The sequence below is a fragment of the Notamacropus eugenii genome, chromosome 1 (assembly GCF_028372415.1).
Source record: "Notamacropus eugenii isolate mMacEug1 chromosome 1, mMacEug1.pri_v2, whole genome shotgun sequence".
Taxonomy (NCBI): Eukaryota; Metazoa; Chordata; class Mammalia; order Diprotodontia; family Macropodidae; genus Notamacropus; species Notamacropus eugenii.
The window spans coordinates 474,932,817-475,076,995 of NC_092872.1; the positions used below are offsets into that span (position 1 = coordinate 474,932,817).

A 144,179-nucleotide genomic window follows, 5' to 3' on the forward strand; every position below is an offset into this window, starting at 1 on the left:
ATGGATCAAGTCATGGAGCCACTGAAGTAGACAGCAGACACCTAGACATCTTATCTGCTGAGCTGGCATTGTTATCTGGTCCTTGCTCAGCTCCTCAGAACATCTATCTGGTGTGTTTAGTACCGTCTGAGCCCATAAATCCAAGGGAGCTCAGTGGCTTACCTGGTGGGATGTCCCCTAAACTGCATACTGGCCTCAGATCTTTCCCCACACCCACTTCCTGCTATTTTCTGTTCCAGATACTTAGATATTTCCACTAACAAAACAGTAACCTACAAGGATTTATTAAGTATCTACTATGTGCCACACACTGTTCTAAGTGCTAGGGATGTAAAGAAAGGCAAAAAAAAGAGTTCCCAGTCTAAGAAGGGAGAGAATATGCAAATTACTATGTACAACCATGTTCTACACAGGATGAATTGGAGAGAATCACAGAGGGAAGGTCCTAAGATTAAGGAGAGCCGAGGAAGGCTTCTTGTAGAAGGTGGGACTTTATTTGAGCCTTGAAGGGAGTCAGGGAAGCCAGGAGGTAAAGACTGGGAACAACAGAGTTCCAGGTATGGGAGACAGCTGATGAAAACACCTGGAGTTGCAATTTGACATATCATATGTCAAATATGTCATATTAGAGGAAGAGCCAGGAGGACATCACTGGAGTACATGGAAGGGAGGAAGGTGAAAAAGGACTGAACAGATAGGAAGGGGCCAGGTTAAGAAGGGCTTTGAATGCCAAAAAGGATCTTATATTTGATGCTAGAATTGATAAGGAGACACTGGAATTTATTGAATGGGGTGGGGAGAGGAGGTGTGATATGGTCAGACTCCACTTTAGGAAAATAAGTTTGTTGGCTGAGTAGAGAATGGGTTGAAATTGTGAGAGACCCAAAGTAAGGAGGCTGTTGAAATAGCCCAGGTGATGAAGACCTGCACCAGGGTGGTGGTAGTGTCAGAGGACAAAAGGGGGAGTATACAACAGATATTAGGAAGGTAAAATAGACAGAATTTGGCAACAGATTGAAGGGAGAGAGAGGAGTTGAGGATGATATTTATATTGTGAGCCTGGGTGGCTGGGAGGATGGGGGGGTGCCCTGAACGGATATGGGCAATATAGGAAGAGGAGAGGGGTGCTTTTTATAGTCTTATCTCATTTGATCTTCTTATCACCCCTGAGAGGTACATACTCTTATTAACTCCATTTTACAGCTGAGAAAACTGAGATATACAGTCTTGCCCCAAGTCACACAGCTAGAAAGTATCTGAGGTCAGATGTTTAACTCAGGCCCTCCTGACGCCAGGCTCAGCATTCTACTTAGTTCCACCAGCTGCCTCTTACGAAGCAGCAAAAGCTTGGGGGGGGGGAAGGGGGGAAGTAATGAGATTTTATTTTTAATGTGTTGGTTAGTTTGGCTGATTTTTTTCTCTTTTTAAAAAAATGTTATTAGAAAAAGGTCTATTGTTAAGGGATGGCTCTCTAGGAGGAAGCGTGGGCTTTAGTACACAGGTTAAAATGCCCAAGATGTAAGATCAGAATATATCAATGAAGTTTATTTTAAAAAGTCACAATAATATCTTATTTTCTGTGTGTCTCTCATCCCATCTCATTTCTGTTTCAAGCAATGTATAAGTCACTAGAGGCAAGACACAAAGGGAACAATAAAAAAATAAGACAGTACAGAATGAAGTGCTAAATTGTACAGTATGGGCAACTGGAGAGCAGGGCAATCTTGTAAGAAAGAGTTCATTGTGTGTGATGAGTTATAAGCACAAAAGGACTCAGAGCAGAAAAGATAAGGGGATGGTATATTTTATATACTGGGCAGAGGAGGGGTAGTAGAAAGAGTGCTGAGCTTGCAGGTTCAAAGCACATATCTGATACTTAGAGGTTTAACCTCTCTGAATCTGTTTCCTCTTCAAAAACCAGATGAAAAGGACTTTACAAACCTCAAAGTGCTATAAAAATGTCAGTTATTATTATATTCTTGTGATCTGGCTTGGGTTTTGTTTGTTTGTTTGTTTTTAAGCTAAATTGGGCACTTGTCATAGGAAGCCAAAGCAGAGAGGGTTAATTAATTGTGATGCTATTTCAAAAATGCTGGGGATGGTTGGGCAGGAAAGGGAGTAGCCAGGGATATTGAGTGGCCTTTGTTTACTGGGCCTCTTTCCCTGAAGTCTTCCCAGCTGAAATTACTTATGAAGAAAACTTACCCCAACCCAGAGACTGGTGATTGCTTCTAGATGCTTTCTCCCAACATTTCCTAGGGCCCAGAAGAATTCTGGAGACAGTTCAAGGTGGGTATGGGCATATAGGGGTGCCAGGGCTTCTGACTCCAAATCTAGTTCCCTTACACCTCAGCTTATGAGAAATACCAGCTGATTAATTTGTGAGGAGAACATGGGTGATATTTACCACTGCCCCACCCTGAGACCCAGCTTTTCTTTCAGGTGTGGAGATGGAATAGAAGAAATTAAACTATAGGAAAAAAAAAATTTCTTCCCTTTGGTGTTTAATACTTAAATCACCGATCACAGACTCTGCACTTAAAAGGGAATTAGAAGATTGTCTAGTCCTATTCCTTCATTTTTACAGATGGGAAAACTGAGAGAAGTAATTTGTCCAAGCTCACAAAGCTACTTAATGGTAAAGGTGGGACTGAAGTTCAGGTCTCCTGACTCCTATAATTACTGTTTATAGCATTGAAGTCAGCCTAGACAGTAATAAGAAAAGCTCATATTGATGTAATATCTTCAAACTTACAAAGCACCTTGCCTAATATAACCTCATAAGGTAGGTGAGTCAGAGGATCAAATGAGATTCAATATGTAAAAAAGGACTTTGGAAAAGTTTAAAACAGCCATGCTGATTTAAGAGATAATTACTAGAGCCAGGGAATCCACCTCAGGGTCTAAAGGGTTTTAAGTCCTGGAATCTTAGGCAAAAGCTGGCAAAGGAATCCTCCCCAAGCTCCATATTCCCTGTAATTCTCTTGCCAACTATCTAACTTTAATGGACCTCCTAACCCACGGAATTTAAGGGTGACAACTAAAAGATCTGCCTAAGGAGAGAGACCAGGATTTGGACAGGAAACTGCTCCCTCCATGATGGTGGTTTGCTTTTTCGGTCAGGGCTGGAGAGTAAAGGCATTGTGGGATCTATTTCTCAGGGTGTGTAGTTATTTCTGCCCCAGTGCCTCTGGTTACTAATTTCCCCTGGGGCTGGACAAAGGTCAAGCTCCCAGTTTAATCATTGTCCCTTCCCCAGTGGAGGATCCCAAGTAGCTAGTGGAGTCCAAGTCCTCTTCAGTGACCTGGCTGGATTTTTTTCCAGGTCACCACAGCCCTTACCTTTAATGGAATTTCCCCTAGTTTCACTGATCCCTAGCTGACTGAATCCACAAAGACACAGAGGTCCTACTCTGGTTTATATCAATCTCTGACCATCCCCTCAGCCAATAGGGCCAGTCTCCAGAAGGTCAGCCCCTGGGCAAAGTGTCCCTAGTGTATCAGAGGTTCAGAGCATCCAAGGGACTTACAGGGCAAGTTTCATGAAACATAAGGTCCATTTTTCCACAGAGAGCGCCAAATATAATTTCTACCTTTGATATCTTTCAGCCAGAGTTGCAAACACTCCCAAGATACTTGAGGGCACTACTGAGGGCCCATCTGAAATCCAGGTGATCACTCTCGTGACTCCCACACACAATTTTATGTAGTCCATAACTATATCTGGGGTCCCATTAGTACAGAATTCCTGTACACAATCGTCCTCTCAGAGAAAATGCACAAGCTTCCACATTTCAATAATTGCTGGAAATAACATTGAAAATTAGTAGCTCACTTTTTGTGGTGGCAAAGAATTGGAAGTTAAGGGGATACCCATCAATTGGGGAATGGATGAATAAGTTGTGGTATATGATTGTGATGGAATACTACTGTGCCATAAGAAATGATGAGCAGGAGGGTTTCAGAAAAAATCTGAAAGGACTTATATGAACTGATACAAAGCGAAGTGAACAAAACTAGGAGAACATTACGCACAGAAAAAGCAATACTGAACGACGATCAGCTGTGAATGACAGCTCTTCTGAGCAATATAATGATCCAAGACAACTCTGAAGGACTTATGATGAAAAATGCTACCCACCTTCAGAGAAAGAACTGATGGAGTCTGAATGTAGATTGAAGCATATTTTTACATTTTCTTTATTTTTCTTGTTTTTGGTTTTGGTTTTTTTGTCTGCGTTTTCTTTCACAACATGGAAATATGCTTTGCATGACTGCACATGTCATGTTAAAATGATTAATTATCCAGAAATGATGTCTCGTGAACTTTTATTTTCAACAATTGGCTTAACCAGACTGACAAAAGAGACACACAAAAAACTTAAAAACTTCTCCAGTAGACCCTAATAGTGTGGTTCATCAGACCTCCAACAGCTTAGCAAAATTCCTCCAGGAGCTGCTTCTGTATGCGAGAAGGAAAGTGGAACAATCTTTTTCCTCTCTTCCTGGTGCTTCTGCTTATCTCTAATTAGTTTTATTACACTTTACTCCAGAGTGCTAATAACATGCCTCCATAATCAGTCATTCTTGTTTTCTGTTTACCTAGGCCTCTCTCAGTTGTGGAGAACTGGAAGCTACCCTAGATTCAAGCAGCATACCACAAGATCTTAGCTCAGGAGGCTCCATCAATGTTTCTCTTATGAGACCAAATCATAGGAGTCCCGTTTCTGTTCTAATCCACAGCTCAAAGTTGTTCTTTATCTTCTCACGTTCTTTCCTCCTTTGCCCCTCTGATGGAGAAGTAATCCTTCTTCTTCTTGCCAAGACCAACTTTGCTACCTGTCTTCTGGATATCATCTCTTCTCATTTCCCCTAGCAGTGTGGTTCCTCAATAATTCCCTCTTGATGTATTGGATGTATTGGTTCCTTCCTTGTCACCTATAAACCTGGTCAGGTCTCTTTCACTTGACTCACTTGACCTTTTGGGGATGCCCAAAAGCTATTATTATATCTCTTCTCCCTTTCACAGACAAATGCCTAGATGCATTTCCATTCATTGGCTCCATTTCCTCACCTCCTATGAACTTCTCAACTCTTTGCAACCTGACTCGTTCCCAGATACTTGATTCTTTCTCTCTTAGCCCCTTTTGACCCTATTCATCATGCAGTCCCTTCTCTTGCATTCTGTGCCACTGCTCGCTCCCAGTTGCCCCTCAAATTACTCCTTTTCAGTCTCCTCTGAGGATTTTCTTCCTCCTTCTGTCCTCATCCTGATGTCATGGTCCTCTTCAAGAATGAAGGACAAACATAACAACCACTAAGTACGGGCATCTCCCAAGGTTCTGCCCTTGGCCCTCTTCTCTTTTTTTCTCTCTCCCCTCTTCGTGATCTCATTACCTCACAATGATCACCTCTAAGTAGATAACCCCCAAATCTCTCCCCTGAACTCCAATCTCTCATTACCTTTTGCTTGCTAGACCTGTCTACCTCAATGTTCCATCAATATCTCAAACTCAGCATGTCCAAAATAAAACACTGTATTTCCCCTCAAACTTCCTCATCCTCCAAAATTCCTTGTTTTTGTCAAAGGGACCACAATCCTTCAAGGCACTGTGGTTCACAACCTTGGATCCATCCTTGACTGTTCCCTCTCCATTACCCTCCTTCCCCTATTTCCAATCAATTGCAAGTCTTCTTGTTTTCTGTAATATATATATATATACATACACACACACTATATATATAGATATATATATATATACACTATATATACTAGATATACACCATATATAGTATGTATATACTAGATATATATATATTAGCTATAGATAGTATATAGTTTCTATAGCATATCTTACATTCTTCCTCTTCTTTTTACTCACACTACTGTTGTCCTACTTCAGACCCTCCTCACCTCTTTCATAGTTTATTTCAAAAAGCTCTTATTTCTACTTCCATTCTCTTCCCTTTTTAATTCATGCTTCATAGAGCCACCAAATTAATATCCCTAAAACACAAATATAAACATATTGCCCTCCTACTAAGAAGCCTGCAATGGTTCCCACTCCTAGAATAAAATATAAAATCCCTAACCTGACATTTAAGGCCTTCCGTGATCTGGTTCTCACTTACCTTTCCCATCTTGTTGCATCTTCTTCTACTTTATGCACTTTCTCTTCTAATAAAACTGTTCTGTTTACAAGACATTCCACCTTCCACTTCCATTCCACGGCAGATCTGGTCTCCTATTCATTCACATCTACCTTATATAATCCCTAGCTATTTTCAAAACATACCACCTCCTCCAAGAGCTGTTCACTGCTTCACTCCATTGTTTGAGCTTTCTCTCTTGAAGTGATTTTGTATCATCTTGTACGTACTTCGTATGTACACTATGCTTTACTGTGAATATAGTAAATATTCATTTCTATAGATGATGGTTCTCTTGGGAGATAGCCCATGGCCTCTTCCTTATGAGTGGGCATGTACAAAATATTTACAGTAGCTCTTTTTGTAGTGGCACACAATTGGAAACTAAAGGGGGTACCTATCTTTTGGGGGATAGCTACACAAGTTATAACATATGAATGTAATGAAATGTTATTGTGTTATATGAACTGATAGAAGAGATAGTTTCAGAGAAGCTTGGGAAGATTTGTATGAACTGATGCAGACTGAATTGAGAAGAACCAAGAGAATATTTTATAGTTATCACTTCCACATTGTAACTTTTCCCACTGTGGTTTCGCTGTATCAAGGATTGGTATAAGAAATTAAATGGGAATTTTCAGGAGTTTTACAGAAGTTTCAGCCAACAAGCAAAGGCCAGTAGATGATACAGAAAAAGTTTAGAAACTTAGAAAAGCATAAAATAAATGTATAGCATATATGTAAATATATTATCTTTTAATACCATAATAATTCAGGCTTCTTCTCTAGTACAAAGTGAGGGCCAAAAAATTTTACATGAATTTCTAGATTGCGGGGGCACCATGCCCCTAACCCCTGTGAAGTGGAAGGGATAACTATATACTACAGCAATATTATAAAAAAATGAAAAAAAATTTAATTCTGATCTTAAGAATTTAAGAACTTTGATAACACAATGACCCACCAGGATTCCCAAGCCTGATGATGAATGCTCCCATCTCCTAAATGAGAGTAGATGAACTAATACGTAGAATGAGACTCACATTTTTGGACATGGTCACTATGAGAAGTTGATTTGATTGACTGCATAGTTTTGTAACATGGTTAACTCCAGTCCTCTGTCTGAGGGCTGGGTCCATTTCTCCCTTCACTTCCCCACCCCTAGGGTTCTCAGGTACCTTGGGAGAACTGAGATGCCTTTCTTTTCTGCCACTGACTGGAACCCCCTCCTCTCCCTATCTCTATTCCCCTTAAGTTTAGGGGATTAGTTTCATTTAATTCACTTAACATCAATTGGATTTTTAAAAAAGGAATATTTGTTTCACATATATAGCAAGAACAAATATATAAGTATATTCCTTCATCACTTTGGGGCCATAATCCTCCCTACAGCATGTCAATCTGGAAGTGGGAAATAGCATGGAGAGGCATTAGGTTCACAGTTTAGCTCAGTTCCTGCACAGGATCAGTCCCACCAAATTCATGTTCAAAGGTGGCATCCCTTAAAACTTTTGCTGAACTGGAATCTTGTACATCAGGACACCAGTGCTGGGCTAACTACAATACCCATCCTAGATTCCTAGACTCTAGGGTTCCCATGGCTCAACTGGAGACTCTACTCCTTGTACCTAAAATGGAAAAGGCGATCATGAATTCAGGACCATTTCTCGGGGCCCTGTGGTCTCCGGGGTAAAGACTTGGTGGCCTTTCCCCTTATTGAATGTTTCTCTTACCAGAAACTATAACTGAAGGCATCGTCTTGCTACCTCGAATGCAAATACAGCAAAAACCACAGCCAGTGCTGACTTAGGCCTTTTTGAAGGTCACAAAAAATGCATCTACAGAGCCAATGGAAAAAAACCTTCAACCAACCATGCAGTAGACCAACCAGAACCAGTTATGAAATGTCTGTGCCTGTTCCAGTCCTCATAATTCTCCCAGAAGCAGCTCCCTATCTTCCTACACATGGAGATTCCAGCTTAGAAACCTGATGGGGTCTGTACATGTTCCAGACTCCCCCCATAACATTTGTTACACATTTGGTTTTATTTTGGGGAGGAGAGAAAAAATGAATGCCTGATAAAATGTAAAATTTAATTTAAAACAAATTGGTGTATACATGTTATATCCCCCCAGTAGGATATATGTTCTCTGAGGACAGGGTCTATTTCATTTTTGTCCTTGAATCCCCAAGCATCCAGCATGTGTGATTTTTTTTCTTCTTTCCCTCATGCTGCCCTCTGATTTTCCAAACCTCAGTTCAACCCAGCACAGGACTGCTGTCTTCCTTTCCTTTGTGTTTGACGCGTAGAAGGCATTCAATAAATACTTGTTGAATTGAGTTGAATAATTGTTTGTTGAGCTGACGTATGTCTAAAGCAAAACACATGTAATTAAACAGAAGATCAAGGTAAATAACAAGGAAAATCACCTCATGCATACAGGTAAATATTATCTCATAGGGCCTTCCCCGTTACTGCTGGAAAAAGGGAATATGTAATAATAGGGAATATATAATAACAGAGCATCCATGGGAGGAAGGAAACATGTGGAGATCATTTATAGCATGAGAAACTCATTCTTCTACAGCTGTTCTTTTGAGCCACCATCTGTCTTAAAGGCTATCACTACTGATATCAATTATCAGCTTAGTGATGTCATCTACTGGACTGCTTTCCTTGCCAACTTGTGAGCTGCTTTACCCACTGTGCTGTGAGCCACAGGTGCCATCTGCTGGGTTATTTTGTCTACCACACTTCCATTTGCTGGTTCTCCATGATTGATTATCTATTAAGCTGCTGCCATCTTCTGGTTCTCTGCTAATTTGCAGTTACAGTGCAGCCTCTTCCTTGCCAGAGAGTGGTTACCACTCTTTTTTGTCAAATAGCCCAAAGGCTAGCTCTTTTGTGAGTCAGATTCACAACTTCACTCATCCAGCTAGGAAAAAAACAAAACAAAACACTACCTGTTAGGTCAAATCTAGTTTCTTAATCTGCTTTGCCTCTGCTTCAGCAACTACTCCCCCAGGCTTATCTACTATTTGGAGCCTGATGAGAAAATTTCTTTCATCTCTCAAAATGTGCTTAACTGCAGGTGTTAGGGCCAAACAAAATGACTCTTCACTCAGAAAAACTGGAATTGGTAGGCTCTGAACTGAATTTATACCAGTACCAATATTACTCCTCAGCTTATATTCACAATCCCAATGGGTCATTGAACCGCATGGTCATTGAAATTAAGGCCCAGAGGATTCTTCGCTGTGGTGGAAATTTCAAAGACGAGTAAATAACCCAGGGCCTGGGGTCATGGAATCTTGAGATCTGATGGGGAGGGTGCTGGTCCTGATGAGGAGAAACAAGGGTGTGGCAGCTGAGAAGATGACAACATGGCCTGAGAGGATGTCTGGATGGGATGCAAAGCATGATCTGGTCTGGGGTTGGCTACAAACAGTGGGCTAGGTAAGTGTGCACTTTTGCCTTACACTTATCCTCTTACTAGATTGTAACTTCTTTTAAGGCAGGGACAGTGTCTCATCTAGATGCAAGATGATATCTGTTCAACCTTCTGTTTGGGAACTACATCTCCCAGAAGCATGTGTAGAGCTTACTGGCTTTCACTGTGACCAGTTTGAAAGGAAGACAAGAGTCTTGCATTGGGATGAATCAAGATTTGGAAAAGTCCTGGGCAATATGAGAAAGAGAGGGGAAGAATCACAACCACAGCCTGACGTTTTGTTTCTAGTTGGTGTGCCAAGGTTCTCAGAATGGCCTGCAGTTTCAGTGTTCTCCTGGTTGCTATCCAGAATGCTCAAGCTCTCAGAACAGCCCAAGGTTGCAGTGGTAGCGCAGTTCCTATGCTCAGGGGAAGCAACAATGGTCTCTACAGCATTCTCTGGTTCCTATACCAGCACCTTGTCATGAAAGCCCTTCACCTTCTGTACTGTACTGACAGACCCAGGGCACCCAACACAGCTGTTGTGAACGCCAACCTAACAGCCTGCAGTGTTCTGCTCTTGTTCTGTGCTTCTTCTGCTGAGTTGTGGAGGCAGCAGGATCAGCCTAGACTCTGGGCCCCAGAGGGCCTAAACAGCAGATGAGACGAGAGGTCTTATGTGTGGGGAGGTGGTAGCTTTGGCAAAGGGGTGTTGGGAATGTTGCTTGAATTAATTGCTCATTATTTACCTTTCATTCTGCTATAAGTAAATCTCCTTGGCTTTACTCTAATGCCATGATATTTATTCTGGCTTGGTCCAGTGGAGATTAAGTGGAAATGGGGGCTTACGAACTATGGATTGAATTAGATGGTTCATCCTTGAGTGACATAGACATAGAAATAGCCAATAGTGCCTTCATGGAGGAGCCAGAATGCTTCTTTTTTTTTTGTATTTAAATTTATTTATTTAAGTTTTCAACATTCATTTTCACAAAATTTTGGGTTCCAAATTTTCTCCCCATTTCTCCCTCCCCCCACCCCAAAACGCCAAGCATTCTAATTACCCCTATCACCAATCTGTCCTCCCTTCTAGCATCCCTCCCTTCCCTTATCCCCATCTTCTCTTTTGTCCTGAAGGGCAAGATAAATTTCTATACCCCATTACCTGTGTTTCTTATTTTCTAGTTGCAAGAACAATACTCAATAGTTGTTCCTAAAACTTTGAGTTCCAGCTTCTCTTCATCCCTCCCTCCCTACCCATTCCCTTTGGGAAGGCAAGCAATTCAATATAGGCCATATCTCTATAGTTTGCAAATGACTTCCATAATAGTCGTGTTGTGTAAGACTAACTATATTTCCCTCCATCCTATCCTGCCCCCCCCGTTTCTTCTATTCTCTCTTTTGATCCTATCCCTCCCCAAGAGTGCTCCCTCCTCCCACTGCCCTCCCTTCCATTATTCCCCCCATCCTGCTTATCCCCTTCTCCCCCACTATCCTGTATTGTAAGATAGGTTTTCATACCAAAATGAGTGTGCATTTTATTCCTTACTTTAGCTGAATGTGATGAGAGTAAGCTTCATGTTTTTTCTCTCACCTCCTCGCTTTTTGCTTCCACTGAAAAGTCTTTTACTTGCCTCTTTTATGAGAGATAATTTGCCCCATTCCATCTCTCCCTTTCTGTTCTCAATATATTTCTCTCTCACTGCTTAATTTCATTATTTTAAGATATGATCCCATCCTATTCAATTCACCCTGTGCTCTGTGTGTGTGTGTGTGTGTGTGTGTGTAATCCCACCCACTACCCAGATACTGAAAAGTTTCAAGAGTTACAAATATTGTCTTTCCCTGTAGGAATGTAAATAGTTCAACTTTAGTAAGTCCTTTATGACTTCTCTTTGCTGTTTACCTTTTCATGCTTCTCTTCATTCTTGTGTTTGAAAGTCAAATTTTCTTTTCAGCTCTGGTCTTTTCATCAAGAATGCTTGAAAGTTCTCTATTTCATTGAAAGACCATTTTTCCCCCTGAAGTATTATACTCAGTTTTGCTGGGTAGGTGATTCTTGGTTTTAGTCCTAGTTCCTTTGACTTCTGGAATATCATATTCCATACTCTTCAATCCCTTAATGTAGAAGCTGCTAGATCTTGTATTTTCCTGATTGTATTTCCACAATACTTGAATTGTTTCTTTCTAGCTGCTTGCAATATTTTCTCCTTGACCAGGGAACTCTGGAATTTGGCCACAATGTTCCTAAGAGTTTTTCTTTTTGGATCTCTTTCAGAAGGTGATCAGTGGATTCTTTCAATACTTATTTTGTCCCCTGGTTCTAGAATATCAAGGCAGTTTTCCTTGATAATTTCTTGAAAGATGCTGTCTAGGCTCTTTTTTTGATCAAGGTTTTCAGGTAGTCCCATAATTTTTAAATTGTCTCTCCTGGATCTATTTTCCAGGTCAGTTGTTTTTCCAATGAGATCGTTCACATTATCTTCCATTTTTTCATTCTTTTGGTTTTGTTTTGTGATTTCTTGGTTTCTCATAAAGTCATTAGCCTCCATCTGTTTCATTCTAATTTTGAAAGAACGATTTTCTTCAGTGAGCTTTTGAACCTTCTTTTCCATTTGGCTAATTCTGCTTTTTAAAGCATTCTTCTCCTCATTGGCTTTTTGAACCTCTTTTGCCAATTGAGTTAGCCTATTTTTAAAGGTGTTATTTTCTTCAGCATTTTTTTGGGTCTCCTTTAGCAAGATGTTGACCCATTTTTCATGCTTTTCTTGCATCTCTCTCATTTCTCTTCCCAATTTTTCCTCCACCTCTCTTACTTGATTTTCAAAATCCTTTTTGAGCTCTTCCATGGCCTGAGCCCACTGAATATTTATTTTGGATGTTTGGGATACAGAAGCCTTGACTTTTATGTCTTTCCCTGATGGTAAGCATTGTTCTTCTTCATCAGAAAGGATGGGAGAAGATATCTGTTCACCAAGAAAATAAGCTTCTATAGTCTTATTTTTTTTTTCCCTTTTTTGGGCATTTTTCCCAACCAGTTACTTGACTTTTGGATCCTTTGTCAAGAGTAGAATATACTCTGGGAATCTGTAAGATCTCAGTTCCTCCAAGGTGGCATGATCAAGTGTGTACTGGTCTGGATGTAGAGAGGGATTTTTGTGCCCAGAATCTTAGCAGTTACCTCTCCACAGCCACCAGGCCTCCAATTTGCGAAGTCAGCACTGGGGGCTGATTTTCAGATAAGCTGAATGGGCAGTGCTGCCATTCATTGTGAGACAAAGACTTGCTCCCCCAGGCCCTCCACACAGGGCAGAGGCAAGAATCAGCTCCTCAGTGTCCCCAGGGGTTTTTACACTCCAACAATGGAGACTGCTGCTGCACCTGCCTATGTGGCCTCTGCAGCAGCTACCTAAGCCCAGAGCTGTTGAAGGCCTTTCTCCCTTCCTGGCCAGCTGAGAAAACCCTGTCACTGACCTTTGGTGCCTGTGGGTTGAGGGATCTGTGAACCCACTGCTGCTGGGACTGGGGATTCCACGACTGGAGATTCCACCCCCAGGGCTGTTTGTGAGCCACAGTGGCCAAGGCTGGGCTAGGCTCCTTTCCACGGTCTGGTACAACAGATGTTTCCCGTGGTCCTTTCAGGTCACCCTGGGCTGGAAATCTCCTCCACTCTGTTGTTCTCCACTTCTGCTGCTCCAGAATTTGTTGAGATTCCCTCTCTACAGGTATTTTATGGGCTGTGTGGGGAGACCCTGCAGTATGTGTGTCTTTCTACTCCGCCATCTTGGCTCTGCCCCCCCAGAATGCTTCTTAAAAAGCAGAGATGTCAAACATGCTGTTGGCCCACAACATTCCCTACTGCACCAAAACCAGATCATAACTGAGAAATGTTTAACAATATAAGTCAAACTATAATAAAGCATAGATAATATTAGCAGGGTATTTTCTAAGTCCATATGCAGCCAGGATGGATCTTTGTGTATGCTATAGTGGCCTCCGTTTCTATTTCAGTTTGACACCTCTGTTCTGTAGTACCAGCATCAACGTTTGTAGATTTGAATATCATTGTGAAAACCACCAAGAAGATACAGACTGAAAGAGAGGGGTCTGAGGGGTTTTGTATCATCTCCAGACTCCTCCTTCCCATTTACATCCTTCCCTGCCCAGTTACATATTCTCACAGTTCCCCTGTACTATCTGTCAAGTACACTCCCCCAGCTCTTGCATGCTCCCTTCCCAGACTTCCTTGCCTTTGGTGACCAGTCACACCCTGCACAAAGGGCTGGGCCAGTTTCCTGGCTATACAGTTTCAAGCTCCCTGAAGTTTCACCAATGGTTGAATATGTATAATCCCATGGGTGTGCTTCCCATTACTACTCTGGGATGTTCCTTCCATGTGAAAACTGAACTCCTATTAAAAAAAATCTTATTCTAAATAGTTTGGTCTAATTAGGAGCATGACGTAATTTTCTTCCACTTCTGCAACTTTCTTTCCCTATCATTCTCTCCCCTAGAATGAATACCTGTACTATATTCATTATTATTTACTTATTTGATTTCAGTTCAATTCAATAGCTTCCATCTTTTCTTTTTTGAAGCTAGAAACAAGAAGTTCTTGAAGCAACTGTAGAACCCCAAGAGACTTGAAGTGGGTTCAAAGACTGAAATGCTCCCTCTCTTGCCAACTCTACCCCATCCCTCATTTAGGTGCAGGTGCAGGGCACTGATCTCCACCAATGAAGAGAGTCTCATAAAGAGACTGGGGTTACTGATGTAAGTAGATGGTTTTAGAGAAACCTGGAAAGTCTTATATGAACTGATGCAGAGTGAAGTGAGCAGAACCAGAACATTTTATACTATAATAACAATATTGTAAAGACAAACAATATTGAAAGGCTTAGGAAAGCTGATCAATACAAGGACCAACCATAATTTTAGAGGAGTCATGATGAAACAGGCTACCCACAGAGTGAAAACTGAGACACAAATTTTGGGGCATGGCCAATGAGGGAAATTATTTTGCTTTATTATACATTTTTGTAACAGGGATTTTGTTTTTGTTGCTTTCTCAATGTTGTAGATGGGGGGAGATGTAGGAAAGAAGGAAAATTTTCATCTGAAAAAAAATAATCAAAGAGCCTCAATTAGGCAGCACTGATTGTCCAGTTTATGTATATTCTTTTTAATGGTGAGAAAGTCTGAACCTATGATTTCATTGAAGTACAAAGATCTCCGCAAAGGAAAATTCTCTTTATCAATGCAGATCATCAACTGTTCTGCAATTCATAGTCTTACAAAGTTGTTTGGGGACAATTAGAGGTAATGATTTCCCCAGTAGCTACTAAGCAAGATGGGTCCGTAGCAGGACTTGAATTTAGGTCTTGCTAATTCCTGACCATTTACAATATCATGCTGCCTCTGCACTTACAGAACCTGAAGGGTTTCTTCTAATTTTGCCCTCTTTTTTAAAAAAAATCTTATTTTATCATTTGTTCTTCCAATTCTGCTTTTTACATGGTACCTGAGCCATCCTAATCCATCTTATCTTACTTTAACTATCCACTATTTTTTCTATGGTGGAAATTCTTAGGTTTGATAGTTTGGTTTTTTGTGTGTGTGTGTGTGATCATATTTCCAATCTTATAAATGTCAGATTTCCCTTCATATCTCTCATCAAGGGCTTCCATCTGAATTATCTTAGGAAGATTCTGAAGATCACCTGGCAGGATACAGTACCTGACACCGAGGTCCTTACTTGAACTAAACTGACAAGCATTCAAACTATGAGTCAAAAAGTGCAACTCAGACAGGGCTGGCCATGTTGTTCAAAGGCAAAATGTTTTCTTGCCAAAAAGATTGTTTTATGGAGAACTCACACTAGGCAAGGGTTCACATGATTGTCAGAAGAAGCGATACAAGGACACTCTCATGGTCTCTCTCAAGAACTTTGGATTTGATTGTGTGACATGGGAGACACTGGCACAGGACTGTTCAGCATGGCATGTCCACATCAGAAAAGGTACTGTGCTCTATGAGCAAAGCCGAATTGAGACAGCTCAAAAGAAACATAGGATGTGCAAATTTAGAGTATCCACCCCAAATGTTCGCATGGACTATTTGTGCCCAATCTGTGGTAGAGCATTCCGAGCTCGTATTGGTCTGATTAATCATAGCCTGATACACTGAAATTTGACTCTAGCGTAGTGATGTCATTTTGGTCCTCTTCCAGACTGTAGGACAACAACCAACCAAACCACTCTGAAAGTTCTAGTGGTCTTCTAGGGGTTTATCAGCACTGCTGCAATCTTGTATTTGCTTGTGATTTCTCCCTGCTTTCTTTTACATCCTAGTACTTGTGCATTATGTGGGACCTCTCTTTTGATTACTCATTTCTCCTTTTTTTTTTCCGTTAATTTTCCTTCCTGTTTGGCATTGCTTTGAGGTGCAGGAGGCTTGGGCTTCATCATGATTACTCAACTCTGTCACTTTATTAGCAGTCTCCTTTCTTTACATTCTTCCTTGCAGTCTTATGGATTCAACAATCACTTCTATAGATGTGATTCCATAATCTAGCTATACAGCTGCAATATCTCCCCAAAGCTCCAGTCCTTCATTGCCAATGACATCTTCAAACTCCACAGGTCCAAAAGAGTCAACTCACTTTCATTTCCCTTAAGTCTAAGCTCTCTTCGAATTCTCCTGTTTCTGTTGGGAGCACCACTGTCTTAGCAATCATCTTGGCGCACATTTTAAGAGTTGTTGACTCTTCCATTTCTCTCTCTCTCTCTCTCTCTCTCTCTCTCTCTCTCTCTCTCTCTCTCTCTCTCTCTCTCTCTCTCTCTCTCTCTCTCTCTCTCTCTCCCAGGTCTTGTCAAGTGTGCCCCCACAACACTTCTTTCCCCTCTCTACTCACAAAACCACTATTCTAGTTATGCAGTTCATCACCTCTCATCTGGGACTATTTGCAGGGGTCTATCAATTGACCTCCTAGCCTCTAGTCCCTCTTTGGAATCTATCCCCGCCTGTTGCCAAAATTATCTTCTGAAAGAACAGTCCTGCCTACATCCATTCTTCTGCTCAAACAATGGCTCCCTAATTGTTTCTGATGTTAAACATAGAGTCTCTAACCAGTCCCAAATTTAAGAGCTGCGACTCCCTCCAACACACTGAGTTGTAGCGTAACATCTGGCTCTGTACGCTGGGCTGTAAGCCAGCTGCCCTCCAAACGTTTCCCAAACTTGGGAGTTCCCTTAGGGCATCACTAGCATCCTGCAAGTTTGATTGATGAAGGTTAAACAAGCTATCTATGCTTTAACTGATGAAGGTTCAACCAACTAACTGGTTTACGCTCACCTACTAGGGAGCATCGGAGACGGGACTTGAACACACAGGTTTTCCAGAGCCAAAGTCAGAGCTCTTTCCACTGCGCCACGCTCCAATCTTATCAGAAACATCATCTTCCTTCAAGGGTAAGCTCAGTGACCCCCTCTTCTGTTAAATCCGGTTTTCTCTCTCTCCGCTCTCAAACAAATTACGTGGTCTTTATATTTATCTGGGTATCTCTTGTATCCACAATTACTTCCGTTTACATCTCACCTCTGTCTTAAACTCTTTAAACGCACTCTTTTATTCTTTCCATGTTTGATAGATGGTGCTTAATTAGAATTTGTTGATCTGGAAGGGATCTTAGAAATAACTACTCTAACCCCTTCATATGTGCAAGAACAGCAAAGTGTCGTGGGGCTTTAGAGGCAGAAAAACCCCCACATCTACTTCGGGGTGCAACTGTGTCTAGGTTTGCATCCCTGCAACGTCTACTATGGAATCTGGACAGAGTAAGCTTTCAATTCCTTTCCATTTTGTATCTCCTCCGGCGTGTAGCACAGGGCTCTGCACATAGAAGGTACTTACCAAGCATTGATTGAATTAAATGTAATCCATACTTTTTGAAGGGCTGGGATTTCTGCAGAGCGAAATTATACAGAGGTGCATACGAGGCTGGAGTGGTCGCGTTCCTTGGGGAGAGAGGTAGTTTTTTTGTCCCTCTGGCCGTGGTCCCCAGGGGGAGGGCCACACCAGCTGGCCCGGAGAGGAGCCGCCGAGGAAGGGAGGGGCCAGGGGGCGGGACCTAGTCTGGGCAGGCAGCATCAGGACACTTGTGTGTACCATGGGATTCCAGCAGGGGCCACTAACGTCTAATGCAGAACATCCCACTACGTTCTCTACAACAGAGAAGGCAGTAGAGGTTCTGCGCAGGAAGTCAGGATGGCCGAGCGGTCTAAGGCGCTGCGTTCAGGTCGCAGTCTCCCCTGGAGGCGTGGGTTCGAATCCCACTTCTGACAACTCCGCGTTTTTGCTTCAGATTTCATTTTAAAACTTTTGTGGGGCTCGTCTTTCTTCTGACGTGCTTCGGCTAAATCGGCTCTTTCGTGAAACGTGGGATAGGTACTTGCAAATCTTGTACTGCAATGTGGAATGTGGCAACTTCAAGTTACCGAGGTGCAAGTGTAACGTCTGACTACTCTTGCAACCCAGACAAAAGGCAAAAGACACTGTGCTGTCAGAAGTGGGATTCGAACCCACGCCTCCAGGGGAGACTGCGACCTGAACGCAGCGCCTTAGACCGCTCGGCCATCCTGACTGCTACGAAAGCGAATTTTGCCAAAAGCCTTAAGAAGCTATGGCCGAAGCCCGTGTGGACAATGTAATCTACATGCCTTGTAGACGTCCGCGCCGCCGAGAGCTTTGCAAATCAGGCAAAGATCCGGATGGGAATGTTGGAGCAGGAATAGGGCCTCGGACGTCTCTGGGCCAGGTGTGTTGGACCCAGCACCAAGAACTTAGAGTGAGGGCATGAAAATAGTAGAAAAGGGACTGATACGTTTCCTGGAGACACCTTTATGCAAATCAATGCAACATATGCAAAGTTATACTTTGTCAATGAGATTCGCCTAATTGGTGATCCCGCAGGGGAGGGAAAGTTTCTGCATTTATAAAAATCATAGATTGTCTCAGTTGTCAGAGTTCTTAGATGATACTGAGTTGAGCCCTCGCCCTCCCCCACTTTTTTCTTACACAGAGAGAAACTGAGGTCTAGCGAGTGGACACGACTTGCCCAGGGTTGGACAGCTATAGAAACCAGGAGTGGGGAGATTTAAATAACATTTTGTGAATAAGTAGAAAGTATAACCCACAGACATAGGCGGTGCTCTGAATTTCACTTGACTTTCACTTCATCACACACCGTGTCAGTTCTGGTAAATATTTGAACAATTGGCTCTCGGGAGGGGAAAATGCAATCGACGCACTTAAAGTTTAACCTGCATTATTAATTTTTCCTTCATCGCTTCAAGTTTAGTCAAGCACCTAAACAATAGTTCAAGTCCTGATGTGCAGCGTTTGCAGATTTCCAGGTGTTTAACTTTCAACTAAAGAGTTCCAGCTTACCCCTGAATCATCCCCCCACCCCCTTTGCAGTCTGAGCCACTTCTCAGAATCGTGTTTTTAAGTTAACAAAATAAAATTCATAGCATTACAAAGAATCGATCCTATTGAAATAAAGATGTGTTTTTTTTCCCCATCCAAGTTCATGACCCTCTGAATTCTAGCCACAGACCACTTGGAGTCTGTGGACCCAAGGTTAAAAACAGCTTATAAAAACAGTTAATATCTGAGGGCAGGCGCTGGACCCAGATACAAAAGACTGCAAGGCTGCCTCTATTCTGACTCTGTGCCATCCCCTAATTATTTCATATGTAAAGAGTCTTGGACAAATCTCCTTCAGCTGTTCTCGCCATGGTGCTGGAGACCACCTTAGGAACAAAACACGGACTTGATTATCAACATGAAGGGAGGAAGCAGCATTGACCTTGACGTCTCTTTTATTGAAGTGAGTGCCATCAGCCTCAGTCAGGGAGTCGGATTCATTCATCAGCTGACAATAAATGATTGTGGTGAAATTGTCTTTACCTGACTCCATTTCTACTTCCCCCTACCCAAAATCTGGGACTAATTGGTGAAAACAGGAAGGTTGGCCTCTCCACAACAAGATATGGAGGAGCTTTCATTTGTTCTGTTAACTTGTATGTCCAATTAATATTAAGGTTTTTCAACAGAACTCTCACCTTGTTGAAAGCCTTGAAAATGTACTTAGGTATTGCACTGTCAATTATTTCTTTTGTCATTCTTTTGTACTGGTGTTGCTAGGTGGAAAGCGATTCTCAGCTGAATGATACACTGATTGTGGGGACCCACAAGCTCTTCATTCTCAGAGACTCCAAAACACAAGTTGACAGGCAGTTTTGGTTCATACCTTTCAGTTTGAATTCAAGAGAAAACAGCCAGTATAGCAAAACTGAGGTCTTTAATCAGAGCAAGGGAACTTCTGGGAGGTGCCACATGGCAAATGATGAGGGACCTGGGAGTAGCGTTTATATAGGGTACTAAGGCAGAGAGAAAGGGATGGCAGGTACAAAGGGGTTAGGACATTCTATGGTTTCACTAGGTAAGTTGTCTTGCATAACTACTGAAAGTTCATAGGGAAAGCCTGGGAATCCTGGAGGGGAGAGTTTAGGACTTTTGCAAAATAGTCAGAGGCTGGGAGTGATGATGTCTGATCAGCCTCAGGTAGTTCAGGGTCTGGGAATGCAAACAAGGTCAGATTCGGTCAACTGAGTTTGACATACCCATGCATCAACAGGTACGGTAGAAAATCAGAGGGTCATTCTAGGCAGAACTGTATAATATGTACACATATTATATGTGTACTACATATTATATATGTACACACATTATGTGTGCATCATATTACATACATATACATATTAGATGTGTCATATATTACATACGCACATGTATTGTGTATTGCACATTACATATATACACATGTGCATTACATATCACACAGTACACATGTGTATATTGCATTGTGTGTATTATATGTATATTACATAGGTGCACATATTATATGTGTATTACATACATAAAGCCACAGGTTGACTCCACTCAATTTTTGTTCTGGTCTCAGCGTCTCTGGTATGATCTATGTACAGTTGAAACATTCAGGTTGTGAGTTCCCTTAAGGATGTTAAGGTATTGTAATTTTCCAATGCTGACCAAAACTAACATCTTCTTTAGCAGAATACTTTCAAAGTTTTTGCCTTGATCCAAATGGATATTGATGGGAGGTCTATATACTGAGAAATATCTCCCATAATACTTTATAATGGAAGCATTCTGGTTGGTTATGCTTGTATATATCTTGTGAACTTGCTAGTCACTACCAATATATGACATGCGTTCTTGCTCCTTCCTTCCAGGGTTAGGCAATGCAGATAATTACCAAAAGTTTGTCAATAATTAGGATTTCCAAATAGGTCATGTGAGTTGGTAGTACTTTGCTTTATATAAACTGAATACAAATCTCACTTCTCAGTGGCATCTGGAGCCATCTTGAATCAGTTAAATCTGCTTCCTGCTACCTCTCTAGGGCTCTTTCTTGGTCAATATGTCCTCCAAAGACAACATATAACACTTTCATGGCCATAGAGCAGTGTGCATTGTATAGCAATGGTACCAGTTGCTTCCTGGTACCACATATGGGATCAGTGACAGTCTGGTATAGTCATCTATTGTATGGCTCTAACTTTGGCCATTGTCTCAACAATAGAATGCATTAAAGAGATTGGTGCCTTGATCACACCCCACTTCCTGGCTTCTATTGCCTTACTTAGTTCTTTGACAACCATTTGCTTGCTCTCAGTGCTACTCAAACAGAGCTTTAAAAGCTTGACTCAATGAAATGAGGTTATGGGTATGCTGTCTGGTGGCCATCCCCAACCTCAACCATTCTTCTATCTGCTTTATACAGTTCTGTAAATGCTACCATGCATGATCTTCACTCCTTCTTCAGGTATCACCATAGCTTTGGTGTTCCATGGCCTTCTGGACAGACCATCTGCATTCATATGGGTTTCCCTGGCAGGTAGTGAATGCTGAATTAATAGTGCTATCTCCCATCTCTGGCAAACAGAATCTAACTTGATCAGACTATGTCAGAGTTGTTGGCAGTCCATACTTGCAAGTTCACTCCAAATGCAGTTATCCCTTCCACATCATGACTCTCTCCAGTATGGTTTTGATATATCACGTGTTAGCATAAGAAATTAATGGGAATTTGGGGAGTTTTGCAGAAATCACTGAAGATATGCAAAGATCAGTAGACAACACAGAAAAAGTTTAGAAACTCAGAAATGGATAAAATATATGTTTAGTATTATGTATCAACCCAAATTTTTCAATAAGGAACTGTAAACACCCCATAAAAGAAAAAGAAAAAATTTAAATTTCTTCTTTGGTAAAAAGGGAGGATCAAAAGATTTTATGTGGATTTTCCAGATCATGAGAGTGCTGTGCCCTTAACCCCCATGCTGTGGAAGGGATTACTGTATGGTTTCTGAATTTCTCAGTTATAGTCCACATCAAAGCCAGAATCCCTAGCTTGTGGATGGCATAAAAGGTCTTGCTGTTGGTCAAACATCTGTTGGGAAATGCCACTGGTTTCATTTGATCATCACTTTCTTGGTCCAGGATTTCTCCTAGTCCTTTCAGGTTGGCATCAGTATGCAGGACAGTGGATTTGTTTGGATCAGCATAATCCAGCATATATGAGACAAGCTTTGTTTACATTTCTCTCAGCTTGGTTGCTTTTTAAGATAATTTTATGCTTCCTGTCTTTCTGTTTCTGTGCCATCAGATGGAAAACGTTCATTAGGAACTGCAGATGAGATCATGCTCACCATGTGTGAGGACCTGTGACTTCCTGCTCTGGCCTCACTTTCTTTTCCCAAAGCAGTTCCTTAAGCTCTCCATTTTTTTTTTCATCAAAGTTACAGTGTCTTCTTAAGAGCTCATAGCCTAAAGTAAGTATGGCCAACATCTCCAGTCGTATCAGAAATAAGTTCTCCCCTTTTGGATTTATTTTAATGATGATTTTTCCATGTCAATCTGGTTTACCCTCTGCCTCCTTGTCTTATTAACTTTCCTATTATAGTTATTCCTTCCACATCAAGAGGGTTAGGGGCATGGCATGGGGCCCTAGATATCTGGATAATCCATGTAAAATTTTTTGGTCCTCCCTTCATAACAGAGAAGAAGTCTGAATTATTATGTTATTAAAAGATAAAATATATTGATGTTATACAATATTATATATATATAGTGTATATCTGAGTTTGTAAACTTTTTCTGTGTTGTCTGCGGTGTCTGTAAAACTCCCCCAAAATTCCCATTTAATTTCTTATTCCAACCTGCAATATATAGAAACTACGATGGGGAAAGTAAAAATGTGGAAGGAATAATGGGTTTGCTCCTGCGTAGATCCACTTCTCATCAGATTTTTTATGAGTTTCCTTAGTTGACCTTGTACCTACTAGCTATCCCCTCCTCTTACTCCCTTCTCCCAATTAATTTCCTTGGCCCATGTGCAAGCAGATGTGTTTGAGGTGAAACTTTTCCCCCCAGCCTTTTCTCCTACTTCCTCAACGTGTTCGGTAATCAATGTTACTCATTTGCTATTTCACTGTTTAGGGCTGTCCTCCAGTTATTCCAACCTACCAGTCCTTTGGCCACTTGGTTCAACCTGTTGATATTTTCCATGTCAGGAGAAATTATCCTTTCCCACACTATTCTTCCACTCTCACTAAGTTTGTGTCCACCAGTCCCCCAAATCGGGAGGGTGACTCTTTGCTGGATGATATTCCCGGTCTCTCCAAATACCATCTTCACTAATTATCTAGGAGTCATAAAATGTCCCAAAATAATTTAAACATCCTAGACACATGATATCAGTATTTCCATCGTTTAGCTCCCTCAGATGTTCAGATGGGGGGAGGGGTCTTTGGAGCTTTCCATTGAACAGTTCATCTTACCCGAGTCTGAGTCCTACCAACCCTTTAGCTCTTCTCTAGTCAACTTGAGCCTGATCTCTACTAGAGGCCTTAGGTCAATTTGGGCATTTTTTTTTTGCCATCTCTGCCCCAGTATCTGGACTTGGGCAGGTTCAGAGGACCATTACAAGGTTCCATTTTGAAATTTTGTTGAATTCTTTTTCTGACTAACAAAACAGAACTAGTTTTGGACTTTGTCCCCATTGCCGCAATGCCATCTCTCTGACTTAGGGGAAGTAGTCACTGTTTTATCAAGCATAGGGAGGGCTTTTGCCAGTGACAGAGAGCACGTATACTTGGCATCGCTTGCATGTGAACAACCTAATCTGCTTCTGATGGCAAACATGTTACTATGTAGATGTCAACCCAAATGTGAAGGCAAACTTGGGCTTCATATTTTGTGCTATGCCATCATCTTCCTTTATTAAATGTCACAAGTTCACCCCATAATTTTTCTGCCTCAAAAGGAGGATTATAGACTTATACCCAGACTCTGTACCCTATTTGTGTTTTGCCTGTTGTGTTTGAGTATTTAACTGGACCTAGAAACACGTCTTTAGAGTGCAGTGGACTGATATTCCTTCGTGGGTGATCTTAATATTCCTCTCCTCATTTGCATTATACTTAAACATTCATAATCATTATTCTGAAGAAATGATGATGAAACATGCTACCCACCTCCTGACACAGAGGTGAAGGACTCAGAAAACAGGACGAGACAAATGTATTTTTGGTCATAGACAATGTGGAAATTTGTTTTGGTCAACTGTACATGTTTGTAATGTTTTGTTTTTCTGTAGTTCTCAAACTTCGGTGGGAGAAGACAGGGGAGAATGTAAGAAGGTGGAGTTTTACTGATTGAAAAAAATATTATTTAAAAAACAATTGTTTATTTTTTAAAAAATCATATACTTGAGATCTATTCCTACTATCATTAAGCCTTTATGAATATTAACATTAGCAAAGATAGTTTGTTCCAAGAATCATGCCCAGAAATTCATTATTTCCATCCCTAATGCCAGGATTTAGTCAATAACCAAAGAACAGCTTATAAATCAACTAAATAATTCAGTTCAGTCGAGCAACATACTATATATAGTTACATGATAAGAAGCAATTATATGGCAGCTAATATTTGTTGCTTTCTCATCATCATTTAGCAAACATTGGAATTAGTCAATTCATTAGAAACTATTTTGAAGATAAAGTTTGGAAAAAACACAAAAACCAAGATTAAAGTGTATGTGCACTTCCCACGGGAGAAAAGGTCCTGATTTTCCTCCCTAGGATGAAGTTCCCAGTTGAAGCCTTTAGGAGTTGCTAGAGACCTCAACATAAGCTCATTTTTTTCTTTTTCTTAGTCTAGAGCAGGAGTGGAAAACCTTTGGCCTCGAGGCCACTCTAAAGGAAGGGCACCTCTGGGGTCACGTAGATATTCTCCCTTGCTATTTCAGGTAGCTGATTAATGCTGATTATTCATGAAAGATAATAAAACTTTGAACCCCGATGCTAGAGAAGAATTTTTTTCTCTAATCACTGGGCAGAAATTGACCTCTCTGCCCTGTAGTACACTGTAAAATTCCAGCTAGGCACTGCATATCTCCCCCTTATCCATACCCACTAACAAACACTCACTCAGAAAGAGATAAAATTAGGTTTATATAGAGACAAAAATCCATCCACAAAGTACAAATAACAAGGAAATACAAATAACGAGGAAACAACGCTCAAACAGGAAACTCCCAACAGCAAACAATGCCAGTTTGCCAGACAGTGAATGATGAAGCAGGGGGAAGAAAGAGCTGAAGAGTAGGTAAGTTCATCAGGTTCCAGCAGGGCCTAGGCACAGTTGGGCAAGTTCTGTTCCATCAGATCACTTCCCTAAACAGACCAGTGAGCAAGGCAAGTCTCCAGCCTATGGTAAATCTGAATTAGAAACATCCTCCACTTTCAATTAACTCTCACTGTCCATCTGAACATCTGCACCCCTGTCCCCTCTCCACATAGCTCTTCAATGTTCCTGGACTCTCTCTGTCCCAATGGATTGTACTCATTCAGCCTATTTTAAGTTTGGAAAAACTACACTTACCAACAGCCCATGTGGCCAATAGAAGATTATGAAAGGACTTTATTGAAAGAAAAGAAAAGTGCCTCCCTCATCTAGTATCTGAATTTCCACCATAACTGATCCACACCTTTGGGTTAAGCATACTAGCTCTCTATGTCTCTTTTTATAAAAAAATGTATCACTCTCATACCTTCTCCCTCCAGAAAAAAGAAGATCTTTCTGTCACAATCAGATGCTTCTCTCTAGAATACACGAGTCCGGGACAGTAGGAGGTCACTGGACATGAGGTTACTTTGGATGGGGAATGAAAAGGCAGGTAAGGGAAAGCCATGGCATATTAAACAAGGTTTTCAATTTTGTAGTGGGATGGCTTTGCTTTGGAAGGCCCACTCCCTTTTTTGACCCGACTATGAAAAATCATTTGGAAAGGAAGAGGTAGACAGATTCTGTGACCTCTCAATAGATGACCTTTTCAGAGCTATGATTAAGACCCCTGAAGGAGTTCTTTGTATAGAGAAAGTATTGAAGGATCTAAGACATTATTAAAGGACTGAACGCAGAATAAAATTAAATTGGAAGTCAAAGTGAAAGTATGTTGTTGTTTTCAGGGGAAATGCATCATTGAGTCCACAGAGTTTAGGATAACATGGTTAGGAGCCAGTGCCAGGTCCAAATCAAAGCTTAGGAAGCGAGAAAAATCCCCACCCTCATCACTTTATCAGCCTATAATATTCCATGAGTAAATCTGGGAAAATCCCTGGGACTGGCCCTCTATTTATCTTAATGTCCTCAGTTATAGATGAAAAGAACAAGGAAAGGAGCTGGATAAACTATAATATATGTCCAGGGAAATAAGGTTCATGACCTCACTATACTTATTGATCAAAGATGTTGACCCAGTGACATCCCTGTTCCCTAGGGCAAAGGAATTAAAAAGTCCTGCTTTAAGCCTATCCTGTGGTTTTAAGAGATGCCTAGGTATAAAACAAAGAGCCCTGGATTTAGAGTTAGAGGAGTTAAACTCTAACTTATAATTAGTGGCTTTGAGTCTTGGCCTTGCTACTCATTGTATGACCTTGGGCAACATTCTGTCACCTTTGGGTTTCAATTTCTTCATCTATAAAATGATTGGTGTTGGCCTACCTGATTCCTAAGGTCCTTGTTAGCTCTAAATCCCATGATCCATATGGAAGGAGCCTCAAAGAGAGAGTGAGTGATGGGGTCTGGAAGTAGCAGTGAGGAGAAAGGGAGAGATGGGCTTCTTCCCCAGGCCCAATGTGCTTGGATGGGAGAGAAGGTACAGATAGTACTAGAGACAGTGGCCAGTCTTCTATGGGGACTGTGATTTCTGTGACTTTAAGAAAGAAGAAGAAAATGATATAAGAGAAAATGTCTAATGTGAAGAGTAGACTTCTGAAACAAGAGATCTGGGATAGGGAGTAGGGGGATCCCATTCCACTCCCAGTCCAATCTGGGAGTTGGGAGTTGTCAGATCAGAGACTGAGAGCTCAAAGGAAATATAGAAGTCAGTTCCTCATCTGAGTTTCTAGAACTTGTCTTAAAAAAATTGATAAAGCATTTTGATATAATTGGTTTCCTTTGTAATCATATATGCTTTATTTTATGCATTTTAAAACATCCTTCTGAAAAGGAGGCCATAGGCTTAACCAGACTGACAAATGGGGTCCATGACACAAAGAAAGTTAAGAACTCCTGGTCTGATCAAACAACTCCTTTTTACAGATGAGGAATCCGAGAACCAGAAAAGTTAAGTGGCTTGTCCAAGGTCACACAAGTAGCAAGTAACTGGTCCAGGATTCAGACTCAGGTCCTCCTATTCCAAATTCAGCACCCTTTCCACTGCTTAGCCTGAGCCCTTGACCCTCTGTTCCTGTGCTAACTTCCTGGGAGTGGGTCTCACTGAAGAAGTCCATCCCTGCCCTTGGATGACCTAAGACAGCCAGCTTAAGGAACCATTCACTACAAAGAGATTACTTAGATATGATCCTCAGTACTCACAGGAAAAATAGTCCTGGCTTTGGTACTTGGGGTTCAAAGTAAGGAGCAACCTTTGTCTTTGGGGGAACAAATGATTTGACTGAGGATAAGCCCCCACCCACAGGGTGCAGAGCTCTGTCTGGGTGTTGAGAGGCACAGGAAGAAGATGTAGAGAGCTTCAAGATTCCCTAACAATCAGTCAGTTAGCTGGTCAATTAATTAGCATTTATGAAGCCATTACTATGTAGCTTAACAATGTGCCTAGCACTGTATTAAGCTCTACTAAAACCAAGAAAGGCTAAAGTTTAGCTCCTGCTCTTAAGCGATTTCCCAGGCTAGGTGCTGGGCACACTGATGGAAATGACCAATCCTTTCTGTCAAGGAACCCACCGGGGAAATGACCAGTACATATATAAGTAGATTAGAAGAATTCTAAAATAAATGCTGGATAACTGGTGGGGGTGGAGTAGGGAAGGCACTAGCAGCTGGGGGAGGGTGGATCACGAAAGGCCTGTAAGGGAGGTGGTATTTGAGCTGAGCTCTGAAGGAAATGATCTTTCCTTTCCTTTGGTTTCCATGGGAATCAGCTGCGAGGGGAAACTCGGGGGTGTGTGCTGTAGGCAGGTGGTGGATGCTTTTTAAGTTGAGTCAAGTTGGAGGTGTAGGTGGCAGGGGAGGAAAGGAGGGGCACTGTGAAGCCTTATGGGAGGGAGGGGGGAGGGTAGCAAAGAGAAGTCTGTCAAGGGCTTTTGTAAGGTGCCTGACCTCCCCTAGGAAATCTCCTTTTGTTTGTGGCCCTCACTGATCTCTCCCTTCTCTGAGCTAAGACGATATGGGGGATCCAGGTGGGAGGTGCCCAGACTAGCTGCTGCTTTCATTGTAACTCTGCTTAGATGAGAGAGACTATGGCCTTTCGTTATGGGATGTCTTCTAACTGCTTTCTGACTCGGGCAGCAGGAGTTCTGAGTTACTTGTTGCTTTATTCTTTTCCTGTTAAACAGGGATTTTTGGACACTTTGTGGAAGGAAGGACCTACCTACCATGTGCCAGGCACTGTGCTTAGTGATTTACAAATATTATTTTGTTTAATTCTCACAACCCTGGGAAGTAGGTACTATTATCCCCATTTTACATTTGAGGAAACTGAGACAGAAATTAAATGACTTGCCCACAGCTACTAAGTGTCTGAGATTGGATTTGAATTCAGGTCTTCCTAAATCCAGTATTCTATTCACTATACTACCTAGCTGCTAAGAGTGAGGGAAAGAAAAGAGAGAAGAGCAGGTCAGTTCACTCCTTGTACAGTTAAAGGTTGTCCTGAATGGCTTTAGATGCCCATTTTTGCTGAGAGTCTAGGATTCTGTGACTTGCCCAAGGTCACACAGCTTTATTATAATAGGGAGAGGTCCTGACTTTCCCAGATTGGCAGGCTAGGGGGTTTGATAATGAAAACTCAGAGAGTAGCCCCAGCCAGTACCCTGGAAAGACATTGCACAAAGGTTGTGAATGGGCCCACACATATACTAAGCCCATAATACCCCTTCCCTCCAAGTTTTGCCCTTGGTAATGTCTTCCTGGATGATCTAGATATAGAATACCTTGGGTGTGAGTGGGGCTGGAGGGCCCCTTGTGCCCTGGCACTGAATTACCTTGTACTATATACTAGCACATTCCATGGACTAGCCATTCATTGCTTTTTTTTTTTTTAATCAACCCTGTGTTTCAGGGGCCCTGGTTGAGGGTGTCATTGCTCTCTGCCTATTAAGCCAGGAATCGGGCTCTGTGACTCCTTTCCCCGTTTCAGAGGGCCTGTTTTAACTTATAGCAATATTTACTCAAGCCACAACTCTCCTAATCTCTTGTTCAAATAGCATTACTTACTCAGCTCACACCTACATGACTGTATGGCAGGGGAGACCCAGAGCCAAAATCTGAAATCATTCAGCTGGTGCTCCATCCAGAGTCAGGATCTTACTGCCTGAGTCAGGAGGGACATAAAATGAGGGAGGTCATTTGGGGAGGTGGGTCACATAAATCCAATTTATCAAATCTCTCATTTCTTTTAAGAAGCTCACTGTCTCTTGCAGAGCCCTCACAGGGACCTGACTACAATAGGAATTCATCTAACAAGGTATGAATAATTTCTCATCTCAGCCATCTAAAAAGAAATAAAAGGCATTCCTAGTTTGGAGGTGCTAATAAATTTGGTTGATTCTGCAAAGGTGCTATAAAAGAGCTCAGAGACCTCTCCCAGTCTATGGAAGTTACCTGCAAATAACAGCTCAGCATTGGCTTTACTAGCTCATGCGCTCTTGAGCCATTATACCAGTAACTCTTTGGGTTTGAACTTGAGCAACCATCATAGCATCTTGGTGGAGAATTTCTGCCTACCACTGGCTCTCTCTGGGCAGGGAGTCATCCTCCAGGGAGCAGTGATAATCTAGCCTAGAGCTTTCTCACCATTGGTGGAAGTTCCCAAATCTCTTCTTCTGTCTCTGCTCCAATCTCAGCAGGTACTGGAGTTTCTGGGTCAGAGACCATTGAGCAGTTTTCCCCATCTCTATCAGAAGAAGTTCCCTTTACTTCCACAGCCACTAGCCCCATTGGGCTGCCCCTCGACTTTCATTGCACAGTTCCTGAAAGCTGAGAGCTCTGTTTACAGCTGATAAATGACAATCCTATTTACTTTCAATCTTATCCTGGCAGTCCAACTTGGCCAGAATAGTCAACAAAAACCAGGAAATGCTGGACTTGGTGCTTTCTTTATGCTCCCAAGCAATCTTTTCCAGGACCCACTGAGAAATACCGTGTTCCCTGTCCCATAGAGATTTTTCCATATGTAATCAGGAGGGTTCTATACAGTATCCCATGATCCAATCACATTACGCTCTATATTTGCAGAACTCTTCCCCCAAGTCAGTCATGATGTAAGCTGTCATGAAACCTTCATGTCTCATCCCAGACTACCATAATGATACCACATATTGGAGATGGCTCTAACACCTGTACTCTCTGTTCACATTTGTAATGGCAACCACACTGGCATACCCAGGAGGGCTGCTAGGTTCTTAGATCTGCTTTACTAGGAAAACTATCTGTTTAAGGGGTCAACAATCTTTTTAAATTATATTCACTACTTCAGGGGAAAAGTCAACACTCTGAACTTCCTAGAAAACACAAGGAAAATATAAGCAGAAAAATAAAGACCAACAGATAGGGCTCTGCTGTCTGTATCAAAGCAATATTGCTATTCACTTTACATATATCCCTGGATCGAGAGAGCCCTTGCATCTGAACAGTCGGGGGTCTGAACACATGACCACTCAGAGTCTTGACCACAGAATCACAAGATCCCTCTCATAAGTAAGCCCCCGAAGTAAAATACAACTCAGAGTGTATATACACTTCACAATCCTCCTGACTCAGTGCCTTATTAGAAATTAGCAAAAAAGTGTAAAAGCCTTCCTACAAGCAAGCCTTCCCTAAGCTAGCTTCCCTTAATGGGCTCCAGATGAGGTCTATGAATGGAGGGGGGGGGAAGATCTTCCCATTAACATTACAATGTTACATTTTGGGATGAAATGAGGCAATTTCAAGTCTGAACAGTTAGCAAAAGGAGGTTTACTTTGTCCTAACATAGCAAAGATAGACAAGGACACAATGACACTTAGCTTCTCTGGTTGAGGTCCATATCTTCCCATATAAAAATGTGTCTGGTCATCAGGATAGGATATAGTGAAGGACACGGTGACTTGTGGAATCTTTAAAAATTCCCCAAGTCTAAGGGACACTGATTGCATGTGAATGAGACTTTTTATGCCTGTAAGTGATTAGGGAGCTGAATCAGGGCAGCAGGGCCAATCAGGTCACTTGACCGCTTTGTCTGCTTCTTGGGAAAACAAATCCCTGTCTCAAGAGGGAAGAGGGATGGTATGTCTTCACAGAATCCCCCTAGCTCCCCTCTCACCTCAGGCTCTGGGGCCATTTTGTAAACAATCAAGTTGCCCGATCTCTCTACCATTAAGTAAGAAGAAGCTTTCCATTTATCTGCTAACTTATGTGTCCCATGAACACCAAGGTATCTCCGCAGGACTCTGCCACCTTACTGTAGGTTTAACAACAAACTGAAACATCATATCTTTATTTCTGACAGCAGTCTTTTGAGCTGATCTTGTAGGTAGGTGGTTAACTTCTCTTAGCTTCTCTCTTGGACTAGAGATGTATTGTTTGTAGAATTCTTCACAGACTCCAAAACAGAGATCCATAGGTAGGCCTGGCTCATGCCTAAACATCAGTAAATGGGGAGTGAAGCCAACGTCATCATTCCAAGTGGAGCTCTTTGCATAAACTGGGGAACTACTGTTGGCTCCACTTCGTTCCTGGTTCTAGTCTCCATATACCTAACATGTTCATCAATGTAGTTGAGATGTTCAAATTTTTGAGGGTACCAGAGTGATTTCCTCAATACTAGCAACATTTAGGGCTGTGTATGCGTGGGTAGACAGAGATAATTCCAGGCAGGTATCCCCTCTGAGGAAAATTTTTCTCAGTCTGTTTCTCAGGATTTTGTCTTATTCTGGAAAACACATTTTGTTTGCCTTTTTCCCCTTCCTTTTCATGGTGAGCAGGTTTTCTTCTGAGGAACAGAGAATTTTGTTTCTTCTTGTTTCTTCTTCTTCTGGAATTTTTTAAAAATTTAACTTTTAATTGTATTTTTATTTTCTGGAGGTGTAACAAGCTTATCTAAACTAGCTTGACTTCATTCTTAGCCAATATTAACATGAAAATATTGTTATGTAATTGCAGAGTTCAATGATATATTGTATCTCTTAAAAGTTTGATCTCTGCCATATACATAATTAATCTGTGTTGATACATAAAAAAGTCATTGATACTATTTTCATTATTTGAATTCACGTCTGTTGCTATGCTATTGCATTCCTTGAGAATAGTATAAGCCAAGTGGCTGCTATACTGAACATTGTTGTTTCCATTAATATTTGGGTATTAATGAGAGCATCGATGGAGCAGTCTCCGAAAAGATGGAAACTGAGGCAGCTGAAGGGTATTGTGTTGCTTCTGCAGTTCAGAAGCTCAGAGGTCTTCTAATAGTAGTAGGGCCACCAAGTGGCACAGTGGATAGAGTGCTTGTCATGGAGTCAGGAAGACTCATCTTCCTGAGTTCAAATATGGCATTAGACACTTCTTAGCTGTGAGACCCTGGGCAAGTCACTTAACCCTGTTTACCCCAGTTTTCTCATCTGTAAAATGAGCTGGAGAAGCGAATGGCAAACCACTCCAGTCTCTTTGCCAAGGAACCCCAAAAGGAGTCATGAAGAGTCAGACATAACTGAAAATGACTGTATAACAAAAAATGCATTCTAAGGATATTCCTATCAGGGTTTTGCTTCTTTACACCTCTGGGAGTGCTCAAAAGCAGGATCTTTAAGGCTTCTCATCAAGCAGTACATCTTGTCACTGCCAGAGGCCCACCAATCTCTGCAACAATTCTGTTGCTTATCAAACCCAGTCTTCTACAGTCTGAGGGAGGAGAGAGGGGAAGGTTAGAGATCTTCCCTGACCATGTTCCTAGATTTGAATTGCTTTGCTGTCTGTGACGGTGTGTATAGTTTGCACTCTACCTCCTCCCCATTCTAGAGTAGTTTGCACTCTACCTCAAATATGAAGCATATTTGAGCCTTTCAGGGAGGGTTAAGTTCCCTGAGCACCACCAATCGATATCACAATTGACCAAGCCATTTGATTAATTCTAACAATATAAATTAGAAATAGTAATAATCGTTTCAACCACAACCTCACCTAGTGAAGTAGTTCTGTCTACATGATGGACTTATCTTTGGGTGTTCTTTTCAAAATCAGGCTGCTCTTTGAGTTGGAGAAGCTAGCCTTTCTTAGACAGCTAGGTGGTGGTAAGGGAAATACACTGGGTATGAAGTATAGAGTCAATATGTTTGTCAGGGAGGGTCATTTTGTAAGGGAGGAGGAAATGAACAAGGGCTTATTTATTAAGAGCTTATTTACTATAGGTAAGTCACTGTGCTAAGCACTTTACAAGTGTTATTTGAGCCTCACAGCAACGCTGCAAGGTAGGTGCTATTATTATCACCATTTTACAGTTAAGGAAACTGAGGCAGGCAGAGTTTAAGTGATTTGCCCAGTGTAACACAACTAGTTGGTGTCCCAGGTTGGATTTTAAATCAGGTCATACTAACTCCAGGCCAAGTGTTCTAACCACTGCACTACCTAACTGCCTCAATATTCTGTAATATTTTGCATGGATGAAATCCCAAACCTATTTTCAAACCCAAACCTCAATTGCTATGCTGAATCATCATTTCCATTCATTAATGTTTCAAGTATATTACATAAATCCTCCCCCTTAATGGGGGACCAAGAACCAATTTCCAGATACTGTACTCTATCTAAAATATTTTTTAAGGTATTCTTGAACATTTATATGATTCACAGAGTATATTTTTGGTTCTGGAAGTTCTACATCCTATTCCTATATAGACTTTTCTATAGTCCCCCATTCCTTGGACTCTGACCTTTATGAAGTCTCTAACATCTTCCTCATTAAACACAAATTCTATTCTCTCTCTCTCTCTCTCTCTGTATGTATGTATATATATAAAATACATATATATCTATGTATGTATACACACATATATATACATATACACACATTCACAAAATGCACATATTTGTACACACATATGGAATTAAATCTTGGTTAATCATAGTATCTCTTAGTGGTGGTTGGGTAAATTTTAGCATTATGGAAAACATTGTGAGAATTTGAGAATGGCATTTGAAAATATTATTAATTTATAGATTTTGATATTCATAAGAGACAACTGATTATATATACATATACACACATGTGTGTTTTGGTATAAGGTACAGTCACCAAGTGATACCACAAGTATATAAAATAAATATAAAAATAATTTTATTAATTCCAACAAATTAGAAACAGTAATAACAGTTTCAGTCACAATTAAAACAATTATAAAGCAGCTGATATTAATAGATCTAAACTAAGATTCTTATAATAAAAAAATGCTTAAAAATAATGTTTGAACAACAATGCAGGAAATCCTGCTTAAAAGGAATCCAAAAAAAATTTTTTTTAAAAATAACCCAATCTTTTAACTCCCAAACAGAGAGAATAAAAAAAGTTATTCTAGATAAGCCCTCAGTTTGTAACATCCTGTTACCAAGCCCAGGGGATTATATAATGACCCCTAAGATTCATGTGGTTCCCTACTCTCCAGCTATAAAAGTTTCTTTTACACAAAATGTTCTGAGTTCAGTCACAATTGCTCTGAATTAGGAAAATTTCTAATATTTGGGTAGAGTTGGGCTCTCTGCCTAACTTTGTTTTTATTTCTGTCTCTAGTTAAACTCTGATCTCCTGGTTGAATCAAAATTCAGTTTATTGGAAGTGTTTGAGTAATGAGGCAGCAGATTTATGTATTAGCATCTGTGGATGGATAGGCAGTAGAAGGGGAGGCTCGAGAAAGAGCCAAAACCTCCCTCAACTCAGACCTCTTAATCCCATCAATAGAGCAGAGGATCCTCCTTGGTCTCTCCCTTCTCTGCCCCTGCTCAGGCTTTCTAACTTTGCTCCTCATAGGCAGGGTAGGTCATGCTAGCTCCAGCACTTTGAATCCAGATCCTCCATCTCTGTCTTTGAAACAGATTCTTTTTAAAAATTTTATTTTATTTTTAATTTATGGAATAAAACAAGCATTTCCATAACAAAATATAATAAAAGATGATTGCACATGAACTTGCAGATCTATTATATATAACTTGCTGTTCCTTGTAAATATATAATAAAGTTATCATATAAATTTATTTTTCTTTTTCCCTTTTTCTTCTTGCCTCCTCCCCATCCTAGAGATGGCTACCATTACACAAAAATAGGAATATATATATATATATATATATATATATATATATATATATATATATATATATATATATATATATATATATATATATATATATATATGTAAAATTACCCTATACATATGTCTATTTATCAGCTCTTTATTTATCAGGCATAGATTTTATTTTATTTTTTTTTACTAATTTCCTGGAGTATGAGCAAGTCTTTCACACAATGGATTTGATTTATTCAGAGAAATATATCTATATATTAACACTGGGCCTGTTCACACTGGGTCTTAATTGTTTGATTTAAGCAAGAAGTATTTTTATCAGAAAAAAGAAATTACTTTGAAGTGAGTGTGATCACCCTTATACATGTTGTTGACCTGAAAACTTAATTTAAGAAAAGGCAACAGGCTAAAAATGCATACATTTTATGATTTAATTAATTAATTAATCAATTCCCTATTAAAGAAAACGGTAACATAATGCATTATGGAGCCAGAAATGTTCTGGCTACCGATACAAAGAATTGGGCAGCCTTAAATATGTTTTAGGACAAAGAAGTGTTCTGTGTCCTTCAGATTCATGATCTCCATAAGTGACTAACTAGACCATTAGAAAGGAATTTCCTAATTGCATAGGTTGTGAATACAACAAGATAACAGAGTTTGACAAAGTTTCACATAGAAATTACGACCCTGGAACACTAATTCATTGTTGGTGGAGCTGTGAGCGCATCCAACCATTCTGGAGAGCAATTTGGAACTATGCCCAAAGGGCTACAAAAATGTGCATACTCTTTGACCCAGCAATATCGCTACTAGGACTATATCCCCAAGAGATCATAAAAATGGGAAAGGGTCCTACATGTACAAAAATATTTATAGCAGCACTCTATGTAGTTGCCAAAAACTGGAAGTCAAGGGGATGTCCATCAATTGGGGAATGGCTGAATAAATTATGGTATATGAATGTAATGGAGTACTATTGTGCCATAAGAAATGATGAAGAAGACTTCAGAGAGGCCTGGAAGGACTTATATGACCTGATGCTGAGTGAAAGGAGCAGAACCAGGAGAACTTTGTGCACAGCAACGACCACAGTGTGCGAGAGTTTTTTCTGGTAGACTTGGAATTTTGCAATAATGTAAAAACTTCTTATAAAAAAAAAAAATCCCAAAGGTTGTTCTCAAGGCAAAATGCCTTCCACACTCAGAGAAAGAAATATGGAAGTCACTCACAAAATGTAGCAGATCATGTTTGTGTATGTGTATGTGTTTGTGTATCATGTTCTGATTTGTTATACGATTTCTTTCATTTATTTTAGTCTGACTACATAGCATGACTATAGTGAAAATATACTCAATAGCAAAGTATATGTAGAATCTATACAGAATTGTATGCAGTCGTGGGGAGGGAAGGGGGAAGTGGGGGGTAGGTGGGGGCGATAAAATCTCAATTGTATGGCAGTGATTGTTAAACATTAAAAAATAAAAAAAATATTAAAAAAAAAAAAGAAATTACGACCCAAGATGTCTATATTTTCTTTACCACTAATATGCCATAACATAGTATATGTCTATAGATAATAAGATACAAAGGAAAGTCTCATTATTCAAGATATAGTATCTTAGGTTAAAAGTCTCTTAAAGAGTGTAGAGTCAGCCTTGGCTGGCTTTGTTGACATAGGAAGAGGCACCCTCTGAGTTTGCTTCAGAGAGAACAAAGAGATTATTTCAAAATTTTATAATAAACATTATCAATGTCTACTGGTTGACTGTTAATAGGAGTACACCAGTAAGTGCTTGGCTGTTGGTCAGGCCTACAAGGCTACATCCCCAGAATTCTGAGACTAGTAGCATTCTGTCTTCTGAGGACTCAATGTGTTAACAACTGTTCGAGCCCAGATGGGGGCATGATGTTGCACTTGGAAAGGGAAGCAGATTTCTTCTTGGTCATGTGCCCCCATGAATGAAGGGGATGACGTTTACCTGCATTTATAGAATTATTGTAATGTAAACAACGATTACTATTATTAAAAGTTTCTTTTCCTCTCTGACCTTGTTTTTCAGTTCCTTAGCATCTCCTGAAGCCCAAACAGATCCATAAAAGGAACAGGGGAAGGAGAAGTTACTCAAGCATTTAAGAATACAATGAACATATCCATACAAGGGAAAACTGTTTTCTAAGAGTTACTTTCAGTTCTACATAAGAGAGCAGTTAGAGTAGAAGCAGGCCTAGAAATCATTAGGAAGTTTGGGTTCCACAAGGCCTCAGTAAGGAGTTGGACTATATTTCTAAGTTGCCTGAGATTCAAATTTCAATCAAAATAGTCCTCCTTTGCCTTTCTGTTCCTCCTCTGCATATCATGACATCACCTCCTTGAAGTCATATCCTCTCTGAGAACAAAGGCCAAACATCAACAAGATCTCACTCAAACAGCTTTCCTTCTTATTATGTATTTGGTTATCTCTGGTTACTGATTGATAGGTTTTCTGAGAGTCTAAATTAATTCCCTGGTGTCTTTTTCCCTCTTCTCACAGAATGTAAATTCAGTCTCTTCTCCCTCTTACCCAGATAAGGATCTTGGACTTCAAAAGGGAAAAGAAAAGAATATTAAAAATAAATAAATAATTTTTTGAACAGAAAGGCATTTGAATGTTTTCTTCAGCAGAGGAAATATTCCTTTGGACATTCCCTCCTTATGTGTCACAGGAAGCAGGGGAAGTTCCACCAAGTAATCTGAAACCTGTATCTTTGTCTAAACAAATTGTGATATATGAATGTAATAGTGTATTATTATGTCATAATAAGTGATGGAAGGGCAACAAGGGGGCACAGTGGATAGAGAATGGGCCCTGGAGTTAGGAGGACCTTAATTCAAGTCCAGCCTCAGATACTTACTAACAGTGTGACCCTGGGCACTCAACTGCCTCCAAAAAAAGTGACGGAATAAGTTCAGAGGAAACTGAGAAAATCTCTATGAAATAATGCACTACAAAATGAACAGAAATAGAACAATTTATACAGTGATAAAACGTAATAGAGAAAACCAACTTTGAAAGGTTTTAGAATGTTGATCAATGCAATGAAAAACAGTAAGTCCAGAAGAATGAAGGTGGAATTTGTACTCACCTCCTGATAGAGAGGTGATGAACTTTAAGTGCAGGGACATATACTTTTTGGACATGGATAATGTGGGAATTTGTTATACTGGAGTATGCAGCTATGTATTTATTCAAAATAAAGTATATTTAAATAAAGTTTTATTTGTTTTATTTATTTATTTATGGCTTTATTTGTTTTATTTGCTTAATGAGTGGGTATAGTAGTAGGTGGGAAAGATCAGCAAAATAAATGTTAATCGGAAAAATAAAAATATTTTACAGTAAAGATATATAGTGTAAAAATCAAACAATATTATATAATAGTGACTATAGTGACTTTTTAGCAAAAGTTGTGTTTCTCTGTGTGTAGTTATTCATCAGACACAATGCAAAAACCACATGCAAAGTTGAAATGTCTCTGATTCTACCTCAGCAGAAAGTTTGGAGTATGAATCTGTACCTCTTGGTCTGACTAAGGGATGGTATACCTGAACTTCCTATCATATCTGGAACTTTTAGCTGTGTTTCTGTATGACTGGGAGGAACATCAAGAATGCCAGTTTGATTGGATCATTGGAAAGGATATAATACACCATAATGTTGGAAGGGTCGGTTAAAGCAAAGTTGTCAAAAGTTTTTAATGCCAAAACTTTATCTTTCATAAACCAAAGATAAGCCATTGGAGTTTATTGAGATGAGCTGGGAAGGGTAGTGTGTGTCACATGGTCAGGTCTGCATAGCAGTGGAGATTCAAGGCAAATAAATCAGTTAGATTACTGTAATAGCCCAAGCAAGAGGTGATTAGGGTAGTTAGTGGATGTGCATGTAGAAAAAAAAAGGCAAGGAGGTGATAGATGATGTGAAGAACGTTGTTCAGAGTAAGTGTTTGGATATATTGGTTAAGTAAAAGTGAGAAAATAAGGATAACACTGAGTTTATGAATCTAAGTGTGTGGGAGAATTATGATGCCCTCATCAGGAGCAGAGAAATTCAGAAGAGGGGTGGGTTGGTGGGGGAAAGATAACGTGATGAGACCTATGATGGAAATAACAACCCATTTGTGACTTCTCATGATGTATAATTATCTCTGTCCCACTCTGAACAAAAGTGGGGAGACAAGGGATGAGAATACATAGGTCACTGCCCCTGGGCACAAAACCAGTGATGGGGCACCTGCCACAACCAGGAGATAAGCAGAGTCGGAGAGTGCTGGCTGATAATTGGTGAAAGCTTGGTAAGGCTAAGTTGGGAACAGGCTTCACGACTGGTTATCTTGAGGAGAATGGGATGCAGCCTGTCTTCTAACCCTCCGACTGTTTGATCACATAGCCCTTGGGAAGCAGGGGCTCCCACTTTGACAACCACCACTTAGTTTACTAACCTTGAACACCTCACTGTTTCTTGAAATGAATGAAACATAGGAAAGTTACCAAAATCTCTAATATGATGGATGGCTCCTTCCACAACTTCCTTTTTAGGAGGGCATCCAGATCAGCCATCTTTTCATCTCCCCACAGGCTGAACCCCTTTGGACATCTCTGTCGTGCTCCTGTGCCAGGTGATTTCTTTCCTCCCCTCTTCAGCTTTCTTTTATGTGTTGTCTTCCTCATTGGAATGTAAACTCCTTGAGGGCAGGGACGGTTTTTACCTTGTATTTGTATTTCCAGGGCTTAGCAGAGTGCCTGGCACATAGTAAGCATTTCATAAATGCTTGTTGACTGACTGAGTTGGACTTGGTGACCTCTGAGGTCCCCAACTCCTTTAATTCTATTCTAGAGCTTTTATGTGTGAGGGAGAGGGTTCAGTAAGAGAGGTCATATAGGAACTCAGTGGGATTATGGGATGGAATAGTCTTCATCTTACAGCTTTCTCTCTCCACACACACACACACACACACATGCGCACACATGCACACAAATATATATGAAAGAAGGAAGATATACTAGACAGACAGATAGGGGAGGAGAAGGAAAGAAGTATTTATTGAGTGCCTAATAAGTGCTGGGCTCTGTGCTAGGTGCTTTACAAATATTATCTCATAATAACAACTATCCTGGGAGGTAGAGGCTGTTATTACTCCCATTTTACAGATGAGGAAACTGAGGTAGACAGAAGTTAAATGACTTGCCCAGGGTAGCACAGCTAGGAAATGTGAAACCAGATTTGAATTCAAGTCTTCCCAACTCCAGGCTCCATGGTCTATCCATTGCACCACTGATACATTTGAGAGGCATTCAGATGTAGTTAAAAGAGTACTGATGTTGGAGTCAGAAGACCTGGGTCCCAATCTTGAACGAGTCATTTACCTCTCTAAGCCTCAATATTAAAAGAAAGAGAAAGTAAGAAAAAAAAGAGAAGAAAAGGAAGAAAAAAGAGGAAGGAAGAAAACAAAGGAAATCCTCACAGGAAAATGAACAGGGAGGAAAAAAAAGAAATGAGTAATCCAAAAAGAGATCCCACATAATGAGCAAGCACCAGGGAATAGAAGAAAGCAGGGAGAAACATCTAGAAAGTGCAAGATGGCTACAATGCCAATAAATCCCTAGAAGAGGGAATGGACACACCACTAAAGAACAATCCAAGGAAAATAAAGAAGCCTGTCTCCTGTCAGGGTTTGGAAGGGCAGAGAAGAAGCCAGAGCTGAGTTTGGGCATCAACAACAGGATGGTCAGTAAGAGATGGCAACACAAAAACTAGATGAGAACCAGTTATGGATAAGAGTTTGGGGGAGGGAGCAAGGAGGAAATACTAGGAGGAGAAGAATGCAATATCAAGGCCAAATGACACAGATGAAGGTGGAGAGGCCACACTTGTTGTTTTTGCAGATGACATGAAGCTGAGAGAGATAATATTTGTTGGAAGACAATATCCAGAGCCAAACACATCTTGACAGAATGCACCAAATCTCATAAAATTAAATTTAAAAGGTGTAGATATAAAGTTCTTCATTTGGGTTCAAAAAATGATTTTATAAGTACAAATTGGAGGAAATGTGGCTAGACAATTAAAAAAAGAGAGAATTCAGTAGGCTGCAAACTCAATTAATACAGTGCCATGCACTTAGTAGCTATTTAATAATGCATGTTGAATTTATTTTGCTATGTCAAGAATGTGATATATGACAGTCAAAAAAATTCCTGTGATTTTCTCATTGTATTAAGAGAGGTGACTTTCAGAATATGAGGGGAGAGATTGTCCTGCTATCTTCCGGTCTGGCCAGACCACACTAATAGTAATGTGGTACCAGTTCTGGGTGCTACACTTTAGGAAGGGCATCCCCAAAGGATGACCAACTTAGTGAGAATGATGACCATGCCACAGAAGGATCAAGGGACTAAACTGGGAATGTTTAGGTTAGAGAAGGCAAGACATGACAGCTATCTTCCATCATTCCAAGGGCTTTCTTGTAGAAGAAGAATTAGATTTATTCGTCTTGATCCCATTTAGAGCAAACTAGGAGTAATGAATGGATGAGAGTGGCAGAGAGACTTTCAGCTTGATATGAGAAAATACTTCTTAACCTTCAGAGCTGAACAAAAGTAAGTTGTGTTGCTTCCAGAGGCAGTGGGTTGACCCTATGTGAAAGTCTCCAAGCTGAGGCTGTCTAGACCAAGGCAGCTAAGCATTGTAGTGGATAGAGCAAATGAGCCCAGAGTCAGGAAGGACTGAGCTCCCATCCTATGTGGCACTAGTTGTGTGACCCTGGGCAAGTCATTTACCTACTGTCTGCTTCAGTTTCCTTATCTGTAAAATAAAGATAATAATAGCACCTATTTTTCAAGGTTCATGTGAAGATCAAATGAGATAATATTTGTAAAGTATGTAGCACAGTATCTGCTATGCCCCTCAGGCCATAAAAGTTGAACAAACTTAGTTAAAAGATGATCTCATATACCCTCTAAGAAAACAACCCAGTTAAATGAATTATAGGTAAACTAAATCAGGTTAAAGATTAAACTACGTTTAGAGGATTCATAGAGGTCTGATTGAGAGGAGAAATTTGAATAACTACAGAGTGCATCAAGGGGATTTTTAAAAAATATATTATTTATATTTTTTAGCATTCATTCCTTTCTTTTTAAATTTTGAGTTTCAATTTTTTTCTCTCCCTCCTATTCCCTCTCCTACCCACTGAGAAGGCAAACAAATATGTCAATTATATGAGAAATAATGCAAAACATATGTCAATATTATCCACATTGAAAAAAAAGCAAGCAAAACAAAGTGAAAAACTTTACTTCAATTTGCCCTCGGAGTTCATCAGTTCTTTCTCTAGAAGTGGCTAGCATTTTTTCATCACAAGTTCTTTGGAATTGTCTCAGATCATTGTATTAATCAGAGTAGCCAAGTCTTTTACAGTTGATCATCATTATGACATTGTCGTTACTGTGCATATGATATGCTCGTTCTTCTCACTTCACTTTGCATCAGTTCATATAGGTCTTGCTGTGTTTTGCTGAAACCATCCCATTCATAATTTCTTATAGTATTCCATCACAATCGTAATCCACAACTTGTTCAGCTATCCCCCAATTGATATCCCTTGATATCATATTTGATATCCAATGATATCCAATTTTTGCCATCATGAAAAGAGCTGCTATAACCATTTTTTTCTTTTTCCCTTGATCTCTTTGGGATACAGACCTAGTAATAGAATTTCTGGGTTAAAGGGTATGCATAGTTTTATAGCCCTTTCGGTATAGTTCCAAATTACTTTCCAGAATGGTTGGACCAGGCACAACTCCACCAACAGTTCATTAGTGTATCTATTTTCCCCTCATTTCCTCCAGCATTTGTTATTTCTGATAGATATGAGGTGGTACCCCAGAGTTGTTTTAATTTTCATTTCTCTAATCAATAGGGATTTAGAGCATTGCTTCATATGACTATAGACAGCTTTGGGTTTTTTTCTTCTGAAAAGTCTTCTTTTAACACTATTATTCCATGAGTCAGAATTTTTTAGCCGATTGAGGTTAATATTAACCAAAAAAAGGCAATTCAATTAACCAGAATGCTCCAGCGGGAATGGCATGATAAAATTGTATAAAAGAAAAATGAAAGATTCCCATCACAAAAGTTAACTCAGTTCAACTGAGAGAGAATCCTAGATCTCACCCAAGGAGCAGTTCCCTAAAGCCTCTAGTGTAGCAAACTGGGGATAGGGACATGAGGGAGAATACCCAATCCTCTCATATTGGCTTCTTCCCAAGCCTTTTCCTTTAGCAACTTGAAGCAAGGCTGTCCTTGTCCATCTTCTCTTTGGAAACTGCAAGCCAGAATCACCCAAATTTCTAAGAAACTAAAAAAACCAAAACCTCCCAAGCACAGAGAGATCAAACTTCTCCTCTCTCCTGATCTCACTCATTCTGCAGGCCCCCTCTCTCCCCATGCAGGGGATTAATCTCCACCACTGTAGAGAGTGTCCCATACCAAATTTATGTTACCTAATCTCAACTAAGCCCTAACCAAAGCAAGGCAATCCTTTTCTAATAGATTTAACTATCCTACTCACCACAGTGACTTTTTCAAACCTTTCCATTCCTCCTCAAACCTCCCATGACTCCTCCTCATCCCATCCTCTCAGCTTCATATTTTACTTTCCTATTTTGCTGGGGGAAAAAAATGAGGTCATTCACAGACAGTTCCTTCTTCTCCCCTTCTCTTCATCTCACATCACTCAGATGCCTTCTGCCCCTATCTTCTCCTTTACCCTCTAACACTTGATGAGATATCCCTTCTTACCAAGGAAAATTCTATGTGCTCAAGGGATCCCATTCTATCTTGATATCTTGAGCAGATTGTTCTCTCTAATATCCCCACTCTCACTTATCTCTCTCTGACTACTGGCTGCTTCCCTACTGCCTACAAACACACCTCATCTTCAAAAACCCCTCATTTGATCTATCCATTCCCTCTAGCTATAATTTCATATCTCCCCACTATTTTGTGGCTAAAATCCTGGAGAAAGATGTGTACCATAGATGCCTCCACTTCCTTCCCTTTTTCTTTGTCCTTGAGTGTCAGCAGTCTGGCTTCTGACCTCATGATTCAACTCAATTACTCTTTCTAAAGCTACCAATGATCTTTTAATTGACAAATCTAATGGTCTTTCTTCAATCTTTGTCCTTCTTGACCTCTTTGCCACCATTGACGTTGCTGATCATCTTCTTTTCCCTCTAGGCTTTATGACACTGATTTCTCCTTGTTCTCCTACTTTCTTTCTGTCAACACCTTAATTTCCTTTACTGGTATCTTCTTCTAGGCTATTCTTGCATAGGTGTCTCCCAAGACTCTATTCTGGGCTCTTCTCTCTTCTCCCTCTACATCCTTCACTTAGTGATCCCATCAACTCCTATGGATTCAGCGATAATTTCTGTGTAGGTGATTCTCACATCTACTTGTCCAGCCAGCTTCTCTCCTCCCCTCTAGTCTTGTATCTCCAGCTGCCTCTCAGGCATCTTGACTTAATCATCTCATAGGCATTTTAGACTCAAGTTATCTAAAACTGAACTAATTATCTTTCCTTCAAATCATACACTCTTCTGAATTTACTTATTACTTTTGGGTACACCACCATCCTCCCAGTCATGCAGGTGTTACATATAACCTAGGTATCATCTAAGTCTCTTCACTCAGTCTTATCAATCTTATCAATATGTTGCCAAGCTATATTGATCTCAACTTTGGAACATGTCTGATCCTTCTTTCCTCTGACGTTGCCACCATCCTGATCCAGGTCCTCATGATACATACATGAACTATTACAATGGACTGCTGGTAAGTTTCCCTGTCTCGAGTCTCTCTCCATTCCAGTCCATTGTCCAAACAGTTTCCCTAAAGTTTAGGTCTGACCACTCCCTTTATTCAATATACTTACTCCCTTCCCTCCAGACTGTCCCCTGGATCAAATAGAAATTCCTTTCTTTGACTTTTAAAACCCTTCATAACTACATCCAAAGGGCTATAAAACTGTGTTACCCTTTGATCCAGCAATACCACTAACTAGGTCTGTATCCCAAAGAGATTATAAAAAGGGAGAAAGGACCTACATGTACAAAAATATCCATAGCAGCTCTTTTTGTGATGGAAAAGAATTGGAAATTGAAGGGATGTCCATCAGCGGGGGAATGACTAAACAAGTTGTGGTATATTAATGTAATAGAATACTATTGTTCTATAAGAAATGATGAACAGGCAAATTTCAGAAAAAACTGGAAAAATTTATATGAACTGATGCTGAGTGAAGTGAACAGAACCAGGAGAATATTGTACACAGTAACAGTAACATTGTGTGATGACTAACTTTGATAAACTTGGCCCTTCTCAGCATTGCAATGATCTAAGACAATTCCAGAAGACTCATGAAGGAAAACGCTGTTCACATTCAGAGAAAGAACTATGGTGTTTGAATGCAGATCAAAACATACTATTTTTCTCTTTTTTTTTCTTTCTCAGGTTTTTTCCCTTTTGTTCTGATTATTCTTTCACAACATGGCTAATGTGAAAATGCTTAAGGTACACGTAGAGCCTATATCAGATTGTATGCTGTCTTGGGGAAGGAGAAAAAATTCAGAACTCAAAATCTTGTAAAAATGAATATTGAAAACTATCTTTGCATGTAAGTGGAAAAGATAAAAGGCTATTAAGTGGGAAATAATAAAAATCAAAGAGAAAAAAAGCCCTTCATAATCTGGCCTCTTCCTACTTTCCATTATTTTATACCTTATTCCTTTTACATATTCTATAATCCAATGACATTGACCTCCATTTCTGATCCCTGCACAAAACACTCCATCTCCCAACTCTCAACAATTTTTATTGGCTGTCCCCCATGCCTAAAACTCTCTCCTATCTTCCCTGGCTTCCTTCAAATCTCAGCTAAATTTTCACCTTCTGAGAGAAGCCTTTCCTCTTTTTTTAAAAAAAATTAGCAAATAGTATTTTATTTGGTCCTCACAACAACCCTAGGGCATAGGATGAGAAAGAAACTGAGACAGACAGAAGGAATATGACTTGCTCAGGGTCATGCAACTAGTGAGTATCTGAGGCAGTATTTGAACTCAGGGGTTCCTGATTCTTCTATCCACAACACAGCCTAGTAGCCTCTTTTGCGCCTCCTCAAAGTTAGTGCTCTCTTTCCAATTTATCCTGTATACATCTTGTTTGTACATAGTTGTTTGGAAGTTGTCTCTCCTCCTCCCCCACACTTTAGATTGTGAGAGCAGAGATCTTGCCTTTTCCCACTCTTCTCTTTTTTTTTTTTTTTTTGTTATACCCAGCACTTAGCACAGTGTGTGGCACATAGTAGGCACTTATTAAGTGTTGAGGATTTCCCTCAGTCCCAGCTACCTTTACACTCATCTCATTGGTGAAATCCAGTCCTGGTGAGTCTGACCTAGGAGCTTGGTTGATGATGTTGGCTATAGTCAAGAACTACCTGAGGAAGGAATTCTTTCACATAGTGCAGGTTTTATTAAAAATTTTGGGGCATCTTTTATTTTTTAGAACTGCCTATCAACACCTATTTTTTTCACATTTATTTATTTTATTTTTAATTTATGGAATCAAACAAGCATTTCCATAATGTAGTATAATAAAAAATTTGATTGCATGTGAAGCTGCAAATCTATTACACAGAACTTGCTATTTCTTTTAAATATATAATAAAGTTAGCATGTAAATTTTTCTTCTTTTTTTCTTCCCTTCCCCTCCCACCCTAGAGATGGCTACCATTAGACACAAATAGTTGTGTGTGTGTGTGTAATTATTCTATACAAACTTCTATTTCTCATTTCTTTCTCTGTATGCAGATAGCATCTTTTCTCCCCATGTCCTTTAGAGTTAATTTGCATATTTATAATAGTCAAAATGACTTATTTGCTCAATGTCATTCTTAAAACGATATTGCTGTTACTACATATGGTGTTTTCTTGGTTCTGATCATTTCTTTCTTTATCAGTTCATGCAAGTCTTTCCATGTGTTTCTAAGATCATTGAGCTCATCATTTCTTATAGCACAGTAGTATTCTATCACAATCATATATCACAACTTGTCCAGTCACTCCCCAATTAATGGGCACCCCTGTAATTTCCAGGTTTTTTTTGTTACCACAAAGAGAGCTGCTATAAACATTTTAGAACAAAAAGGTTCTTTTCCTCTTTCTCTTTGGAAATAGAACTAGTAGATATCTTTTATTTTCACATCACCTATATTTCCCACATCCCCCCTCCAGAGAACCATTTCATATAATAAAGAAAAAAATAGGAAGAAAGAATAAGTTCAACAAAACTAATTAGTGTATGAAAACTAGCATCTATGTAGTGTTTTAAAGTTGGTGAAGCACTTTACATTTGCTATCTCATTTGATCATCACAATAGCCTTTTACATATGCCCAGGGGAAGCTACAGCCAAGAGGCTGTAACTGAAACTGACAGGATTTTTTGAATGCCTCAGTTGCCAGAGTCTTCTCTTTATCATGTGGTTAGCAGCATGCAACCAGTTATGAAATGTCTATGCATGCTTTACAGTTGATTTCTCCAAGACTCTTCCCTCATCCATCATCGTGATTGTCCAAGAAACAACTCCCTAGAGACATCCCTGTGAATAGATGCCAGCTTCTCCCTTGTGTCCTTTCTGTGAGACATCTGAGGGCACTATGAGCATGCACCAGAGACCCATTCCCAAAGTCTCTGCTTGCTTCTCTGTATTCGTCATTGCCATTGTGATTTATAGTGCAGTAATCAATTATATTCCTGTATGACAATTTAGTCATGCCCCAATCGGTAGGCACCTACTTTGTTTCCAGTTCTTTGCTTCCACATAAAAAGTTCTGCTAGAAATACTTTCAATATATGAGACCTTTCATTTTGTCACTGATCTCCTTGGGCACATCTACCTAGCAATGGAATCTCACTTTATTTGCAAAATTCCAAATAGCTTTGCAGCAATTTGGTTAAGAGTATATAGAAGAGGTCTGCTGCATGCATAGATCCTATCAGCTTGCTCAGCTGATGCAGTGTCTCCATGTAGAGGATGCTAGGTTACTGACTTCTGGTCAAAGATAGGTAGCATAATGGATAGAGCTCAGCACTTGGAGTCAGGAAGACCTAAGTTCAAATCTTACTAGCTATGTGACCTGGGCAAAGTTATATATCTTCTGCTTGCTTTAATTTCCTCATCTATAAAACAGGGATGATAGTGGTAACTACCTCCCAAGGTCATTGGGACAATTAAATGAAATAATATTTGTAAAGTACTTTGCATACTTTAAAACAATAAATAAGTCCTAGCTATTATTATTACCATCATCATTATTATTAACGTGTAAGAGCAGTGCCTTGGAAAAACTGTGGAGTACACATAGACATTCTTTAATGTTGATCAGCCACATAAAGCTGAATAGCTAGAACTGTCAACATCTTCACAAAGGCCCAAGTTACCTTCAGCCAATCTTTCTTTGCTTCCTTCAAGTCTAAGGGAACTTGGCAACTATTTTGCTCACAGTGTCCAGTGAGACACCATGTGGAAAGGTAAGGGTCTTAGAGCCTTCTCCCCTCCGAGGTTATGTGGCCCCAAGATACAGGCCTTGGCTTTTGGCCTTTTTTGTTTGTTTGTTTCCTTTTCTAAGTGAAGGGAGTAAAGCCTCAAGACATAGTGAGTTTAAAAGTTAATCAGGAGCACACTCTGGCATCCTTGTGTTCCAGAGTCTGGGTTCTAGAGCCAGTGCAGCATTGATGCTCTGAGGAACTGGGAATGATCTTTGGCAGTGACTTTTGGGATTCTAAATTAGTTGAAAAACTTATCTGGATGTCATGCCACATATGGACATGAACTTGGTGGGACAAATACCATATAGGACCTGAGCTAAATTTGGCCCTACTCCCCCAGAGCCCTATGATGGCATAGGGGAAAGTATTAGAGAAAATGCTTGTATGTTTGTGCTTGCTAAGTCTTTGAAACAAATAATCCTTTGCAAAAATCTAATTGATATTAAATGGAAATGGGGCACTGATAACTGGCCCCCAGCAATGGGGGAAAGGGGAAAGCCAATGGCCCTAGAGAAGAGTCATCCTAACCATTCTGATTCAGCTCCCGGAGATCTGACAGGGGAAGATGTGGCTAGCCTGGCTCTAGGACAGAGAGCTGAAGCCTACAAACCTACAAGAACAATTCACAGCCCCACCAATAATACATTAGTTGGCCATCTTTTTACAACCCCTCTAACATTATTCCCATTTTTTGGTCATCTTTGTGTGTGTCTGTGTTCATTCTTCATTGCTGAAGAAGACCATGCCATCAGAGAAATGATGACATGACTTCCACTTGACTTTGTTTTGAGTGAGGAAGGGCTGTGCAGGTCACCAGCCTCACTTCTCCTCCAGAGCTATCTGAATCCAGTGACCTGATATTCCTCAGGATGACTGGAGATGACCCAGGATGAGGCAATTGGGGTTAAGTGACTTGCCCAAGGTCATACAGCTAGTGAGTGTCAAATGTCTGAGGTGAGATTTGAACTCAGGTCCTCCTGGCTCCTGCACTGGTACTCTATCCGAGTGTTATTTTGAATATGCATTTCTCTTATTATTCATGACTTGGAACATTCTTTCATATGGTTGTTAACAGTTTGAAATTCTTTTTCTTGAAAACTGTCCATATTCTTGGCTGTTTATCTTATGGTGAATGACTTTTGGTCTTATATATTTCTGTTAGTTATTTTTATATCTTGAATATTAAATCTTTTCCTGAGATGTCTTATACAAAGATTTTTTTCCCTAGCCAACCTTTTCCTTTTTTATCTTACTTGCATTAATTTTGTTTATGCAAAAGATTTTTAATTTCATATAAATTGACTCTATTCCTTGTTTAAGAATTCACCCCTGTGAAAGGCATAACTGATCTAAATGATAGGCAGAAGTGATCTATTTCAATTCTGTTTTTTTAATAATCTTTAATATTTAGGACATGTATCCATTTTAAATTTATTGTGGCATATGTTGTAAGATTTTTGGTCTAAACCTAATTTCTGCCAGATTTTTTTCAAATTTTCCCTGAAGTTCTTGTCAATAGGGAGTTCTTTCTTGGGTAATTTATATTTGGGGATTTTTCAAACACGGGGTTATTAAAATCAGTTCTTTCTGATTCCTCCTTTTCTAGGAGGATTCATTGAGCTGCTTTTCTATTTTAAGACTAATACCGAATAGTTTTAATGGCTAATACTTTATAATATAACTTGAGTCTTGGAAGAATTATTCCCCCTTAATTCCCACTTTTTCATTATTTCTCTTGATATTCTAGATCTTTTGTTCCACTAATGAATTATGGTATAGTTTTTTCTAGCTCTTTGAAGTATGCTTTTGGTGATTTGATTGGTATAACACTAAATCTGAAAATTATCTTCAGTAATATTATATTTTCATGTCCCAGCCATGAGTACTAAATAGTTCTCTAGTGATTTAATTATTCTTAATTTAAGGTTCACATTATCCAAATTTATCACCCAATTCAGATGCTCGTGGCCATTATCTATCAATCCTACCTTCCTCAGTCATTCTCTTTCCATTCTCTCTGAGTTCTCTCTGACTCATAGTCTTTCTTTCCTCCCCAACTCCTGCCCTTATGCTAAAGGACTTAATAAATGCAGAGTGATACTAACTTCCCAGTTCCTCAATCTATTCATTTGTCCTGACCTACTCGTCCACTCCACCTCAGCTACACACAGTGATGATCATATGCTTGACCTTGCCATCACCCACCTTCTAATTTCCATGTTCATAAACTCTGGAATTTCTTATCTGATTATAATTTTTTATCATTCCATCTTTCCCTGTGCCTTAGGCCTCTACCCCAGTTATTCTGTTTCACTGGGATCTCTATTCCTTACATTTCTTAATTCTTTCTGAGGCCTTCACCCTTGCATTGATTATACTCATCTCCCTTCTGTATCTCAACCCCTTGGTAAACCAACTCAAACCTTCCCTATCCTCTATCTTTGAATCCCTTGCCCCTTAATCACATCTTCCCAAATCTCTTCCTTCAGTTACTCCCATCATCTATTTCTTTCACTACTATTTACATGATGCAGAATGGAATTGGAGGAAATTACAATACAGTGCCCAATACAGTCCACCACATGTTTATGCTATCTAATTTCAGTTGGTTCTTCATGGAAGCAAGACAATCATTCTACTCCTCTTTAATGATTGGTATCCCACTCTCCACAGAAGCTGTTCCCTATCTTCTTGTCTTTCCTCAAACCTCCCACAGCACCCTCTCTTTCTACACTCTTAGAGTTGAGGTTTTGCCTTATATTTCCCTGAAAAAAAAAATTAAACTACTAAATTAAGTTCCCCCTTCTCTCCATTTTCCCAGCTCATATCATTCAGAAATGTTTCCCATTATTTCGTTCTTCATTCTGGTCTCACATGAAGAAGTGACCCTTCTCTTTACCATGGCCAACCTCTGTTTTTGCACTATTCCTTTCCATCTTCTCCAACAGATTTTTCCCCACTCTCATAATCAATTCCTCTCTATAAACTTGTTCACTATTAGCTCCAGGATCAAATATAAAGTACTCTGTTTGGCATCGAGATCTGCTTATTTTTTTATTTTTAATTAATTTATTTGTTTTCAGTTTTCAACAATCACTTCCATAAGTCTTAAATTTTCTCCCCTTCCCTCTCACCTCCTTCCCCAAAATGGCATTCAGTTTTATATGGGTTCTACACATACATTTTTATTAAACACATTTTCACATTAGTCATGTTGCATGGAAGAATTAAAATGAATGGGAAAAACCATGAGAAAAGCTAAAACAAAACATAACACAAGAGAAAATATTCTGCTTCATTTTGCATTCCAGTTCCATAGTTCTTTCTTTGGATGTAGATGGCATTTTGCTTCAAGAATCCTTTGGGAATGTTTTAGGTCTTTGCACTGCTGTGAAGGACTAAGTCTGTCAGAAACAGTCCCCACACACTGTGACTTTTACTGTATATAATATTCTCCTGGTTCTGCTCATTTCACTCAGCATCAGTTCATATAAGTCTTTTCAGGCTTTTCTGAAGTCCTCCTGTTCATCCATTCTGTTTATAATCTGGCCCTTTTTACCTTTCGAGTACTTTATGCCTTTCCACACACTCTATGACCTACCAATATGGCCTATTTGCTGCTCCTTGACCCTACTTTGTGCCTTTCCACTGGCTGTCCTCCATGCCTGGAATGTTCTTCTTCTGTACTTTTGACTCTTAGTTTCCCTGACTTCCTTCAGACTCAGTTCAAAGCTTCCCTTCTACAAGAGGTCTTTCCTAGTACTAGGACCCAGTCCTCCATACTAATGCTTCCTCTTCAAGATTATCTTCCATCTCCTCTGTGTGGACATGTATGTGTGTATGCATATATATATGCATATGTGTATATATATATATGTGTGTGTGTGTGTGTGTGTATTGCTCAAAGCCCCCCCATTCCCCATTTGAATGTACATTCCTTGAAGGCAGGGACTGTTTTTGCCTTTTTTTATATTCTTATCATTTAGCACAGTGCCTAGCGTAAATTAAGGTTTAATAAATGCTTGTTGACTTGACCTTTTATAATAGTAACTATGTAGATATTCTGTGCTTTGAGGCATTGACTCCCAGATATTGTATTTATTTCCTAGTTATTTTGAATGGCAAGTTCCCTTCCTATCATTATCACTGAATGTAGATTTAATCTCTAGAGGAATATTTTTTCTCTGACCTGAACTAATGTGTACCAACAACTTAGCATGTACCAGTTACCAGACACTGATCTTGCCTAGCTTCACCTTTTGAAGTTGATGATAGGGGGTGTCAACAGAAGAGAGGAGCTGATTGCCAAGGTCATGGACCACACTTGAGATCAATTGTCTTATTTTCCTGATTGTGCTAACTTAGTGACCTCTGTGTCTTGATCCATGATTTATTTACAAAGGAGTTAGCCTTCTGCTAGATTGTAGATAAGATGCTAAGCAAGTAAAGAGGGAGGAAGTACTGATTCTTTGTGGAAAAATTAGGGCTCAAGGAATACAGAAAGAGCACAGTACCAAAGGTCAAAATCAAGCAAGTTAGCGCTTCTCTGCTTCCTGACTTCTGCTCTCCACCCAGTGGCTCCTTGCCTCCTTTGTCCCACAACATTTTCCTCAAGGAGCTATTAGGTGTAGAACGAGGTCACCTAATTTTGAGCCAACCTAAGACACTGGAAGAATTTGGTGGTTTATAAGGAAGAGACATAGAAAATCAGCAATAAACTAAGTCTTCTCTAAAAATCTTTTTTTTTTCCTTCTTGGAAGCCTAGGTTGTGAATTTGGATGACTGCGAGAATGGTGGTATGACCTAACAAGTCATCCTGATGAATATCTAGTCACTGGATCCAGATGACTCCAGAGGAGAAGTGAGGCTGGTGACCTGCACAGCCCTCCTTCACTCAAAACAAAGTCAACGGCAAGTCATGTCATCATTTCTATGATGGCATGGTCTTCTTCAGCAACAAAGGATGAACACTACAACAACAGTAAGGAAGTTCAGAAGAAGTGACAGTTTGGGGAAAAGATAATGAGTTCAGTTTGGGATATATTGAGTTTAAAATATCTAAAAGATGTCCAGATCAAACTGTCCAAAAGGAAGCTCTTGATGCAAGACTGGAGATCAGGAAAGAGAATGGACAAGTAGATCTGAGAATCATCTACAGAGAGGCACTGAGAGAGTCACTAAGAAAAATAGTACAGAGGGAAAAGAGAAGAGAGGCCAGTATAGAGCCTTGGGGAACAATCATAGGTAGCAAGCTCAGCCTGGATGAAGATGCAGCAAAGAAGAATGAGAAGGAATGGTCAGATAGGAAGAAGTGTCACAAAACCTAGAGATAAGAGAACATTAAGGAGGATTAATGTTGTCAAAAGCAATGGAGAGATCAAGGAGGCTGATTCAGACAAGACCATTTGATTTGTCAGTTAGATCTTTGCTCACTTTGGAAAGGGCAGTTGGAAATGAATGATGAGATCAGAAGCTAGACTGAAGAGACTTAAGAAGAGAGTGAAAGGAAAGGAAATGGAGGCACTTTCTCCATATATACATGTCCTTCTCCCACATTGTAGTCACAAAAGGGAGGAGAGATAAGGCGTGATAACCAGAGGGAATGGACCAATGAAATTGAGGATGGGGAGAAGGGAGCATGTTTGTAGATGGTAGGGAAGCAGCTAATAGAGAGATTGAAAATAAGTGAAAGAGGAGGATGACAAAGGGGGTAATCTATCAGAGATGTTAAGGAAAACTCCTTAACAAAGAGAAGGCTCCTCTCACCATGTGAGAGGGGTTAAAGGAGATAGTGGCAGAAGGCATCTGAGTGGTGTGACATGAAGAGAAGGGGAAGTGAGGGAGCTCTCTGTGAATGACCTCAATTTTTTTTTTTGCAATCAGTTACTAAGCTTTTATTAAGCACTTGTGATGTGATAGATACCATACTAAGATAAAATCAGTACAGACAGCTGAAGCAGAGATATGGTTATATTGGATGGGGCTACAGGAATGGCCCAGGAATTGCTGGTTTCTCTTTGATCCTATTAATCATCAAATTAGCCATGAATGATCTCAATTTTAAAAAATAAAATATGTAGAAAATTCTTAGTATACAAGATGGGATGAAGAGGAACCATGGGAAGACTGAGGAGGGATGAGAAGCCTGCAGGCTGCCCTTTATTTCCTCCCTATCTTCTCCTCTTCTTTCTATTTCCTTCAGCTCTAGTCCCTGGACAGAGATAAGGTTTTGCCTGTAAGGGGAGCTGGGATAGGGGCAAGAGTAGAGGTAGGGGTATCAACGAAACGAGCATTGGCCACCTTCCCAAATGCTGGAGGGTGCTTACTGTGGCAGTCACAACTAGATAGAAGCTGTGCTTGGGAGGCTGGAAGTGGGGCCTCTTCTTAGGTCTGCATTCTCTTCCTGGCCTTGACTGGGGTCTCTGATGTTGGAGTGTGACTCTCTGCCAGCATTCATGGGCAAGATGGCACCTCTTTCTTCCTCCTGTGCCTGAGGGCAGTATGGAGACTGAAGTGCAGCCAATGCATTGCTGAGGGTATGACCTACAGAGCTATTGCCACAATTTGGAAATTTTGGACATTTTAAAGGTAGGGGAATAGATTTCTTTTGAACCCTCATGTGTTCCAATGAAAGTGCTTACAAGTATGATTCATGCACAATTCAGCGGGCTATGATCTAAGTGCTGGTGATGTGGGCTGAATTCTTTGAATGAGGAGGCATTTGTGGTTGGAGTGGGTGGAGCACTCCAACTGGCTTTAGAGTCAGGAGCACTGGATTCTAGTTTTGTCTCTGTCACTCACTCACACATAACTTTACTGCTCTCTGGGTTCATTTTCCCTTATGTAAAATGAAGGGATTGGATTAGCCTTGTTAATTCTACACTGAGGACTGAGGACACCACCATCCTCCCAATCACCTAGGTGTTGCCCTCAGCTCTCTACACTCACCTCATATATCCAATCCATTGCCAGATTTTATTGTTTCTGCCTTCACAGCATCTCCCACTTTCTCTCCACTCACACAGGTACCATCCTATCTCAGGCCCTCATTCCCTTGGGCTTAGACTATTGCAATAGCTTTCTAATTAGCTTCCCTGCCACAGGTCTCTCTCCTCTCCAGGCTACCCTTCAGAGCTGCCAAAGTGATATTTATAAAGTGAAGGCTGACCAAGTCACTCTCCCACTCAATAAACTTAATTGGCTTTCTATTACCTCTAGGATCAAATATTAACTTCTCTTAGGGAGCATTTAAAGCCCTGTGCAACTCAGCTTTCCAACTTTATTATATTGCCATCCTTCGCCCATTCTATGGTCCAGGCATACTGACTTCGATATTCCTCACACAGCATAGTCCATCTTTCATCTCCATGCCAGTACTTAAGTTTTCTCCCATGGCTGGAATGCTCTCCCTCCTCATCTCTACCTCCAAAAATCTCTAGTTTCCTTTAAAGCTCAGATCAAATGCTACCTACTTATGAGGCCTTTCCTGATCCCATCAATTCCTAGTGCCTCCTCCTTGCTCCCATCCATACAATTATTTGTAATATATATACATATCTATGTATACATACACATATACATACAAATGTATATATACACATACTTATACATATATCTACATATACATATGTATGTAGATGTTCTTAGGACATCTCAGTGGTAAGAGTGCTGGACAAAAAAGACTCTTTGTGAGTTCAGTTCCAGCCTAAGACACTTACTAGCTGTGTGACCCTTCAGCAAGTCACTTAACCTTGTTTGCCTCAATTTTCTCGTCTGTAAAAGGAAACAGCAAACTGTTACTCCAGTATCTTTGCCAAGAAAACCCCAAATGAGGTCACAAAGAGTTGAAAACAACTGAATGACAACAATAAATTCTATTCTTAAGCATGTAAGTATAAATGTACGTACACACATATATACATTATAAACATATATATGGTATACACACATACAAATATGTAGTATAATCTTATTGTATACATGTTGCCTCCTCTGCAGCAGACTCACACCCAAGCCAAATCCAGATCTTATACACACCTATTTTTGTATAGTCAGCAAGCTAAAAATGGTTTTTACATTTTCAAATACTTTAAGCTTGCAGGCCATACCAAAATTTGGTCTACTGCCATAGATTGCCAACCACTACTCTAAAGAACGTAAGTTCCATTTAGGCAGGAACTATTTGGTCTTTGCCTGCATCCCCAAACTTCTGTATCTATTATACCAGGTCAGATCCCTTTTTGTGAACTCTTCTTGTGAGTTCTTTCCCTCAGTGGAATTATTTTATAATGACCTAAATGTGTGGGCCAAGTGTCAGCATGAGGACTAGTGGTGGGTAGCATGGGGCAAAAGCAGAACCATGATGTGCTGCAGACTCAGGAATCCCCAGTGTGGCCATGGCTCTCTGGGTCAAAAGTGAGTGGGGGAGGGTATGACCCAACATATTTCCTTTAATCTATGTAAAGGCAGGATTTTCAACGCAAGACTAGTTCCTCCAGCAGAAACCACAAAGAAGAAGTATTGCCTGCAAATATTTTCTTAGTCTGAGTGCCCTGGTCTGTCCCATCCCACTGGGAACATGCCAACCCAGCCGGCTTGGTCATCTTCATTTCTGGAGGACTTTGTCACCTGGCAGAGTACAGCTAGAGACAGCCAGGATTCCTAAAGGCCACTACGCAGGGCTGTAAATCGGAGATCAGCCCTTATCTGAAACTGCTTGAGGGTGTGTGAATGGCAGGGCCAAGCTCTGTTCTCAGAACTCCCCTTTGGGAGCTCTCACCTCAAAGGATCTGTGTTCTGGAACAGGGCCTTTTCTTCAGGGAAGACTGTGACAGGACAGGAACTGTGTCCAGAGGGACAGCTGATCAGTTGGCCTGCTAAGGAAATGCCTTTCATTTCTGAGTAAAGTCTCTATGTTCTACCTTTTAAACTCCTACTTCTTTCCTCTTGTAAGCCAGAAGCTTGGTTCAGCCAAGAGAATTAATTAGATTCTGGGCTTTGTCAAGGTAGAAATTCCACTGGAATCTTCAGGGTCACCTGGGCCCCATCTGGATGCCCCCTCCCTCATCATCACAACAGACATTTACTAAATGAATGAAGAAAAGATCCAAATGGTTTATATTTCTTTTTTTCTTAAGTTATTTATGTATTTTTAGTTTTGACATTCACTTCCAGAAGTTTTAAATTTTCTTCCCCTCCTCTCCCTCTTCTCTAAAACGGCATGCAATCTGATATCAATCTACATATACATTCCTATTAAACATATTTTCACATTAGTAGTGTTGTATAGAAGAATTACAGTGAATGGGAGGAACCACGAAAAAGAAAAAACAAAATAAAAAAAAATCATCTACTTCGCTCTGCATTCAGACTCCATGGTTCTTTCTGTGGATGTGAATGGCATTTTCCATCATGAGTCCTTTGGAATTGTTTTAGGTCCTTGCATTGCTGAGAAGGGGTAAGTCTGAGATAATTTCAGGAACCCCATTCATACTGAATTCTCACATTCATAGCCTTGGGTTATGTCAAACTACTTTTGATCCTAGATTCTCATAGACTATTGGAGAAGCCAAGAATTTTAGATATCAACAGTCAATAAATCAATAGGCACTCATTATATACTGGCCACTGAGGAGAAAAAGACTGGGATAGTGACAAGTAATATTAAGGTTAATTAACGATCCAAAGAAGTATTAATACTTGTCTCTTGCAGGTTAATAGTGCTGTATCCTTTTCAAAACACTTTCTCATTCACCGTTTTTTTTTTATTCTCATAAAACAGGATCAGGGATTATTATTCCCATTTCTTAGGTGAAGGAATTGAGGTCAAATGACTTGCCCTGGGTCACACAAGTTAGCAGCTAAACTAGGCCTCTGTCCCAAGTTTCCTGTCTGCCTTTCCAGTGTACTCCCACTCAACCAAGCTGACGACAATGTCAGGATGCAGAAGGATCTTGACAGGCAAAGGTGCTAGACCTAATCTAATAAGGTGACATTTAATAGGTATAGATACAAAGTCTTTCACTTTGGTTCAACAAAACCAACATCTTAAGTTGGAGGAAGATGGAGGAAGTATGGTTAGATAGCAGTTCATCTGAAAGAAATCTAAGGTTATCCGTGAACTGCAAGTTCACTGGGGGAGGGGGAAGATGGTCAATAATGTAATGGGGAAGGTAAGGGAATACATATTATATAGCACTTACTATGTGTCAGGCACTGTGCTAAACACTTTACATTTATTACCTTATTTGATCTTTACAACAACCCTGGGAGGTAGAGCTATATCTCCATTTTATGGATGAGGAAACTGAGGGCAACCCTTTGGGGACCATTCCATGGAGCATACTCAGAGCTGCCATTCTTTGTTCTAGATTTTAGGGTCATGTAGTGACTCACTGGTGAAAGGATTTTGCATTTGGGGATGATGTAGCAAATCCTGAATAGTTCTTTGGTCCCTGGGCCCTTTACTCCATCTATCCTCTTGCCCTATGACAGTGGCAGGAGAGTGGAATGCTTTGCCAGTTAAAAGAAGAGACTGCTTCTCATTTCTTTGTTGTGACTGGCACTTTCTCTTGTAACTCCTCCTTTTAGCAGTAGTGCCACACACTTACTAGCTTTGTGGCTCTGAGCAAGTCACATCTGCTTCAGTTTCCTTATCTCTAAAATGAGGATAATAATACGATCTACTTCCAAAGGTTGTGATGAAGATAACATGAGATAACATTTGTAAAGCATTTTGCAAACTCTAAAGTACCATACATGTGCTAACTATTATTGTTATTTATTATCAGTATACTCTGTCTCTAAACTATTGTGAAGGGGGTAAAGGAATATGTGACATTCATCCCCCCCGCCCCTTAACTGCTCCCCACTGGAGAAGGGATTCAACAAAGTGAATTTGGATCTAATGCCTTGGCTACTTTTTCTGCTTTACATTTTTTTTTCCTGACTAGATGATTCAACATGGTACTCAAGGCAAATGTGTCCAAGCTTGGAAGCAACTTTGTGAGTCCAAAAAACCCAGTGGTCCTGGGTCCAATGAGAACTGTTGGTTTTGGGAGCAGCAGGAGTGACCTGGCAGTAGGGAAAGTTTCTCTACCAGAGAAGACAGACACTAAGGATGTCTGGTTGTTTTACCAGTACACCTATACCAGGACTGGTTTGGTACTGGGACAAAAGCTAATAAAATATTAAATTAACAGTCGTGCAAACTGCTTTATGTTCTGATGAGATTTAAGCATCAGCTTCCTAGCAGCTTGTAATAGCAATTATGATTGAAATTACTATACTTGGTTTAATTCCTTCTATTAATGTGTACTAGCAGTCTTTTATGTTTAGCATATGTTGTGTGCAGGAATAAATTACCTGTCCCATACCTCATTCATGTTGTACATTAAATACTTTTTTCCCTCCCTCTCTTCTTGGGGAGACCTAGACTTGAACCTGAAGTAAAATAACATCCATGATGCCAAGACTGGGGTTTTAATGAGTTAAAGAAGGTTCAAAAGAGGAATATAAATCTTCTTGTTAGAGCCTTAGCTCCCTGGAACTGAACGCTATCCAGATCAAATGCCCAGATACAGAACAGAGAGTGGTACATTTCCCTGTCCCTCCCAGCCCCATCTCACCCCCACCCCCACCCCAGAATCATGAGCTTGGCAACTATTGCTTAAGATTGGAAATGTGTATGCTCTCTATCAAATCCATATCTCTGTGTCTCAAGGATAGGTGGAGTCTGTGTGTATGTATACTTTAGTTCTTTGAAATCTATAATACAGTAGGCCTATCCTTCATATCTGGACATATGGATTCAAATTGCATTGTTGTATATACAGCTAAGCTTATAAAAAGGCATGGTTATAAAATGTCTTCTTCAGCACTGCCTCTTAAAATGCTTCTGGGAAAAGCCCAGGCTCACATCTGCATTATGGACTTGCCCTGTTATAGCTCACAATGAGGACTTAAAAAGTCATTTCCCCACAAAACCCCAATGAGGGAGGGAGTGCAGAACTCTGCTCATTACCCTTTCTTTGTAGATGAGGAACTGAGACTCAGACAGGTAAAGTCAAGTCATATGACAACTTCGTGGCTACTCTGGCACTAAGACTTAGGTGGCTGTGGGTGCAACTCTCTTTCCCTTGTTCACTCGGTGGGGTGGGGTGGCGGGGCTGGGAATGGGAAGGGTAGGACAGAAGAAAACTGTCCTTGGGATACAGCCACCTCTGAGATTCAGAGAGATGTTGCAGGGACTTAGGTTGTATTTCAGATCAGATTGTCCCCACCTGAAATTGGGCTTAATGCAAATAGATAGCTCCCCTCCTCCCAATACCATTTGGATTCTTTGCTTATTTTTTTTAACTTTGTATTTCCAAAGCTTGTTGGGGTTTTTTGCATCCACACCTGGTCCTCAGCTCCCATCTCTCCCCTCTGGCTTTGAGCCCTGAGCTATCCCTGTCACACATGGACACAGGCACAGACATGAAGGTAGTTCACCCTGCCAGCCCTGGGGGGGACCCTTCTGTAGGAAACCCTGAGCTGGAGCTGGACTTTCCCAGGGAGCCTATTGGGAAATTTGAGATCCCCTCCCTTCCCTTCTAACATCCCCACTAATCTCACTTCATTGCCTACTTTCCTGCAAAACTTGAAAATCCACTTTTCATGGAAACATTCTGTTTCTAGGAGGTTCTAGGGGGGAAAACCTGCTTCCAACTTTGGACAACAAAATTTCCCTTTTAAATTCCCATATTTTAATTTTGAAATTGTGTCTGCTCTATGTCATGTGATGCCAGGGCCATTGTTTTAGAATACAGGGTTGGAGGGAGGAGCTTTAGGAAAATGAATCACTATTGCCTCCAAATGAAGCTGTATAAATTCTTGCTTTTATTGCCCTACAACGAGGGCCAATGGCTGACTCATGAGGAAGGCTTAGGAAGGTCTGCCAGCTGAAGATCTGTCAGCTGAAGGAGACAAAGGTGCAGGATGGGGATGGAGCTATAATAAGAGTTCCGGTAACAATTAGAGTGGAAGCTTGGACTCCCCTGGACAATTCTTACTTTTTAATATATCCTTGCAATTAAATGTAACATGTGTAGCTCACGTCTTTTCCATTTTCCCACTTTCTATCAGTATACTCTTGTTCCACCTAATAAAATGAATGAAACCAACATTCTCTGAAGCTACTTGAGACTCCAGGGACTGGATAGTCTCAAGAAAGATGGAAATTTTTGTGTGCTTGCTCTGAAGGCAATACATGGAAGAGATGATTCCTGAGGGATCCTATTTGGCTCTTCCAATTCTAGGAGTTTCTTTAATGCAAGAACTGTGCTCTACCCATAAGAGAAGAGATTGACTCATTCCAAGCTGGCTTTATTTTGTGTAATCCTCTTTCATTCTAGAGAATTCTCCCATCTTTTCAAGGGGTTCATGCCACGAACATCAGGGCATAGTGGTGCTTTTGCTACCACTCAACTCCAACCCTCTAACCTTTCTTGTATTTTTCTGGCCTATGAGGCAAAAGAACCAAAGAGAACAGTGGAGCTGTGGATTGTACATTGTTGTAGTGGGTTTTTTTTCTTTTTCATCCCAGTGGAAATCAAATGCCACAGAAAGGGGATGGAAGTAAATAGGATTTGGTCTCAGGGAACTTCCAGACGTGTAACCAAGCAGATATGATATTAACCAGAGTAATGTGGACTGGGTGGGCAGAGAAGGGGGAAAAGAACCCTCAGGTTAGCTTTTAACCCAGGTTTTCCCCTCATTCTTGGTGTGACTTGAAAAGTTAGGTCCCTGAAAAGGGTACTTCCCCTTAATTTTCCTTGAAAGACTGGTTTTGAGTCTATTTCTGATTATATAATATGATAATCCAGTGGTCCTATTCTGATGTTCCTAACTGTGATTTCATAAAAACCGCTCCTATGTCTGAGAAAATCCCTGCACATGTGTATATTGAGGGGAGGGAAATGGGAGAGAGAGAAAAAGAAAATGGAGAAAAATAAAGAGAGAAAAAGTAGGATCAGCTGAAGTCTTTTGCAGGCCTCCTAACCCCTCTGATATCAAGGTCACTTCTTATTAAGCACCAGATTGATTCAGTTCAATTCAATAAAAGTTTATTAAGGGCTTAGTGCATACAAGTATTGTGCCAGGGACTGGGGAAAATACGAAGCTTAATTAAGAAAGACTCGCCCTCTTGGAGAAAAACTGCTTCTAGGGAAGTAAGTGCCTCTTCTCTACTGGTCAGTCTAAATTTATGGCTAATCAGCAGAGGAATTCATTCAGCAAATGTTTATTAAGTTTGTACAGGTCTGTGCTAGGCATAGGTTGGGTTTTGTCTGTTCTTACTAGATCTGTTATTTCATTGGTCTGGGGAACTCTGCATGAGGAAAGTCCCTCTCGATGCAGATCACAACCATTCTGCAATTAAGCGACTTACAGAGTTACTTAGGGGCAATAATTTGCCTTGGTCACAAGGCCAGTATGGAGTATATAGCAGATTCTGGACTTGAATTTAGCTCTTCTTGATTCCCCCAACCACAGTAATCATGTGGACTCTGTCCTTGGCTGCCTGGGCTCTGATAAATGAGTTTTTCCTTTATCTTGCCCAGACTGGCATAACACCCCCTCTCCCTGACCATTTCTAGCTGTCCTTTATGTTGACTTTCCCACTATTAGAATGTAAGGTCCTTGAAGGCAGGACCTGTCTTGCTTGCTTATATTCCCAGTGTTTGGCATGGTGCCTGGCACACTGTGGTGGTTTTTGAGTCCTTTCAGTCATGTCCCATTCAAGGTTTTCTTGGCAAAGATACTGGAATGGTTTGCCTTCTCCTCCAGCTCATTTTACAGATGAGGAAACTGAGACAAACAGGGTTAAGTGACTTGCCCAGGGTCACACAGCTAGTAAGTGTCTGATGTCAGATTTGAACTCATGAGGATGAATCTTCCTGATTCCAAGTCCAGTATTCTATCCACCGAGCCTGCTAACTTAGTCACTTGGCATGTAGTAAACACTTAATGAAGTGCTCCTCCTCCTCTTCCTCTTCCTCTCTGCTCCTTCTCTTCTCTTCCTCATCTTTTCTCTGCTTTGATATGCTGCCTCAGTCTTGTCGGGGATCTAAATGACCCCTAATCCTTAGAGAATTTACAGTATTGTCCTGGGAATTAAGACTCTACTATACCATAAAATAAATGGTAAAACATATAGTTCCCTACCCTACAGGAAGCATAACAGACTAGAGAGGGGAAGAGGAAGAGAAATGCTAATATTTCAGAAAATTAAGTAAACAATGAAGAAAAACATGGAGGAGAAAACCTCAAGAAGATTTATGAGGTGAAAGTTAGGGGGCCACATCAGGCAGTTGGATGATGGAAAGGAAGTTCCAGACTTATGAATAATCCTCAAAGAGGATTTATTGATTGACTGATTTTTTATTTATTTTTTAGCGCACTTATAAGAACAACTTTGGATTTTCCTAAAGTTATTGAGTATCAAAGCTAAAAGGGAACCTTAAGAACACAGGCTGTCAGTGCTAGGAAAGACCTCAGAACAGAAGTGAACAGATCTAGAAGAGACCTGAGGAGCATGACTGTCAGAGCTGAGGAGACCCAAGACCATTCATGTAGATCCTCAGACCTGAAAGGGATCAACTCCCTCATTTTATAGAGGAAGAACCAGAGGTTCAGAAAGCAAGCGACTTACTAGGACATGCAGCAAATTAGCAAGAGAGTTGAAACTCGAACTAAGATCCCTTGACTCCTGGGTTTTAGGATTTCTCCCACTACACCATGCTATTGTTTCAGGAATCACATTTAAGAAAATCCATTGTATCTGTAATGGCCAATGGAGGTCCAATCCTCAGAGTATGAGCCATTTAGCAATTTATTTTGCCTACTGCCAACCCACTTGGGGGGCTTGGTGAACATGCTTCTGGAAATGTGAATTGATGTGTAATAGAGAGGCATTCAGAACATGCACACACGTTGTGTGACTGTTTCCTGCCTATATATTTGAGGAAAAGAAAAACCTTTTAAGTGATTCTTGTGTTGTTCAGTAGTTTTCAGTCATGTCTGACTTTTTGTGACAAGAAAACACTGGTTTGGCAAAGATATTGGAGTGTTTTGCCATTTTCTTCTCCAGTTTCTTCTGCCATTTTACAAATGAAGAAACTGAGGAAAAGAGGGGTAAGTGACTTGCTTAGGGTCACACAACTAGTATGTGTCAGAGGCCAGATTTGAATTCAAGTCCTCCTGACTCTGAGACTGGCACTCTATTGATGAACTCACTAGCTGCCCCTAGGCAAAATTTAATTTAATTTAATTAGTTGCTGAGGAGGAATTGAGTGCTCATAATGGTGAAAGGTACGAATTGGCCAAACCAACTTCTCTTTCCTGATGAAAACCAAGAGAAGACATACTCTAAACATGTAATACATATGGAATACAAAAACAAAGAGATAAATTATGGGAGTAGCTATTCACTTAAAAAAACTTCACTTTACAAAAGGATTCACCACAGATTACCTTTATTTAGGAAGCTCTCCTCATACATTTGGTTTAAATTTGATTCATTCATGTATTAGTAACTCTTTGGTAGGCAACGAAAAAAGCTCATTTGTAGCATGAGGAGTTAGGCCATTCAGAGATGAACCAGAAATCAACCTAATTTCTCAGATGATAAAATTGATATCAGTGGGAAAGTAGAATTCCCTTTACATAGGACCTTTGGAAATGGAATGGCTATATAAAGTAAGAACCACCTCTAATGATATCTCCCACCATTCGTTCACTCATTCATTCATTCATTCAACAAGCATTTATTCAATGCTTATTTCATGCAAGGCACTGGGGATACAAAGACAAAGAAAAAAAAACCCATCAAAATAGAAAGGATAGTTACCTGGCCACAGAGAATTTCCTTAATTTTGAAGGAAGTGGTGAGTTCCCCTTTCATGATTTGTATGTCAAAAATATTTTGGCCTCATTGATGACTAAGATTTTGAAGCGGGTTGTGGGTGTTATGACCAGGCTGGAGGAGATTAAATATCAGCCAGACCTTCTTCATTCCTTGTTCAAGATCACTGGCTCAGGGTGAGGATAGACACCAGAGAATGATGCTCTACTTCCAGGCAACCCTGCTGGTGGCCCTGATCCTGGGCACTTCTCTTCCATTCACTCAAGCAGGTAAGGAAGCATCTGGGATGAGATGGGGAACAGGGTTCTTGGCCTTCAAATACCTTGAACAAGGATCCTCCCTCTTCCTTTGGCCCCTCCTGGCAAGGGTAGAAATAGCAAGGAGACTGGACTGGAAGTTAGGGGACTTGGGCTCTGGTCCTGCTCCTGCTAATACTCTCCCTTTGGGTCAAGTCCCTTCTGCTCTCTGAACTTCATGAAAGAACTGAACTGGAGGAATGCGAAAGGTATTTCAGTCTGGATGGTTAGGGACATGTGATTTGTTTTCATGAGGGACCACTGAGGAACCTGGATGGTATGTACCCTTAGCTATAAACCAGCCCTTCTTGCTTTTAAATAGGATATTTTTCTAAGTCTCCCAAACTTCCCAAATTTGTGATGGCTTCATTTACCATAGGACAATAGAACCACCAAAAGAGTCTCGCCTTTGCTTGAGTCTTCTGAGAACATTGTCCCTCCTTTTCTGCTTTTTGAGATCCCATTTGTCTTTCAATTCAAGGGCTCTCTCCTCAAGAAGCTTTTCTGCACACCTTCTCCCCAAGAGTAAATTCTTCTTCCTCTGAGGTCCATTAGATTATGGACACACTTCTCCGCAGTTCTTAACATGTCCTGCTTTATATTTACAGTCTTTTGGCCCTTCCTCCCAGACCACAGACCATTTGAGGACTGTCCAGTGCAAATAATAATAATTTAAATAATAGTTTTCTATCTAAAAATAGAAGACTATTGTGGGATGATACATGACCACAGAGAATTTCCTTGATTTGAGAAACAGTGAGCTCTCCTTTGGGAACTGGGACTCTCTTTTCCATCTTTGAATACTTAGTGTTTGAGCATAGCAAAGCAGAGCAGGCATCCAGTTAACTATGGCTGAATTGAAGTAAATCCCAGTGATGATAATCATAGTGACAATACACAGTTCCTTAAGGAATTTTACCATCTTCAAAGGAAGGAGAAGAAGGAGAAGGAGAAGGAGAAGGAGAAGGAGAAGGAGAAGAAGAAGAAGAAGAAGAAGAAGAAGAAGAAGAAGAAGAAGAAGAAGAAGAAGAAGGAGCAGGAGAAGAAGAAGGAGGAGAAGGAGAAGGAGAAGGAGGAGGAAGAGAAGAAGAAGAGTCTTGATGTGAAGAGGGAATGTGACCTCATGGCTACAATGCTGGACTTATTCCCAAGAAGATATGGCTTCCTGTCCCATGGCTACCTTACTAACTGCGTAACGCTGAACAAATAACTTCACCTTTCTGGGCTTTGGTTTTCTTATCTGTGAATTAGGTATAATAACATCTATTTGTATCTATAGGGCCTTTCACACAGTAGGTATTAATAAGTGTTTGTTGAATATAATTGAACTGTAGTACCCACCTCACAGGATTATGAAGAGGCTTAAAGGAGGCAAAGTACCAAATAAATGCCAGCAAAATTAATTAAAAAAATTAAAATGAACTTCTCCAGAGTTTTGTTTAGGCTCACTTAATTTCTTTCTGTTCCAGGGTCTAGGATCGTTGCTAGTTGCCCACACCTGCCTGAAACCATTTCTTTGCTTTTTCTGCAATGGCATACTGAAAAACTCGTTGACCTAGAAGTCAGAAGCCTTGAGTTCAAATTCTAATTTGTACCACTTATTAGCTCAAATGATTTCACCTATTTAGAACTCAATCTCTTCACCTACAAAAAGGGGTTAAAAACATCTGTTCACAAGGTCATCAAGAGGAAAGCACTTTGTAAACCAGAAAATAAAATAGAAATGAGAACTCTGATTATTTTTCTAGCAGGTCCCTATGGTGTAAATATGGAAAGCAGTGTTTGCTGCAGGAACTTCGTTCAGTTCCCCTTGCCTTTGAAGGTCCTGACCACTTTCTACTACACCTCCAAAAACTGCCGGAAACGTGGAGTGATGTAAGTACTTCATCTCTGGGGAAGTCAAGAAGGCAGATGAGGGTTGTGAGAAGCACATTTCAGAGGTGACTTTGGCCACAGGCTGTGGGACCCTTCTGTAGGCTGGCAAGTAGACAAGATATTTCTCTCTTATTGGACTTGGAATACCCCCTGAGGGAGCAGGAGTAAGAGTGCAGCCTAACCCAGCCCTGAGTGTTCCCATTTTTCAGATTAAGAAACCTGTTTCTTAGGGTAGAGAGAGAATTGATTCACTCCAGGATACACAGCTGGTTTTCAAGAAGAGGCTAGTACCCAGGTCTCCTCATTGCTCTTCTTCTGCCCTGCTCTCCAACTCTCTTTCTTCTTTATGTCAGTTTCTTCATAGACGCTTGGAATGGCCAACCATGGGAGTTACTCATCTAGGCTAGTGCTCCTTTGTCCTCATCCCCACATTCAAGCCGGCTTTCAGGAAAAGATAAGATTTGTGTAAATCTAATGGTGTCATGGAATGAAAAGAGCTTAATTTAATAACGAAAATGGTGGGATCTCCTCCTAAGGGAAATTTGCAGGTTTAAAAAGGCAGAAATGTTTTGAAAACTTTAATGGAAAAGCAGCAGAATATAGTTTGGGTTTGGAGTCAGAGGAACTAGATTTGAATCCTGTTACACTATTTATGTGACTGTGACCAAGATTTTCTGGGCCTCAGTTTCCTAATCTATGGAAAGATAGATTTGGATTAGGTATACTTTGAGGTTCCTTCCAGCTCTAGGATCCTGCTCTAAATCTAGGATCCCATGCAAGAATGAAGGACTTCCCTGGGACCTCTGGAATCACAACTGGTAGAGAACTATGTAGGGCCTGGTTTTGCCCTCACTGACCTCTGAAGCACAAGAGAGTCCAGCCCCAACCTTGCCTGGTCTGAATTCCCCTTTTCCAGTGCCTTGGTGGGCACTGCCTCCAAGCCCACAGGTGCTGACATCACAAGTGACTCCTAGTCATCAATGAAGTCATGAATGAAGACTCCCTCTTTGGTAGACAGACTTGGCTTGGTTGGGACATAGGCTGGAGCTCTAGCAGTGAGGAATAAGTGGATATCAGTGCAGTTTAATAAGCATTTTGAAGCACTTTTTATGTGCTGGGCATTGTGCTGGATATAGTGGGGTGGGAGAGAAGGAGGGATGAGATGATGATGAAGGACGAGATAAAGATGAAAGGCAACTCAGTTCTTGCCCTGGGGAGCTTCTATACCTGTTGTGTGATGTCTTCCCTCACTACATAGTGAAGGCACACACTGTCCTATTTGTTTGTATTTGTTTCCCCACACTCAGCCCAGTGCCTGGCACATAATAAGCACTCCATAAATGTTTATTGACTTCCAATAATTCCAGTGGGTGAGTTATGACAAGCACACAGATAAACAATGACTAGCAATGGAAATATTTTGCATAACTGCATATGTATAACCTATATAAAATTGCTTGCCTTCTCAATAAGAGGAGAAGAGATAGGGTGAAAATTTGGAAAGCAAAAAATAAATTTTTTTATAAATAATATTTTTTTTCCAATTACATGTAAAGATAGAATTCAACATTCATGTTTTGGTAAGATTTTGAGTTCCAACTTTTTCTCCCTCCCTCCCTTTCCCCCTCCACAAGAAGGCAATCAATCCAATATAGGTTATATAAGTGTAATTGTGTCAAACGTTTCCACTTTAGTCGTGCTGTGAAAGAAAAAACAGAACAAAAGGGAAAAACCATGAAAACACTCAAAAATTTAAAAAAGTGGAAATAATATACTTCAATCTATATTCAGACTCCATAGTTCTTTCTCTGGATGTACATAGCATTTTCCATCATGAATCTTTTGGAATTGTCTTGCTGAGAAGAGCTAAGTCTGTCAGAGTTGATCATCATATAATATTGCTGTTACTATGTACAATGTTCTCCTGGTTCTGCTCACTTCGCTCAGCATCAGTTCACATAAGTTTTTCGGAAATCTTCCTGCTCATCATTTCTTATGGAACAATAGTATTCCATTACATTCATACACTACAACTTGTTCAGCCACTCCCTAATTGATGGGCATTCCCTCAATTTCCAATTGAACATTTTAAAGTAAAAATAAGTTGATGACTCTATGACCTGAGGAGATAAGAGGGTTTGGTCACTGAGGCAAGACAGAGTTAGTGACAAATTCCAGAAATCCCTGCCTCCCTCCTAGAATCAATTTATTCTGAATGTGGATATTGTCAGACTTTGGAGTGACCTCCTCCAGAGAGCCTTCCCAGATTAGCCCTGGCCTGCTCTTGAAGGCTCCTTTACCTGATGTCAACTCAGCATTCCTCTGTCCAGCTTGCTTCTGTGTCCTCCTACAGGTGGGACAGAGGCTTTGAGTGTTCTCTCCTGCCTATTATGTTTGTCATGCCAGCCTGGATTATATATTCCTTGAGATTTTGTTTTTGGAAAATCAGAATATCAGAACTAGAAGGGACCTTATAATGTAGAACAGAAAACAATCATAGCTGAAAGCAGCCTTAGCCCATAAAATTAAGGACTTTACCAATAAGATCATGTCTATTTTAAAACAGACTTTGTACTTTGGTCTATTGTACATATGTATTATATTGTACATAAGAAAATAAAAGTGACTCAGCTAGTTATTTAAGACATAAAACATAGACTCAAGAACATAAGATTGAGCAGAAATTTGTTTTGCTTGACTGTGTGTGTTTGTAATAAGGGTTTGGTTTTTCTTGCCTTCTCAATGGAGGAGGGGAAGAGATCGAGGACCTGAAAACATAATAATGTTCAATTAAGAACAAAAGATCTGGAAGTGATTTGAGAAGTGGAATAATGGAGTGGAGAAATGGAGAGACAGAGAGAGACTGACAGAGAGAGAGAGAGAGAGAGAGAGAGAGAAAGGAGAGAGAAAAAAGAGACTAACAGAGAGGGAGAAAAAGAGAGAGAAGGAGACAGAGACAGAGAGGAGAGAGAGAGGCAGAGACACAGAGAGAGAAAAATGACTGAGACTGAAGAAAGGAGAACTGGGTCTGAATTTTGGCTCTGCCAATTAGTAGCTATGTGACTTTGGGTACATAAGTTACTAATCCTCTCTGAGCCTTAGTTTCTTCATCTGTAAAATGGGGATAGTAGTACTTGTGCTACTACCTCATAGAGTTGTGAGGAAAATGCTTTGTAAACCTTAAGGTGCTGTAGACATGTGTGCCCTTGTACATAGTTTGTACTGTCTGTATGTAGTCATTTGCATGTCGTCTCCCTCATTAGACCATGAGCTCCTTGAGATCAGAAACTCTCTTTCACCCTTTTTGGTGTCTCTAGATCTTAGGCACTTAATAAATGTTTGTTGACTGACTGACTCCTGCCCAGAATGTAGATGATGGAACATAGAATACAGAATGTTAGGATGAAAAAAGCCCTTAGAACTTCACATGTTAGAGCTGAAAGGGTCTTTAAAGGCCATCTTATCCAATCCCCTCATTTCAGATGGGGAAACTGAGAGTGATAAAAGGGCAAGTGAGCTATAGAGTCACTCTGTTTTTGTTTTGTTTTTCTCTTTTTGATAATTAATTATTTTTATTTTTCCCATTTTATTTTATTTTATTTTTCCCACTTTCCCACACCCTCCACTTTGTATGCATTGCCCCTCTAGGAGATAGCAGGGTACTCTGCACACAACAGGAACTTAATAAATGCTGAACTCTGGACAAGTTGGAATCTCACTCACTGATGACATTTCTTTAATTCTTCTTTCTAGACTGAAAACAGTGAAAAAACTTGAGATCTGTGCAGACCCTCAGAAGGTCTGGGTGCAGCGTGCCCTCGCGACTCTCAAAAAGAAAAAGTGAGAAGTCCAGCTCTGCTATGAAAGCACTGCAAGCCTCCCTTTCCAGGTGTTGTTCTTAGATGCCTCCTCCTGGATCTTCATCCTTCATGGAGGATCAGTATCATTATAGTTACGGTATAGAGTGTTGGCCATGCCCAGAAGAAACGAGGCTATGGTCTGCAGGATCCACCCAACTAGTTGGACTTCAGTTTTAAAGTCTGCCAAATACAGCTGTTATTTCCCACTACCCTCGTTTTTTTGTTTTTTTTTTTTAACTCAACTTCCTCTTTTGTCCTCCCCTAACCTGGAGAGCAGCGTCGTTATAATCACCACTTTTCCCTGACACAAGCCAGTACTCCACACTTCCAGTCCTACTTTCTCCTCCAGTGCCCTGTGGCAAGGGTTTTTCATTTGTGTATGTGTGTGTGTGTGTGTGTGTGTGTGTGTGTGTGTGTGAGAGAGAGAGAGAGAGAGAGAGAGAGAGAGAGAGAGAGAGAGAGAGAGAGAGAGAGAGAGAGAGAGAGATGGAACTCATCTAAGAATAATGGTTTTAAATGCATAAAATAAAATGTAGAGGATTAGAACAGAAACCAATTATATTGAAAGAATTATCAAAAAAAATCACAGACCCCAGATTAAGAATGTTTACCTTATAGTACAAAATTATTCCTTCTTTCCTCTCTAAAAACATTTCCTCACCTGACCAAGCCCTGGAACACGATTGAATAATTAGTGTATGAGTATGAATTACTTAATAATGGCTTTATATAGTTAAAGGACCACCCCCTCACCCCTCCTCCCACCTCCTGCTAAGATCTGCATTTTAAAAGAAGACATGATTAACCCAAAGAAGCAAATCTCTACAGGCCAATTTATGTTAAGCACCTTAGAAACCAGAATGAGAGAGATTTTCTTTTTCTAAGGGTGAGAATGGGGTTTGACTGGGAACTTTTTGGTCACAGGGTCAAAATCCCAGTACCTTCTGAGAGGTTTCTAAGGATCCTATGACTGAAGAGATAAATTAAGTAATTAAGAGAAATCTCTATAAAGTCCCTCTAGGACAGATTAGACCATTCATGATGGCTGGAAAGGGAAGTTAGATTAATTGCCCAATCCTTTGGAAGAGGTACTGGGATTCTGACTGCAACCTGAAAATAATTAATAGAATTAAAAAATTAATAGAATTACTAGGAATGGAGAGGTCTCCTTTCATAGGTTTATACTTGCAGGGGTGGGAAACCTGCGGCCTCAAGGCCACATGTGTCCCTCTAGGTCCTCAAGTGCAACCCTTTGACTGAATCCAAACTTCATAGAACAAATCCCCTAATAAAAAGATTTGTTTTGTAAAATTTGAACTTGGTCAAAGGGCCACAGGTAAGGAGTTAGAGGGCCACAAGTGGCCTTCAGGCCACAGATTCTCCACTCTTGATTTTTAGGATTTAGATCTTTCCCCAAGCTTACACAGCTAATTAGAAGCAGAGCTAGGATTCAAATCCAGGCCCTTTGATCCCATGCTAGAGGCTAAGGCTATCTCAGCTGATAGGGCTAGATGGGATATTATACCCTGCTACTCCTTCCATGTGTATCTGGTTGTATCCTATAGGCCCCAGCCTGTCTTCTTCCTGACCCTCTCTCCCACTCCTCCCTCAAATAGACCACTTTTAAGAGGTAACCTACCATATTGTCAAAAACCTTGTAGTTGGAGTCAGGCGACCTGAATTTGAACCCTGGAGCAAATAGGGATGTCTTTGCAAATCTTAAGTTTCCTCCTTCATGAAAAGGGAGCTAATGAAGTTTGCACTCCCATCTCCGTACCTTTGCAATGCTTATCCCTCATCCTTAGAAAGGTTTCCCCATTCCCCCTATATCCACCTTTTGAAATCCACACCTTCTTTAAGACCTAGCTCGGCTGTCAGTTCCTCAACCTTTGAGTTTCCCAGCAAAAAGATTCCTGTCTTGAATCTCTCATGTCTCTCTTGACTGATTTAATACATTTATTATATGACAACTTGTTTGTTTTTGTTTTTTGTTGTTTGAGTTTTTGTCTTCTCACCTTCTTTCTCTCCTACAACCCATTTACTCCCCATCAGACTGTAAACTCCTTGAAGAGATTGAAGTAAAAAAGCTCATGAAGATAGACAGGGTCCTTGCTTGTATTCTGTGAACTGTATTCTAGGGAAAGGAAGGGTAAATTAGAATCACAGAGTTTGTGGGCAGGAAGAGATCGCAAAGATCATCTAATACAAGGCTGAGCTAGAATGACCCTAGGCATTATCCTAATCCACTGCTCTCATTTTAACAAAGAAGGAAAATGAGTCATCCAACTTCCTATTACTATTAACTCTTAGCCCCTTAATGAGATTTTATTTTTCCTTCAAGGCTAGTCTGGTTTTTCCCTTTCAGCTGCTTTTGCTTTTACTTTTTACAATTGAATAAGGATGATTGTGGAATGAAAGGTGTACAATGTTCAATTCTTCCTCTATTTTCCCCACCTCCAGACTAGCGTCTGAACCTGTCAGTGCCAAGTGGAGGAAGAAAACATGTGATTTCTACCTAAACCTCTCCCTTTTTTCTGTGTCAACAAGGGAGTGTCAGATTCAATGAGAAATTTCTTTCAGGCACCAGTCTGGGGACAACAGCAGTCAGTCTTCCTGTTTCTAGAGCACTAGGAATTCAGGAGGTAGGAACATGGGGGAAAGAATATAGGAATCACCTTAGGAACAGCTCCTCAATACCTTTACCTCAACCCCCTCCCCTTCTCCAACTCCCTAGCTTTTACCCCCAGTAATTTGTTTCTCTCTGGGAAGTCCTAATAGTTCTGAACTTGGTTGAAGTTGGGGTGGAGTGGGAACATACTCACCAAACCCTGAAATACTAGGACTAGGGGGCCTTCTTTCAAGTTTGAGAAAGTAAGTTCAGGAGCAAAGAGAGAACTAATATCTGACTTAGAATCATAGAATCTTACATCTGGAAGAGACCTCAGAGATACCTTGTCTTTGTTGTTATTGAGTCACTTCAGTTATATCCAACACTACATGACCGCATTTGGGATTTTCTTGGCAAAGATACTGGAGTGGTTGTCATTTCCTTCTTCAGTTCATTTTACAGATGAGAAAACTCAGGCAAACAGAGTTAAGTGATGTGCTCTGAGTCATACTGCCAGTGTCTGAGGCTGAATTTGAATTTAGATCCTCCTAACTCCATAGTCAGTGCTCTATCCACTGTGCCACCTAGCTGCCCTCATCTAGCCCATCCCTCTCATTTATAGAGGGGACTCTGTTTCCTCCTTTATAAAATAAAGGGGTTGGATGAGATCATCTGTAAGATCTGTTTCATCCCTAGCAATCTATAAACCTGAGGCTCAGCCAGGTAAAGGGAATTGTCTAAGGTCATGCAGTTAAAGTGGTAGAACTGAAACTAGAACCCAGAGCTCCTGACTCATAAGATTCTTAGGGAGCATTTAATCCAACCCTTCATTTTACAGATTTGGGCAAGTGACTTGTCCAAATAGTCTCCCATAGATGGAAAACACCAGAGTCAGGATTCACACCTAGGTTGTTTGATTCCAGCTCTTCTTTCCCTATAATACACCACTGACTCCCAGTGCAGCTATCTTCCCATCAAGGGTGTAGTGTGTGTCAGCTTAAGGAAGTTAAGGAATCCCCATCCCTAGAAGGTGGACAGGTCTAAGGTATAAATACAGAGGCAGTCAATACAGAATTTAGGCATCATCTCTGAAGACTTAATTTCAGAAATATGAACAAAAAATATGACTACCCTTATGAGACAAAAATTATAGGTACTGCATATTCAGACATCAAATTCCAGTCTCTTGGGAGGGAGTGGAATCCTCAATGATCAACTGATTCAAAGCTCTCGTCTTTTATGAGGGAACACAGGCCCGGTAATGATGATCTATAACTAATTCTTATACTGTAGATTAAAAGTGTCAATTAAGAGTGAAAATTCCTTTATTTATCACCTTGATCTCAAAGAGCAAAAATGAATCCCTCCCTGTGCCCCAGTCAGAAAAGATCGGGAGGCAGAATGATAGAGGGGATGGATCACTGGATTTAAAATCAGAAGATCAGGATCCCAGCTCTCCCACTTATGTGACTTTACACAAGTCATTCTATCCTCTGTAGATCTCATTTTCCTCATCTGTAAAATGAAGGCATTCTATATGACCCCTTCCTGATTGACGTCTGTAATCTTGTGGTGTTAATGGAAGCTAGGATCTCAGAATCAAAAAGGACCTTGGAAGTATTGAGGCCAGCCCAGCATGCCCTCTATGTTTGTTTTCTGTTGTATCCTACTCTTTGTGACCCCATTTTAGGGTTTTCTTGGCAAAGATACTGGAGTGCTTTGCTATTTCTGTCTCAAACTCATTTTACAGGTGAGGACCGAGGCAGCAAACAGGATTAAGGATTTGCCCAAAATCACACAGCTGATAACACAGTTGATGAGTGCCTGAGGCCAGATTTGAACTCATGAGGATGAGACTTCCTGGTTCCAAGCTTCATGCTCTATCCATTGTACCACCTAGCTGCCTGCTTTCTATGTAGGGGGTCTTTCAATCACTTTTGAAGATTGATAGCCATGCAGTGGTTCACACTAGGATTGTAAGGACTCACTGAGTTTCTTCTTCTGTCTTTACAATTTCTGTCTGTGGTTCCTCCATTAATCCAATCTACCATGTTTATAACTTTGGGTTTTTGTTTGTCTTCTCCATCTTTCTTATTTCTCATAGACCAAATCCTGTCAATTCTACCCCTGCAGCATCCCACCCATCAGTCCTTTCCCTACCATTCCTACTGTTACTGTCCAGGAATAGGCTACACCCACATAGATAATAGTAATAGTAGCCTCATACACCCATCATGCATCCTTTTCTTGCTAATCTGATCTGTCCTTAATACTGTTGCCTTTAATATCTAGACATTATTCCTGTAGTCAAGTCTTTAAAGGCTCCCTCTTATCTACCAAGAGTCCAATTCCTTTGGCATTCATGGTTCTCTCTGATCGGCTTCTTGAGAAATGTCTTGATGTTTCAGAGAGAATGGAGAAAAAAGAAAGATAAGGGCTAAGTGAAAGGCTACCTGCTGTCTCTCTGCTGAAGACCTGTAAGAATCTGAGAGAAGAGTCCAAGTCTCTAGTTTAGGGAAAAGGAAGTACTTGTCCTCCTCCCTTTACCACCTGCTATATATCCCATAAGTCTTGAAAGTTTCTCCTGCTTAGTATGAATTGAAAAGAGATGGTCTCAAATTCTTTGTTATATGGGATGGATCTCTGGATACAGAGATACTTAAGGACGCAGAGGGGAAATTTAGACATGTAAAAAAAGGTATTATTTTTTTTAAAAAACCAACCAAAAACGTGGTTAATGCATGTAGAACTAGAAGAAAGGGGAGGAAGGCCATTTTCTATTGTTTCCCTTGAGATAACTTATCTCTGGTTAGAGACACAAAGGTAGAGATAAAATGCACCCATAAAATAACAACAAACAGCCCTTTTCATTTTCTCCTCCCCCTCAGAGGCTCTAGCCTTAATTTAAGTTAGTTCAACAAACAGTAAAACATCAACATCTCAGGAGCCTATGATACATGGGGGGAGTGGCGCAGAAAGAGAGTTTACGTGCGACACAATCTTCCCTCCTATCCTCACTTCCTGGAGCGCATAATTCATTGTGGGAATTTGACACACATGTAAATAATAAGGCATAATAACATATGAGGGCACTTCTCAAGCATTTCTTCGATACCTTTCAACGATGTCTGCTGAGAATATACCGACCCTTTAGCCTGTACCTTGGGGACTAAAGGAGACATGTAGAGAAGTAGCTACACTAGGGAGTCTGGGAGATTGGACTTCTAATCTCACCTCAGACACTTAAAAGCTATGTGATCCTGGCAAGTTACTAAACCTCTCTTAACCTCAGTTTTCTTATCTATAAAATGGGGATAATAATGCCTATAGCATTTATGTCAGTGTTATGGGGACTAAATGAGAACATAAATGTCAGAACTGGAAGGGATGCTATAGATTATCCAATCCACTTCCCTCCATTTAACAAAGAAGGAAGAGAACTGTTAAACGTCCTGTTACTATCAGCTTTCAGTCCCATAAATAACTCTGAAAATTCTGAAGTGGTATGTAAACATATCATCATCATCATTATTATTATTACCAGTAGCATGAGATCTATTTATTTTCCTGCTTAGAATCAAGTCACCCAGTAGCTGATCTCATAGGCACTCATCCTTCCTTGTTCTGTACCCGGTGTTCAGTCTGGAGGAGCGTGGTCTGTCATGAGAAGGGGCCCCTTTTTCTCACATTCAGTTTCATTAAGTTCCCCATTCTGGTCCCCAGAAGGAAAATACCTAAGGAATAGTTCTAGGTCTCCCCAAATGAAGAAATAAGAGAAGTACTCAATGTACCACATGAATCAGGATATGGGACAGGTAATGTATCCCCCCCTACACAAAGGAAAAAAAAAATGCTAAGTGCAAAAGAACCACAGTACAATTGACGTAATGATTAGAACCATGTTCAGTAAGAACATTAACTACTCTTACAACCTGCTAGGAGGCTGATACTTAAACATTATCAGAACATGAAACAGTTTGCAGGACTGCTATTCGGGTATTTTACATCGTACCTCCCTCAGTACTATCTTAATAACTCCTAGTGCAAATCTGCTGGATTAATCTCACAATCCACTTGGAAGAGGAGTAAACCACACAACCACACCTCTTGAGAACACTACAAATATGTCACCCAATATGAGCTGTCCTCACTGCAGCAATGCAATTCCTTTATCTATTCCTAAATCTACTTTTCTCAATGACAATTTCAACCTTCATGTCTCTCCTCAAACCTCCCACAGTATCCCTCCTACAACATACCTTCTCATTTGAGTTCCCCTACTCATACTTTACTGGAAAATGAGACCACATGCTGAGAGTTTCATCTCATTCCTGGGTTGCAGAGCCCCCTAACCCTTGTGTATCCTATCACCTAAACTGATCTGTATGACTTCCCTGATTACTGTCTTACTTGCTTCTTTTGATAAATATATTTGCTCTCTGTGAACATCTCTTATGTAATAAGCATTTATTTGATGAGGAGAAAAAGCTAAACCTGATGAGGTTAAACCGTGACCACCCAGGTCTAGGGTAGAACTACTCTCCCCCACCTCACACACACACGACCAGGCAAAGTAGTTTTTATCCTGACCTCCCAAAAGGAATCAGACTCCTAGATGTCAAATATCTCAAGTGGAATAGGTAGATATAAGCCCAACTTCAAAACTCTATTGGCAACAGGAGAACTAGGGAGACAATCACCCATTCATGGATGTGTTCCTATTTGCCACAAAGGAAACTTCATTCTCCCTGAGACATGAGATGGGACATTCTAGATCTATCCAAAAATCCATTTTATACATAGATCATACCAGCCAATTGCTCTAATTTGTGTCACCCCTCTTTCAAAAGTTTCTCCTACAAAAACCATAAAAACTTACTTCATATTTATGAGAAGAGGAGGTAGGATTGTCATTCTATGAGAGGTTTCTCCCTATGGAGTCGGGGAGAATGTGTTTAAATTTGACTGTGATCTATGAGAATTAGATTTAGAATTAGACAAATCAGATGTAGAATTAAAGTTAGATAAACTAAGAAGAAGATAGGTATTAGAGACAAAAAGATCTTCTAATATCACTAACACATACAGTGCTACAATAAATAGGAATACCTGAATTTAATATTAGCCTCAGATACTTCCCAGTTGTGTGATCCCAGGTAAATTAACCTCTGGCTGCCTCAGTTTCCTCATTTTAAAAATGGGAATAACAATAGCACGTACCTCTCAGGTTGTTGTGAGAATAAAATAAGATCTGTAAAGGACTTTGCAAATTTTAAAGTGCTGTCTAAATGCTAGATATTATTCTAATAAGGAGAAAGAATAAGAGAGAAGCTTCTTTCTTGTTAGAACTGTCTCAACTGTTGTTTTATTAAGAAATATGGATTAAATAGCATAGGACTATATTTTCAGAAGTGAAGTCATCAGCCAGCACAATGAGGGTTTGAGATGACTGGCTGTGATCATTCTCACAGCTAAAAATATTGTAAATAATTATCCATCCATTTGTTTTATTATCATTTTCATTGTTAACAAATTATATGTTTAGTAACTTTAATACATATTTCTTTCTAGGGGATTAAGGGATTTAAAATACAGAATTATATGAGTACCTACTATTGAGAAAGCTAGTTTCTCCAGTTTGTTTAATAAATAATAATTGATAAACTGAGAGAGAGATTCTGAGTTTAATTGATTAATTGAGAAATGTTAAAATGTTATTAATTAGTGATTAAATATATAAACATGTCCCTGGTTTATCCTAGAGTCAGAATGATAAGATTAAATATAGGAATGAGTCAAGTAGCAAGCTAAGGAATGACCTTTAAGGGATGTTGGGGACCCTCGAAGCCCTATTACAAATGAAGGATAGTCCTACTATTACGAATAAGAGGTTGTCCCATGTAACCTGCTCCATAAGCACATACATATTTTTGTATCTGTTGTCTCCTAGGTGAAATGTTAGTTTCCCAAAGGGAGAGCCTGCCTTCATTTTTGCTTTTGTATTCTCAGCACTTAATATAGGGCCTAGCAATGGAAGGCAGTTAATAAATGTTTGTTGATCGATTTCCTTATCTGTAAAATAATGATAGTATGGCTGAGGAGCTGGACTTGATGGTCTTAAGATCCCTTCCAGATCTGACTCCAATGGTCATGTATCTTATTTCATCCTCACAACAACCTTATAAGGCATGCAGAGCAAGAGTTTTGTTGTTTTAGGACTGGGGTTCAGAACTGTGATTTCGCTAGTGCCAGGAAATCACCAGCGGGACACATAGGTAACGCCTCTGTGGTTTACAGTTTTAGAGAATTTTCTAGATGCACTCAGAGTATAGAGGCTGCTAACTGATCCCCTGCAGGGGAGGGGAACCTGAGGCCTCAAGGCCACATGTGGCCCTCTAGGTCCTCAAGTGAGGCCCTTTGACTAAATCCAAACTTCTCAGAACAAATCCCTTTAATAAAAGAATTTGTTCTGTAAAACTTGGACTCGGTCAAAAGATAGCACCCAAGGACCTAGAAGGGCACATATGGCCTCCAGGCCACAAGTTCCCACCTCTGATAGAGGCTAATAGTTATTCACCTACATGGAGTTAAATAGTGTCCTCAGCGGAGAAATTCTGTCATTCTCTGTTCTCAAAGTACATCCCATCTCAACCACCTTATACACATTCACATCCTCAGCTTCTTCACCCATCACCACAAACCATCCCTTAGTCAAAGGCAAGAGCTGTCACCCGTCAAGCACAGTTCTGCTTCCCCACAGTGGTTTCTATCCTGCTATCTAAGCTGGTGGGAAACCCCTTGGCACCCTGCATCAAAGGTTGAGGTTGGCAGCCTTTGTGGGTAGCTCTATCCTCACGAAGATCTGTAATGAGGTTTCTCCTGACAGCTAGTCAGCCCAGCTGTGCAGCACACATGGGCACTATTAAGGAACACCTGCTCTGAGGTCCCATAATGTGCTCTACCACAGAGATAATTTTCTGCCCACTGTGTTTCTTCCAATTCCCAAGCATAGCGGCAATACTTTGCCTAATTTTGACTACAATAGTTTACATACTGTGGTTTCCACTTTCCAAAGTGCTTTCACACTCATCATCTCATGAGACTTTGTAACACCTCTGGGAGGTAACAGACAAGGCAAAGATTATTCTCCCCTGTTGTGGGCCAGGCCTGATTCAGACTGGTAGTCCAAGTTTGTAATTGTAATGAAATAAAGCACATGCACCATGTTGCTATGCTAGTTAGAATCTTATCATAACCTGAGGCAGGAGCTCCAGGAAAGAGTCCTAGCTCAGAAATCAGTGGGGAGGAAGGAGGGATGTTGAGCTTGAGTCTTAATATGTTAATTAGGCAACTCTAAGGTGGCAGGGAAGGATCCTCGTAATAAAAGTGATGGGCTGTTAGGATTGCCAGGAAAGATGTTCCAGGGAAGGTGGGCCAAAGGTTACTACACACTATTATGGGAGAAATAGCTCCTCTCTGAGTTCATATAGTGGGCAACTATTGCCAAATATATATTTACCACAATGCAGAAATTATTGACGTATTATCATTATGCAAGCATAGGTGCAGGACTCAGAGAAAACCTGAATTACTATGAGTATTCTGACAAGGTTTCTTTAGGCAAAATTATGTCAGAGTGACTACTGCAGTCTTGTACAGTCTTCTTAAACCATAAAACTTAAAGAGAAGCTAGATCCATAATTCTATACTTCTTTCAATGTTGTAAAAGTTAAATTTAATTAAATAGTCATAATCTTATACATCCCTTAAGGAAATAAACTTCTTGAAACTAATTCTGCAGGCAAACTAATTCAGATTACAGATGAAATTATATTTAGAAGTTTTACAGACTGATTGAGGAGGAGAACACCAAGGAGGCAGGGTAGGTCAGCTGGATGGTGAAGTGGATAGAGCCCTGGGCCAAGAGTCAGGAAGATTCATCTTTGTGAATTCAAATCTGGCCTTAGGTGCTTCCTAACTGTATAACCCTTGTCAAGTCTCTTAACCCTGTTTGCCTCAGTTTCCTCATCTATAAAATGAGTTGGAAAAGGAAATGGTGAGCCACTCCAGTATCTTTGCCATGAAAACTCCAAATGGGGTCATGAAGGGTCCGACAAGACTGAAAAAATGACTTGGCAGCGAGAGGAGTCAGCCATAGATGAGATTCTTTCTCTGGCTTCTCATCTAAGGAATGTTTAAAAATGTAAGTAAATTTTTACATCCTATGGGACAGGCTTTGGTCAGGTATGGTTAATATTAGCCAAAAGTTGCAGGAGGAATAAATGGAAATAAAAAATTCTCATAATTCTGCTTAATCCACAAGGAATAGTTTGATAATCAAACTAAAGTCTAGTTCAGTGCAGAGGTGGGTGTGACCTCATTAGCCTGGTTAGAAGCCTATGCAAGGAATGTTTCTGTTGATTGGGTAAGGGACAAAGGGGAAGTTATAGAGGTGTGCCTGAGTCCTAAAGAGGAATGGAATGATAAAGAAGGGGGAAAAGAAAAGGAATGGGAGGGTGTGAGAAAAGGAAACAGAGAGGAAAAAAAATAAACAGAAAAGGAAGAGATGTGTGTGGTGGGAAGGAGTAGAGAGAGGGCCAAAGACAATAATGGGCTTGGAGGCCCCTTGCTGAGACCAAGGCAGCAGGTGACCTTTAGCCTTCAGCAAAACTGGAAAGTCAGTGAAGTCTATCTTTAGCACCTTCCCTCTTCCTTTTTGAGGCCTTTTTTCCCTTTTCAGTCCCAGACCTGAGGGTCCTGTCCTGAAATGTGTTTCTATGCAGTACAATATTATATAGTAGGAAGAACAGTGGTCCAGGAATGATGAGATCCAGCTCCTCCTGATAATAGTAACATGTATACAGTACCTACTATGTGCCAGGCACTGTGCTTGCTCACAATCACAAAATTATTAAGTGTCTGAGGTCATATTTGAACTCAAGTCTTTCTGACTCCAGGCCCCCCTCCACTGGGCTGGGCCACCTGGCTGCCTGGATGTAGGATCTTGGATATATCGTTTCCTTTCCTCAGGCCTCAGTTTCTTCATATGTAAAATAAAAAGGCTAGACTAGACAAGGTGAACTTTACAATCCAGCTCTGCCCTCCCGTGTTCTAAGCTCCTTTCCAGCTCCAACGTTCTTCCACGGTCTAAGGCCCCTTCTGATTTTGACATTCTGAGCTCTCAAGATCTCTTCCAGCTCTGACTCTCTATGTTCTATAAATCGAATCAGAAACCACCGGGATGAAGTCCATCTTCGACTCCTACGCAAACGCAATGAATGGAGCGTCCACGAAGAGCCCAGGAACAGGAAAGGAAAGAAATTATTCAGTCTATGAGAAGGAAGGTGCACGTGGTTGGAATTCACTCTCTCGACAGCAGGGAATGTTTATTTAAAGAGCCAATGGGCTGGGAGGGGTAAGCAGTGGGCAGGCATCGATCCGCGGTTTCACCTTCGGCTCACTCCTCCGATGTGCGGGAGCTGAGTTGAAAGCTCTCTTCCCCGGGTGTTACTTGGCAACATCCTGATCAGTCTGTGGCAAGAGGGGCGCTCTATTTTCCTTCCTTTCTCCTCCCACCAAGCTGGGGGGTGAGCAGGGAGAGAGGGAGAAGAGGGGGAGAGAGGCAGACTCCAGTGACGGGGATTACCGAGGTTGGAGGTAGCTGGGGAGCCCGGGATTCGCGGGAGTCGCTGCGCCAGAGGCCCGGGGCGGCACCTGGAAGCTGCGGGAGAGAAGAAGGCGGACGTGGTCCGAGCCGCGCTCGTCGCCTCCCTGACAGCCTCTGCGCCCGCAGTGCTGGTACCATGGGCTCCTGGCCCCCCGCGTGGCTGCTCTGCCTGGCCGTGCTCGGACACCTGGTATCTCTGATGGCAGGTGAGTGGGGCAGCTCCCGGAGGATGGGAGCCGCAGATCCCTTTCCCAGCCCTCTTTCCCTGGAGGCCGCGCTTCCCCGCGGGTCCTTTACTCATTACAGCCTAGGAGGAAGATCCGAGCCTCATCTGACCCAAGGTCCTGGCCCTCTCCCACAACGTCAATAACTTTGTTGGTGCTAGACTATTTATTAATGAGGTGGTAGTCGGGGTGATGGGGGATAGGTAGCTCAGCATCCCTCACCCCTCTGCTCTTCTCGGAAATAGCCTCCTTTAGGATGAGAGGCATTTGACAGAGAAGCTGCTACTTTAAGAGAGGGAACAAGGAGATGTGCTACTGCCCTAATTCCTAAAATATGTATTAGGTAGCAACCAAGAGAGGCCTAGCTCTGCTTAGAATGGAGGCTTCGTTAGGATGAGTCCTTTGCAAATGTGACACTCATAGAATGACAGACCTAAGATACCTTAGAGATCATCTGGTCCAACCCTCTCATTTTACAGAGGAAGAAACTGAGGCTGTGAGGAAAGGGGAAGGGAGCCACCAATGACACAGATAAGAAAGGCAGTGGCACAGCTCACTAGAACTCAGGTCTCCCAATTCGAATACTAGGGACCTTTCCATCACTACCACGCAGGCTATCTCTCAAAGCTAAATGAGAGAGACTAAGGGTGGGGGGAGGGTAGAGGAAGGACAATGACATGCTTATTGTATTAGATTGGGAGTTCAGGGTGGTCCATCCTAGTTGTCTGAATACTCTGGGGGCAAGTAGTTCTGAAGAGGTGAGAAGGGGAATGGTTTCTGCATTCCAAGGTAGCTTAGGGAGGAGGGAAGAGGGAGAAGGGGTGGCCCTTTGGTGGGGCTAGCGTCAATGGGGGGAGGGGGTTGTTATAAAATAGCATAATTCACTGGATAGTCCAGAGAGGTTAATTGGGTTACTGTGTAACCACTCCTGCTTAAATTAAGCTTTCCTGAAACCTGTGCAAGGCTGAATAATTCTTTGGATTTGGTGCTTTGGAACAAGACAGCTCCTGGTCTTTGATATGGTGGCTATCCCATCCTTAGGCCTTTTCATCAAGAAATAAGCAGAGCCAGGAATCTTCCAAATGGGCAGGCCTACCCCCTAAGCCAGCCTCGGACCTTTGACGATGTGATTGCCTTCATTATTCACACATCCTTGCCTCCCTAGGGGAGCATTTTAGCAAATGAGTTTCCTCAGACCAGGAGGTTATAGTCCTAGAATAGTAGAAAGCACCCTGGATTTGGAGACAAAGAACCTGGGTTCAAATACTAGCTTTACTACCTACTGTCTTTGTGACCTTGGGCAGGTGATTTCTCCACTCTGGGCCCAAGATTTTTCCATTCTTAAAGTCCCTTCCAGCTCTAAATCTTAGAAGCTATAATTAAAAGATCTTGATTGCAGTGAACAAAAGACTTCCAAGAGAACAGGATCTCTTCCCTTACTTGTATAGTGCCATTAATTCCAAGACTTTAGTCCTTAAAACCAGCATCTCTCCTAAGCAGGCGGAGGAGAGTGGCTCCAGGCTTAAAAAGTGAAAGCTACTGCAACAAACACAGTCTAGCACAGCCGTCTCCAGAAAACACAACATTTCAGGTGTTTCCTTTCAAGGAAGGGGTAGAGATGGAAGGAAATAAAAACCTAAAGGGAATCATAGGTCTACTCTGCTTGGAGTCTGGGTTTATTTTTTTTTGCTTTTTTAATATTTATATTTTTAAGGAGGGAAGAAGTTGATATTCTTCTCAGCTAAGAAGATTTATTTCATAGAGAAGTCAAGGTTTTCCTTCCTGCTTGTAGAATGAGTGCTACTTTGGCCCTACTTTAAAAAAAAAAAAAAAAGATGGTATCAGAATCTTTCAGACCACACTGGGGCTTTTTTTTCTTATTTTCTAGGGATGGGAGGGCAGTGTCTGTGTATGAGGGAGTGGGTAGAGATGGAAGAGACCCAAAAAACTCAGACTGGGAGTAAGGAAAGGGCAATTCTAATTCTGGATCAATCCTCCATGGAGAAAATATAATGTGGAAAAAGGATGGGATTGGAAGTCAGGAGACCTGGGCTCTAATCATAGGCTCATAAATTCAATACTGGAAAGGATACTAGAGGCCATCTAGTTGAACTCCCTCATTTTACAGCTGATAGAAAAGAAGGCCCAGACAGTTGACCTGTGGTTACATAGTTAATAAGTTTCAGAGGTAGGATTGGAAAGCATGACTCAGCTGCTCATTCCTTATTCCACCTGGTACAAATCACTGGCCTTCTATGGCCCTCAGCTTCCCTATCTCTGAAATGGGAATAAATTATCAAATTTAAGTGGAGGTGCCATGAAAAACTGTAAAGCTATTGAAATGAGAAGGATTTTTATTGTTGTAGACAAGGGTAAGAGACTGTCAATCCTATGTGGCAGAAGATATATGCTCTTTCTCCTAGGTTTCAAAGTAGGGAGTCTGTCCTTTCAGCCATTTTCTGAGGAGGGGCCTGAGTCCCTAGGGGCTCTTTCTAGTCCCCTGTAAAAGATGAGGATTTCCCTAGCCAGGTCTAAGGCTAAGGGTAACTGGATGGAGAATGAAGCAGTCTCTGGGCATCATCCAGGACTGGTGAGGCTGCATTGAAACTCACATCCTCGGGGTATTCTACACTGACCTCAGAAATCCCCAGCATGAAGCCAATTCTTTATATTCCAACCTGGGTCTCATAATCCAGCTTGATAACTTGTTCAGAGGATACCAGGGAGAGGTGATGTTTTCATGTGGTTAAAGGCAAGTAAGTAGGAAGGAGTCAGGATCAATACACTCTGCTGCTAACAAAGTCAGTGACCTTGGGTGAGTCATTTGACATCTCTGGACCTCAGTTCTTCTCCTCTGTAAAATGAGGACCATAGATGAGGTGCTACAAAGGACTATAGAGGGACTCTAATAGTCCAACCCCTACTCTTCCCCAATTATACAGGAAATTAAAGATCAGAGAGGCAAAGTCACAATCAAGCCAGGATCTGAATCCAGGTCCCCTGAATCCAAATCCTAGCATTTTTCACTCTTGCTAGAAAGTCCTTATAGTGTTTATGGCATTTGTTCTGTGAATATTCTCTGGGGTAGCTAAGGAAGCGCCATAGGGTTGGAAAGGCCTCTGAGAGAGCGCTGAAACCATAGAGGCCTGGGAATGAGAAAGATGATCAGGTGTGGAGGAGGGGGCTGGGTTGGAGGCGGTCTTCCACTCTGGGCCCTGGACCTGTCATGTCTTGCTTATGCAAGTGAGAGTCTGTCAGTTCCCTGAAATGGTTGCTTTTCCTTCTCTATGGTAGAGCAAGAGGCTCAACTGCATTATATAACAAATCTGCAGAAACAAGTCCAGAGAAGGGGTTCTTTTTTTTCCCAAGCACTGACGCATTCACTCCCACTCACTCCCCTGGAAAGGAAGGAAAAAAAGTCTTAGTTTCTTCTTTCTCTTTTTTGTAATCTCTTCTTGTCTGTTCCAAAAAAGGGGGGAGATCACAATGGAGTGATGGGTAGAATGTTGGTGGACTGCGAATGCCGAAGAGGGGGGCAGTTCAGAGACCTAGGTGGACTGGAGGTGAGTGGTCCAAGGTTCCCCTGGAGCCGTAACACTCCCTAAGGTCTCAGGGAACATGAACTACTAAAGTTGAGATGAACCTTAAGGGAGACATCTAATCCACTCCTCTCCATTTTACAGATGGGGAAAATGAGGCCCAGAGATGTTAAAGGATGAATTAGTGGCAAATATTCTTTCTTACCACAGGAAGCTCATAGAACATAGTGATCTTTGCAGCCCCCTATGCCAGTTAGTGTCTGATTCAGGCTCCTCACCTTCCCCTACCCAACCCCCCATGAAAGAATAATTATGGAAAGAGGGAAGAATGGAAGGAAGGAAAGAAGGAAGGAAGGAAAGGAGGAAGAAGGGAGGGAAAGAGAGAAGGAAAGAGGAAAAAGGGAGGGAAGGAGAGAGAGAAAGGAAAAGCATATATTAAATGTCTACTATGTGCCAGGCTCTGTTCTGAGTGCTTTAAAAATTATCTCATTTGCTCTTCACCACAACCTTAGGAGATAGGTACTGTTGTTACTCTAATTTTACAGCTGAGGAAACCGAGGCAGACAGAGGTTAATGATTTACCCAGGGTCATACAGCTATTAAGTGTTTGCCTTCTGATCCAACCCAGGCCTGCTGGAAGCTTTTAAGAAAAGGTTAAGGCATCAGGATGGCCGGGATGGGAACATATTCTCAAAGGATACCACCGGTTATGAATCTGTTGCCATGTGCAGAGGCAGAGATAATGCTTTGGGTACCCAGGAATCAGAGGATTATAGAGTTAAAAGGGCCCTTAGAGGTCATAAGTCCAATCCTCTCATTTTACAGACGAAGAACTGAAGACCAAAGAGGTCAAATGATTTGCACATAATCTTATAGCTAGTTGGTATCTGTGGCAAGTTTTGAATCCAGATCTCCTGAACTCCAGGTCCAGCACTCTATCAATTGACTCATTAGAAGGACTATGGGAAATTCTTTTTCCCATGGACCTCTTTGTTATCACTAGACAGAACAATTAAGAGCACCAGCTTAACCTTCTATAAATATCTTATTTAATAGGCTATTTGTTCCCACAGTATTCCGATCACAACTTGTCCCTGTCCCAAAACTGTACTATGCTCGGCTGTCTCTTTGTTTTCCCAATTCAGTGTAAAAAATTATGAAAAGAATCATTTTTCCTCAGCATGTGGAGGAATTTCTGCATAGTACCAAGACTCTGAGTCTGTAATAAACCATTTTATTTCCCTTTAGTTACTAAAATTAAAATGTCTTAGCCAGATCCAAATCTACACAGTCTTTCCACAAGGGAGTGTGAAGTCAGTGGTCTCAATTCAACCTTCCTTTCTCATCTACTTCCATGATTTCTACACCTGTTTGTTACTTGGTGCCTACTTGGGTAGGGTCAATAGGTGTGGGGATGCCATAGATCCTAGAGGCCAAATTCCACGTTTCTAAAACTGGAAGCACTGAGTTTGGCTTGTCCTGAGAAGTAGCAAATAGACACCAGGACAAGCCCTGCATTTGTAGGTGGTCCAGGGGAGCCAAATAGACCCTGGTGTCCTCCTTAATCCCAGAGGACAGAATAAGGAACAATAAATGGAGTTGTGGAGAGAGAGATTTTGTTTTCCCTCGCAACAATTAGAACCATCCCAAGGTGAAATGACCCGCCTCAATAGGTAGTGAATTTCCTATCAGTGGAGCTATTTAAGCAGAGGCTAGATACTCACTTAAGGTTGTTTTAGAGGGGAATTCCTACTCAGGTTATGGTTGTACCAGGAGTACTGGTTGTACTCAATGCTATATGGGGTCCCTATTAACTCTAAAATTTTATGATAGCTACAGGACCTTCCGACCAGACTGACATTCAAGTCCATCCATAATATGGCTCAACCCGACTGGCCCAGTCTTAAATCAAACATTCCTCTGTGCACATCTGATTACTTAACCATAATAACTTACTTGATATTTCTAGAATTGGTTCATCCCTTTCCTACTGATGTACCTTTGTGCCACTCCGAAGCCTCTCCTTTGTTCCTCACCCTTAGCACTTTGTACCTCTTCTTTGGCCCTCAACCACACCCTATTAGCTTCTTGAGTACAGAGTCTATGACTTCCTTCTCTCTGAAAGGTAGTGTGTTATGGTGGACAGAGTGCTGCACTCAGTGTCAGGAAAATAAGAGTTCAAATACCACCTGACACATTTCTCTACTAGCTACATGGCCCTGAACAAATTATTTTACATTTCTTGGCCTCAGTTTTATCTGTGTAAAGCTAGATGTAAAACTAAGGCCTTTTCCAGATCTACAATCAAAGACCCTATGATCTTTGGATGCTCTGTTCCCTTGAGGAGGCCTTTAAGGACTAAAGTAGTGATAGAAAAGTCAGGCACTAGGGTAGATGAATGAGAAGTTCAGGGAAGATATTTATGAATAGGGATAGATTGCGGCACCCTCTGCTCTATAAAAAGCCATGTATTTTGCCTATATAGCTATGTTGGTATATATACATATATGTATATATATATATGTGTGTATATATATATATACATGTATATATGTATATACATACACATACATACATATGTACACATATCCAGCACTAGCTAGACCAATGGCTGTAAAATTTGTGTCCCAATGTATGTTGGAAAAATCCTCTCTGCAAGGTTTTGGGCTGCCATAAAATCCCACTTTGGTCCCTTTCATGATGTAGAAGTGGCCTTCAGTTCTCCAAGGTTATGCAAGAGACTTGTTAAAGCAAAGATCAAATGATGCAAAGCTAGAAATACTAAAAATGAGAATAATGGCATGAACTTAAAATAACTTCAACTTGACCTATTTAAACAAATTGTTCATAATAAAAAGATGGGAAATGGATTTTAAAAAAAGACATCAACAGATTATATCCTTTTCCTAAAGAAATTTAACTGATGGAGACTTTTGGCCAAGAAGTTGGCTGATACTAAGGCATCTTCTCCAGCTCCCAAATATCTACTCCAGCAAAACCTGAAATTCACATCAGATCAAACAATCATCCAATGACAAACTACCATAGTGTCTTCTGTCACCCCAGAACCATAAAAAAAGCCAGCCAGAAGTCTAGCAAAACCATCACCATCTCAGGCTACTAAATTGGCAGTCTCCCCACAGGGAGACCAGGGACATGTGTGGCCAGCAAGGCTCTATATCAAGAGGTAGCATGAGTGGCATCCTGGGAAGTTCCAAAGAGAGTCAGTGACCACTACAGTGTAGCTGAAGCAGTACACAGTCTGGGCTCTCTGAGAGCCCAGACTCCCAATGGCCCTGAGGTCCCTAGCACTCTGACCTGAGATGCCCTAGAAGGTCCTGAAGATCCAGCACTCTGAACTTCAGAGATCCAGATAGGCCTAACTGTAGGAGATGGAAATTGGTGTAGAAACCCCAGTGATCCAGGATGACACCAAGCAGGGCTGATCATCCCCTTATCTTAAAAGACAGCAGAGGGAGAAGCTTGGCCCAGGCACACAGCCCCAGGCCAGGGGAGACACATCTTTTGGTTGTGACCTCTACACGGATTTCTACCCTATCCCCCCTTCCCTTTTTTTTTGTCGGGGGAAGGGTAACTCATGGTGGGACAGAGGGTTAATAATTATGATATTAAAAAAGGCCATTGAAACGTTTTGAAGAAATGGATAGAAGAGAATAGAAGTTCAGAAGGAAGCACAGAACTGCAGGTGATTTTTAAAATATAGAATTTGTCATATACTTAATTTTTTAAAAAGCAAATTATATTAAATGGAGATTCATGATTTCATATATCTTTTTGTGCTCTGCTGTGTATTTGAGAATATTCTTTTTTTTTTTTTTTTGGTGTTTAAGTTCAGAATTTTTAAAAGAGTATAAAAAAGGCTTAACTGAAATATATTAGCTGCCATATACAGCCTAGAACCTGTCTCAGAAGGTAAGCACCCTGATCTCTTTGCCAAGTAAAGAAATATGGCAGCCAAGGTTTAGAAAATCAATTTGTTTGTAAAATCTTATAGAGGATGATAGTGGAAGATTCTGAGCAGAATTGTTTCATAAAATAGTGAGAAGGAATAAGAGGAAAAAAACAAATTTAAAGAAAGCTTGGCAAGAGACTCAAAATTTTCTAAAGGGCATTTAAGGATTAAATTGAAAGGACAACCAACAGAAGAAAAAATGAAAAAAAGAATGAAAAAAAAACCAATTTTATAACTCTTATCACCATCAAACTTGGCCTCTCACATTAGCCCTGAATGTGCTGTGTGGGGAAGTAGAAATGGTAATGGAGATACCTCAGATAGGAAGAAGTTAGATTAGATCAAGTACAGCAAAGGTCTATACAAGAGGTGTTGAGAGATAGATTATCAAAGTATATATGAGGGGAGGGGTTGAAAGTTGAGTTGAAAAAAGAATTGAAAAAATCTTTCATCTAATTATTCCCACACTCCCCAAAGAGGCAATTGAGAGACTATCAGTAAATGTAAGCCCATATTACTATTTTCTCATTTCTATAAATTTATTTATTTTCTTTTTTTGCTATCAAGTTAACATGAACATTTCGATATCAAAAGAGGAACAAAAAAGAATTGCATGCAATTCTATAAAATTTTTATGAAAATAATCCATACACATAGCAAGAGCATCCTTGATGAAGGTATGGAACAGGTAGACTCTGACCAGTGGCATTCTATAGCAGATTGCACCTTTGTAATCCCACAATTGTTTGAAAGATATAGAGAATATAAGATCCCATGGTGCTTATTGTTTATTGGCTATAAATAAGCCTTTGATTCAGGGCAACAAAATGCCTCCATAAATAACTCTTCTCCAAGTTGTCTCCCATCCATTCGTCACAATCATGCAAGAATCCTTGAAATGACATAACTACATATTGTTGTTGTTTTAAGTGATTTCAGTCATGTCTGACTCTTCATGACTTATTTGGGGTTTTCTTGGCAAAGATACTAGAGGGGTTCACCATTTCTTTCTCCAGCTCATTTTATAGGTGAGGAAACTGAGGCAATTAGGGCCACAACAGCTAGTGAGTGACTGAGGCCCACTTTCAATTCAGGTCCTACTGACTCCAGGCCCAGCATTTTATCCACTGTGCCACCTTGCTACGTAAAAAGTATACAACAAATTCTGTACTTGAAAAACTGCATGCCAGTTTGTGCTTCCTTTTGAATTTCCATTTTATATGACACTATGATTACTAATATCAAATTGTTGTTTGTTCTTCATTCTTGAAGAAGACCATGGCATCGGGAAGGTGATGTCATGACTTGCAAGTGCAAAGTCACCACCCTCACTCTCTCCTTTGGAGCCATGCTCTAATATCAAATGAGATATATATAACAAAGAGCACCCCCCCCAAAAAAGGAAAATAAAAACAAGGAGTATATGCCCTCTTTGCTACAGTCTTGGAGAATGTCCGATGACAAGACCAAATCAAAAAGTGATTCCTTTTAAACATTGAGGTCCTTCAGATGCTCCTTTTCATACATGAAATTGTATTTATTGATTATGTCAAGACTCAAAACATTGTAGAGCCTCCTAAGTGAGATCATGATCACTCAAGAGTTCTAAGTATTTACAGAGGAAACAACAAGTGGATGAAAAATGTTCATATTCAACTGGATAGACAAACCACAGAGTTGGCTGATCATCACACTAATCTTAGGTAAACGTTGTAGATGAGTACTAAGTAGATTGATGGGAGCTTGTGGGCAAGAATTACACACAGTAGGCAAGTTTAGATGGGTTATGCTTTGCATTTGGAGCGAGAGTATTCACATCAGTGAGATAACAGATCCATTAAAGTAGAAAATATGGTTGGGTCTACTCTGGGCAATCTCTGGTAGTCAGTTTCAGTTTTTTAAAGAACAGGATGGTAGCTGCTCTCACTTTAAGCTAACTGCCCAGCTTCACGATGGAATTGGTGCCACATACCAAAAAAGAGTAAGGTAACGCGTATCTGTCTCACCTTAGCTCCACCTTGGCTCTGAAAAATTAAGCTATTTCCATAACTGATCCCAGAAAATTGGCTGTATAGACTGACTCAAAATGGCTACAGTAGTTAGGGTCTGTGTGTTTTAAATACTGTGGCAATTGAAAATTTCTGAGACAGTTTCAATTTTATTAACTATAGTTAGCAAGTAGTCAATAAAATGGGCTCTTGGTGATCAAAGAGCATTCAATATTTATAAATAATAAAGTCTTTAGAAAATGGAGCACACATGAGGATGGAAATCAACTCTGGTTAACAAGTAATAAGAAAATGAACATTATAATGAGAGCTGGTCATATTCTAATGAGGGTCTTGGGGATGTGACTCTGATCACCCAGTCTTGGTCAAAGACACTTATCTAAACCCATATTACCCTGTCTAGACAAAGGGGGAATCCACTTTTATCCAGACCTGAGTAAAACACAAGGGACCAAAATCCATCAAATCACCTAAACTAAATTTATTTACCATTGACCAAATCTGAGTTTTCTAGTTTTGTCAGTTTCACCCAGGATTTCATCTCTTTATGAGCCCTGCACTTCAAAGGCTGCCTGAATAATCTGCAGGGGCTGATTTCTAAATGAGGAAAAGGAAGGGGGGAAAGACCTTAGTCCTAATTCAATAATTGCCTATTAATGTAAGACAGAAACAATCATTTTTCTTAATACTGGAGCTGATAATCAGTTGGAACCACCTGCACATTTTCCAATCTTGAATAAACAGACCTCAAGTATCTCTGAACAGATCACTTATGAGTAGATCAGCTAATAAGAAACTCAAGGGTTGGTAGAATGACTTTGGTGGCAGGGGCTATAGTATAGCCCTTTATTACATATTATGCTATTATATAATATACATTATTATAATCCTTTTATTAAGGGTATTCTATGAAGTTTTGATTCCATCAAAGGGCCGCACTTGAAGACCTAGAGGGCCACATGTAGACTCTGGGCTGCAGGTTAACTACCCCTGGGCTATACTCATGGATATCCATCAGTTAATCTGACCATCTCAGTCCTTATATTCTCCCTATCACTGGGGAGAGGTCCAGTCTAACCAGCCTACACCAGGCCAGGCATTCCCTTTATTAGGGAGGGTCTAGGCGGAATGATGCAATGGGAAAAAAAATAAGATCTGGAATCAGGACAGAAACTAGGTTTGAATTCCCCCTCTAACACTTCCTGTGACCCAAGCTGAGTAATTTAGCCTCTCTAACCCTTTGTCTCCTAATCTGTATAATGAAAATAATAATATCCGACTCAAATGAGAGAGTAGTTGTAAAATTACTTTATAAACCATGAAGCACTATGCAAATGGTACTCTTATCATTAAGTATTTGAGTTTCAGAGCCTCTCAATTCAATGCGGGGAAAAAGTACACACAGCTTTTGATCTTTGTCCTAGGCTTATGAAAAGAGTCTAGGAATAGGGAAATTCCTGGTCCCTCAGGAGCCCCAGCCCTTGCTTTGGAGTACCCAGGAGTTCCTGGCTCAATCCTGTTCAGCCTGCCCCCATTTTAGCACATTATGTGTGTGTTTCGGAGGGGAGAGAGGGGGTTAGAAGGAGATGTTGTCTCTAGACACACAGTACAAGGGACTTATGGCCACAGTTTGACTTTAAAGAATGTTTGTTTACAGCCTTCACCAGGAAGAAGGTTAACAAGGCTATTATTCCTAGCTCAAGGAATGTGGAGTCCAGAGGGGGTCATTTCAGTCTGCTGGGGAGGTTCCTAGGTTTCCTTTGGAGGGACAGAAGCTATCTCTCCTCCATCTTGTTCATAGTCAGCTACCCAGCAGAGGCAGAAGCCTGGGGGACACTGAGTCACTCTGAGGTCTACAAAGTAGTCCAGTCCCAGCAGGGGAGGGGGAATTAATGAGTATTTAAAGTCCTATTTACTTTCACATCCTGATTCCGAAGGAAGGAAGTAGGGGGAAGGAAGAAGTTTCCTCAATGACTCAGGGACATTTGCTTCAGCCTCCAAGATTATTCTCCCTCCGCATCCTCCATTGATGCTATAACTCCCTCCAGGAGACCCTCAGATGGGGGAAAGGAGTGTTTCCACTATTGAAGGTAGTCCAGGGCACCGTGTGCCATTCAGAGCATTAGATCACCTGTGGAAATGTGATGTTGACCTGGGCATGTCAAGTTGAGATATCCTGAGTCTATTCTCTCCTCTCTGCTAAATTTGGATATAGAGGTGATGGAGACTATGGTGGAGAGAAGAGAGAAGGGGACTGAAGTCTGTGTTTGTGCTTGTGTATGTGCAAATGTATACATTTCTGTGACTACTTGTTAGAGATAGTAGAGAGGGGATTCTTGTTAACTCATGGGCTAGATTAGATGAGGCAGCCTCTGAGGGCCCTTCCATCTCTGAGGTTACATGTATGTTTTTGTACATGTGTCATATCAAGGATTCTGGCATGACCTAGCATGGCGTAATAGATGGAGAATCAGGAAATCCTGGGTTCAAGTCTCACTTCTGCCACACACTGACTGTGTGACCCAGTAGAAGTAAGTCACTTAATCTGTGCTGTAGACGCGGACACCATCAGATGCAGAAAAAGAACTTCCTCATTCAGGAATTCCCTCTGCCAGTTCAATAGCATCCTATTCCTATCCCATATGAACTATGTAAGTCATGTAGTTGGGGGTGAGAGGGAATGGATGGATAGGCTGACTGATCAAATGAATATCTGAGTTGCAGAAGTATGTCTTACAAGCTTGTCCCAGTAAATTCAACTATAGAAGAATGGGTTAAAAAGACTTAAAAAGAAGGCAGCCTGATGCAGGTATTGAGAGAAGCAGAAAGATCATTTGGGCTGGGGTAGACTGGAAAGTATTCATGACAAAGATGATATGTGACCTAGGCCTTATGGATAGGGTTTGAATAAGTGGTATTAGAAGTAGGCCAAGGACAGCAGGAAGCAGGACCTAGAAACTACGGATCACAGTAGCACTGGAAGTCTGGGACTAGGGCAGTGACCTGGGATGATGGTCCATAACTGTGCTGCAAATCAAACCTAGGAGGAAGTCAGGAACGCAGGTAGCAGGGCCCAGCCAAGGAAAAATCTAGCAATCAAGCAACATGCATGCAACTACTATGTTTCATGCAGAGTGTTAAAAACAAAAATTCAAAACCAAATATAAAACGGTCCCCTCAAGGAGCTCACATACTGTCAGGAGAGACGGCACGTACGTATGTAAGTATATGCAAAATAAATACAAGGCCATTTGAGGAGGGGAAGGATTAGGAGCTAGGGAGATGATGAAGGGCCTTCTGTAGAAGGTGATACTTAAACTGAAGTTAGGACTTAGGGACTCAGGTGATAATATTGGAAAAGAAAAGAGTCAGGTGGCACAATGGGCCTAGGAACCGCAAGACCTGAGTGTGACCCTGAACAAGTCACTTAAATTTTTATCTTCCTCAGTTTCCTTATCCTTTATCCTTGGGGATAAAAACAGCACCTACCCCTCAGGGTTGTTGTGAGGATCAAATAAGATAATATGTTTAAAGTTCTTAGTGCAACCTCTGACACAGAGTAGGTACTTTTAAAATGCAAAGAAACATCAGAATATATGCAATGAATCTTCTGCACAGTAGGACTCAGACAGTAAGAATGAAGTTCAAATGAATGGAGGTCTCTAGGTGATGCCGTTTGGGGTTTTGGGAACCCTGAAATGTAAGGGTTCAGGGGGAGTCTGCCTGGAAAAAATTTGACTACTCAAGTCTTTGTTCAATCATAGTAGTGAGATTTTATTATAACGCTCACATGATGAGCAGATTCCTAATGAGTCTACAATTTGGTAGGGAAAAGACTAATACTTAAATACAAGAAAAGACAGTGAGAAGGTCTTAATGGGATTAAGGAGTAGCCTGGGTGGGTCAGGTGCAGACAGTGGAAGGAGTTAAGTGGTCAGAGAGCAGCAGTGAAAGGGCAGTTAAAAGGATTATTGAGTATATGGGTCAACCAGATGCCTCAGGTGAAACACCATTGTGAGAAAGTTCAGGAGATGGGTTGCTTTCAGAGACATGGTCTTTTCCTTCTAGGGGTCCAGGCCCCTTTCCCCATCATAGGTACCTTGCCAAAGGCAGTTTAAGTCAAGCATAGGACCTCATCTCCCAGTGTGGGAAGGCATGAGCAGGCAGGGGCAGGTGAATAAGCTGGCTTACCTGGCTGGAATGGAGAAAGAGTAATCAGGGAAATCAAGAGATCGGGGAAATTCCAGGTAGGCGGAGAGGAGGAGGGTGGGGGGGGTAAGGAGGAAAGTGAAAAGGCTTAATCAGCAGAGGCTGAACAGGGCTATAAAATAAGAAAGGATTTTGAATATCTGGCTAACCTTTGGACTCTGGACAACTGTGATTAATGACCTTAACCAAAAAGGGAGTGGGGAAGGGATTGAAAGGATCTAAAAACAGGACATCTAGTCCAATTATATAAAGAATGAGAAGCTTCTACAAGTAAAATGACTTGCCCGGTGTCATATAGGTAGTAAGTAGCTGAACCTGGTTTTCAGCTAGAATCTCCTAACTGTTGGTTCATTCTTCATTCTTCATTCTTGAAGAGGACAATGACATCAGGAAGGTGATGTCTTACTTTCACATGAATTGGATTTAACTGAGGCAGAGCCGGGCAAAGTCATGAAGCTCACTCTCTCCTCTACAGTCATCAAAGTCCAGCGGCAAGACAAAGGTCAAGATGACTGGTGATGGCCCGGATTCAGTGGGTGGCCTTGGCCTTTTAAAATTAAGGTCTTTCCCAGGCCTCAGTTTGTCTGAGACCTAGCTGTTTAATGACTTAGGGCTGGATAAGAGTTGAGATAAAGGATGCTTCAATTTACCATCACAAAGATATCAGTTTAGGAAGGAAAGACCCTCAGAGTTTGGGGGCAGAACAGAAAACAATTGTTATTTATACTGATCTACACCATTCAAATCTAAACCATGGATCACAGAGGCTTGGACTGGGGCTATTATCGACCATTCAGTGAAAGCCTGTGTGATTTGGGTTGAAAGGCTCAGTCAAGTAGCTCCATTTAAAAGACAGTGGCCTTTTAAAAACCTGTCTTTCAGAGCTATGTTTCAAGAAATCCAAAATGAAAACTTTCACGGGACAAAAAAGGAAATAACTAGCAGAGGGGACAGAAGCCTGGGTCTGAAATCCGGGAAAGTGGGTTTGAATCCTGACACGTGTGACTTTGAGTTGCAAGCCTCTCTGGGCCTGTTTTCTCATTTAGTCTCTCAGGTACCAAGCCCAGTGCTGCGGTCAGTTGCAGGGGGGGGCGCGAAGGGGAGGAGGGATAGGGTGGAGGGAGGTGAGCTGGGGAATGTATTGGAATTCTGAAGAAGAAAAACCAGATAGAAGTCTGAGTTTTACCTGATTCTGGTTACTTTCATTGCCCTAGGACAACATTTTAGCATGAATAAATGTACCCATGAGTGCCCCCCATTGAGCAGAAACCTTCCCCAAATACCAAGGCAATTCTTGAAGAGGTACGATTTGACATCGCCATCCTGCCGGATACAAGCAATCCTGTAAGTACCTCTTATAGCCCTGCCTCCCTCAGCATCTCTGACCTTTCCCTTCCCTCCTACTGAGGTAAAAATCGAGCACCTGAATTGGGGGAGTTCCAAGAACCTCCTAAGCACCAGCTGATTAACCTTTGGAGGTGTCCCTGGCACCTCTTTTTCCAGCATGCTTTTCTGGTTGAGCCTCATTCCCAAACTTCCTGATAACTAACTCCCAAGGCAGCCCAAGGCATTGTGGGCGAAGCCAGAAGTCATCCCTCTATGGTAAAAATGGTATTAGATGTGGAGTCAGAGGACCTGGGTTCAAATCCTAACTCTTCAGCCTCTACTATCTATGTGAATCTGGACAAATCACTTGTCCTTTGTGGACTCATCTTAAAATAAAAGAGCTAGTCTAGATAACTTTGATAGGTTTCTGCATGGAGCTATAGGCTGCATGTCTAGGGCGTGTGCATGTCATGAAGAAGATTTGGCTAAAGTCAGAAGTGGCCAACATAGCCTCTGGCTATTTATTGGTCTCAGTGTTGGTATCAGCCACATCTGACCAGATGCTAACTCTCCTAAGTTTCAACTCTGCCACAGAATTAATGGAGCAAGGCTAAGTCTTAGGGATCCAAGCCATTTATTTGGCTCTATACAAGACTCCTGGGAGCTAGTAGCCAAGTGGTACGGTCCTCATACACCAAGAAGCTAGACTTTCTCTCCCATCTACTCCCTCATGCTTTTTTTTATTTTTTTAAAACTTTTTATTTTTCTGTTAGCAAGCATTTATTTTGTCTCCTTCCTACTCCCATTCCTCCCAATTTGAGAAAAGAAAATCCTTGCAACAAATATTCATAATCAAACAAAACACACACATACATACACACACATATACATACATACATACATACATACATAGATATAGATATATAAAATCTTCACCTTGAATCCATCATCTCTCTATAAATAAATGTCCCACCTTGTTTTTACTGGAGGAAACTTCTGTAAGGCCTGGGAAAAGGAAAGGAATCATAAGCTTCTTTTCACTGCCATTATCTCTGACCTCAAAGGTATTGAGGGGAAGTTAGATGAACTACATAAAGGTGTGTGTTGAGATTTCTACTGACGTTTGAAGACATCTTTGTGTGTCTACCTCCACCTCCACAACACTGCTTCCTCCTGCTGCCATCAAATTTCCCAAAATCATTTTTATTTTTATTTTTTTGAAGCAATGGGGTCAAGTAACTTGTCAGGGTCACACAGCTAGTAAATATCTGAGGTCATACATAAACTTAGTTCCTCCTGATTCCACAGCCAATACTCTATCCTCTGTGCCAACTAGCTGTCCCCTGAAAAGCACTCTTAAGAAGGAGTACATGTACTAGCAGAACCTGGCTAGAAAAAGACAGAATGAGTAAAAGAGTGTTTACTAAGAGCTTACTATGTGCAAAGCTCCTCACTAAGTGCTATGGATACAAATAGCAAAGAAGACAGTCTTCTCCTGGAGCTCACGTTCTAATAGAGGAAAATGACTCTTAGAGGAGGCTTCACTGCCAGAGTCTATAGGCTTGAGTCACAGGGCCTTGAGTTATTTCCAGCTCATCCCTGGTTAACTACAGTGCAAACTACCAAACCTCCTGGGACCAAACCTTTAGCTTCTCCTCTCCTCCACTCTTTTTTTCTTTTTAACATCTCAAGTAAGTATTTAATTGTTTGGAAGAAAATGTTTTATTGTTGATGCCTCATCTAAAGTGACAAGGATTGTTTTTTCTGGGCCCAAAGCCAGACACAACATGAGACTGAGGTTCATAAAGCAAATATAAGCTAGGGATAGGGACTAGATTTAATTGAGATGGAGAACTCCTAGGAAAGGAAACTACTTCCTCTACCAGTTCAAGTCAGCACCATCACTGCAACACATAGTTTTGTTTTATTTTTTTTAATTATTTTTTATTTATTTCTTTAGCTATTTCCCAATTACATGGGAAAAACATGTTTAACAATCATTTTTAAAAATTTTGAGTTCCAAATTCTCTCCTTCCCTCCCCCCAACCCCCTCCTTAAGAAGACAAGTAATTTTATTTCGATTATACATGTGAGTCATGCAAAACATATTTCCATATTAGCCATGTGCAAGATATAGTTTTAGAGTAAGGCTTCTTAATATTTGGGGGAGTTGTGGCCCCATTTGGCAGTGTGGTGAAGCCTATGGGCTCCTCATAATCATGCTTTTAAATAACGTAGAATTATAAAGGAAGCCAATTATGTTGAAATTGTTATCAAAATTTTTTTAAGTTCATAGACCCTCTTGGTTAAGAATATAAGACTTATGTCTCTCTTAAACCAAATGCAAGTTTTAAAAAAACAGTATGAAGTATTGGGATTCTTGGGACCATTGTTTTATTATAACTACATTTTTGTTAAAAATGAATACCTTATTAAGTCTCCCATGGCCACTCCAGGGGTTTGGAGATAGAAGAAAATGATACTTAGGCTTCTCTAAGTAGTAAGTAGCTGTCTTTATGAATTGAGTGCCTATACTGCCCTCTGAGGAACAAAGGCACATTGTGATTCTGGGCCTGAGGCCCAAGATGAGGTCCAAGCCCAGCCACCATCCCCCTGGGAGAAGAAAGTGGGGCTCACCTTCCTCCCCCTTTGTCAGGGGCCAGAGTAGACTTTCCCATCTTTGACAGCTAAATCATTTTTCTTGGGGCTGGCCCTGGTCATAGCCCCATATACGTACCCACACACATACACACAGATTCACTCCTATTCTGGGCATATTAGTGTCAACAAGTGACATAGTGTCATGAGACTTTTGTGAAAACCAGGTTTATTACAAGAGACATGAACATAACGTAGAACCCAAAGGGTTCCCAGTCTTTACAAATGTAAACATTTTCATAATAATAAGACAGAAAGGAGGTGATACCAGGAAGTGTATGGTGCAGCAAAGGTGGGGAAAAAAGACAAGACCACTCCCCACGAGGAGGAGCAAAGTGGTGGCAAAAGATTTGGTCTTTTCCCTTGGGAACTGCTAGACTATGAAGAGATGAAGGTCTGCTTATCTTTAAAGGAACCCAGCTGCACAAGCATTATCCCAGCCTGGCACAGGCTAGAACTGGCGCCTGCCTTGCCTCCCAAGTACACAAAGGGAGTACAGCTTGGGGTACAAAAACAAAATCTGTCAGCTCAGAGGGAGCTTCATCCTTGACACATTCAGGGCCTCCTGCATGCTCTATGTCCAGTGTTTCTGCCAGGGAATACTCAGCTTTTTATTTGCAGTAATATTACCAGAAGTCAACTTTTTTTTTTTAATCCTTAAGAGGAGTCTTTAAAAAAGAAAAATCGGGAAATATGTCCTGAGCAGGAGGAAACTAAAAGTACTGAGATGTTTTTTAACCCCTGGGAAGAAAAGAGAAGGGTGGCATTATGGGGGCATAGATCACAGTAGTAGTAATATCAGCTGAGTTTTATATGATGCTTCATTTTCTCATTTGAAAGGACAGTGGAAAGAGTATTTGCTGGCTCTGGATTCGGGGGAACCAAGTTCAAATACCACCTATCATAGAAACTACCTGATTGACCTTGGGCAAATCACTTAATCTCCCTGTGCCTTCATTTCCTCATCTGAAAAATGAGGGCATATCTCAAAAAGAAATCAATTCTGCTGGCTGCATGTAGACTTAGAAAACCACAAATTAATATTATCAATATTGTATGGTATTTTTTATTTATTTTATTAAACATTTGTGAAGTACATTTTAATCTTGTCCAGGCAGCACTGTGGCATTTTGTAGTAAGTTTGACACCTGTGTTAGATGACCTCAGAGGTCTCATCCAGCTCTAGATATAAGATTTGTGGCCTGAGTTCCAATCTCACCTTCGTTTCTTATTGCCAATGTGACCTGGACTAAATCCCTTACCCTTAACCTCTCTAGACTTTGATTTTATCAGTTGTAAAACAAAGAGGTTGGTCTACAAAGTCCTCTGAGGTCCCTTCCAGTTCTAAATTCTCCCTTGATCATCCTAACAGTCTTATGAGATAAAAGATGCAGCTATTACTATCTTGATTTTATAGACGGGAGAACCAAGGCTCAGTGCAGAAAGTAGCTAGGTGGCACCATGGAGCACAGAATGCCAGGAGTCAGGAAGACCTGAGCTCAGATCTAGCCTCAGACACTTACTAGTTGTGTGACCCTGGGCAAGTAAGTCACTTAAACGACTCTGTCTGACTCAGTTTCCTCAACTGTAAAATACGGTTAATAGTAGCACCTACCTCATGGTAAGTTCTTTATAATGCTTGTTCCTTCCCCTTCAGAGAAGGTCTGTGATCACACATCTGAGGTAGGATGCAAACCCTAATCTTTCCTAACTCAAAGCCAGCACTCATTCCACTGTACCACACAGTTTCTCAGTGTAACTGACATGAAGGGGAGAGAGAGAGACATACAACACAGACAGAAATAGACACAGAGAGAGACACATACACACAGAGAAAGAGACAGAGGTAGAGAGATGCAGAAAGAAACAAAAATAGAGATACAGAAAGAGACAGCAACACACACACAGTCTCCACATATAGAAAGACTTTCCATAAGAAGGCTATGTGTATAATGCCTTTTGTAGAGTTTGGGGAAATGGCAGCTAACTCTTTTTTTAGAATTGAGTATGGTCTTGCCTGGAAGCTGTGGGAAAGTGTCATGGAACCCCTTCCACAAGGATTAGTATTCGCAGTGAACTAGTTACTACCCCAATAAGAACAGTAGCTGCCATCTTCATTTTTTTTTTTTCAGACATGAGAAGGTAAGGGAAACAAGTACTCAACCGAGAATCCTGGACTTCAGTATGTCTAGAGAACCCTTCCCCTGAAGGCCTTTCTCTTGAACCTTTAAGCCACCATGTTGGCTTCCCCATACAATCTCTCTGCATATATTCTGACCTCCCTATGTGCATATGATGCAACGGAGCCCCTGTGAGGCCACCAGACCTCTTGAGATGGGTTTAGGCAATGGGGATAGGCTCTACTGAGTCATCTATACACTTTCCTTTGGGACTTCTTATGACTAAGAACCTGTACTTGTGATTATGGCTGGAAGGGAGTTAAAGGGGCCATCTGGGCACATGAGCCAAAACTAATTGCCCCTCCGTAAGGTCAAAGCCTTGACTTCGTAAGCATCATGTTCCAGTTATCTGAGTGACTTGAACCTCAGCAGGTTAGAATAATAACATAAATAATAAAAATTCCTTGCTTTAAGATTTCCAAGTATTTTCCTCACAATAACCCTGCAAGATAAATTCAGCTATTAACCCCATTTTTCATATGGGAAAACAGGTTCAGAAAGGGGAAGTGATTTGCCCAGGGTCACACAGCCAGCAAGTACTTTTTTTCTTTGACAAGACATGTGATTTCATTAATATAAGAAAGTCCTACTGAGGCAACTTCTTGAACCAATGCAAATCAGCAATTTTTCTGCAATTAGTCTTAGAGAGTTTGTTGGAAACCTGCAGTTAAGTGACATAGCCATTTTATGTCAAAGGTAGGAATTGAACCAAGATTGGCCTTCTCTCCACTCTACCATGACAGCTCTCCTTAATAAGCGTTAGAATCGGGAGATGAACCCAGATCTCCTAACACCAAGTCTAGCACTCTCTCTTTATGCCATGCTGCATAATTTACAATGACTGTGAGATTCACAGATACCTGTGTTCAGAACTAGGGGTCTTCCTCCAAATGCTGATGTCCTGGGAGTTGATATTGTCTGTTTCCCTCTCTTTCAGGTTCACTACTATAAAAAACAGAATCATATGTGCTGATCCAAATGAAAAATGGGTCCAAGACGCAATACAGTTTCTGAATAATGCTTCTGCTGCTGCTGCCGCTGCTGCTACTGCTCAAAAACAAACTCAAGGAAAGGATAATATCGGCACATTTGAAAAACTTACAGGAGAGAATGGGATTCCAACCACCCAGGTCCATGGTGGAGGGAACAATGTTCCAGCTACTATCCTGGTTCCAGAAGCCACCAGGGCCCCTGTACCAACAACCATCAGTCCTAGCCCAAGCCCAACTCCTACTTTCCCAGGGGATGAAGTGGCCTTGGAAACCTCCCCAGGGCTGCCAGCCAACATAGCTAGTTCATCAGTGTCATTCCCTGACCCTCTTCTGGTGGGATCCACCTCATCCATGGTGGGGAGAAATAGTCCAGATCCTCTGCTGGCCTCCCAGGGGACTGAGACTTTCAATATGGAGGCTGTATCTGCAACGATGACTCCAACTCTTGAGAATTCTGATTCAGGCTCCTTGGCTAAGGGGAAGATGTCTGAGGAGACTCCTGCTATTTCTCACCCCAGGGAAGAGGGTTCGGGAAGGCCGAAGGACCATTCGGAAAATCCCATTATTAGTGAGGAGATGAGCACTATTTTCATGCTCACAAATCCCTTCTCCAATTTGGCTATAGACAATGCAGAGCACCACTCCCCTGCCTCTAACTCAGAAAGTCGAGGTTCAGAGTTGGTTGGGAGAACCAACCTACCTTCCAAGGTTGAAATGCTTCCCCATGCCACAGCTGATCCCCAAAGGCTAGAAGTTGCTATCACAGCCATCCCAGACTCTCCACAAGCAGCCACCCGAAGGCAAGCTTTTGGCCTCCTGGCTTTCCTGGGCTTCCTCTTTTGTTTAGGGGTGGCCATGTTTGCCTATCAGAGCCTCCAGAGCTGCCCTCGTAGGATGGCAGGAGAAGTGGTCGAGGGTCTCCGTTATATACCCAGGAGCTGTGGGAGTAACTCTTATGTCCTAGTCCCTGTGTGAACCTGAGTCCCTGTGAGAGCCTCTACTGTCTGTGTCCAGACACCAATCTTTGACTGAGTCAGCCACCCCATTGCTTCTCTGGTCCTTGTTGGCAGTGCCAATGGCCCTGTGCCAAACCTGAGGCAAGAGCCTGGGCTACCCTGGAAACCACCAAAGGGAATTAGGGTGGGGGACACTCCCAGTTCCATTATAGGAGGCATAGGCATGTCCCTGCCCTGGAAGGTGCCCCAAAGCTGGAAAATCCCTCATGTGCCGCTGGTCGGTCAGAGGTTCCCCTTGTACCAGGTTCTCTCCTCTGATGAAAAACTACTTATTGAATGCCTCCCTCCCCGTCCCGATCCACCTCTCTACCACATACGGGTCTAGCTCTGGGCCCTTGGGTTGGCTGATTTGCTCTCAGATTTTATCATTTCTCTGTTCTCCCTTGGCTACCTGTGCCCCATGTCGCCCACCCCACCTCCCTGGCTAGCTGAGGTGCTATTTGACTCAGTCACCTGTATGGAAACCAAATGCCCTAGCCGGGTTCTCATTTCTTTGCATGAGGCAAATGTGGCATTTCCTGAGGGATCGCCCCACTCAAAGCCAGTGGGACATAATCAGAAAGGAAAGAAGATTTTTGTTGTCGTCTGTGGGGGGTTTTGTTTGTTGTTGTTGATTTGATTTGATTTGCTTCTCTGAGGAATTTGGTCTGTTATTGAAATCCCTGCTAGCCCTAGGGGCTGGCTCTTCTCCCTACTGAAAGAGGAATGTGGTTGTGATTCTGGGAAATGGAATAGAGGTGAACAGATGCTTCAGCAACCCATGTCCTTGATCCTTACTTTGAAAAGGTCTCCATATATTTTAGAAATAGCCCAGTGATCAGAATATAGGACACCCACTTCCCTGGCTTATTCAGTGGCTCCCAGAAGCCTTCCCCCTTATCCTCACACCCCAGCATTTGCAGTCTCCTTCCTTCCCTGGTCTCTGAAGTCAATGATTGGGGAGAGTAGAGAAACTTACAGTTTTGGCATTTACCACTTGGTCACCAGCTGGGGTATCATGTCCTTGGGAAAGAGAAAGAAGTGAAGGACCAACTTTCAGTGCTACTAGATGAGGATAGGTATACCTTTCGTGGATGCTGCCTAATTAACCCAGAGAACTATAGGTCTAGCTTAAAGCCACCTTTCATTAGTGGTCAGCTCCAGTTCATTGGTAAAAGATTGCTGACCAATGACCTAATGAAAGTGATGGTACTAGGGTGTCAAGGATCAGCATTTTCAATTTGTCTCTTAAGGTCAGTTACTCTACCTAACTCTCCTCCCTGATCATCATTGTGCCCTGAAATCCCTAATCCCTCTTCCAAAACTAGGGTGTCAGAAGAACCAAAAGTATGTGGTTACATAGTTAGATGGGCAAAGGTCTGAACTAACTGGATTTTTGGTTTTTCTTTTTCTTTTTTCTCTGAATGTCCTTTGCCCAGATAGTGAAAGACAGAAAGATGTAGGGGAAGCCATAGGCAGGAGACCAGCTTTCCAAGACAATAACTGAGTGATGTCTAAATTTATAGACGTATGTATATATGTAATATATAATATATACATTTCTTAAGCTGACCCTATCCTGGTCAGTTTGCATCATCTGCAAAGTGGGGAATGGACCCATGGCCCTTTATCATGGCAGTCCCTAGTATTAATTCCGTTGAATCTCTTTGCCTGCAGCTCTTACCCTGTGTTTACCCTCAAAGAAGGCCCTTGATCCTCCCCTACTTGGGCTACCCTCAGGCTGAAAGCAAAGCTCCACTACTTAGAGCACAATTTTATATCAGAAGATGAAATGTTAAGTCTTAAGTCTGATTTAGGGTGGTCCCTGTGGTGTTGGGGCCACTGACCAACCCTAGCTGATCTGCCTGGTCTTAGCCTCATGAAAGAAAGTCTTTCAGTGCAAAGCAAGTAGGGAAGATGGCAGACTTGTTTGACGAAGGAGGTAGAAAAGGAGGTTTAGAAGCCATTTGGAATGAATTGACTACAGATTGTCTGGAAGCAGCTGAACCTTTGGGAGAAGCATGCTGAGACCTAGGAAGTGAGTTTTCCTGCCCTGTAAGGGGGCAAGGAGGAGTTGGGAGTAGTAGGAAGAGATTCTAAGGGCAGCTAATCTCCACCCTAGGGACCATCCACACACAACTACCCCTGACCTATGGACAGTGGATAAAGATGCTGTCCATTCCAGAGGAATGAGGTACTTGACAGGCATCGGCTCCTCTCCTCTCCTCTCCTCATCACTCATTGCCAGTGTCTGTATCATTTTGTATTTTAGTAAGAAAAAGAAGCATTAAAAGTCCTGTGAAACAAATGTTGGCTTTTTTTTTTTAGCAGAAGTCCTAGAGAATAACCTACTCCACTACCTCACCCCCCACTCCCCCCCTCCCCCCCCCCCCCCCCACTACCCCAGCATCTTAGGGAAAGAGGAGCCAGGAGATACTAACATACTGGGTGAAGGAGGAGAACAGATTGCATTGTTACCTTGGCTCTGCTTTTAGTTTGCTATCTGACCTACTGAACATACCTTGTCCTCTTTGAATCTTAGCTTCTGTCTCTGAAAAAAGGGAAGAGGTGATCTCTGAGGTCCTCTTAGCTCTAACAAGCTCTCTCTCTCTCTGGTCTTTCACTTTAAAAAGTTTATTATTGATATATTTTGTTTTTAGATCACTTTTGTTTTCCACTGCCTCCATCTCCCCTCCCCCTTTCAGAGGGTCATTCCTTATAAAACAATAATAATAATAATAATAAAGAAAAAAGGCTAGTTTAGTCAAACTAAGCAACATATTGAAAAAGTCTGACATGTGCAGTGGTCCATCTCCATATTTCCCCACCTCTAAAAAGAAGTTGAGGGAGGTGCCTTCTAATATCTCTTCTTTGAGATTAAGCTTGACTATCATAAATTTGCAATATTCAGTTTTAATTTCTCCCTCAGATTTTTTAAATTGTTAATCATTTTTTTTTTAATTCCTTCCTTGAATGTTGGAGAGAGAGAGGCAAAGCTGAGAGTAGAAACCAGCTCTGGGAAGCAGCTGCCTTGCTTTGCACTACTTTTGCCTATTCTACTTGGTATTTGCCCAGGAGCAATTAACCCCCTGTTCCTGAGGTGCAGCAGCTGCAGGTGAGGTCCCTCCAGTGAATTTAGAGGTCTTAGATGAAATGGGTGCTGTGTAGAAATGCAGGAATTAACAAAGTTTTCTTAACTCACAACTCTTAAGGGGCGTTCATTCCATTTGAAATTTCCTGCCTGACCCTTGGGGCTGTCACTTCCTGGTTTGTGTCTTGTCAACTTCCTTCCCTCCAACACTTGTAGGGACTGTTTGAACAGTAGCTACAACAATAAACATCACATTCCCCACTTCTCTGTACACTCCCAGAAGGTGGAGTCCAGAGAGACTATTCATAAATTCAAGCAGATACAATTAAAGGGAATTTCTAGCTTAGACTAAATTGTACAAGCCATGAGCAAACCCTCCACTTGGTCTTTCCAAAACTGACCAGGCAATGTACTTTTAGAACAGAGCCTCCTTTCCCTCCTCCAACAAACTGGGAGAAAGGTCTCATGCTTTCCCAGATAAATGACACACAGCTGCAGAGTCTCATGAAAAGACCAACCGAGTCATGCAAACCCAACTTGGCAGGATCTAACCCTGGCAGGCGGTACCAGCCGTTAGTGGCCAGAGCAGGGAAGCAGCAGGCCTTCTTAACTCCTTCCAGTCAAAGCTCACTAATTTCAGCTAGATTACAGGAGGCTAGTGTGAATCAAAGAGAAAACTGAATCACAGAACATCTGCAAAGAAAATCTGAGTCTACTTTCAAGGCCACAGTAGCACTAAAGGAGAAGGAATATTAGCAAGTAGTGTTGCCTCCTTAAGCAAGTAACACTCGTTTGGCAGTAGCACATTGTTGTTATGCAAAGGCATACTGCTAAAATGCTTCAAAATTTTTTCTTTACAGTAGGATAAACATCCTCCTCCCTGTACTGTTGTTTGTTGAATTCACAGAATCACAGCATTGGAAGGGATCACAGAGAACATCTAGTCTATACCTATCCAAGAGTCTATTTTATGACATCTCCAACAAGTGATTATCCAGTCTTTGCTTGAAGACTAAGTGTTAGAGGAGGCAGTGTGGTGTAGTAGCTAGAGAACTGACCTTAGCTACTAGAAGACCTGAGTTACGTTTCTGCCTCTGACATACACTAGCTGTAGGACAGATTACTCAATAAACAAGGACAATGGTGTCAAATAGAAATGAATTTCCCCAGAATGCATACTGACTTAGAAAACCACAAAGTCACATTACCTGTGTTGTACTACATTTTTATTTACTATGTTAATTATTTCCTATCTGTACACTAGGGAGTTTTGTGGGACATGTGAGTTTGACAACTGTGCTCCAGGCAACTCCAAGACTATAAATTCAGGAAACAAGGTGCTATCCTGGTTGGTAGAGGGAATTTCCTCATGCAGGATCTCCCCAAACCAGTGAATCTCAGGCCTAGAACCTAGCCCAGTTTTAAGGAAGTTTTTCCTTATATCAAGCCCAAATTGGCTTCTTTATAACTTCCACCATTGCTCCTACTTCTGCCCTCTAGGGCCAACCAGAACAAGTCTAATTATAGCCCTTCAAATGCCTGAGGCCAGATATCAGGTGTCAGGTCCTTAAAAAAATCAAACTCATGAGTGGAGGAGTAAAATATCTTTAATTTAGATAAGCAGTTCCCCTTCCTCCCCTTCCCTGCCCCCCAACCCCTACCCCAGGGTTTCCCACCAGGAGAAATGAAGGAAAGGCTCTTGTTGCTTTTAGGAGAAAAGGGCGAGGGGGTCACATTAAGTAGCAAGGCCTGGTCATGAGATGCTGGCCGCCCTCAGGAATCTAAGCAAGGAAAACTGATCCATTCTGGCTGTTTTGCCCATCATGCCATGAATCCCAAAGGATAGGGACAAGGACATGAGGAGGGAGATCCAACTTCAGCTAGGTTCCTTTACAAGGTAAGATCTCAGGGTGGGGTCTTAGGGAGTGGTTCATGGGAATATAAGGACTTTACTAAAATTCTAATATGACTAGGATTTTTAAGAAGCGTGGCAGATAATATAGGTCACATATCATCGCCAAGTTTTCTCTTCTCCATTATAAACACTCTCACCTCCTTCAATGAATCCCTGGATAGCTTGGCTTTATAGATCTCACCATCTAAGTCACCTTTCTCTGAGTGGCTCCATAGAAAGCAGAGAGGTCAAATTCAGCCCAACTCTTCCCTAGATTACTGGGAATTCTCAATTAGAGGGCTCTGAACTAACAACTATGAACTATGAACTCCAACTGTTAATGTTAGATACCCTGATATCAAAAGATTTGGAGGTGGTAGTGATCAGTTCAACAGACAAGCAAATAAATAAGCTAATACATCCTATGACCTTTGTTAGCTGATCATCCCAGTAGCCACTGGGACTTTGCAGTGCAGGTGTATGTGGTTCCATGTCATTTTGTGTACCATGATTTATGTTTAGGCAACTAAACAGGGCAACTGAGGCCCAGGGTAGGGAAAGCACTTTTTCATGGTCATATGATTAATGGTGCAGTTGTGTCTAAAATCCAGGTGCCTAGGTCTCCTGACAATAAGACAAAGCAATTTTTCCATTGTACCATACATAAAGGGAACATCTGATCCCATCCCAGGATGCTTAGATCTGTGATCAGGTCTGGGAAGTGATAACAATGAGAAATATTATAGAGTAAGAGTTGTAAGTGACCTTACAGATCATGTGTTCCAAACTCCTCTTTTTACAGATGAGGAAACTAAATCTCAGAGCAATGAAAACATTTGCCCAAAGCATACAAGTAGTAAATAGTAGTGGTGAGATTTGAGTCCTTTGACTCCAAAACCAGTGCTCCTGCCATTATAATACAGCATACTGCATCCCGAGGAAGAAGAGGGGTTGGGTTTGGAATGAATGAAAAGATCTAAAGTAGAATGGAATTAGAAAGGATAGGATGGGATGATATGGGAAAAGGTGAATTACCAGTTACTTTGGGAGGGCAAAATATGTGAGCAATGGAGGCCGAAGGAAAGGGGTATTCAGTGGGTTAGAATAGCTAGGTTAGAGAGAAGAGTCAGAGAAAAAGTAAGGGGAAAAATTAAGCTCCAGGACTAGAAATTCTGGCAGCAGAGCATACACTACTCCTTATCCCATTCTATCACCCGTGAAAAGCTAACACTGCTGTCTGTCCTGTCTCAAATCACAACAGGACAATGATTTTCTGTTCAAGAAGAAACAGATATTTAAAGGGGGTTGGGGATGGGAGTGGGGGCAGTGGTGAGAAAGTAGGTGGTGCAGTGAATAGAGCACCGTCCCTGGAGTCAGGACCTGAGATCAAATCCAGCCTCAGACATTTGACACTTACTAGCTATGTGACTCTGCTGATTCCCCCCCCCCCCACCCCGCAAAAAAAAAAAGAAGGAACAGATAATTTGTTCTTCAGTCTCTCCCTAGAGTTTAGACTTCCCTACGTAAACAGCTTCCCTTCCTTTACTCACCCAATGTCCCTGGTCCCTATAGAAGGACAGAATTCTCCTACCTCAAGCCATGGCATCTGTCCCTGGAATCTGCCTCCTAAACCACTTCCAGTTGGGCAACATTCCAAACCAAAGGGACTGGCTCTACGCTTGTTTCTCATTTCTGCCACAATAAAGTATCTCTCTTTCCCACTCTCCACCCACACACCAGATAGACTGGCCAAAGGTTCTCATGGATATTCGCAGTCACAGAGTTAGGGGTAATTCTCCCTACCCTCTTGACTGGAAAGTATCCCCTGACACATTCTAGCTACTTCTTATGTGGCTAATGGGGCTCATTCTCATTCCCCCAAGCTTCAGACCTGTTCTTCCGAGTCTATGACACTCAAGGCAACCTCTATACAAAATCACAGAGAATCTTAGAACTGGAAATGACCCCAGAGACCATGGAGTGCAAAACGCCCTGCACAAAAATGCCTTTTACACCATACCCAACTAGTTATCTAGCCTTTGTCTTAAAGTCTTCTGCTTAGTGGAAACCCACAACTTCCTAATGCAACTTATTGTACTTTTGGAATTGTTTGGAAGTATTTCCTGCCATTGAACCTAAATCTGTCACTTGGGAACTTTTACCCATTTTTTTTTCTACTTTTGACCTTTTGGACCAAACAGAAAATTTAATCTTCCTGACAACCCATCAAATATTTGAAGACAAATAGCATATGCCTCCTAAATCTCTTAGATTAAGCATCTTTCTATGGCATGACCTATATCCATCATCATCCTGGCTGCCTTCTTCTGGATGCTCTTAAATGTGTCAATATCCTTTAAAAGATATGGCACTCAGAATTTAGGATATCATATGATCTTAGATACGGAGCTGGAAGGGACTTTAGAAGCCAGAATAGAACAACCTTCTCATTTTAAAGATGACAGAACTGAGGAGCAGAGCTTAGGTCACCTTTCCAAGGTCTAAATATCAGAGCTGAAATTTGAATGAGTCAAATGCAGGATTCCAGAAGTGTTTGGGCCGGGGCAGAGTACAACTGAACTCTCAACTCCCATGTTTTGGATGCTACATCTCTCTTAATGCAGCCAAAGACCAACCTGCCAGCAATCTTTTTCTTTTTTAATAATATTTTATTTTTCCCCAATTATATGTAAAAAAATTTAATGTTTTGGGTTTTTTTTTAAGTTTTGAGTTCCAAATTCCTCCCTTCTACCTCTCTTCCCCCCTCCCTGAGACAGTAACCAATGTGATAAAGATTAATGCATGTGCAATAATGTAAAACATTTCCATATTCCTTTTGTGCAAGAAGACTTGAAGAAAGACAGAGACACAGAGAGAGAGACAGAGACAGAGAGAAACAGTGGGATTCAGTCTGTGTTCAAACAATATCAAGCTGCCAGCAGTCTTCAGGGAGCCAATTACACAAACCTTTAAATGCAGTGACATGTCCAGATTCCAGACACATCCTGCTCACTCAGAACTGCTATGTACCTATCGTATTTGAATGATCCATGGTATGGTTTAGTTAGGAGTCCCTGTCCTATCACCAACTCTCTGTGTAAGCTTAGGCCAATGGTTCTTGACCCAGGGTTCCACGAACTTGCTTTAAAAACATATCTTGATAATAGTATTTCAATATACTTGATTTTCTTGGTAATCCTATATATTTTATTTTGTGCATTTAAAACATGATGCTGAGAAGGGGTCCATAGCTTTCACAAGACTGTCTAAGAGATCCATGACTCAAAAAAGGTTAAGATCGCCCTGCCTTAGGCAAAGCACTTAACTACTCTGTTTCTTAATTTTCTTTCCTAAGAAAGTAGATGTGATATAGTCGTTGTTGCCCGCACTGGATCTCCCAAAGTTGTTGTGAGGAATAAGTTGTCTAACCCAAGTGGAAACACTTTGTATAATATCATAGCATCTAGAATGGAGTAGCTGGGAGAGCTAACTTCCTTACTTTACAGAAAAGGAAATTGAGACCCCCAGAGCATGCTATTATCAGTTTTGTTCCACTGCAAGTGACTGGGATAAAACAGGACAGAATGTGATCTCAAGGGTCCCTTCAAGCTTTGACATTCTCACACTACGAAGGAGCAGCTAGGGGCCAGAGCTCTTCAGGGAGCCAGTGAAACAAATCTTGGGATACATGTACCAGGTGCACACTGGGCACTTAGGACTTCCATGAGATTGTCAGGATGTGAACCTGGAGCTGGGTGTGGGTAGGATATCCAACCCTCTTCACTGAGCACCCTGCAACTGCCTTCCCTTGACCTCCCCTCCTGCCCACCCCCTTACCAATGTGTGATTGGTACAGAGATGCATCTGAATTCCTCTACAAAGTGCTTTAGTTGTAGTGACCCATTCCCAGTAGCAATGTCCTGGGCTAGTAGCCCCAGGCCTTCCTGTCTTTCCGGGCACCTATTTCCTCCTTGTAGGCTGGGTCTTTTTTTTTTTTGATCCCTCAGAAAGTATTTATTAGACTCCACCAGCATGCAGAACCCAATCCTAGATACTATGGGACCAGAGAGGTGGGGAAGATACAAAGGAAGTAAAAGATAAGAGTTTTCAATCTCAAGATTCATAACATAAGAAATTGCCCAATGGCATTAGTAAATCCAGTCATTATTCTGAACCCATGTCCTAGACTAAATAAAACAATTCATGGAATCATAGAATGACTAATAGTAAAAGCTTGAAGGAACCTCAGAGGTTATCTAGATCTAGTCCAATCTCTTCATTCAACAGATGGGGAAACTGAGGCCCAGAGAGGGGCAATGTCTTACCCAAACTCATACAACTAGCAGTGTTAGGACCCAGTTCCAGGTCTAGTGCTCCTTCCACAGCTGTATTTTACAGAGTCTAACTATAGTAAAAGCACAGACAAAGTAGAGCTACCAGGGATGGTTTTTTATAAATGAAAAAAAAAAAGGATGAAAAAATGCCCAGCAGCTTATCTTCATGAGCATTTCCTCTTTTATCTCCAGTCTTTTCCAAAGTACTGCTTCCTTTTCTGCTATCAATGGAATTTCTCCTTTCATTTCTTCCTGCTGAGTTTTATTGATTATATATATATGTATATATACATATGAATGCTGATGATTTATGTGGATTTGTTTGATATCCTGAAATTTTGCTAAAGTTACTGTTTTCATTAACTTTTTAGTTGAAATCTCTTGGGCTCTCTAAGGACAGCATCATGTCATCCTCAATCAGTGATCATTTTCTTTGTTACCTTTGCTTCTTCCTTCCATTTCTTTCTCTTCTCATATTGTTGTTGTCAGCGTTTCTTGCGCCATATCAAATAAGAGCGGTAACAATGGACATTCCTATTTTACCCACAATCACATTGGAAAGGCCGCTAGCTTCATCCCCTCATATATAGTGCTGGCTCTTAGTTTAGATAGATATTATGTTTTTAAAAAGACCATTTATTCTGCTGTTTTCTAATGCTTTTAATAGAAATGTGTTTTATTTTGCCAAAAGCTTTTTCTGTATTTTTTGGTGTAATTTTATGATTATTGTTGTTCTTATTGATAATATGTTGAATTATATTTATAGTTTTCTTGATATAAATTTAATCCGATCATGATATGTATGTACCATTTGTGATATGTTATTGTAGCCTCTTTGCTAAGATAGCTAAAATTTTTATGTCAATGTTCCTTATAGATATCAGTTTATGGTTTTTGTACTTTTCTCTGTTTTGATTTTCCCTGGTTTAAGTATCAAAAAATATTTGTATCATAGCAGGAATTTGGTAGGATCTCTTTTCACACTTTTGCAAAAAGTTTGTGCAATATTGGAATCAATTGTTCCTTGAATGTTTGAAAGAATTCACTTGCAATCTATATGGTCTTGGATTTTTTTTTCCTTTGGGAGTACAATTTCTTTTTCTGAAACAGAGTTGTTTAAATTCTCTATTTCTTGTTGTTAACCTGAGTATTTTGTGTTTTTGTAAATATTCCTCTATTTCATTTACATTTGTCAGTTTTACTGGCATATAGTTGGGCAAGATAGTTTCTAAAATCTTTTATTTCTTTCATTTTTTATTTCTTCTTTTCTATTTTGATACTGCTATTTTGGTTTTCCTTCCTTCCTTCTTTCCTTCCTTCCTTCCTTCCTTTCTTTTGCATTTCCCCATGGGTTTTTTCTTTTTTCAAAATTAATTAATTAATTATAGTTTGCAACATTCACTTCCACAAGATTTTGAATTACAAATTCTCTTCCCATCTCTCCCCTCCACCCACCCCAAGACATCGTGTATCCCAATTACTCCTTCCCCCAATCTGTCCTCCCTTCTATCACACCCCTCCCTTTTCTCATCCCCTTCCCCTCTATTTTCTTGTAGGGCAAGGTAGATTTCTATACCCCATTCCCTATATGTTTTATTCCCAGTTGCATGTAAAAATAATTTTTAACATCTATTTTTAAAACTTTGAGTTCCAATTTCTCTTCCTTCCTCCCTGCCCACCCATCCTCACCGAGAAGGCAAGCAACTTGATATAGGTTATACGTGTGTAGTCATGTAATACACTTCCATAACAGTCATGTTGTGAAAGACTAACTATATTTCCCTCCATCTATCCTGCCTCCTATTTATTCTATTCTCTCTCTTGACTCTATTCCTCCTCAAAAGTGTTTACTTCTAATTACCTTCTCCTTTCACCTTCCCTTCTATCATTCCCCCTTCTTCCCTTCCCTCTACTTTCCTATAGTATAAGATAGATTTTCATACCAAATTGAATGTTATTCCCTTCTTAAGCCAAGTCAATGAGAGTAAGATTCACTCTTTCCCTCTCACCTCCCCGCCTTCCCCTCCATTAAAAAAATTTTTTCTTGCCTCTTTTATGTGAGAGATAGTTTACCCTATTCTAATTTTCTCTTTCTCCTTCTCCCAATATATTCCTCTGTCACCCCTTAATTTTATTTTTTAGATGTCATCCCTTCATAGTCAACTCACCCTATGCCCTCTGTATATATGTATATAATCCCTCCAACTTCTCAAATAGTAACAAAAGTCTCAAGAGCTACAAGTATTCCATGTAGGAATGTAAAGAGTTCAACTTTAGTAAGTCCCTTATGCTTTCTCTCTCCTGTTCACCTTTTCATGCTTTTCTTGATTCTTGTGTTTGAAAGTCAAATTTTCTATTCAGCTCTGGTCTTTTCATCAAGAATGCTTGGAAGTTCTCTATTTCATTGAATGGCCATTTTTTCCCCTGAAGTATTATACTCAGTTTTGCTGGGTAGGTGATTCTTGGTTTTAATCCTATCTCCTTTGATCTCTGGAATATCATATTCCAAGCCCTCTGATCCCTTAATGTAGAAGCTGCTAGATTATGCATTATCCTGATTATGTTTCCACAATATTTGAATTGTTTCTTTCTGGATGCTTGCAATATTTTCTCCTTGACCTGAGAACCCTGGAATTTGGCTACAATATTCCTAGGAGGGTTCTAGAATATCAGGGCAGTTTTCCTTGATAATTTCTTGAAAGATGATGTCTAGGCTCTTTTTTTGATCCTTCAGGTAGTCCAATAGTTTTTAAATTGTCTCTCTTGAATCTATTTTCCAGATCAGTTGTTTTTCCAGTGAGATATTTCACATTGTCCGCTATTTTTTCATTCCTTTGGTTTTGTTTTATAATTTCTTGATTTTTCATAAAGTCATTAGCTTCCATCTGCTCCATTCTAATCTTTAAGGAATTACTTTCTTCGAGCTTTTGGACCTCCTTTTCCATATGATCAATTTTGCTTTTTAAGGCATTCTTCTCCTTATTGGCTTCTTGGATCTCTTTTACCATTTAGGTTAGTCTATTTTTTAAAGCGTTATTTTCTTCCACATTTTTGGGTGCCCTTTGGCAAGCAGTTGACTCATTTTTCCATGATTTTCTTGCTTCACTCTCATTTCTCTTCCCAATTTTTGCTCTACTTCTCTTACTTGATTTTCGAAATCCTTTTTGAGCTCTTCCATGGCCTAAGACCAATTCCTATTTTTCTTGGAGGCTTTGAATGTAGGAGCTTTGACTTTGTTGTCTTTTCTCTGTTTGTGTATTTTGATCTTCCTTGTCACCAAAGTAAGATTCTATAGCCTGCTTTTTTTTTCTGGTTTTTGCTCATTTCCCCAGCCATTTACTTGACTTTTGAGCTCTTTGGTTCCAGTGGTGGCGGGAGGTATACTGTCAGCTGCTCAAGCTCCGCATAATATGTGGGCCTAGAACTCCAGAAACAGCTGCTGCTGCTGCCCCAGCTACTGCTGTGGCTTCTGCAGGCTCCTCCACCCCCTCCACCACCCTAGGGCTGGGGCCAGATCACTCTACTCTCTCACACAGGTCTGATAAGTTTTTTCCACTGACCTTCCAATTTATCCTCGGTGTTTTGCGGTCATGAAGTCTGAAAATCTCCACAGGTGCCTGTTCATGTCAGGTCCTGTTCTGTCCCGGCATGGACCATACTCTGCTTAGCACAGAGTGATAGATGCTTCCCCTCAACCTTTCAGGCCATCTTGGCCTGGAGATTCGCTTCTTGCTGTCATTCTGTGGGTTCTGCAGCTCCAGAATTTGTTCAGTCATTTTTTTACAGGTTTTGGCTGGGCTTGGGGGGAGAGGTCTAGCAATTCTCTGTTTCTACTCTGCCATCTTGCCTCTTCCACCCCCCCACCCCCACCCCCTGGGGTTTCTTTCTTTTTAAAATCAGATAATTGTTTATATATTTCATTGAGTTTTTTTTAAACAACTTAATTTTATTAATCATTTCATTTTTTAAACTTTCAAATTTTAATCTCTCCTTTGAATCCCAGAATTTCTATTTGTTGGTTTTCCATTTTTTTTAGTTTAATGCCCAATTTTTTGATCTATTATCATTCTCTTTTGCTGATGAAAGAACTTAGAAATATAAAATTTCCTCAAAGGACTGCTTTGGCTGCATCCCAGAAGTTTTGGTATGTTTTCTAAGTGTTGTTATTAGGTCTAGTGAAATTATTTATTTTTAATATGATTTAGTCTTTGATCTACCAGTTCTCTAGGATTGAATTATTTATTCTCTAATTTATTCTAATTATTTATTCAGTGGCTCTTTATTGCATGTACAATTTTTATTGCATTGTATTCTGTAAAGAATATGTTCTGCTTTTGTTAGGAGGTTTTTATGCCAACTTTTGTGGATATGGTATTTTAAGTTAAGAAACATGTTTACATTTTCATTCAACAATTGCCAGAAGTCTATCATACCTATCATTTTCTAAAAATTCTGTCTAGGTCAATAATTTCTTTCTCCTTTATTTTTTAGTTAGATTTGTACAGTACTGAAAGAGGTTTCCCACTATTATAACTTTACTATCTATTTTTCCTTAAAACTTCTTTAGCTTTTTCCTTTAAGTATTTAGATGACATGCCATTTGGTGCATATATATTAAGTTCTGAAATTAATTTATCATCTATTGTACTGTCAACAAAATATAGTTTCCTTGCTTATCTCTTTTAGTCAAGTATAGTTTTGATGTTGCTTTATCCCAGATCATGTCTACTACCCCTACTTTTAAAAAAAAATTCATCTGAAGAATAATTGGTTGTGCTCCAGCCCCTTCTTTTAATTCTGCCTGAGTCTTTATGTTTTGAGTGTGTTTCTTGTAAACAATATATTATTAGATTCTGCTTTCTAATACTTTCTACTATTCTCTTCCATTTTATGGGCTAATTCATCCTATCCTCACTCACAATTATGATCATTAAATGTGAATGTCCTTCTATCCTAGTGTCTTCTTCTTTATGTCTCTTAGTTCTCTGCTACCCTTTACTGAGATCTGGATCATAGAATAAGAACTTGTTCTTAATCAGCAATCAACTTCTCTTCCCCTGTACTTCTTCTGTTCCCCTCACTCAGGCTGTAATTATAGGTTCTAGTTTTTTTTTTAATCTTTCTTTCTTTAAAATCCCTTTTAATGTTCCCCTCTCTGAATTCAGGGTTTGTTTTGCTTATGACTAATCCATCCCCAAATCTGTCCTCTCTCTTTTCCCTTTTTTCCCTCTCTCCCTGTTCCCTCCTGTTTCTCTATTGAATTGGATATATTGCTGCACCAAACTCTGTGTGTGTGTGTGTGTGTGTGTGTGTGTGTGTGCATGTGTGTTACCCTCCTTTGACCAATTCAGATAATGCCTAAACACTTTCATCCCTTCCTTGTTTGGAAAAAGTTTCTAATTGCACCTTCGTATTATGTGAGATGATTCTCCATTCTCCCCTTTTTCTTTTCTAGTATATCCATTTTTTCCTCCCTTTCCTTTCCTCTTTTAAGATCATCAAAACAACATAATGCCCAGAGTGCCCCAGATGGCACCTCTACTTGGTGGGTAAGAGGAGTGTCTTAGACTGTAGAACATGTGTGGATATTTTCTAACTGGTTCTGGTTAAGTAACCTTGTATGTGGAGGGAACCTTTATTTATTGACTGTGTATCCAAAACTGTTGGGATTTTCAAAAAGGTCTGAGCCAGCTTTGTCTGTCTCTTTGCCTCATTATCTTTAGCTACACTCTGGGGGTGTGATGGGTTCTAGTGAGAGACTTTACCTGCTGAAAGGGGAAGAACCATAGAGCTTTTAACCTTTGAGTCTAAATGGCCCCCAAATAAATAATCCTTTGTTCTTGGTCTTTTCACTGAGGGGCAGGAGAGGGGTTGTTTTGTTTTCTTTGCTCTGGGTGCTGGGAGTAGAGTCTCTAGCTTGGTGGGAACAATGAGTCACAAGGATCCAGAAGTCAGATTCCAAGATGGGTATTGGTTACAGCCCAGCATCAGTGACCCAATGAAACAGGAACAATCTGTAGGACTCATGTCATCAAAAGCTGAAATTAGGAATCAATCATCTGGCAGCAATGTTATCTATGAAGATGTACTTGGTGGGACCAGTGCTATATAGGAACTGAGCTAAGTTTTGAGCTTAATTTTGAGGGAAATATAAGAGAGCATTCCCTAAAGGTACTGGGATGTGTGTGTGTGCGTGTGTGTGTGTGTGTGTGCGCATGTGTCGTGTGTGTGTGTGTGTGTGTGTGTGAATTTTGAAATTTTGTTCTTGATATATACTGTCAAAGTAAATAACCATTTGAAAAAGTTGTCTGATCTTAAGTGCTTAAATGGAACTGGGATATACTAGAATGCTAGTTACTGACCAGTTTAATAAATATTGGGGTGGGGGGTGGGAATACAGCTAGTAGAGTCTTGAACTGATGGCCAAGAAAAGAGACACTGCATAACACCTTAAGAGAACCTTAGAACCCAAAGGGGAAGATGCTCTGAAAGACAGAGCCAGAGAATACAAGTTAGAACTAAAAAGTCACTCCCAGAGCCTCTGTCTTATTAAACTCCTCCTATAATTCCTGATTACATTAGAACCCTATGTGGTCAGATCAGGGGCATGATTTGATTGCTGCCCTCCTGGGTTTTCCAAGCTCCAACCCTGTGTCTACACATTCTAGCTGCATACTTGGGTAATGGTCTAGCAGATAGTACTTGTCCCCAAACTGCTAACTGAAGGACTTAGCAGGTTCAGAGTGACTGCACTATCTAAACCCTCAGTCTTCTCTGTGTATGTTGCTGGTCTAACCTTGTTTAGAGCACTGGTATAGCCTTCTGGGAGATCTGGCATGGCCTGAGCTCAGGGTTAAGTACAAGACCTATTCTAGCTCTCACCCTGTAGTTGGAAGGGGGAGGGGAGCAGCTTCTCAGACCTTTAAACAGAGCTGCGTTAGAAGATGCCCAGTCTGACCCACCTTGCCCTGAGACCAAGCAGCTCCTCTACCAAGGCAAGATGTCCAAGGCCCACGAGGAGGAGATGGAAGAAGCAGGAGAAGGAGCAGGAGAGGAGCAGCAGCCCTTACTCCAGCCCAGGGAGTATGGACAGAAGGACTGTGGTGGGGCCCAGAACCAAAAGGGAGAATGTATTTATGGCCAGTCAAGATCTACTCCTACATAAACCCCCACAGATCCTCTGGAATTTGTCCTCCACTCCAGAAGGAAAACCCTATTGCACATCAAGGCGTCAAATGTCAGAGGAAAGCCTTAGCTGAATTGTTTGAGAAAGGAGAAAAGAATTAATGACAACGCTCTTGTGAGAACAAGCAGAAATGCAGAGCACTGATGTGGGGAGTCTCTGGAGCCCTTCCAAACCACAAATCTGTAGCTGCAGGAAACCCAAACTGTGGCTCTGCCCACTGCAGCCCATGCTAGCAGAGCAAAGCACCCCTTTCCCCCAAGAAACACCCTCAAACCAAGTAGGCCTGGAGGAGACAAATCAGGTTAAAACTCCATAGAATCACAGTCACTGAAAAGCCACTCCCAGAAAAGCAAAGCAGAACTACAGTCAGAAGAAAAAACTAGACAAATCGATTGAAAATGGAAGGGAAGAAGGCATAAAGATCAATATCATTGGTGGCAAAGACAGAGAAGTGATTGCCACCAAACAGTTCACAAGACCAGGGTTTGAGTATCACCGGCACCTCCTGGGGATCGCTGGCACCAAGAAGCACAAGGCTCTCTGTGCTCAGGATCCTTCCACAAGCTGCTATGTGTAGTATTTTCAGTGCTTACATTTTAGCCAAGCAAAATCTACTGTGTGGATTCCGCCTGAGACCATCAATCACAGTAAGTGTGGTAATTGCCAAAGCCAACTCCATGACACCAACGTTGACAACTTGCCTCATCTCATCTTCATTGCCTCGAGGGAAGAGCTGCTGTATGACTACAGTCTATATTACTACATTGGAGACTACAGTAAAACTTCTCTAGAAGGTCACCCATACTTCCCTGAGCCCTGCTTCAGTAGAAAAAATTCCCTCAAAGGGAATCATGGATTTGGGGCAGGGGGCTTTATATCTAATTTTGGTGGATTACTTCTGATGTTTAAAAATTTATTAAAATATATTTTTTACAGTAATATTTTTAAAAAAGAAATGTGCTTCAGATTCCCTCCCTGGCAGGCTTGCACACATGGCCTTAGATTACCAAACCTTTTCTATTCCCAGTTATTTTGTACATTTCTGAAAACAGATAAATCTGGGCTTCCTGAGCATGTAGTCAAAGCCTTGGTGCTGGTTTTATAGGGAGATGAAAATCTGAATTCGGGACTTGGTTAGTCTCACTACCTTCAGCAATGACTTTCCACGTTCTACTTTAGGAAACAGGTCAGGATGGAACATGCCTAACTTCTATCCTGTTCTCCAACTTCTTGTCCTAATAATGACATGATAGGTGTGATATATGTATATGTGTATATATATGTGTGTGTGTGTGCGTGTGTGTATGTATGAATGTATATGTGTGCATGTATATAGATCTTTGCATAGATATATGCATTTCAGTCCTATCTGACTCTTTGTGACCCCATTTAAGGTTTTCTTGACAAAGATACTAGAGTGGTTTGCCATTTTCTTCTCCAGCTCATTTTGTAGAAGAAACTGACGCAAACAGGGTTAAGTGACTTGCCCAGGGTCACACAGCTAGTAAGTGTCTGAGGCCAGATTTGAACTCAGAAAGATGAATCTTCCTGACTGTAAGCCCAGCACTCTGTCCACTGCCTTATCTCTCTGCCCTATAGGTATATATACATACATACACACACATAATATTTTTAATGTTTCATAACAGAATTATCTCTTAACTTCCTCTCCTTTCCCCAACCTTTTGTTTTTGAAAGTTGCTGTTGCTTTTCTCCCAGATTGCCCCTGTTTGGGGTACCAACACCCTCCCTACCTCCTACTGCTAACCCAATGGTGAGCATTGGACAGGAAGAGGTCTCTAAATTTCATCCCCTCCCCCCCCAGGCCCTGGATCAGGGCTTCCTAAAATGGGCGTAATTTTCTGTCAAAATGTGAACACTGAATTAGTTCAGCAATAACTACTTAGCTGTATATAAGACATTAAGTTGTCATGTTCTTGTAAAAAAATCAAGATGGAACTTTTTTCTGTTTGAAAACAAAATTCTCTAGTGGGACCAGAAATCTTCCCATCTTTCCTCTATTACCCTTACATACCTGGTTTTTGTTTTAGTTTATTTATTATTATTATTTTTTGCTGGGCAGAAACAGAATGATTCACTTCTACGTTATATCAGGCAACCTGGTGGTTTTCCTGAATAAACAGCTATGCGCTGAAACAAGGGTCTCTTTGATAGAGAAAAGTGGGATCTCAGTTTCTGATGGGTCACTAGGCATTCAAACAAGGGCTTCAGGCTCAGTCAGGGAGGAAAAAGGAGACAGGATTTTCCACTTCAGCTAAGATGGATGGTCCCTCTCCCAGAGCTAATCAATCATTTCAGTCCATGCCCAGGGAAGTGGAGCAAGCTTTGACAGCATGCCACTCTGGCTACAGAGAAACCTGAAATAGGAAGGGTGCATGCAAGGTTCTCCCCTTCTCCTCTCTGTTCCCCTGGGGTTTGTATTGTACAACCCAAGCAAAATCTTCTTCTCATCTTCCCTGGTTGTCAGGGAGCTGGAGAATCAATCAGATGGATGTGTGTCAATGTGAGATTATGTCTTGGTTGTACCTAAACCTGTGGTTTAGCAATGAACTTTAAAGACAAACTTAAAAAGCATTTGTTTCTGTAAAAACAAACAAAAGAAATAGAAAAATTAAAATACTTGTTGCTCCCCAAAAAGAGATCTATTCTAGGCTGACCCACCTTGCTTCCTGCTGTTGGCCCAGCCCTGTTGGGAGGCCTGGAGGCTGTCTTCAGTCCAGTCTCTCTGAGACATCCAGTGCTGCTTGCTGACCTGACCACGAGGCTAAGCTTGTGATATGCTCTGGGAAATCCTGCCTGGCTACTTAATTGAAGTCCTTGGGGCTGAGTCCTTGATACTTCTCCATCCCTGTGCCATAGTTTCTGTCCTGGTTACCTGTCTAGGGGTCAAATTTGTGATCTTGGATTGTAAAAATGTCTCACTGAGGTTTTCCCTTAGATTTCTGTCATTATTTGAGCTGATAGATTTCTTAGGTTTTAGTTCAAATCCTTACAGAGAGTTGGGTAATTCTGTTTTCTTCTACTCTTTTCATCATGGCCTCTTAAACCTCTTTCTATATCATCCCTTTCACTTTCTGGCTCTCATTGAATTATGGCTCTGTTCTGTGGATATTACTTCTCTCACCACCTCTCCTGGCATGAGCTACACTTTTGTTCATACCCCCCAACTCACTGATTGAATTGGGAGAATTGGAATACTCCATCTATAGGTTCAGAGTCTCCTTTTACCTCTCTCACTTAGTAATCTCTCTTCCTTTGAGGTGAACACTATCTAAATTTGTCACCTAATCCAAATCCAGGTGGTTGTTATCTCCAGGATATTCTTTCTTCCTCAGTAAATTCAGTGCCTGGTTCACAATCTTTCTTTTCACTTAACTCCCACCCTTATTCTAGGAGATTTCAACATGCATATTGATATCCCCTCAAATACACTAACTTCCCAGGTCCTACATCTACTCCTACCTCAGCTACATAAAGAGATGATCACACCCATAACCATGCTGTCACCCACAAGTGTTCTACTTCCTTGTTCACCAACACTGAAATTCTTTTATCTGATCATAATCTTTTGTTATCTCATCTTTTCCTATGCCTTGTGACCCCTAACCTTGTTCTTCATTCTTATAATAACTTCCATTCCCTCTGTCCCTCAGTTCTTTTCCAAATCAACATACCTGCACAGGCAACATTCTCTGTTCCCTATCTCAACTCCTTGGTAAATCAAGCAATTCTCCTATCTTCTTTCCTTAAATCCCTTGCCCCCTTGTTCTCTGCTTGATCAAGTCTTACCAAACCCTAATCCTAGATTACTCTAACTATCTGGTTCTTTTGATCCTATTCACATGCTACTGAAAGAAGCCAGAGGAAATCATGAAATAATACTAATTAGGCCAATTACAAATTTGTGCAATCTAATCTCAAATGGTCCCTCACTGCAACAAGGCAGACATTCTGTTCCTCCCAAACTGATTCTCTATCCCATGGTTCACAGCAGAAATTTCAAATCTTTTATTCTTCCTCAAACCTCCTATAGTACCCCTTCTTACCACCCTCTCATCTGAGAACCTCTCCTTATTCTTTGCCAAAAAACAAAAAAGAGAGACTATTCACCAGAATCTCCCCTTTCCCCCCTTTTCTTCATCTCACATCATTCAGACATCTTCCTTCAACTTCTTCTCCTTCATTCTGATTATAGATGAAAATATAGCCCTCTTCCTTGTCCATTGCTCAACATGCACCCTTAATCTCATCCTCTTCTGATTTTGCATGCAAATTTCCCACACCATCACCCTTAACATATATAGATATATACATAATGCATATATACACACATATATACAATAATCTATATATTCCTAATACACATCTAGATCTCCCCACTCTCTTATCTTCACTCTTCCCCTACATTCTGATTCCTTCTCTGCTTCCTACAAATATGTTCATATCTCTTCCATCCTTACAAAAACCCTTCCTTAATCCTACCATCCTACCTAGCTACCATTTTATACCTCAACTTCTCTTCCTGGCTAAATTCTACGAGGAAGCCCATTACAAAGGACTCAGTCTGAAAAATTCTATCCACATCTAGAACAAGAACTGCTGAACTCCAAATGTAGATTGAAGTGGTTTATTTTTCACTTTCTTTACTGTTCTTGCTTTTTAAAAAATCAATATGGCTAATATGGAAATGTTTCACATGACTTCACATCTATAATGGGCATCATATTGTTACCTTCTCAGTGGGTGGGGGAAGGGATAGAGGGAAGGAAAGAATTTGGAACCCAAAATAAAAAAGTGTTAAAAATAAGAGAAAAGAAATAAAATGGGGGGAGGGAACCAATTACATCATTGCCTCCATATCCTCTCCTCACTCTCTTCTAAACCCCAGCAATCTGGCTAACAACCTCATCGTTCAACTGAAACTGACCTCTTCAAAGAATAACCTCTTATTTGCTAAATCCAATAGCCTTCTCTTATCCTTATCCTTTTGGAACTCTTTGCAATATTTCACATTTTTGATCCCCTTTTCTCCTTAAATGCTCCTCTTTAGGTTTTGTCTTCCTGGTTTTCCTCCTATCTGTCCAACTGCTTCTTCTCAGTCTCCTTTGCTGGTTCCTCATCCATGTCATTCCCACTAAACATGCAGTGCTCCTAGGTTCTCACCTCTCTTCCCCTCTCTCCATGCTATTTCATCTGGTGATCTTATCAGTTCCCAAGGATTCAATAATCATCTCCATACTGATGATTTCTATATCTCTCTTTCCACCCCTAGTCTCTCCTGAACTACAGTCACACTTTCCCAACTGCCCCTTGGACATCTCCAATTGTATATTCCATAGGCATCTCAAACCGAATGCCTAAAACAGAACTCATCATCTTCTCTCCCAAACCCTACTCCTTTTGAATGTCTCCACCACCTCTAAGTCACCTAGGTTTGAAATTTTAGTTTCATCCCCTCCTCCTCCTCATACTTATTCCACAATTGCAAAATCTTTTTTTTCTATCTTCATAATATCTCTCAAATACTTCCCCTCCTCCCCCCTCATACAACCACCACCTTGGTATAGGCCCTCATTAGTCCTTGCCTTCTAACTGTTTTCTTTGATTCATCTCTGTCCACTCCAATCCACCTTCTTCTCAGTTGTCAAGGTGATTATTAAAAAATATATATCTGACCTTGCTTAAAAACTCCAGTGGTTCCTTACTTTCTCCAAGATCAAATATAAAGCTCCCCTATTTGGCCCTTAAAGCTCTTTATTACCTGGTACATCCCTACCTTCCCAGTCTTTTCAAATGTTATTCCCCTTCACACACTCTATTATTTAAGCAACATTGGCTTACTTGATGTTCCTCACATATAGCATTCCATCTCTCTTCTCTGTGTCTTTAAATGACTCTCTATCCCCCATGCCAGGAACTTTCTGAACTCTTACCTCTTTCTCTTGGCTTCTCTCACTTCTTTCAACGCTCACCTCAAAACTTACCTTAAGAGTAAGAGGCCTTTCCTAGACTTCCCCCAGCCCTACCTGCTAATGTTCCTAAGATTACCTTCTACCTATTTGGTATATATTTTGTATGTACCTAGTTGTTTACGTGGCTTTTCCTTTATTGGAATGTATGCTCTTTAAGGGAAGGGCTTGGTTTTTTCTCTCCTTTCTTTGTATCACCGGGTTTAGCACAGTGCCTGGCACATACTAAACATTTGACAAATGCTTTTTGAGTGACTGACTGACTAATCTCTTTTCTGAGCTCCAGTTTCAAATCACCAACTGTTCATTAGACATCTTGGATGTCCCCATAGCATCTCAAATTCAGCATGCCTAAAAAAAGAGTTTATTATCTCTCCCCACCAAAACCTACCCCTCTTCTGAACTTGCTTGATACTGCCAAGAGCATAACTGTCACCCAGGTCCACAACCTTGGAATCATCCTTGACTTCTCACTCACTTTCCCGCTACGTATCCAATCAGCTGCTACTTCATGTTGTGTCTTTCTCCATATCCTTCTCTTTCTTACGTCCTCTCTTGACTACTCACATAGCCATTAATGTAATTTGGGTCTTTCTTATCTCTAATCCACACTAATTCAATAACTTCCTGGTGGTCTCCCTGGCTCAATCCCCTCACTACTCCAATTTATCTTCTACCTTATGAACTTCAGAAGGTTGGAAGATTTGATTTGGACTTTCCATTAAGTGTCCTTGAAACATCTCCAGGGCATAGTGACTGAGAGCAGTGTCTACATTCAGAGCCAAGGACAGAGAAGATGCAGATTTAAGGCTCTTCAAAAAATACAAAAGGAAAAACACACACACACAACTATACCATACCTGAGGAATATCTTGAGGACTCCAGAAAAAAGATTCCTGGAGCTGAAGATGACCATTTTATGACATATGCTCTCTAAGTCTGAGAATACTTTACTATGGATTCCCTATTTACTTGTGGGAGAGTGTGTCACAGACTTTTGTGGGGATGTTTGTGCTAACTATTCTTACTCTACCACCCTAGTACATATCTCTATCTAACTGATGATCAACACATAATTAAAGGGGAAAGTACACAGCTAGAGGCTTGCGAGCTATTGCACTAGAAAAGACATTCCCAACCCCTCAGGGCTAACTCTTGAGTGGAGTTGGTAAAGTAGTTGATCCCTGAGTACTTGACGGGTCAGAGGGAGTGAGGAGTTGAGAGTAGTTCTAGAACATGTGCTACAAATGTAATGTAATAGTACTGCACTGTAAGAAATGACGAACACACAGAAGCATGGACTTATAAGAAATGGTTCAAGGAGAAGTAATCAGAGGCAGGAAAACAACATACATGATGACTACAACAATGTAAACAGAAAGAATGACAACAAAACACTTGCAACTGAATGATGTGAAATTCTAGTGACCAAGTTTGGCTTCCAAGAAGAGACATCAGAAAACAGAGACAGGGATCTGCAAGTTTGGAAATGTGTATCTAACATCAGATTTTTTTTCTATGTATGTTTTGCTGAATATTTTTGTCTCCTTTTCCTCTTCTTAAAAAAAATTGTTACAAGGGTTGGCCCTCTGGGAGGGGGGAAGAGGAGGGATACAGGGGGAAATATAGGGGATGTAAAAACAATAAAAGCTCTTTGGAGCAGCTAAGTGGTACAGCAAATAGAGCACCAGCCCTGGAGTTAGGAGGACCTGAGTTCAAATCTGGCCTCATACACTTGGCACTAGCTGTGTGACCTTTGGCAAGTCACTTAATCCCAATTGCTTTGCCTTCCTCCCCTCCAAAATAATAATAATAAATCAAGATCTTAATAAAAACCTGTTTTTAAGAATGGGAGAAACTGAAGACAATTATGAGGTTTAGATCCTGGCTGACTGAAAGGACGATGATATCTTTGACAGAGATAGTTAAGTCAGGAAGAGGAGGTGATTTAGAAGGAAAATGTGGATGGATTCAGTTTTAAACATGTTGGAAGATCCAAGTGGAGATGTCCAGCAGACAGTTTTAGATGTGGAACTAGAGTTTGGGGAGGTGTCCATACCTGGAGATGCAGTCAATTATAAGCAGGGGATGGGTAAAACAGTGAAAGAGGAGAGTTGGGGATGTGCTCATCAGAGACAGAATAGACTGGGAAAAGAAGAGCAGCCTAGGTCAGAGCACTGAGGTATTCTCACAAGGCAGGGCTGGGAGAAGAACAAAGGAGCTGTCAAAGAGGTAGGTGGAGAATCAGAAGAGGAGATCCAGTGTTACCAAAACCAATAAAGAAAGGAATTCCAAGAAGTGGAGTCAACAATGTCAGTACTACAGAGAAGTCTGAAGATAGAACATTAGTGGCCTTTCAGCGAGCAGTTTCAGCAGAACAGTAGGGGTGGGAGCCACAGTGCAGAGGGCTAGGGTGAGTGAAGAGGAAATGGAAACAGTGGTTATAGACCACATTTTGAGGACCATGACTGAAAAGGAAGAAAAGGAATAGGACAAAAATTGGTAGACACAACAGGGTCAAGTGAAGGTTATTTCAAGATGGGGGAATCGTGTGTGTTTGAAGTATCATAAGCTGCTGTAGGGCTTCATCAGTCCTCTAGGCCAACAGAAAGGGACCAGATAAATTCAAAATAAAAATTCACTTTGTGAATTCACAGTTCATAATGTGAATTCATTTCAATTCATATTAACAAATTCAATTTATCTGCTATAAGGAGCATTGTGTTATAGTGGAGAGAGGACTAATCTTGGAGTCAGGAAGACCAGGGTTTGGACCTTGCAGTGACACACACATTATCTGTGTGACAATGGGCAAGTCACTTAATATCTTGTTATCCTAGACAACTCTCTAAGACTATAAGTTACAGGGGAGTTGCTACCCTTATGTTATTGAAATTACAAGTAAAGATTTTAAAAAGAAAAATACAGAGCAGTATGGAAGGTGCAAGTACAGGTTTTGGTATAAAGTTTATTTAAGATGTCCTTAACTTCATGGGGACTATGATCTGGATCAGGGGTTCTTAATCCTTCTGCTATCATGGACCTATAGACTGTCATTTTGGCATGACATGGATCCATTCTCAGAATAATATTTTTAAATGAATAAAATAAAATACATAGGATCATAAAGGAAACCAATCATATTGAAATACAGTTATCAAAACATATTTTTTTAAAGGTAAAGAATCCTTAGGAGGGATGTAAATATTACAAATTGTTATAATACAAATTTCTCTAGGTTCTTCTTGTACAAAGGCTCCTAAAAGCTATTCCAGATTCAAGGCCCATTTTGCGTTAGCATCTCTCCACCAAAAGCTACAGCCTCTACCCAATGTTTTTCTTTTACTGGGCCAACCAAGAGATGGGGTAATTGTACAACACAAAAATAATTTAAACAGCCTGGAAAAATAAGCACCAAGAGAAATCTATACCCATCTGCCAGAGTATTCTCTCCCACCAGTTGCCTCATAATTAGTTGGAAAAGGGAAACATAAGGATAATACTCTTCAGAGAACGCTTGTGAGAGAGGGGGCCCATACATAGGAACACATATGTAGCCAAGGCAACTCATGTTCCTATATCAGTATCTCCTGTAGAATTCCTCTCTACTTCTGATGTTGCTGCTTGCTTTCCCACAAAACAATTGATATCATCTGCTAGTCCTGTGATGTCATTTGCCTCCAAGCTGCTTTTTCTGTAGCTGCAAACAACTAGAAGTCCTCTGCCACTCTATTCTCTCTCCTGTTTGTTGATGAACTGTTTTCTTCTGGGTCTCTGTTGTTGCTAAGTGCTTGTTTTTTGAGGAATTGCTTCTGCTTTGCAATCTCTCCAGTTCCTTTGTAATTTATACCCAAGACTATAGCCAGCCATAGCCAACCAATCAATCAGAAGACCTAATGCGTTCAATCTTGTTTGTTTGTTTTGTAAAATTACTTTTCTTCTGCCTCAGCTGCCACTCTCTGCATCCAGTCTACTCTGAATCAGGGTAAGAAAAATCCTTTCAATTCTTATCAGGTCCCTGATCACTAGCCTTAGTCCATGCAAATCAATGGGGCTGGTGGCCTTTGACTTGCTTTCCTGACAGCAAAGAATGGCTTCTCTTCTTCAAGTATGTGATATCAAGCGTAAGAAAAGGACAAGAGAAGAGCATGACTTTCGGGGGGGGGGGGGGGGTTATCACTGATGGAGAGGTAGAAAGAGGAGATGAGACTCAAAGAGGAAAGGAACTAGTCTCTCAAACCGTCAGATATTGATTAGAGGTAGGAATTCTTCTTTGGACTGCTTTCTGGAAGATGTTATTTGAGTTGAAATTTGAAGACAAAGAAGGGGTGGTCAGAGAATGAAGATGCTGGACAGAGAATAATTAGTACATCAAGGTTCCTCAGAAGTCTGAAATGGATGAGATGGAAGGTCCATGTGAAAGAACATAGCTTTAAAAGAAGAGAGACAAATTCCTGTGCATAGGATGTGGTAATCTGGTTGATCTTTGAAACTCATGCTCCCTCCTTTTTTGGCATCTCCAGTCATCTCCCTTTATTTCTTTCCCTAAAAGACTTCATAGTGTTCTCACTCCTCTGGAACTAAGTGATTCTAGGTACTTATTTTGAATCAGATAAGCTAATGTTTGCTCTTATGTTAAGGCAGACATTCCTCTCATATATATAAAGCTTCTACCCTATTAAAGTATATACCTCAGGAAAGCCTTGAAGGGCTGTTGACTTTTAGAGAGTTCATACATAGAGTATAGAAAATATTCTTTTGGGTATGGAGGCATTTTTGACATACTTCTAGGACCTTGGGTCCACCCATGTATAGGAGAGCCAGGAGAATTCAAGTTCAGTAGTAGTGTTGAGATCTAGGACCCATTACAGGCGTAAGAGCATAGAACTAGGAGGAAATAGACAAGGTTTCTAGTTTATGGCTCTTTCATCAGTTGACTGTGACCATGAGCAAGTCTCTTCCCCTCCCTGAATTTCAGTTTCCTCATCTATAAAAAAAAAAAAATGGGGGGAGGGACTTAAGGCACTGAGATGCTCTCTAGCTCTGACATGTTATTCCATGTTATTTCCAGATAAGAGCTGGTTGAAACAATTGATAACTTGGGCTCTTCTGTTCTTCTGAGCTGACTTCCCTCCCCAAAAGGGAAGGAAGGCCTAGGCTGGGCTTTAGTTGCTCCTCTTCATTCTTGAGCAAGTGTCTGACTGAATAGGGTAATAATAGATACTGTCTCTTTTTAAAAATGGACTTAGTTCATTGGCTCATAGACAGCTCGAGATCCACCAGGACCCCACAGCTCTCTAGATATTCCTTCTCCATCAGACTCAGAGCATCAAGGAGAGTAAAAGCAGTACTAATATGACATGAACCAGAATCGTCCAACGGAAACTATAGAAAGACACTTAAACATTTCTATGGAAGCAAACAAAAGGGTCTGACCAAAAGGCAAAGACAAACAGACAGACTGACAGACAGATATTTAGTGCTAGGTTTTGAAGAGGCAAATAACAGTTAAGCTAGACAGGAAAAGGCAACTGACAGCCAGAAAAGGAGTGAGTGGTACAATACGGAAGTAGCCAGGAAGTGGCCTGGAAGTTCAGCCACCTATTAGAACCCGGGGCAGAGTCTAAGATTGAGATTGTTGTTATTGTTGTGTTCATCCTTCATTTTCAAAGAAGACCATGACCTCAGAGAAATGATGACATGACTTGCACTTGACTTTGTTTTGAGTGAGGGAGGGCTGTGCAGGTGACTAGCCTCACTTTCTCCTCCAGAGCCAACTGAATCCAGTGACCAGATATTCATCAGGATGACTGGAGATGGCAAGGATGTAGTGGGAGACCTTGGCCTTTTCACATACTCCATTAGGGGGAGGTAACTTTATGCCTATTGAGTGGATAGCTGTCTTTAAGAAGTGGTCAGGGAATGGCCCTTTTAATGAGCAAAAGCAAAAAAAAATAACTAAATTAAACTGGGAGGGAAACAGAAACTGTTACTATTGATAATCACTCAGGTTTATAGATAGCTGGGAAATGTTTAGACAGCTGGCTTTGGAGTCAGGGATATTTAGGTTCAAGGTTTACCACTGACGTATATTATCCTTTGACATCAACAAGTCACTTTAACCATTCAGTGCTCAGAACAGCACTCTAAGACTGAGAACCTGATGACCTATATCTGTAGAGAAGTTTTTTCATTTTGAGTTTCCTATAATAACAGAATCATAAGTTGGGGGGAAAATACTAATGATTAGCCCAGTCTGGAGACTTGAAGAGTAGTAGATATAGTGCTAGACTTGGGGTCAGAAGGACCTGCCTCTGACATCCACTAGCTGTGTGACCCAAAGAAAGTCACTTAAAATTTACTGGTCCTCTGTTTCATCATCTGTAAAATGAAAGAGTTAGACTATATGACTGTCTAAGGTGCTTTGCAGCCTTAGTTAGAAATCTATAGTCTTACGAGCCTGTGGGTCCTGAGTTTCACATAAAAGAGGCCTGGAGAAGTAGCTAGTCTCTTACCTGCCAATCAAGCATTTATTATCCTCAACCTTTCAGGATAAGTCAAGAACTTTTCTTCTGGACTATATCAAGCTGAGGTGGTCTCTTTGCCCCCCAAGTTTGGTTACTTAGAGTGACAGTAACTACTGAAACTAGTCAGATTGAATAAAAATAGCTTCTGAATTTGGGAAGGAACTAACATAAGCACAATTTGTCTGGCTTGATTTAGTCATTGAGACAGCATTCAACACCCACTCCTTCTCATTTGTATCAAATTCCTCACTCTCCTGGGTTTAGTTCCTTCATTCAGCAAACAAGTAGTAACTGTGTTCTATGTACAATGCATCAGTAGCTAGATGGCTAGTATACAGAATGCTGGGCCTGGAGTCAGGAAGGCTCCTCAGACATTTATTATGTGACCCTGGGCGAGTCACTTAACTCTGTTTGCCTCAGTTTCCTCATCTACAAAATGAACTAGAAAAGGAAATGGCAAACCATTTCAGTATCTTTGCCAAGAAAACCCCAATAGGGGTCACAAAGAATTGAACACCACTGAAAAAATGACATACATGCAACATACACAATGCCCTTTCTCTGCTGAGTTGATGTTGGAAAAATACTGCACCAGGGCAAAGTACTTTTCCCCATATTGTATAGGGGTATGGAGTGTGGTTCCTTGGATGAGCTGGAGGTATAGAGGGCTGATGATGAGCCCCTGAAGGGTAGAAACCAATCTCCAACTTCTTTGCCTCTTCTCCCACTCCACACCCCACTTTCAATCACATTGGTGAGATCTGTAATAGGCCCCTATAGAAGTGCTCAAAAGATATTTTTGATGATGAGTTGCCCTTTCCTCTCCCCTCCCCCAACCTAGCCCCAGATGTTGGTCCAGAATTTCCCTTCTCCTGCTGTGAAAAAAAGTTTGGTAGAACAACTGGGGAATTTTGGGTTCTTCTAGTGAAAAGCTTTAAGTTTATATGAAAGCAAAGGGGAACTTAAATTTAGGGAGTTTCCCTAGAACTGGAGGACATCATGGCCCCTTCAAAATACTAATACTAATACTGCTAAAAATAACAATACCTTGTGTTTGTACTTTTTCCCCATGTACTTTCACATGGAGACAGTCTGGTACTCAATATTCACCAAACTCCCCCCTCTCTGGAGATGGTCACTTGTCTGCTCATTGACCCTGGAAGGAAAAAGGGGCCTCCTTGCCCAAAAAACCTCTTGCAGAATAGATGGCTAAGCCAGGACAGATGGTGACTATTTCCATACATTCCTGCCTATAGACAGCAGTCATAGTGCACTAGCACTAGCAGCATTGGGATTTCCACAAAGGAAAACAGGGAGGAAGTATGTGTGAAGCCAGGGCTCACAATTTTGTCCTGAGGCTACAGAAGCTCCAGTGCTTAGGATATCCATCCAAAGAGTCTGTTGCTGCATGTGAAGGACATCCAGACTATGCCACAGGCCCCCAAAGGCTGTAGTAGTCACCAGGGCCATCTTGCTTACTCTAGAAGAATGTGGTGTACTCACATTCTAACTTGAACAGGAATGGGAAGTTCTGACTAAATCTCTAATGGGGCTTGGCAGTCACACAAATCTCCATTGGCATCTGAATTTAAGAGCTATCTGCAGATGACCCTGTCTTTGACTGGACAACCAAGAACAAGAATATGTATCCTGTGGAATTCTCAATAAAGTCTTCAATAAGCTCCCCCCTCTATGGAGATGTCTACCCCTTTGTTCCTACCCACCTGGCCACTCCTCTGTCTCCTTTTTTAGATCTTCATCCATCCATTTTTCATTAGGGAAATCCAGGGTTCTGTCTTTCGTTCCCCTTTCTTCTATCTCTAAACTTTCTCTCTTGGTAATCTTATCAACTCCTATGACTTGAACTATCACTTCTAAGCAGAAGACTCTATATTTTGCCCTTGTGAGGCACAGGGTCAGAGAGGCTCCCCAGTATATCAGTAAGCACTCTAACATACACAGGGGGTCCTGTTATCACAGGTTCTTTGATCTGCATTCATAAAAGGAAAGGCAACTTTTGAGGGGTTAACAATCACTTTAATCAAGCACATGCATCATTCCTTTAACCAAGTACATATGTCATTCACCTAGTTCAGGGGAGTCAGCACCCTGAACTTCAAAGAAAATACAGAGAAATCAAATATCAACAGATATGGCTTCCTCTGCCTGATCATCAACAGATAGGTCCAACTGTCTGACCATAGTTACCAGAGAGGTAAGTGTTAACATCTGGGTTTTCAAAGCTGGGGGGCCTCCTTAGTAGCTTCCCAGAGTCCTCGTCTGGCTAAACAAACACTTCCAAACAGTAAGCCCCAAAGTAAAAACATCACCTCAGATTTTTTATACCTTTTTAAGAGCCAGAGAGCATCACAACCCTAGAGAACCAGTGCCTCATTAACAAAAGGCTTGGGCCTGCCCATAAATCTTCCTTAATCAAATTTCCCTTACTGGGAAGGCCCATTAATGGGTGGGGAAGATCTTTAATCACATTAAAATAATTAGCAATACAAATACATATACTGTTTCTAGTTAAAGAAACTCTTGTTTCTGTACTTTACTCCTTGTAAAGACTATAGATTGATAAAGTCAAGATTCAATCCCAGGCACTTGATTACACTAAAACAAAAACAGCAGAAGATCCAATTGTGTTTGCCATCATACCCAGGAATGTTGAGAGAGAGGGTAGATAGGGAGAGAGAGAAAAAGAGAGAAGAGAGAAATGGATATTTATATATACATACATGCACACATATATGTATATATATGTGTGTGTGTATACATAGATGAATCTAGATACATAGGTAAGGATAGATAGAGATAATATGTAGATTTAGATGTTGTGGTTATTTGTTCATCCTTCGACATGATGAAGTGATGTTTTAACTTGAGCACCAACTGGATTAAAATGAGGCAGTGTTGTACAAAGTTGTCAGCCTCAGTCTTCCAAAATCATTGAAGTCCAGTGGCAAGACAAAAGTCAAGATGACTGGTGGTGGCCAGGACTCAGTGGATAACCTTGGAGTCTTTGATGTCTGAGCAAGCTCTGAGTACTGCACAGCACCTGCTTCAGCTGTCTACATGGCCATTGGAACAAATTGTTCTCATGTACCCGTTCCTCTGGAGGAAGTCTTTACATGCTTGGGATAGACATCTCCCTAACTCAACAATGGGTCTGAGGCATATCAATTATTTTCAACCTGGTTTAGCCTATTATAATATTAATGTAAGGTTAATGGTGGGGGGGAGAAGAGTTAAAGATCTTCCCCGCCCATTAATAGGCCTCAGATACCTTTTGTTAATTTCTAATGAAGCACTGGATCATGAGGGGTCATGCCCTCCAGCTCTGAAAAGTGTATATGTATATATACTCTGAGGTGAGGTTTTACTTTGGCCTTATTTTTTTTGGAAGAAAGTTGGTGTGCCAGATGAGACTCTGGGTAGCTACTAAGGAGCCCTCTGGCTTTGAAAACCTACATATTGGTGCTTCTCTCTCTGGTAATGATGTATGTATTGTTTATGGTCAGACAGTTGGAAGCCTTGTCTGTTGGTCTTTCTGTTTGTAATTTCTGTTTGTATTTTTCTCTGAAGTTCAGGGTGCTGATTTTTTCTCCTGAACTAAGTGAATGATATATGTGCTTGATTAAAGCAGATTGTTGACCCCTCAAAAGTTGCTTTCCTATAAGAAAAGCAGATCTAAGAACCTGTAGAGCAGGCCCTCCTGTGAATGCTGGGGTCCTTGCTATTACATCTTTCTGCTAAGATCTTTTAGGGGGTGAGATTGCTGAGCTTCTTGGAGCCACAGGTAAGAATTAGGTGACAGACGGACACCAAAAATGGATCATCAGCCCTGAAAAAGGCTAGGCAAGCCTTCACACCAGAGGTCCTAGTTCTCCTTGAAAACCCCTTACACATAGATAGAAATGATATATGTATGTGTGTATGTATGTGTATATATGTGTATGTGTGTATGCATATATGTGTATACATATATGTATGCATATATATATATATATATATATACACAAAGAGAAAGAAAGATGATACCTATAAATATAGAAAAAGATTTAGATATGGATAATAAGGGGCAACTAGGTGCCATACTGGATAGAGTGTTGAACCTGGAATCAGGAAGACCTGTATTCAGATCCAGTCTCAGACACTTAGTAGCTATGTAACTTTGGGCAAGTCATTTAACTTCTGTTTGTCTCAGTTTCCTTACCTGTAAATGAAGCTCCTTATTGCTTCTGAATCAAATAGAAACACTCAAGGCCCTCCACAATATGGCTCCAACCTCCTCTTTTACGTTTTTTCATGGTACTCTCCTTGGGACATGCTATACTCTAGTCAAGCTACACTAGTAGTGGTCTCCCCATCTCATCTTGACATTTCCCACCTGCATGCCTGGAACATGTAGCTGGAACTCCCAAGCATTCCATTGCCACCCCATGCCTAGAAAAGACTTTCTCCTTATCTCTACCCTTTGATGCCCCCAACTAGAAGTTATTTGTCTCTCTTTACAGCTTTCAAGCCACTCTGTTTGGGATCCACCCCATACTTCCCTCTCCCTTCTACCTACCCCTACTCCAATGCATGGAAACATTTCCCAATATCTTATGAGAATTCATCTCTTTCCTACCAACATATCTTACATTAATCAATCAGTCATTAATCATTGATTAGGCAAATAATATGAACCAGGCATTGTGCTAAGCACTAGGGATACAAAAAGAGGCAAAAGATAGTCCCTGCCCTCAAGTAGTTTACAATCTAATGGAGAAGACAAAAAGCAAGCAAATATATACAAAGCAAGCTATATACAGGATAAATAGGAGCAAATTAACAAAGGCTAGCTAGGTGGTATAATGGATAGACTGGATAGAATGCCAGGTTTGAACTCAGGAGGATTCCTCTTCCTGAGTTTAAATCCAGCCTCAGATATTTACTAGCTATGTGACCCCAGGCAAGTCACTTAACCCCATTTGCCACAGTTTTCTCATCTGTAAAATGAGCTGGAGAAAAAAATGGCAAACCACTCCAGTATCTTTGCCAAGAAACCCCTCCAAAAGGGTCACAAAGTGCCAGGCCTAGAGGCCTGAGGGCTACCCGAGTCTTCTTACCTTACCTCTCGCAGGTCTTCGGCTGGCCAAACCAGATAATTGTATGAGAGAAGAGACCTCCCAGAGTCGAACAAGGGTTAAGCTTTATTCAGGGTCCTGGTTACAAGTGCAGGGGGAATTCTTCCTTAGGAGGGAGCGAGGAATCTCCCAAGGAGGCAAAGATCTTACAATAAGAGACTGGAAGTAGAAGTGTAAGTGGAGAGAGGGGGGGAGGGGAGAGCGAAGAGAGGAAAAACGGAGCCTTCTGTCCTGTAACGACCCCTCCCGAGCTAAGAGCGCCTTCAGGCTTTCCTGATCCTAATTAAGCTCTCCGGCCGCATAATTTGCACCTGAATACCGTGCCTGTTAGATAACAATAGGTGTGCCCAGACCCGGGACAGTCTCGAGGGGGATGCTCCTCCCATCACGTTTCTCACGGGAAGAGGCGGAAATACACGAGATTGCTCGGTCTCACTCCTCGATTCCCTGGTGTTTATGGGGGGCCTCATGAGAACTCTAAGATTTAGAAGTTCCCACCTTTACCCGCCGGAGACTGTCCACATGGAATTGAGCTTCCATCCCCAGCAACAAAGAATCAGTTGTGAAAAATTAAACAATAAAACAGAGGGAAGGCATTAGAATTAAGAGGAGTTGGAGAAGTCTTTCTGTAAGAGGTGAGATTTTGACTAGTACTTAAAGCAAGCCAGTGAGGTCAGTAGTTGGGATAGATAAAGGAGAGTGTTTCAGGTATGAAGTACAGCCAGAGAAAATGCCCAGAGCCAAGAGATAGAGTGTCTTGCTCATGGAAAAACCAAGAGGTCAATATCACTGGACCAAAAAGTACATGGTAGAGAGTAAGGATTTTAAGTTGCCTGAGGACAAGGGCCATTTCATTTTTCAAATTTATATTCCTAGCACCTAAATGCATATGCAATGTATATTTGTTCTGTGCAAAGGAAAGCCAGGCACAGGGGAGGAGATATCCTTGATCTACTTAATCTACTTTGCTTTAACTGAAAATTAATAGAAGGTGAGACTAAACCTGAAAGAACAGTCAGCTCAGTACAGTCAGATCAGACTCAGTTTATTCTATAGAATCACATAGTGTCATTCCCCAATTGATAAACGGTCAAAGAATATGAACAGGTAGTTTTTCGATGAAGAAATCAAAACTATATATAGTCATATGAAAAAATGCTCTAAATTATTATTGATTAAAGAAATGCAAATTAAAACAATTTTGAGATATCATTTCATACCTATCAGATTGGCAAAAATGATAGAAGGGGAAAATGACAGATGTTAGAGGAGATGTGGAAAAATTGGCATATGAATAAACTGTTGATGGAACCATGAACTGATTCAACTGTTTTGGAAAGCAATCTGGAATTATGTCCAAAGAGTTATAAAACTGTGCATACCCTTTAACCCAGCAATACCACTATTAAATCTATTTCTCAAGATGATCAGGAAAAAAGGAAAAGAACACATATATTCCAAAATATTTGTAGTAGCTCACTTTGTGGTGGCACAAAACTGAAATTGAACCCATCAATTGGAGATGGGTTAAACAAGTTGTAGTATGGTTGTGATGGAATACTACTGTGCTGTAAGAAATGATGAGCTGGTTAACTTTAGAAAAACATGGAAAGAATTGCATGACATAATGAAAAGTGAAATGAGCAGGACCAAGAGAACATTGTATACAGTAACAGAAATATTGTTTGAAGAATAATTATGAAATTATTCTGAGTATTATAAATACTCAAATCAACTACAAAGAATCTATGAAGGAAGATGCTATCCACCCCCAGAGAAAGAACTAATAAATAGAAGTATACATAGTGTGTTTTACATATATTCATACATCTATGTCAAATGGTAGCCTTCTCTAGTGTGGGGTGGGAAGGAAGGAAGGGAGACAGTTCAGAATTTAAAATGTAAAAAAAATAAGTAAAGAAGAAAAAAATAATCACAAAGTGTTTGAACTGGAAGGGACCTTTAAGATTTAGTCCAATACTCCCATTTTACAGAAGAGGAGGTGAAACCCAGAAAGGCTATTAACTGACCTAAGTTCCCACAGTGACATTGGTTAACCTGGGGATGGAACCAAAAACTCTTGGATCGAAGTCTAATGGGTTTTTCCCACAATGTCCTCCATTGCCTCATTCTTAACCAAGAGCAGGTTTCTTCAATTTCACTCAATCTTCAGTTAAATTATAATGAAACACTATATCCCTTATTTCTTTTCTACCTATACGTTGGGCTTGCTGGAGGCCTCCATAGATAGTGTTGAGCAAAACTGTGACTGGGGGGTGGGGGTGGGGGGACCTTTATCCCAAGGGACAAAATTTTAGAGGGTACCAAAACTGAATGCACACACTTCTTCAGCAGCATAGAAGCATTCATTATTTTTATATCACAAATTACAAAATTCATTTGCTTGGCCTGCATGCCAAATGCCTGGTTATGATTCTTCTGCTTAGACTCACTAGATCAAGCAGTACTAGAGAGATTAATGCCATCCTGAAAAGTGTCAAGAGGCTCTGAAGACAGCAGTCTCATGTCACCTACAGCCTATTGGTATCTTTACCTGTAGCCTATCTTTACCTATTGGTAAAGATGATGGACCTTTCCAGAAGGAAATGCTATTGACAGCAGTTTTATCAACAACTGCTGGACAGCAAAGGGGACATTTGGTGCTTGCAGAGAGAAGGGATGAGCCAGAATATAATTATTTAGTTTGAACCAGCTGCAATTGCTCCGTCTTAATAAGGTGACTCAATTCTCCCTAGAATGGTCAGATGGTTGGCTAGAAGTCTGTGAGAAACTTCTTGCTTTTTAGGGGGCACCAGTGATTTGAGTATAACTGTAGGAATGCAGGCAAAGATCACCAGCTCCAGCCAGCCCCTCCAGTGTGGTTAAGTGAAGTTCCATGCCAATACGCATGGCTTTGGCACTACTGACTATTAGCATGATGGGATCTGAAAGGAATTCACATGAACCAAGTTCTAATATTAACGAGACTTGGGGAAGTTTCTGTTGAGGGGGCAGCAACAGAGTCTGATTTTACTTAAGGGACTCTGTTTTGCTGACAGGGAGTGAACCCCTTTAGGCCTCTTTGATTTGGGGGCAGAGGTGCATGAATTCCTTTTAAATCCCATCATGCACCTTGCATGTCAAGGTACCATGTCCTTCAAAATTATGCTGAAACTTCATTTAGCCACACTGTTGGGAAAGGATGGAGTTGATGACTTTTGTCCTGTGTTCTTGCAGCTATACCCAAATTGATGCCCCTTCGCCGCTACTACACACACACTTCTTTCCGGGGAGAAAGAAATAGCAAAAGTCTGGGTCCTTGCAGATTTTTTCGATTATTCTAGCAAGAGAGCTAGACATTTAATTAGTCACTCAATACTTAGATTAAATGGAATCATGACTTGACATTCTGGATGTGCATTTCCTTTATTACTGTACCCTGCTGAATTTCTCTGCAGACTTTGTTCATATATTAACCCTAACAGAGTTTAGAAATGGACTTTCAGTTCTGCTAAAGAAGAATCAAGAATGTC

The 144,179-nt window shown here is 40.8% G+C and overlaps 2 protein-coding genes and 2 non-coding genes across 8 annotated transcripts; 3 read left to right on the top strand and 1 right to left on the bottom strand.

Annotated features, from left to right (window-relative positions):
- The first annotated feature begins 2,137 nt into the window (after nucleotides 1-2,137).
- On the top strand, nucleotides 2,138-72,318 carry CCL22 (C-C motif chemokine ligand 22). 5 transcript variants are annotated; one of them, XM_072632323.1, is made up of 6 exons: nucleotides 2,138-2,289; nucleotides 16,943-17,051; nucleotides 53,936-54,156; nucleotides 66,241-66,347; nucleotides 68,123-68,249; nucleotides 72,003-72,318. In XM_072632323.1, the coding sequence occupies exons 4-6, from the start codon at nucleotides 66,275-66,277 to the stop codon at nucleotides 72,091-72,093; spliced, it is 291 nt and encodes a 96-aa protein (XP_072488424.1). In that variant the 5' UTR covers nucleotides 2,138-2,289; nucleotides 16,943-17,051; nucleotides 53,936-54,156; nucleotides 66,241-66,274; the 3' UTR covers nucleotides 72,094-72,318. The 5 variants fall into 5 exon arrangements, with proteins under 5 accessions (XP_072488424.1, XP_072488427.1, XP_072488425.1 ...); XM_072632326.1 differs by having other exon boundaries at nucleotides 68,126-68,249; XM_072632324.1 differs by having other exon boundaries at nucleotides 53,941-54,156.
- TRNAL-CAG (transfer RNA leucine (anticodon CAG)) lies at nucleotides 17,842-17,924 on the top strand. Its single transcript has one exon. It is a non-coding gene; the product is annotated as a tRNA-Leu (tRNA).
- Nucleotides 18,141-18,223, bottom strand: TRNAL-CAG (transfer RNA leucine (anticodon CAG)). Its single transcript has one exon. It is a non-coding gene; the product is annotated as a tRNA-Leu (tRNA).
- An 11,873-nt stretch (nucleotides 72,319-84,191) lies between the features above and the next one.
- CX3CL1 (C-X3-C motif chemokine ligand 1) lies at nucleotides 84,192-108,797 on the top strand. Its single transcript, XM_072632328.1, has 3 exons — nucleotides 84,192-84,590; nucleotides 99,553-99,682; nucleotides 105,440-108,797. The coding sequence occupies exons 1-3, from the start codon at nucleotides 84,521-84,523 to the stop codon at nucleotides 106,467-106,469; spliced, it is 1,230 nt and encodes a 409-aa protein (XP_072488429.1). The 5' UTR covers nucleotides 84,192-84,520; the 3' UTR covers nucleotides 106,470-108,797.
- Nucleotides 108,798-144,179: the final 35,382 nt, after the last annotated feature.

What these genes read in the sequence shown, in the direction of transcription:
- CCL22 (XM_072632323.1), top strand. Translation starts at nt 66,275, where the DNA reads ATGATGCTCTACTTCCAGGCAACCCTGCTGGTGGCCCTGATCCTGGGC. An exon ending in TCTTCCATTCACTCAAGCAG is followed by an intron (nt 66,348 to 68,122) that starts GTAAGGAAGCAT and finishes TTATTTTTCTAG; the next exon opens with CAGGTCCCTATGGTGTAAAT. An exon ending in TGCCGGAAACGTGGAGTGAT is followed by an intron (nt 68,250 to 72,002) that starts GTAAGTACTTCA and finishes TCTTCTTTCTAG; the next exon opens with ACTGAAAACAGTGAAAAAAC.
- CX3CL1 (XM_072632328.1), top strand. Translation starts at nt 84,521, where the DNA reads ATGGGCTCCTGGCCCCCCGCGTGGCTGCTCTGCCTGGCCGTGCTCGGA. An exon ending in CCTGGTATCTCTGATGGCAG is followed by an intron (nt 84,591 to 99,552) that starts GTGAGTGGGGCA and finishes TCATTGCCCTAG; the next exon opens with GACAACATTTTAGCATGAAT. An exon ending in TGCCGGATACAAGCAATCCT is followed by an intron (nt 99,683 to 105,439) that starts GTAAGTACCTCT and finishes CCTCTCTTTCAG; the next exon opens with GTTCACTACTATAAAAAACA.